Genomic DNA, 130,013 nt, shown 5'->3' on the forward strand with positions numbered 1-130,013 from the left:
CTGCTACACATTAATATCTTGTTGGATTGTGTGTGCTGTCGTCGTATGTGAAGTCATGAAGTTTGGTTATGTATGTGTTACTGAAACATATTGTGAGGCTGAAAACACCCACAAGCAGCCTTTCAGGTACAATAGTAAAAAGGCCAAACAACATTAATGGCGTGTTGAGGAAATGAACACAAGCACAAGGATTACCCCAGGGACTGTGTACAACAGAAACCTCTCAGCGATAGCACTACACAATGGAAACTGTTTGATCCAGGTCACAGCAAAAGGGAAGAAGATCTAAAAAAGGGGGACAATGACATCATGATGGTACCTCATTCTCCCTACAACACCACACCTGGAAACACCTGAGGAATAAAGACTGGACAGGTGGGAAGTGATAGTCCCAGGCTAAGGGATTGCTAGCCTGTGTATGAAAAATGGGAAACCCAAGCTGCAAAACCAAGGCAGCTTGTGCCTTAAGAATGTGCCAGCCTGTTTATCACGCAGGATGAGAATTTGTTAATTCATATCCTACCTATCTAGTACGTTAAGCTCAATTTGCAGGTTTGTTTATTTGCTGGATAATCTGTTTTGATCTGTTTGCTATCACTTATAATCACTTAAAATCTATCCTTTTGCAGTTAATAAACTTATTTTATGTTTTAATCCAAACCAGTGTGCATTTGACTAAGGTGTCTGGGGAAAATATCAGCTGGTTACCACAAGTGCGCATGGTCCTCTTCACATTGGGAGAGAGGCGGACTGGATGTTAAACCCATATACTGGCCAGATTTGACAAGGGCAGGACGGTGCTGCTTTGGGGTCCTACACTGGGAAGGTGAGTGTGTCCCTACCTGTGTGAATGCTGGTGAAAGTGCGAATTTGGAGGGCTTTGTAACTTGTCATAGAAGCACAGTGTGAGAGGACCCCATGCTGGTGGGTCAGAGGGCTCAGTGACACCCCAGTTCCAGGTGGCACCTCGGGGGGAACCCGTCACACCACCCCTTGCCCACAAAGGCACTAAGACCCAGGTGAGAATGAGCGAAGATACTCCTCTCTCTCCTTCTGCTGCCAAGGCATTACCCCTGCTCAACCTGCAACCTGGCCCTACACAGCTCTTCATCCCTCCCTTCCTCTCCCCAACCCCACCCACACAGCAGGCAGCACAGGCTCCATACCATCTTCAAGCACCACTTACCCCACAGATGAACACTGTGCAGGTGGGGCAGGCGGGAGGAAGCCCTTTGCCTACCACCTTCTTCATCAGCCCCCCTATTCGACATCTCTCCTCTCCTTCTTCCCGCCTTCCATTCAGCACATAGTAACTCCCACCTAGCACCCAAAGCTAGCTGTCATTTCTTTCTGTTACACAAAATCTGAGGTTAAAAATAAGAAACTATGGCTGGCGTTGCGATCCTGGATGGGAAAAAGTTGAGAATCCCTGAAAGAGAGGGCTGGAACTCCTGAATTCAACAAGTCCTTGTGACATCTATAGCTGATTAGTTAGTGCAGTGTAGTCAGTACAATATCTGTTGACTGGATTCTTCAGTAGAAGCCTGTCTAGCTATAAAACACCATACTAATCAGGAGTTTACATCTACAGAATACATTTAGCTCCATCAGAACAGCATAATCAGAGCAGAGGAGTTTGCAGCCTGTACCATTTTTGGGAAAAAGCCCTACAAAGGGACCATGCTGCTAAATCATCTGGTATATATCAGGGTCTGTTTCTGCAAGCTTCTCAAGACACGTGATTCATGTAAGAGTCTGTGCAGTTGTTTAACTCACACTTACTCTCACATCAGATAACCGCATTTTCTCTGACCTACTTACTCTATTTACTGAAAGTGCTACTGATGGATGAAGGAACAAGAAATTATATAAAAGAAAGAGGGAGGTTTGTATGCGAATTTGACTGGAAGTAAAATGATCCTTTGTACACATTGTACATCATAGAAAGATGAACCCACGTACATATGTAGATAAAGAATACACAGAAGACAGATAAAGATAGACTGGGCACTGAAGTATTTGCTTAATGTAGATCATCATTAGAATTCTCCTGTAGTACATTTGAAGGTTAGTCTACAGATAGATTCTTGACTAGTATTGGTCTTTCTTTCTGAGGTTTTACATTATAATCAATGTTATCTTCATTAGGGCAGCAATGCATAATGGGAAGCCAGCTAATGAAGATCATTAAACTGATATTGCAAACTATAAAACTGGTTTATGGAGGAGATGCACTGCACAGATCTTTAACATATTAATATGTTCAATATATATGGTGGCTTAATCTTATTTTATGCAAAAGTGGTGGTGGGGAGGAAGGAGCTGGGCATAAGTGAAGAACATGTAGTAAGCTAAGAAAAAGGAGGCACATAGAGAGCTGGCACATCCCAGGGCCCACAGAGCAGCCTCAGGGTGAGAAAATCCAGCAACAAACTCCAATGGGTCTGTGCAACAAGCCAAGAGTGGCTCTGCAAGCCTGCAACCAATTAACTGAACCCTCACTACAGTCTAAAAGGATGGTGTGGGAGCGCCATGAGATACAAAACCCATTCAGAATGCACAGTTGTGGCTAAGGAAAGAAGGGTGGCGGGAGGCATCTGGAGAGTGCATGAAGAGGAAGTGGGGTGGCAACCATCTTGAGAGAGGCCAGACAAGCAGGGAGGAAGTGAGATGGTGGCCATGTGGAGAGGGGAGCAATAAGCAAGGAGGAAGCGACCCCAAAACATTCCGGGTTTAAAAAAAAAATAAACACAAGCTAGATGCATGGAAAAGGAAGAAAATCTTCCAATATAAAGATCTTTTCCCTCAAAAACAAAGACAGCACCCGGAAAAAGGGCAGCACCTTCTGCAGCCAAACTAGAGAGGCAGAAAGAGAATCACCAGTAACTAAGCATAGGCTAGACTACAAGCGAGGGGTGTGATTCCCAGCTCGCGTACACATACGCTAGCTCTTTTCTGCGCTAGCACGCTAAAAGCAGTAGAGCAGCTAGAGTAGGGCAGGAAGTGGCAGCATGGGCCAGTCACGCCAGGTACGTAACCACTGGGTTCAGGTGGGTTTGTATTCGAGGCAGTTAACCTGTGCTGCCACGGTCTCTGCCTGTGCTACCTTGGCATCACTACTACTTTTGCGTGCTCGCTCAGATGAAAGCTAATGCTAGTATGTGTACACAGGCTGGGAATCGCACCCCCAGCTTATAGTGCACGTGCAGCCTAAGGCTGACCAAGAAGGCTTTTGACAAAGTGGGGAGACCTTACCTAAAAACAGGGGTATCAGAGCCAGCATGAAAACTTGGATAAATACATTATATAACTCTCCCTTCGTTAGGATAAAGATTAAAGAACGTCAACTACATAGAGTAAACAGAGAAGGCTGTTGTTATCCCTCTTAGAATCATAGAAATGTTGGACTGGAAGGGATCTTAATAGGTCATCTAGTCCAGTCCCCTGAAGTATTATCTAAACCATCCCTGACAGGTGATTGTCTAACGGCACCTGTTTTTATAAACCTCCAGTGATGGAGATTCCACAACCTCCCTAGGTAATTTTTTCCTGTGCTTAACTACCCTGGCAGTTAGGAAGTTTTTCCTAGTGTCTAACCTAAATCTCCCTTGCTGTAATTTAAGTCTGTTACTTCTTGTTCTGTTCTGAGTGAGTAAGGAGAACAATTTATCACCCTTCTTTTCATAACAATCTTTTACGTATTTGAAAACTGTTATGTCCTCCCTTAGTCTTCTCTTCTCCAGACTAAACAAACCCAATTTTTTCAATCTTTCCTTGTGGGTCACGTTTCATAGAACTTCAATTATTTTTCTTGCTATCCTCTGGGCTATATCCAGTCTGTCCACATCTTTCCAGAAGTGTGGTGCCCAGAACTGGATGCAGTACTCCAGCTGAGGTCTTATCAGCACTGAGTACAGTATAAGAATTACTTCTCTAGTGTCTAGCTTACAACATTCCTGCTAATATATCCCAGAATAATGAGTGCGTGTGTGGTTTTTTGTTTTGTTTTGGTTTTTTTGCTACAGTATTATATAGTTAACTCATATTTCATTTGTGGTCCTCTATTACCCCCAGATCCTTTTTTGCAATACTCCTTCCTAAGCAGTCATTTCTCATTTTGTATTTGTGCAATTGATTATACCATCCCCAGTGTAGACTATGGGATTTGGCTGCTCCAGTCCCATAGCCAGAGTTCAATGCATTTGTCCCTACTAAGTTTCATCCTATTTATTTCAGACCATTTCTCAAGATCATTTTAAATTCTAATCCTGTTCCCCACAGCACTTGCAACCCGTCCCAGCTTGGTATTATCCACAAACTTTATAAGTATATTCTCTATGCCATTATCCAAATGATTTATGAAAATACATTGCATAGAACTGGACCCCCAAGACAGATCTCTGCAGGACCCCACTCAATATGCCTTGCAGTTTGATTATAAATCATGGATAACTACTCTCTGAATATGCTTTTCTAACCAGTTGTGCACCCACCTTATAGTAAATTCATCTAGGCTGTATTTCCCTAGTTTGTTTATGAGAAGGTCATGTGAGACAGTACCAAAAGCCTTACTAAAGTTGAGATATATCACATCTACTGCCTCCCCCATCCACAAGTCTTGTTACATTTTCAAAGAAGGATATTAGGTTGGTTTGTTATGATTTGTTCTTGACAAATCCATGTTGACTGTTGCTTATCACCTTATTTTCTTTTAGGTGCTTACAAACCGATTGTTTGGTTATTTGCTCCATTATGTCTCTGAGTACCGAAGTTAAACTGACTGGTCTATAATCCCCTGGGTTGTCTTTATTCCCCTTTTTATAGATAGGTACTACATTTGCCCTTTTCCAGTCCTCCGGGATTTCTCCCATCCTCCACGAGTTCTGAAAGATAATCACTAATGGATCCAAGATACTTCAGCCAGTTCCTTAAGTAACTTAGGATGTATTTCATCGGGCCTTGCTGACCTGAAGACATCTAGCATGTCTAAGTAATTCTTAACTTGTTCCTTTCCTAGTTTAGCCTCAGACCCTACCACAGTTATACTGATGTTCACTATGTTAGTTGTCCAATTACTGCTAACTTTTCTGGTGAAAACTGAAATAAAAAAGGCATTTAAACCTTCTGCCATTGCCACATTTTCTGTTATTGTCTTTCCCTCCTCATTGAGTAATGGGCCTACCCTGTCATTGGTCTTCCTCTTGCTTCTAATGTATTTGTAAATAGTTTTCTTGTAACGCTTTATGCCCCTAGCTAGTTTAATCTTATTCTGTGCCTTGGCCTTTTTAATTTTGTCTCTACATGCTTGTGTTGGTTGTTTAGATTCATCCTTCATAATCTGACCTCGTTTCCACTTTTTGTAGGACTCTTTCTTGAGTTTCAGGTCATTGAAGATCTCCTAGTTAAGCCCAGGTGCTATCATACTATACTTCCTATCTTCCCTATGTATTGGGATAGTTTTCTCTTAATAACATCTCTTTAAAAAAATGCCAACTGTACTGAATTCTTTTTTCACTTAGACTTGCTACCCACAGGATCTTACCTACCGATTCTTGGAGTTTGCTAAAGTCTGTCTTCTTGAAGTATGTTTTTATTCTGCTGTTTTCCCTCCTACCATGCCTCAGAATCGTGAGCCTTATAATTTTATGATAATTTTCACCCAACCTGCTTTCCACCTTCAAATACTCAACCAATTCTGCTTGTTCATCAGAATCAAGTCTAGAATAGCCTCTCCCCTAATTGCTTTCTCCACCTTCTGCAATAAAAAAATTGTCTCCAATGCATTCCAAGAATTTGTTGGGTAATCTGTGCCCTGCTATATTATTTTCCCACAGCAGATATCTGGGTATTTGAAGTATCATAGAATATAAGGGTTGGAAGGGACCCCAGAAGGTCATCTAGTCCAACCCCCTGCTCGAAGCAGGACCAATTCCCAGTTAAATCATCCCAGCCAGGGCTTTGTCAAGCCTGACCTTAAAAACCTCTAAGGAAGGAGATTCTACCACCTCCCTAGGTAACGCATTCCAGTGTTTCACCACCCTCTTAGTGAAAAAGTTTTTCCTAATATCCAATCTAAACCTCCCCCACTGCAGCTTGAGACCATTACTCCTCGTTCTGTCATCTGCTACCATTGAGAACAGTCTAGAGCCATCCTCTTTGGAACCCCCTTTCAGGTAGTTGAAAGCAGTTATCAAATCCCCCCTCATTCTTCTCTTCTGCAGGCTAAACAATCCCAGCTCCCTCAGCCTCTCCTCATAACTCATGTGTTCCAGACCCCTAATCATTTTTGTTGCCCTTCGCTGGACTCTCTCCAATTTATCCACATTCTTCTTGAAGTGTGGGGCCCAAAACTGGACACAGTACTCCAGATGAGGCCTCACCAATGTCGAATAGAGGGGAACGATCACGTCCCTCGATCTGCTCGCTATGCCCGTACTTATACATCCCAAAATGCCATTGGCCTTCTTGGCAACAAGGGCACACTGCTGACTCATATCCAGCTTCTCGTCCACTGTCACCCCTAGGTCCTTTTCCGCAGAACTGCTGCCTAGCCATTCGGTCCCTAGTCTGTAGCTGTGCATTGGGTTCTTCGGTACTAAGTGCAGGACCCTGCACTTATCCTTATTGAACCTCATCAGATTTCTTTTGGTCCAATCCTCCAATTTGTCTAGGTCTTTCTGTATCCTATCCCTCCCCTCCAGCGTATCTACCACTCCTCCCAGTTTAGTATCATCCGCAAATTTGCTGAGAGTGCAATCCACACCATCCTCCAGATCATTTATGAAGATATTGAACAAAACCGGCCCCAGGACCGACCCTCGGGTACCTCATCACCACCAAGTCCTGTGCTTTGGACGATTTTGTTAGTTGTTTTACAAAAACCTCATTCACCTCTTTTTCCTGATTAGGTGGTCTATAGTAAACCCCTACTGCTACATCACTCTTGTTTTTTACCCCTTTTATCCTTATCCAGAGACTTTCAACAGGTCTGCCTCCCGCTTCTATCTCCATCTCAGTTCAACTATATACGTCTTTGACACACAAGGCAACACCTCCTCCCTTGTTTCCTTGCCTGTATTTCCTGAACAAGCTGTACCCTTCTATACCAATATTCCAACTATGTGAATTATCCCACCAAGTTCGGCAATGCCAATTATGTCATAATTGTGATTATTCACTAGTATTTCTAGTTCTTTCTCTTCCTGTTGATTCCCCATACTTCTTGCATTAGTATACAGACATACAAAATGTTCATTAGCTTTCCCCTGAATTTAAAAATTCAGTTAGCAGCTGAGGCAGAAACCTACATAACTAACAAGTAGGAATACCAGAGGCCCAAGGACAATGGCAGCTGTAAACACTTGATAACTTAAATGGTCAGATGTCCGCCCAGTAACTCGGCCTCTCAGTAAGGAAGAGCAGTACAAACCCTCCACAGCTCTCCGGATATATGTGAACATTCACCCCCACCCCACCACTTCACCTTAAGGGTAGTCATAGATAATTGATGTAATCAGAATGGTTTCTATGCGTATGTTCTGCTCCTGTCATTACCATGTTAAGTGTTCTCTCTCTCTCTCTCTCACTCGCTCTCTGAAACAAAGTACAAGATAAAGGCAAATGGATTGGTAAGAAAAAGTATATAATGGGTCACTGTAACACCATACTTTTGAAGCTGTTTATCAGTCTTCCCGGTGCCGTGAATAAGCCTGTTTAGTATTGTCTGTGCTGCCTGATTCTTGGGGAAAAGAATCTCATTGCTTCACAGTGAAAATCATGAACCATGCAAATCAAAGTTACAAGAGCCTGCAATGGTCATGCACAGTCCTGTCTATCCCACTTGTAACTGTGTTTGAGGTCCCTGCATTGTCCTGACCTTGTATACATGTGCTTGTTTGCTGAATCCTAGTACATTAACATTGACGTGAGACACCATCACAGTATCAGTACAGTGTTGATAATCTTGGATTATTAGAAAGCTGTTCTTACCACTCTGATCTCTTCTTTTTAGATTGGCTTGTTTCAGTCCACATAATGGTGCTGGAGCTTATATTTCATTTTAACTATTTTGTTGGTTTAAAGAAAAATGCACTTATTAATTGTAGGATACTCTAGAAAAAAAGTCTCTTTTCTGCTGTGCATATGACAGGCTCCCTTAGATTCACCAATTAGGCTTAAGAGTAGTTTTTCTGTACTCAGATATGATGTATATATAGGAGGAGTCCCAAGCGTTGATTATAAAGCAGAAAAATCTGCAAAACTATTACCTAGAATCAATATGCTGTGATATAATTGTATGTGTGACATAACCAGACTGATCTGCAACTGAGGGGTTTATAGCACACTAACCAGCATAGCAGGCTGTGGCCCTGAGTTGGTTTCTCCCAGCTGGCCCTTTAAATCACCCTCACGGACTGTACTCAAACAGGCAACAAAGGCTTTTATATAAACAAACCTCAAAGAAAAACCTTCACGCCAAAGTTCTTTCCACCACAGAGTCTCTGCTGGGATGCAGTTTCCAGTCTTCCTGCACAACTTGGAAGATAGCTCAAGAGGAAAGGTCCAAACTCAGTACTAGAAGAGGTCAGCAGGCAGGCAAGAAGTCCTTCTCCTGCTAGGGACTTGCCAAGTACAGGGAAAGAAAGCACTTGATATGCTGCCCTCCCCTTCCCAGAACTTGCCATGGTTGGCTGAGTTCCTTTTCCCACTTGTCCTGGCTCCAGCCCAAGCCCAAACATCTGCACTGAAATTAAACAGTCCCGTAGCCCAAGCCAGCTGACAAAGGCCAGCCGCGGGTTTTTAATTGCAATGTAGACATACCCTAAGATTCCACCCTCTGGCCTGAAAGAGCCAGTACATTGCATTTCAACCAGTTATACACTGAAGGTGCCGAAGGCTTTCAAAAGAGCTAATTAACTGTGTTAAGTCTGGATTCACGTAAGCATAGGAAAGCTATGTTCACACTGCATCTGGGAAGGTGCTTGCCAGCTGTGGTAGACAGACACACTAAAAAGAAGCAGTGAAACCAGGGGCAACACAGGTGTCGGCTTGGCCTTAGCCGTCTGAGTACGTACTTAAGGGGTCTAGGTGGGTTTGTACTCAGGCGGCTAGCCCAAGCTGCCACCAGTACTACCTCCAGCTACACAGTGATTTTTACCATGTAACTTGAGCAAAGCCAGCACGGCTCCCTGCCCACGCTGGAAAGCACAACTCCAGCTGCTGAGTAAATGTACCTAAGGATAGGTCTACAGAGTTTTAAAGCCTGCGGCAGTGAGTCTCTGAGCCCAGGTCTACAGATTCAGGCTTGTGCTACAGTGCTAAAACCAGCTGTGTAGACACTGAAGTTTGGGCTGGAGTTCAGGCTCTGAAGCCCATCCTCCTCCCTGGGCTTCCAAGCCCCAGAGACACCCTGAGACCAAATGGCTACAGAGCTATTTTTAGCACTGCCGCACAAGCCCAAGACTGTAGAGCTGGTCTCTGAGACTCATTGCTGTGGGTTTTTAAATGCAGCGTGGACATAGCCTGAGATGCTTCACAGACAATTGCATAGATGTACCCTGGTATTGTTCGCAGTCTATTACTATGTAGTTTTAGTAATTGCATTTCCTCTCTCATTATATATATATATACACACACACACATCCCCCTACCACAGGTTGTCAGAATTCCTTTATTTATCCTAATAAATCTGCAATATTTTTCCAATTTTTTTCCATTTCTGGTGTATTATTTTAAGCCATTTGTGTTTTACCCCTTACCTTTTGTTAGCTAATGTGGAGGCTAAATCTAGATCACTGGAAAGTAGACTTCCAGTTGTATGTGCTCGACTCATCCATTATTCTTGTATCCATTTTTCTACACGCGTTTGTCCGTCTCCTGGCAGTTTCCTTAATATAACACCCCTATGAAAATTAAGCTTTCCATAGGGTTACTTAATACTTTATCCTTTCTTAGTACCCAGAGTTAGATTAGCTTCTACAGTAATTTACAGTCCTTCACTTCTATTTATTGAATTTAGCATTCAAAGAGCATCCAGCAGAGAGTTTTGCTGCTGCAGGGCCTTAGGAAAATTAAAGTCAAATTATCTAGAATTACTTGAAACTAAAAGTTTCCAGCTTTAGAAATATATTTGAAGGTTTTGAATACAAGTGTGTACCAGGAGGAGTCTGGCATCTCACACATGGATGAAGGCAAAATAAACGGGCTGTCTGTTCATCAGGAAGGGCTTAGCATTCAGCCAGAGATCATTCTGTCCCACCAGGTCCATGGAGACTAAAAACCTACTGTGAGAGTGGGTGCATTTCAATATGAAGAATAATAGAACTACTGCTTTACAGCAACAAGATACTACTGTGATTAATGCAGAAATATAGGGCTAGTAGACTCACCCCCAAGTTTAAAACTAGACAGTTCACATGGTTGACACTCCGGCCCTCAGCCTGAACCTTTGCCATGTAATCAATATAAATGTGACAGTATCTGAGATTGACTCAAATCTTTGCAACTGATTTCCAGATAATTGCATTCATTTACGACACTCCAGCCCTCCAACACAATGGGTACCATACTATGGTCTAAAAGAGGTAAAATTAATCATTGCAACCAAGGTTGAAATACAAGAAATAAAAATATTTACGTATCATTTAGAAATTGCCAAGCAGAGTGTTATAATACTAAATGTCAGCATCACACAACAACACAAGTATTGTTATAAAAATAAGTTTGCATGGTCTGAATGTAATAGACAGTAAAAATGTAAGAGGGAAAAGGAAAAAGTATTAGAGGAAGACAGGAATGTTATAGTATGTCACACACTTGTGCAAAAAGGTTTCCAACAAAAGGAGAAAAATTCAGAGTATGTCCCCTTTGAAAATAGCAACATTCTCAATGGTCTTAATTCATTACCATTTTTAAAAGCGGCAGGAACATAGTTTATATGTGAAGGGTTAGATGTGTCCTCAGCTGATGGACAAGTATACTGTTCCACCAAGTTAATGGAGGGACCCTAATTTACACCAGCTATGGTTCTGGTCCAGAATGATTTTTTGTGGGGGGAAAAAACAACACCCTGAAAAGGTGAAGAACAGGAAGTGCGAGGCTTAATTTGTGAAACTCAATTTTATCTTCCTTTATTTTTTAAACTTAATGTCCAATTACAAATAAATAATTCATACAATATAAATCAGTTATGATATACACTTTTTCAGGCAGTTCACATTAACAACCAAACCAAGATTACATTGAAAATGAGTTTGCATTAAATAACCAATTATAGTATTATACAACTGGTCATTCAATTACATTTTCAGACTGGTCTAATGTGTTAAAACTTAAAAGGAGACCCCTCCTCTTAACCAGTATGGAAGACACAGATGTATACAATTGTCTTACAAGCTCAAACGAATGAATACACCACATTTATTAAAAAAAAAAAAATGCTGCAACACAAGGTCTAAGTGGAGTTCTAATACAGAAGAAAAGCTTGCCAATTTCAGCAGCATACATATAAAAGTTTACTTCCATGGACTCTTATCCCCTGTGGCAGTTTCTGCCTAAATTTACAAGCTTTGCAGAATGTTTTTATGTAGGGTTTCAATTCCGTACATTTCTCTTCATCCTATTTATAAACTTGTTAGCACATATCTATGTGCTATATTTTTAGTTTCAATTGCACACCGCTTTGAACTTCAACTTCAGCAAAATGTTTTACTGCTGAGAAGACACAGCTTCCCCTTGAGGTACAGTCAATTTTTCTGTAAACTGCAATAGTAACAGCATCAGTAAACTTGCCAGGTCTTTTCTGACCTCTAATTTTTAATTTCCTAACCACATCCAAACAAGCTTTGTTTATTCCCTGTAAAGAACACTTGTGACATCTAGATTGAAGTGTCAGTCTAAAGTCTTGAAACATTTCAAAAACCAACACCAGAAGATGTGTGCCAACTATTCATCTTCAGTCCTGGTTCTTACTAGGTCAGTTAGTCCTCTTTTATACTGCAATTCAAAATTCATAGCTATGCACATTTCCACATGGGGATAAGTAGCTAATGATCACTACTATCCCACAGATTCAGAATTTTAGGAATTTTAAATTGCTTCTTGTCAAGATGCTTCTTTTCAAAGGCCAACTTTTAGGGCCAGAATAGACTCTCAGCGGCAGTTCCCACCCCATGTTCTTATTATGAGAACCTTGAAAATGTGGAGGCTAAATCTATTCCATCAGGTTGCTAGATTTCTTTCACTTTTGAGGGCTAAGAAAAAAGCCCCCCAGACCAGTTCATAATTGGAGTCTGGCATCATGTTGACTGCTACCATTAGGGTTCCCATGAACCGCCTCCTAATTGAATTGTTCCTCTGCTAAGCAGCTAGCATGGCCCATGATCACAAGATGAAAGGATGGTGGCAGCTCAAGCACGCAAGAGATATCATTGCTCGATGGACTACAATCACAAGGGACACGTGCATTTTAATGTCAGTTATGACACGGGCTTCTTTTGTGGCCCTGGTCATTTAGTGTAACTTTTCTGCCTTAGAGCCTGCTCCAGAGAAGATCTGAGTACCCACAACAAGTGACTTCAACAGGAGTTGCAGATATTCAGAACCTCAGAGGATCAGGCCATTTGTTCCCCCATCTTTGAGACAGGATAATAATACTTACCAAAAAATATTTTTTAGGCCCACCCAAAAATTCAAAGGCCCTTTTCTCTTTAAAATTGTTCTACCGGTTTATTTTCACTTAGAGGAAACAAAAGCTTTATCTTTTACAAAACCAATCTGATCTCAACAGAAACTGGAACTATTTGTCTACATCAACTTAAAAGTACATCAGAAAAGAAAACTGGATTGAAAAACAGATGCAGAGTTAGATTACAGTTCAACCTTCTGGCAGAGCTGGAAGGAAAGTGAAGACTTGTTTCCAAACTAATGTTAAAACATCTGTTAATTTCTGTGATTTATCCAAAGTGCATTTAAGAACTTAGCATACTTTAAAATACTATTTCTTTCAGAATTCTTCTTCTGGGTTAATCAAATTTAGAATTTTATTAATACACTACAGAGTACAAGTGGTCTTAAGATGCTGGCCATATTACGTTAGCCATTTTTTGGATTATTTTTGTTTTTCTAGGATCACAAAAAAGCTACTTGCAACTTTAAGCAAAGTATATCATTGCTTCAAATGCAGGCTCTATTTATGAACCTTATTGCTTCTTGATGCCATTTGACAGAGTGCAAATCTATATTTTATTAAACATTTTTCTATAACTAAAACATGACGACACTTTTCCTTTGAACTTGACAGTTCATGTGCTCCCATTCTTCAATCACTTACTTTCCTACATTTAGGTTTCAGAGTAACAGCCGTGTTAGTCTGTATTCGCAAAAAGAAAAGGAGTACTTGTGGCACCTTAGAGACTAACCAATTTATTTGAGCATAAGCTTTCGTGAGCTACAGCTCACTTCATCGGATGCAACCTACATTTAGTCTTATCTGTATATATCTATCATGTGTTTATAACTTCTTTAAGATTCAGATCATGTATAGCCTGGATTACAACGGCCTCATTACTCATACAAATGTGATTTTGAACCCCTTTTAATTCTGACAATTCCATTTGACTAAATACACCAAACCTCACCAAAAGGTCCAGAGAGTTCTCCAGCACCAACATAGAATCACAGAATATAAGGGTTGGAAGGGACCCCAGAAGGTCATCTAGTCCAACCCCCTGCTCGAAGCAGGACCAATTCCCAGTCCATTTGCACAACAGTGCAAATCCATGGCAATCCAGTAAGACCTATTAAAAATACAGCTCACTCTTCCATTATTTAAGTGACTGAAACTAGGTATGATACGTTCAGCTTTCACCAACACAGGGAACCTACCTGACTTTGGTCTCCTATACAACTGAACAAGGAGTGTCAATTTTCATATACTTCAGAATTAATTTTTTCATCAGAGTTTGTGTGAAACCTTCTCCTAAAACTCCCAACTTAAAGCTTTACCAATGTTAACAGCAGAAAAGGTTGGTTTTAGGTACTGCAAGTCTTTTGTACAGCCAATGCTCTGTTATCAAACTATTGCAACAAGCAAGCATGAAGACCTGACTTTTTACATTATAATTTCATATCCCCTATGAGGAAAGAAATTTCAGCAAATTAAAGCCCTTTTAATACCTGGTCCACCACAAAATTTACTGATGTATGCCTTTCCATGTTCTCATGTGGCCCTGATCAGAATATTTTCTCTAAATTAATATATTAAAAAACTAATAATAAAATACATATCTGAAACCAATCTAGAGGCTCTCACTTTAGACCTAGCTAGCACCCAGAACTCTGGAAATGAAAGCTTCACAGGACTATTTATAATCAACTAAATCAAGAATTTGGGTGCAACAATTAAACAACCAACCAAGTAAAATAAATATGACTCTTAACGTACAATACTTCAGACATCTGCCTTCAAAGAAAAAAAGATGATAAACAAAAACATTAAATTATTAATTTAGGGGGAAGATTTTTCAAAGGCACAAATGGCAGTTAAGTGCCCACTTCCAACTGGTACCTAATGGGACATTTTGGGCCTTTAAGAAATTTCCCTCCAAAAGATTTGGGCTGCAGCTAGGTTTGAACATGACTGTTATCAATGATTTACAAGCAACAAAACGGAAAACCTGAATTGTGTACGTAAGACTGATGAGAAAAGAGATGATTTTGTTAAAGTCCCGCCAAACTTTCTGAATTCATTTTACTTAACACTTAAAAGTTCTCACAAATCTTAAACAATATAACTTCTGTACAAAATGGCCTGAAGATATTTTAAAAGTGAATTTCAATATTAGACAGATTATTCACAGATGTAGCTTTTGGTGTGTTAAATAGCATCTTTTGCATTAATAAAGCCTCAAACAACATATTCTCCAGGGCTGTCTGCTTATATACAGTGCTGTGCCATGCCCACCTTTCTTTTTCAGGTAAAAAATAAAATATTTAAGGATCAACCATCAGGCACATATTTCAGGTGTATTTCATAAGTCAGAATGTCAGACTTTTTCTTTCTTAAATTTACAAAGAACAATTGCACAGCAACAAAATAATCTGGTCTTCCGTCCAACAGTGATTTGATTTATAAGCATTTTCAGATTACATAATTTCACAACATCAATAAGTTTTTATATTTAAATACTTATATAAAAAAGGCCCCCAGAATAACCATTTCTTACATAGCCAAGTTATCCGCCTGTACATCCAAACTTTAAAAAGTTGCAAACCGAACATTATACAGGATTTATAAATCATATTTAAAAACTTGAGGCTTCAAAAATCACACAGTTTCCCAAAAGAACTCAGGAAAATCCAATTATTGACAGGATAGCAGAGAATACTGGAAAGAAGGAGACAGACACAAGTTTGCTGCCTTAACATTTTACTAATCCTGACAGTCAAAGATGTTGATGTTATCAGTTTAAGTTGAAAATGAGGAATGGTGTTTTTGTGTGTTGGTCTCAAGTACTGAGACATGAGATTCAAGTATTTCCTATTTGATCCGAGCTCACTGTAGCAAAGAAGCGCAGGAAAAGAATTATTTTGTTTTTCCATACATTCGATCAATGTCCATCTGGTAGTGTGATGTAAGCTCTCTGCGTTTTAATTTGAAGGCATCTGTCACCAGACCAGTCTCAGGGGTCCAAGGATCAGGGCTCAAACGAATTTTTACTGGTATTTCAAATTTCTCCAGATGAGCTGCAATAATAAAAAATACAAATAAGAGAAAGATTTCAAATGTATGTGGGTTTATTTTTGTTGTTTTTTCCCCTCCTTAACTAAAACATAGATTGAGGAGCTAAATCGTGCTCTCACACAGAAAAGCCAGTGCTATGGGGATAAAAGTACTCCTCAAATTTTAGTTTGATGCCACACAGAGAGGTCTTTAAAGCATGTGGCGTCACAGGATCTCTGGACAATTAAATTCGATTACCATGGAATATGTCCCATGTGCTTGGGCTTGGGCTTTTGTGCTGCTCACTGGCTTTGCAAATGCATGCACATACACACAGCAGAACGGCTCACTCAAGATCTATCCTGCCAGGCCTGTTTTCTAACCCTGACCCTCTGAAAGTAGAAGGCGGCATGGAATTGAATTTATTTAGGCTCAGAATAGTGCTACTTTCTGCTGTTTATTTCTCATAGTATTTCTAGAAAGTTGCTGGGAGAACATGTTGAGTACAGTAGCTGATTCCTTTGCTACAATATACTTCCCCAAACCTGCCAACCCTAATTATACACTGTTTGTGCAGTTGATCTTCAGCAAACTCACTGGAAAGGGACACTGAAGGAGGAGGAGAGAGGGAGAATGTAATTTCCCCCTTTCACTGTTTTCCCACCCTTTTTGTTCTCTATGGAACATAACAGAGAGGAGTGTTTAACTATTACTCTTTAGCATGGAGGCTAAGGTTATGAAGTAATGTAAAAGTAAAGTCAATGGAACGCTGAGCTAATGAAAACAAATAGCCTATTGCATACTGAATGCTCATTAGCTTACACAATACTTAACATGCTATATTATATATTAAAGTTTCTGAGACGGACAAGGAGAAAAATGTGGGTTACTTACCTGTAACTGGAGGTTCTTCAAGATGTGTAGTCCCTATCTATATTCCATACATGGGTACACACACTCCATATGTCGGAGATCAAAGATTTCTAGCAAGTAGAGTTTGTCAGTCCACACATGGGCAGTTTCTTCATACCAAGGGCATACATGGCAGTGCAGATGGACATCTCTCCAATTAATCCTCTTACTGTGAATCCGAGAGGATCAAAAGCAGAGGGGAAGGAGGACAGGAAGTGGAATACAAATAGGGACCACACATCTTGAAGAACTTCCAGTTACAGGTAGAGTAACCGAGTGCTGGTCCCTATGTGTACCTCACATATGGGTGACTAGTAAGCTGTATTCAAAGAGGAGGGTGGTGCAAGGATGCAGTCAATATAGATGTCTGTAATACACCTCTGCTGCATCTGCAAAAGATGCCTGGACTAAGATGTTATCTTTGAGAGATATGGATGGAACTCCAGACTGCTGCCTTACAAATGTCCAGTATAGGTACTTCTCGAAGACATGCTACTGATGTTACCTGTGCTCTAGTACAGCGAGTCCTCAGCCTGTCCGTGGAAGGGAGATGCGCCAACTGATTACAAAGAGCAACACAGATATCAATTTAGAGAGTCCTTGAGCAGAAAAGCTGGTCCCCCAGAATGCTTTGCTATAGTGACAAATAGTCTAGGAATTTTCCTAATTGGTTTCATTCTTTGCACACAGAACTCTAGAACCCATCTGACATCAAGGGAATGAAATCTCCTCTCCTCATTAGAAGCATGAGTTTTAGTGAAGAATACCAGCAAGCGAAGAGACTGCTTCACATGAAAAACTCAGAAATTACCTTGGGGGTGATTTTTGGGTGAAGGTGAAGGGAAACCTTCTCCTTATGAAACGTGGTGTATGGTGGGTCGCCCATGAGTGCCCCCAGTTCACTCACCTGCTGACTGCTGTGATGGTGGGAAGAAAGACTACCTTCGTGGAAAGATGGGACATCAGGCATCTGGCATATGGTTCAAAGGGTGGCCCAGTAAGTATTGACAGTACAAGCACAGGAACAGACTTCTGGTTTTCTCCAGGGGTGCTTCACCCGCGCTCTGAGGCCCCGCCCACACTCCGCTCCTTCCCCCAATGCCCTGCCCTTGCTCCACCTCTTCCTGCCCCCACTCTGTCCGATTCCCCGAGGCCCTGCCTCCATTCCACATCTTTGCACCCCTCTCCGAGGCCCCTGACTGCCTGCCACTCGCTGCCCTCCCCCAAGCCCCTCCGTGAGCCACCAAAAGCTGTTTGGCAGGGTCACCAAACAGCTGTTTGGCAGGGTCACCAAACAGCTGTTTGGTGGCACCCCCAACTAGCTCATTGGGAGCATCGCCAATCAGCTGACTGGTGCTGAGCACCGGCTACTGTTTTTAACATGGGTCGTCCAGCCTCGGAGCACCCACAGAGTTGGCGCCTATAGGTACAAGCCTGAGGTCCCGCTGCAATGTTGGCACTGCTACTGGAGGGAAGATCCTAGTGAGACCCTTCAGAAATCTGACTATTGTCAGGTGACTAAAAATGGATTAGCTCTCTACTGGAGAATAGAAGACATTGATTGCAGCTAAGTGGACCTCCAGTGAGCTAATGAACAATCCTGACATCTTGAGGGTAAGGAAGTAGTATAAAATAGCAGATGCTTTTTCTGAGGATAACTGGCTCTGTTGCATCCACGTAGAGAAACGCCTCCATTTTGCTAAATACCATTTTCTGATGGAGTCTTTTCTGCTGCAATTGAGAATAGTCTGAATGGCCTCTGATCATGGCTATTAGAAGGGTGCTACTCACAGACTGAGGCCAAGGTACACAAGGTTTCCTCTGGCCTGGATCAGACTTGTGTCTCATGGCCTTCTCCATGAGGTCCTTCCTCAGTTGGAGCTCTCGTCTCTCATAGGTCCAGAGAGGGAAGGAGCAGCAGATGCTGCACTTAGTGGAGATATAAGACTCCACAAGACAGTAAAGGTAGTACTGGTGGTCATTGCTGACCAAGATGCGGGAGGGCAGGAGATACGGTTCTTAAATCCTGGAACTCTGGGAATAGACATAGTTCCTGAGGTGGGGACAAACTAAACTACACTAGACTATAAAATACTAAAAACGTTACAACTATATACAATTATACATGCAGATTATGAAAGATAAAGATAGCTTCACACACACAAGATTCTGACTTAGGCCACATGGTGGTAAGAAGGAACTGGAAAAGCATCTGTCCTCACCGCTCTTTATACTGCCAGTATGGGGTACAAGGGGAGCAACTGTGCAGGTGCAGACCAAGAGACATTACTTACTAGAAATATCCAGTCTCAGACACATGAAGCACATATGTACCCACGTGTGGAAGTCACACAGAGACCAGCACTCTAAGAAGAATTACATAGACTATGTCCCCCACCCCTCCCACACACAAAAAGCATCCTCCAGTTAAAGTCAAATTTTGCAGAAAACACAAATACTTCATTATCGGCGGATTCTATTTTGGACACAAATTACTCATAATAAAACATCTTTTATAAATTCATATGCCTATTTTGTTTCTACTGTTTTATATTTTATACTTTTACAATACATTAAGTTCCACAAAGCAAATACAAATTCACCTGACTGCTCACCTGAGCTAGCAGCTTCAGTTACTACCTTCAGTACCTCTTTTTCCATTTCAGCACTGGTGCAGATCTCTTCCCACGTTCCTTTAAATCCTTTCTTTCGAGCTAGTTCTGTAAGTTCCTTTTGATTTGGCACAACAAATGCAATGACATAAGACTGGAAACTGAGAAGTATAAAATGTACTTTAGTATGAATTTGGTAGCATTAACAATTAAGTCATTTAAAAACAATTATAAAGTTAAACTTTTTTCTATTTTATATTGATTTTTAACTTTTGTTCATCTAGAATCTCACAGAATAAGTTCACAAAATTGGACCTCTGCCCTTTTTTAAATAGGTAGAAGTTTGTATTACTGAATATGGTTACTTATGCCATAACAGACCCATGTAAGTATTAAGGAGAAATATGATAGTGGAAGAAAACACACAAATTTAGAGTTGTAATTAATACCTAACTATAATGTCAGATTAGCCATTTTTAAATGTAATTTCCTTATTATGAGATAATTTGGATTGCGTATTTACATAATGAATAAAAATAGGGCATATCGGGTTCAAATAATTCATTGAGGGGCAAATCTTAACCTGACCTTTACAGATATGGAAAGTCCTCTTGCAAAGGAATCAGTGCAGTTCTGCTATACTAAGGTGAGGGGAGGCAGGGCTCAGCCTATGCAGAATGTGCACACCTCATACATAAGGAGGATATGCAAAGGTCCATTATAATTGGATGTTGTGTTTTACACAATATTTGTGAGAGCAAGTGGGAAAGCCTTATAGGTAGATGGGAGAATGAGGAGAGGAGACTTGCTCAGAAGTTTGAGCAACCAGCAAGGCATCCCATACAGAACACAAACACCAGGGGAATGCTGTCAGGGATGCCTACTGTTTGTATTTGAGTCACATGCCTGAACACGGTAGCCAGTGCGGTGTGTGTTCAGATGCAAACATTATGAGTGCTGGTGTACTGTGTGTGGGTCGTTGAAGTTGAATGGTCCCTATATCCTTTTGTAAAAGCTGATGCATTATTTCAGGTTTATTTAAAGGATTTTCTGTGTTAAATGCATTGCTGACTCATAATGGATGTATTATGTATAAATAGTTTTATTATGAAAAAACAATAAAACACCAAATACAAACCTTTAAATGAACAAATGGGAAAAAACTGTATTTGGAACCCCATTTAACCAACCAATCTTCTTAAATAACCAACTGAATACAAACCTTTCACAAGTGCAACAGTAAGAACATTTGAAATGCAACGATTTGGAAGAGGGATGCAGAAAGTTAAAGGCAAGTATACACCTGGCCCCTGTCTCTTCTCATCCACATAGGTTGAGCACTTTGGCTCAAAATTCTCAGAGGCATTGTAGGGCGCAAAAGAACTGGAGTCCCAAGTGCCTAGAGGTTGGATTTGAGAGGTGAATGGGAACTGCTAGAAGCATTGCTGTGGGCATGCAGAGGTTAGGAGTTAGTGCTGGTCCCCTAGCCAGAATTGTCCAGGGTCTGAAGAACATGGCTAGGTCCCAAATTATGGGACTTCAGGGACTGCTGGCCTAGCAGAAGCATGTTTTCAAAAGGACGTTCTGTCTTAGGATAGCATCCATGAGTTGCCTCGGAATCTCTCTGCCTTTTTCCATGCTCTTCTTCACCATGGTGATGCAATTCTTGGCCACAGCCATACTTTCACTGGTCACGGTGACGTTGTCCTTGCTCACTGCCACGTTCTCCTGGGACAGCTGCACTTCTTTCTCCCTCCCTCATATACAGTCTCCACTTCTCAGCCAGCCTGGTTTTCCTCTGTGTCTCTGCCATGAGTTCTGCAAACACCTTGTCTTGAGTCTTCTTTTTTCTCCCCTTCAGGTTGACCAGCCTGTCAGCAGTTCATATCCTGTCCTTGATGATCTGGCTATTGCAGAGCTGTGGCTGTGGAAATAGGGGGCAGAGGAGAACAACTGCTTATTGTTCATATCGCAGACAAATCATGATAGCTTTTTTTTGGTATGTATATGTGACTTTACCTCCCCGAGACTCTTGCCATTCATGGGGGAACCTCAGAGATGCTAAGTGGTCTGCATGTACAGAGGAATTTGGGTACATTTGGATTTCAAATCTACTATATCTGCTTTCATGCTGTTGGGGTGATGTGGTTGGAGCTATGATCCAGGTTTGGTTTTGCAGTTTTGTTTGTGCCCTGGAGGTGCTTCTATGGCATTGGAGGTGTAAAGGAAGGACTATAGGGGGCAAACTGGATAGTAATTCCCTCTACATCGCCTTTAAGCTGTCCTCACTCTCCATAACATTATGCTGACGTGGCTGACTAGGAGGCAGAGAATGGTCTTATTCAAAAAGACAAAGGGCAGTATCTTGCTGCTCAGTTATTCACCAGGATGCCCCCCCCCCAAAAGCACTGCAGGAGTGGAAGGAGCTGACAAGCTATACTGAGAAGCATGGGTGAGTGACTATTCCCTGTAATATGCAAAACAAATATCAAGCTATTTCTCAATCTTAAGGTCTGCTATATCTTCCCTGTGGACATGGAGAAAGTGCAGAGAAGGACAGGGTCCTTCAATGATCATCAGCTACAATGTATTTTACCAGGCATTTGTACCTTAGAAGGGTCCAGTATTGTTTGTGTCTTGACTGGGCAGGCAATGTGCACTTATACCTCACATAAACTATGAAAACTAACCCAATTTCTTTTCCTGCAAGCATGGTCTCAATCAACTGTTAATTTTGCACAAATGAATGCTTTTGTTATTGAAATATGCTATGAAGGGGGGGTGCACCAGAGGAGAAAGAGGGACTAACTGCAATTGCACTATGCTGGCTGGATTTTGAAGCTGTAACAAACGGGATGTGGGTTTCTAGCTCATATCTGCCAACAATAATAATAAATAATAAATTGTAAACATAGATACTTACATGCTGAAGTTTCCTTTATGGGATATGACCCTTCAGGCCTGGCATGGGTTTCTGTCTGGGACTCTGGCTCAGCTGATGCAGGGCAGGAACAAGGGTCTGTTGTAGCAGAGCATGACGGGAGCTGGCTTTCCAGCTGGCCAGAGTCAGGCTCCTGAGTCAGGCTCTCAGGGGGCAGCTCCTCTTCGGCAACCTCCTGCTCATCTTCTGATGGGTCTAGATGGTCGTCCTCAGTGTGGGGGGGAATGCAGGCAACATTCTCAGAATAGTGCCTGAGATGGGTTGTACTATAATCAGGTAGAATCCTGTCTACTTCATGAAAAATGGAGAGATCATGTGCCCCGTCAGATTGTCTCCTTTTTCCCCCTCATTTCAATGTTTCTCCTGAGCTTTTGGCTTCTTATCTGGCACTTGGCGGCATCCTGGTCACAAGCCCCCCGCCCCGACATCTGCTTTGCTATGTCCACAAAAAGGTTCTTATGCCTGTGGCTGGCCACAAGAGTTTTCTGAACTGACACTTCTCCCCCAGTAGTGATGATCCAGGGTCCCAGCATGGCTCCAAATAGCTGTGCGAGGAATGTTGTGGGGTTTCTCATGTGCTAGCACGTTTGTATCACCAGAATAATGATACACTGTAGTATAGGAGCAAATGGCCAAATCTGGCTCTGCGCCGCCCTTTAAAGAGGGGAAGGGTCATCCTGGAAACTCAACACCAGGGCAAGGATGGCACACGAGTAAATGGACAGGTCATAACGGTTGACCTGAAAAGCACTGTGGGATAGCCACTGTAAGCATGCAAAAAGGTGGACAGCAACTGTAAGCACACAAACAAAAGACTAAACTAATTCAATTAGGAGCAAACCTAGTCCATTTGCGGAGGATTCCAGAGTTCCCAGGAAATGTGGAGTTAGAGTGCAATGATGAGTTGCATCATGCATAAACAGGAATTTTCAAACCAGATTAACTGGATTTGATTCAGTTTAAAACCCCATGTAGACAAGCCCTCAGTGAGTTGCAACAACATTAGAAGCTGAAGAGCTGTTTTCCACTGCTGCCTCAATGTCTAATGGTGAATGGGTCAGGTGAGTTCTCCCCTCACTCTTGCAGAGATCCTCAACATATTCAGTTACTTGCAGCAGATATGTGGAACCAGATTTAGCTACAAATGTATTAATTTGGTCATGCACAAGTACTTATGCATCAATAAGAGATAGCTAACGCTTAATCTTTTCAAGTCGTAGATATGGTTATACCTGGAGCTGAGTGCATAGGCAAAGTGCAAAACTTCAAAAAATACAGAACAAAACAAAAATCTCTTTCAAATGGGCAAAAAACTTTCAAGTTAGCAAAAGAGTTTTATGTGCAACCAGTGTAGTTTAAATATTAGAAAATGTTGACCCCAAAGTCTTGGACACATGAGCTCTCTTACCTGCTTGCATATGCACAAATATTATCTACCAGTGGAAGATTCTTCAAAGCAGCCTCAACTTTGCCAAGAGAGACGTATTCTCCAGCCTGGAGTTTTACAAGGTCTTTCTTACGATCTATTGATAAAGGGAAAAATTAAATAAACGTTATTTACAAAATGAAAACACCAAGGGCTTGCTTATACCCATTTCTGAGATATTAGTGTATAAAAGCAACAAACATATTTCTGTGTGTTTTAAATTGGATAAATAAAGTTCCAGTTTTTGGTACTGCACAGATTAACAAAAAGCAATCTGCCCAGATCATTAGATGTGTCCTTCTACCAACTGTGATCCATATTTTAAACTACACAGAAACCTTTCCCCAATGAAATATTTGTATGTTTACTATATATTTTATTCCAACTAGATCTTCTAGTTATATGGTATCTTTATCAGATGTAACAATATCTATCAGCACTGTAAGCGAATATAACTAGACTATAATTAGAATTATGTGAAAAACAGTATTTGGCTGAAAGAGAAGGTTACTCATACTCTGCAGTAACTGAGGTCTTTGAGATGGTTGTCCCCATGGGTGCTCCACTTTAGGTGAATCTGTGCCCCTGCGCTTGTAATCGGAGATTTTTTGTAGCAGTGCCTGGTTGGGTCACACATGCACGGTCCCTGTCCCTCTCTACCGCAGAGTCTCTAACATGAAAACTCCAAAGTAGAGGGGAGGGAGGGAGGGTAGTGGAGTTCCGGTACCTCAGAGATGGATGGTCTCAGTGTGGTCGGTACTGATGGGGTCTGATGGGTCGGGAACAACTCTTTTTGGCAAATTCCCAAGAAGGGGAGGTCAGAGTTCTTTTCTTTGTCACCTTTTTGGCAAAGTGCTCCTTCCTCTGAGGGGGTAGCAGAGAACCTCTGTCAGATGCCACCATTGGGGACCGGTGCCTGGGGGTCCATGATCCCTAACCGGATGCCGGGCGCAGAGACTTCTCCTCATGACACCGGGATTGAGGACCGACAAGTGAGGCAATATTTAAAACCCAGGGAGTCGGGCATGCCGCTTAGAATAGGGTTTCTCCCATGAGGAAAGGTAACTATACTATACCAAGGGGGATCCTAATAACTATAACTTAAATTCCTACGTTAAGACTTTTTTTTTTAAGAATAAAAGGGGAAGAGATAGCAGTTAGTTTAGTTTACTACCCTAATTAACTAGTATTCTAAAGTTAAGATAGGCTAAAGATAAATCTCAGAGGTGCTGCCAAATGCTCCATCTCAAGCTGAGAGAGGTGGAGAAGGAACTGGGGTGGGGGGGAGTTGGTTGGTCACACAGCACTATGTAACCGCCAGAAGCAGCACGGGACAGGGACAGCACATGTGTGATCCAACCAGGCACTGCTACTAAAAATCTCCAATTACAAGCGCAGGGGTGCAGATTCACCTAAAGTGGAGACCCAAAGGGACACTCTTCAAAGAAGTATGTTTCAAGCTGCTTGGCTCCTATACATATGACCAGAAACATATGCAGGGAATGCAACGTTTTGTGGTATTTTATTATTTATTCTTTTAATTTATATTTTAACAGTTCATCTATTGCACAAGACACAATAATTAGAGATACAGGCCTCATTTCTCAGGTCTGGCTGAGGTCTCATTAATACAGGACCCAAGTGGGGAGGATAGTAAAGTGACCCCCAATCCTGGATGTGGTAAGGAGTTGATTCAGACCTTGGTACAAGTGAAAGCAACTTGAAGGCTGTTCTATCTTGCACCAGCTGTAATGGCTTCCAAGGGGCTGTTGCAACAGACGAATTGCCAAGTGCAGTGGCACTTTGGCCAAACCCCCTTTCCCTGGTCATACCCCAACATGCTCTCTGGGGCAGCCAAGTAAGCTACTTTTGCAGCTATAGTGTCCTGAAAGACCACTGCAAAGGGACCTAGGACTTGGCCCATATCACAAAATAAATGAAGTCAATAGCAACAGTCCTCATTTTACTCTTAAATCAGTGCTCTGATTTTCAAGATTACGGAGCACCCAGAAGTTCCCACTAACTTCACTGGTGTTTCACACTTTGAAAGTCCTGCCACTTATTTGGGTGCCTAAATATGGCCTTAGGAGCCTAACTTTAGGCACTTGTTTAAAAAAGTGTTGCCTGCGTGTATTCCTCTTCCATTGTCTGTAGAGGACTCCAATTAATACCAAGACAAAGAAACACACCTTAGAATTACTGACAGCATAATACCATTACAACTTCACCCACCCACCCACCCCCCATCAAAAAACAACAAAACAAACAAAAATCTCTAGAACTTAATACAATAGTTTAAATAGCTCATAAATCTTGATTTAGGAAATTAGAGTCCTCTGTTGATGCACCCAATATCACAGCTAAATCTATATTAATATTCTAAAAGAGGGAGAACAATTGTAGTTTAAAATATTAACTGGAGCTTAGGGTTGAAGGATAAACATATTCCTTGGATACACAGAACAACATGAGCCCAAATGCCAAGTAGTCCACCACTTGAGAATTCTAGGTAACAACACAATAAAGCAGTTCAAGTATGTTATTTACCTGAACTGTGTCAATTGATAGGAGTAAATTAATCAAATTCCTTAGGTAACTCACCAATTATTTTTAGACATCCATCTGCATGGAACTCTCCAATGTCTCCAGTATGGAGCCACCTCTGTCCAGTCTCATCCACAGTGAAATCTTTTTTGGTTCGTTCTTCGTTTTTGTAGTAGCCCATGGTCACATTTTGGCCTCCAATAAGAATCTCACCTCTAGGATACGGTTTATCAGTATTATAATATCCACCTAAAAACAGAGTTAATTATTTTCTAAACATGATGTTGATTTAAAAAAATTGAAGTTAAACAAAAGAACTACAAAACAGAAACTATTCCAAGCAAATCTATACAGTTTTCAATGGATTAATGTGTTTGGTTTATCATCAAAATTAGATTTTATAGAGCAGGTTTAGATTAGAATAATTATTTTTGAAAGTATCTTTTTTTACAATAAATTTCTGAATAATTTAACTAGAGTATTAGTGGCTCCAAACCACTTTTAGCATCTAGTTAGCGAGGTGGGTAGGCACTGTTCATTAATGGTGAAATTCCTATGTGTGCAGAGGACCAACTTAAAGCATACGTATCACCTCAGTCCCATTCAGGGGACTTAAGTTAGACATAAGCCTTACACTGGCCCAAATCAAAGGGGTGAATTTCATTCAATGTTGTGAGGCAAAAGCGCTCCAAAATAATAAAGCAGCTCCGCCATCCAAATTAGAAGAAACTGTGAAGGGAGGCATAGGACTGAGAGGTACTTCAAACATCTAATTAGACCCATTAGATTTGGCATCTATTTAATAGGCTTCCATTTCACTGGCCATTTCTTTCTGTCTTTATTATATTAATGCTAGTAAACTGCACTATGCCTATTGTGAAATTTTCTAACAACAAGAGGAGAAAATGTGTACTTGTAGTTTAGCTTGAACCACAGTGAATCCAACACCCCTGGTTTGGCACATACAGAATTTTGTCTCCCATTCCAGTGTGTTGACATTAAATAATTCTCTAGATAGGAGGGTACATGCATGCACATGCACAAACACACAAGATGTATGCTCATATATCATGTGACTAACAAAAAGAAAGAAACACTACAGTAGATTATTTATATTATCCTAGTGCCTAGGAGTTCCAGTAATGGACCAGTATCCCATGGTGCTAGGCATTGTACAAACACAAGCTGTAAATCAGAACTGTTTAAAAATATTCAGTGTGTGCTAATAAGCAAATCTATAAATATTTATAACATTTTACAGTGGCTTAGGAGCTGATTTTTTTAAAATCAAACTTGTGTGCAACAAGGTAGGAAAAAACAAACAAATATTCATCTACCAATCTAATATTATTGAAATACAGGAAGTTTCTGTTCTTCCTGAAACAAAAACAGACTAATTCCATGGCTTTATTATACTAACCATCACCTATTTAGGCAAATATCAACAATTGTCTATTGTCTACATTTAAATTATTTAAACATTTTGTTCACTTCCTCTTCAGTAAGCAACACATGCACGGTACTTCTTGAGGTAGATTTTTCTCAATCCTGCTTGAGCAAGCTCTATAAGGGAGCTTGGTTGCAGCTCACTAATCCTGTGTCACCCAGGAAACAGCTTTACACTGTGGAGGATTGGGCATAGTGCAGCCAAATAAATAAATACTGACATAAGGTTCTTACGTGCATTTGAGTTTCATTACATAAGAGTTTTCTTACCTTTTTCCCAGTTCATTAATTTGATTTCACAGCAAACCAAAGGTGCTCCTACTCTCCCTGTAGTGTAGTCCCAAACTAAAATTAAAAATAATTTTCAATTAACAATTTGCAAGTAGTGATTACAAATAAATTTTATTTATCAAAACTGAACAGAGTTGAGTTAATTAATGAATTAATTCTTAATTTTAGTTCTTGCAACACAACTTTCAAAATGTGCAATTAAGATACAAGCATACTGATTAGGATATTGATCCTGCAATGGAGGAGCAAGGTGAAGACCTCAAATTAAGTCAATATGGCTCTGGGTAGTCACAGCAGTCCACCCTCATGAATCACATTACAGGACCAGAGCCTACAGCTGTAAATGGATGCTTGTGTGCTTGCTGATTAAGTCAACAATAAATAAAATTTCACAATAATTTATCAATACTGAATTTCTTTTCTGAACTACCTTTGAACAGACAATGAAATTCCAAGATGGGAATCCCCAATGCCAAATGATGCTCCATACCATGTAGTTCCCACTTGTGATCTCCAGAGATCACGTCTGCTCTGGCTCTCTGCCAAAGCATCCACACTCCAGGAAGGTGCACTGGTTGAGAGGGTGATCTGCAAATGCAGAAGTTCCAGAGATTGACTGCTTCTATGCAAAGAGGGGCGAACCATGCTTCCCCTTGTTTTCTGATATAGTAAACTGTTGTCATGTTATCCAATAGGCCTTGAACATGCAAGGTCTGAATAAAAAGTAGGAATCACTTGCAGGCTTTGTGCACTGTACGCAGCTCCAGAAGGTTTATGTGCAGCTCGGATTTTCCTTGGGTCCAGGTACTCTATCCAACACATTTGCACAGATGGGAGGGAGTCTGTAGTTCATCTTTCTGAGGGTGGGGAGGGACAAAGCGAAGTCCCATATTCCCTTTTTTCACACCAAGGGAGAGAACACAGAACTCGGGGCAGGGGGGGAGGGGATGGGCGGGGAGAAGAGGAGATCAATTTGTCTGGACTGTGTTTGTTTGGCACTGTCCATAAATCAAGCCTGTAGACATCGAAGTCTCACCAAAGGGTGGCACATGACCTAGGCAGTTAGGACAGGTTCTAACTGTTGTCTGAGGGCTCAGTCAAAGCTAAGTGATGAAATCCTTTATGGCTTGGAATATGTCCTGGGGTAGGTATGCTTTGGCTCTGATTGAATCTAGGGTTGCTCCAATGAAGTCTATAGTTTGTGTGGAAGCTAAAATGGACTTTTTTATGTTTACTTGGAGTCTTGACAAGTGTAGGAATCTGAGCAGGATCAGGGTTGTCATCCATACTTGATATGGTGTCCCCATGTACAACCAGTTGACACTGCTCTGTGCTAGCCACCATTTTAAGGAGTTGATTGCCTGTGCTGGAACCCTCAGCTAATCTTTCATGCGTTCCAGGGAGTGGACCCATACTTTTAAGATGAAGCTAGAATGCACGTGATGTCTGATTGCATCCATGGAATGATCCCTATGCATAATACTAGGAGGCCTAACAGTTGAAGGCTCAGTGCAATAGCAGGCCTCTTGAAATTCCTAAGCAACACAAGGAGGTTCTGAATTTTCTGGAACCTCTTAAAGACAGACACCTCGACAGCAAAAATATGTTCAAAAATCTATGTTCATTCCCAAATGAGTTATTTGGGTGAACGGAATCAAGCTTTTCTTGATATTGATAATAAAGCCATGAACCTCAAGGAGATTCAAGGTCAGGGATGTAGCTCTATGTGCTGTTGCTGTGGATAAGAGCTCTGATTAGTGTCATCCAAGAAGGAATATAGGTGGATCCCTTGTGACCCGAGTCTGAATATGATTACCACCACCATCACTGTAAAGACAAAGAAGCCCGCAGACAAGCCAAATAGGAGCATCCAATATTGATAATGCTTCCTGACGTACAAAAACCTTAGGAACCTGAGATGGCACAGTCTGATCATGATATGAAGTTATGCATCCATCAGATCCACCAAAGTCAGAAAATTCCCTTCAGATAGGGATGACACCTTAGAAGTTAGGGTCTCCATCCAAAACTTTGTTTTCTTCATCCACTTTTTGAGCCTTTTGGGATCTAGAAGGGCTCAGCTTCTCCCTCCCCGTATGCTTCTGAACAATAAAGAATCTCTCTTATAAGGGAACACTTTCTATTACTTCCATATCCAGGAGGTAAGAAAACAGATTCTGGATTAGACCATGCTTTATGGGGTCATTTGAGATGGAAGACTGGATGAAGAATGGGAGGGGTGGAGCCTATAACTCAAAGGAACATCTCTAACTCACTATCTCCCTGACCACTAGTCCATGGTTGAAACAACCCATTCCCCCAGGAAATGATAAAGCCTGCTCCCAAGCTTCAGCTCCAGGCAAAGACCTAGATGGTCTTCATCACACAGAGAGGCTTTGGGAGCAGCAGGGTTCCTTCTTGGCTTTCCTCCCGAGCCACAGTTTCACAGCTTTCCTCTGGAGAATCTGCTGTCTCTTCATTTCTGCAAGGATGAAGGCCAAAAGGAATGCTTTTATTGCTCTTAAAGACATCCTGTAGCATTTAGAGGGAGCGACTGTTTAGATTTTTGCAGCATTGTCCACCACTACCTTGACTAGCTTCTCTCTGAAAAGCCAGGCTCCCACGAATTTGGTGGAGCACAGAACCTGCTGTGTGTGGCCATCCACCTTCCAGTCACGGAGCTTTAGGTGGCAACTGGTCACTGACCTAGAGACCATGACTTTGGCTGAGAATCTCTTTGTGTCCATTGAGGTATCAGCAATGAACTCTGTTGCCAGGGAAATGTCCTTTAAAACAGAGCCAAAGTCAGGGTGATCTCTATCTTTGAAGACCCTGAGATCTTCCAGTCAGGAGAGATGTGCTCACAAAGCAAGCAGCTGATAGGGATTCACTGAAGGAGACTGAGAAGGTCTCAAAGTCTTTTTTGAGAGTGGCCTCCACCTTTTTTTTTATCCATGGGGTCCTTAGGCTAGAACTCCCCTTCTGAGGGGATAACCATATCTGTAGCCAGAGATGCTATGATAGCGTCAACCCTCCTGGCCAAATTGGGAAGCGGGCGGGGGGAACATGGGAAAAATGGACTGGGGGGGTCTATGGACCCTGGTCCATTTTTCCCATGTTGGAGTTGTGGTTACTCCAGTCGGTGGGAGATTCCACATGCCTCTCTGACTCATAGCCCTGAGTTAGAGAGACAGAAGGCTGGGTGGAGGATGGGCACAACTCACCATCTACTAAGCCTGGGAATACAGTCTCACAGATGGAGCACCATTTGGTGCATTTTAGGCAGCAATGCAATACTTGGATGGTTCAGAGGAGTCAGCAGAAAGGCACTGCAGCTGAGGCTCCAAACAGTTCCAACACCTGGCTAAAAAACTGGCCTGAGAGGAAACAGGGGCTGGGCGGGAGATAACTACTCACCACTACCCCAAATCTGACAAAACACACCCTTAGGCATATGTGAAGGCAGGAGCTGTAAAAATCGCTGTCCACACACTGTAACAGAGGCAGAGAAACTGGAAGCAAGCAAGGTCTGAGGGGACACAGCCAGACAATGTGGCTCCAAAACTCTGATCTGCCTCTGTAGCTTGCGGAGTGGGAGAGTAGCTCATATGTCAAGAATTGTGGGAAATTCTGGGTAGCAGAAAAGGCGGCTTTTATACTGATGTGCAGTGCTGTCAATATTAGCAGTCTTTTTACACCTCGACTGTTTGATGGTACCAGTGAGTTTTGAACTGATGGTCAGGGCAAGATACAACAGTACTGGCAATTCTTAGCCTGTTTAGATTGAAATGTCCTCCAGGGCACTGTATCAAACTCCTGATACTGGAGAATGAACCGGGCTTCTGTCCCTTTGTAGCACTGGCGGTACCAACAACTCCTCTCTCACTTGCAGTACTGACAGCATAGGTAGCATCTGTGTAGGACTGAGGATGGTCCCATCCCTTTGGCTAAGGATGGTTTTGAGGTACTCTTGCCTCTCAGTGACTTGAAACTGGTCCCATGCTCCTTGTGAGCATCTGACACTTGTATAGTGGGGCACGGAGTCTCACCCGACTTAAAGGGTGTTGTGGAGAAAGTCAAGGTGAGCTTGAGTGAGATTTCTCACATTTCTTGTGAAAAAGTTCTCTCTCTTACCCTCCTCAGGTCTCTGCTTGGCAGGGTCGTTAGCCCTGCTCAGATTATCCTCGGATTCAGAGACACCATGCTCAGGGGGGTACTTCTTGGTGCCCCTGCCTGATGTACAGGGGTGGTTGACAGCCAGAATCAGACCGGGGCCTCATTACATGAGCCCATTGTAATCTTTTAAGCCTTCAATCCATGGGCTTGACAAGTTCATCTGGGAAAGGACTAGCAGATGTTGCACTTAGAGGGGATATGAGTGTTGCCAGCTGGGAAAGCCCACAGACGAGACATACAGATCTTGGATCCTGGACATACTAGGCAGCCATAGAAGGGGTGTCCAGTGGAGTAGGGAGGCAAAGCCCTAAAGACTACTAAACTACTCCAGCTAATTTGAAACCATCTAAAAACATGTTTTAAAACTATGTAAAACTAAAAATTCTGAAGAACGCTAGCTAACACTGCAGATACTGAAGAAGTTCTGTCTCAGAACACGGGCAGTAGAAAGGAATTAGCAGTTTGGAGTATAAGGAGGATAGAGACACGTGTGGACAAATGGATACTGCTAGCAAGAATCTTCCAGTCTCAGGTGCATGTCACACATGTGCACCTCAAGTGGAATACACATAGGGACCATCACTCAAAGAACAATTTACTGCTGGGGCCTCAGGCTCAATATATGGGTAACGGTGAAATGTAATAGTCTATGATATATAGGTCAGACTAGAGGATATGATGGTTCCTTCTGGCCTTAAATTTTATGAAACATTTTTTTTGGAATGACCAGCACAACTCAAAAACGTCTTTGCTACTCATGAGTAATGTAGACATTCCAATAGTATACCAATGAAGTCTTCACCCAATGATGTGGTGTATTCCCTGTTTATTAAGTACATGCATATTGTACATAAAGCAGCATCACCTATAAAATAAGCCTTTCACACAACTGTTGTATGAATGTCAGTTCATCCATAGTAAGAAATTTAAATTTTTTTAGCTGTTTTGAAAAAAAAAACTAGACTTTGTAGTGCACACTTTCTATATTCGTCATGCATGATATGTCAAGGCTTTTTTAACCAGCACTCACTGTAACTCAAGGTATTTCAAGAATCCTGTTGTCAAGTACAGTATATATTCATGGTTCAGCTGAGTTATCTACTGTATATATTATATATTTTTAAGTAGATCTGTTTCTTTCTTATTTGAGTCAATACTATTGGCTTGATTCAAATCCCAGGAATACTGCATGAGTTACTGGATATCTTGGGAAAAAAATGTGACTGCATATTCACAGCAATGTGCATTCACATATTAGACTTATATATTTAACTTAATTACTATATGGTCTCTATCCAAAAGTAGAAAATCAAATTCCGGAGCCTGTGTACACCCAAGAAAGACTGCAGGTCATTGGTGAATGCATTATTCCCATCATGATGCTGGCCAACCTATTCTGCAGGCTTCTTGGAACAAATTTATTCAGTTCAGCTAGTATACACAAATAATTCCAAAATTCAGTTCAGACCATTTCACCTTTGTTTGCTATAATGAGAACATCAATTTATATATTCCTATGTTTTAGCACAAAATCCCCAGATTATGCCTTCTAAAATTAATTTACTCTTCAAAAAGCCTGTCACCTCTCAGTGTTTTCTCACTTACCAGTTTGTGGACATAAGCCCAAATGAATACTCTGTTGAAGATTATACAAACACAGATCACCGCATCCATTTGGACATGCCAACACTAACCTTCAGTGATTGTTCCAGCCCCGGCTGACTCAGTTAGTCCATATCCCTGTCCCACAGGGCAACAGAAACAGATGTTCATAAATCTCTGAGTTGCAGCAGAAAGTGGAGCTCCTCCACATAGTAGGACGCGAATTTTACCACCTAGCAGCAGTCGTACTTTCCGGAAAATAAGGCTAAAAATGCAAAGTTAAGAAAAGATGATGTTTTTGTTGCTTAAAAATAGAAGACCAAGGAGATTATCTTGTTTTGCATGGGCACCAAAAACTTCCACTAACTCCAAAGATTTTTAGATGTGCAGAAAATGCAGGATGAGATCCACAAACAGTACACTTAAAATTTAAAGTTTTTAAAAACAATGTTTAGATAGAAAATTTTCAGGTTTTACTTTTGCATTTTACTCTGCAGGATAAAGTCGAAGTCTCTTGAATATGCTTTACTGAGACAGCAAAATTCTAATGTTTATTTTGCCCACATTATTGAAAAGGAAAACAAAGTGCAGAAATCTGTTTATACTATATCTTTTAGTCTCAGCAAGGTCTGTAATCATTTAAATCCTACAACTGACTTGAGCTTGGAGATAAGTTGTATGATTTATACACTTTTGCAGAGTTAAATTGGACTTACCCATGTATCACGTGTATGCAAAAGGCTCAGAAAACATTAGCAGTAGTCTGTAAATATTTATGTGCTGTTCATTTTAATTGAGGTTTACAAGAGGATTTGAATTAGCTTGATGCGACTCTACCTTTCTGTCTGCATTTGTGAGTAACTACCTTTTCCCCCCATGTCTTAAGTTCTGACAGAAGCAGGGCCATAATCACAGAAATGTAGGTCTGGAAGGGACCTCAACAAGTCATTAAGTCCAGCCCTCAGCCCTGTGGCAGGACCAAGTAAACCCAGACCATGCCTGACAGGTGTTTGTCAGTATGTTTTTTAAAATATGCAATAATGGGAATTCCACAACCTCACTTGGAAGCCTATTTCAGAGCTTAACTACCCTTACAGTTGGAAAGTTTGTCCTAATATCTAACCTATGTCTCCCTTGTTGCAAGTTAAACCCATTACTTCTTGTCCTACTTTCAGCGGACATAGAGAACAATTGATCACAGTCCTCTTTACAACAGCTCTTAACATAATTGAAAACTGTTGTCAGGTGCCCCTTCAGCCTTCTTTTCTCAAGACTAAACACGCCCAATTTTTTTTAACCTTTCCTCATAAGCAAAGTTTTCTAAACCTTTTACTGTTTTTGTTGCTTTCCTCTGGACTCTCCAATTTAACCACCTCTTTCCTAAAGAGTCGTGCCCAGAACTGGACATAGTACTTCAGCTAAAGCCTCACCAGTACCAAGTGGAGTGGGACAGTGACCTTCCGTGCCTTTCTTACATCATTCCTGTTAATACATCCCAGAATGATAACCTTTTTTGCACCTTCATCATATTGTTGACTCATATTCAATTTGTGAACCACTATAACCACCAATCCTTTTAGAAGTACTATCACCTAGCCAATTATTCCCCATTTTGTAGTTGCGCATTTGATTTTTCTTTCCTAAGTAAAATAATTTGCACTTGTCTTTACTGAATTTCATCTTGAATTCAGACCAATTCTCCAATTTGTCAAGGCCATTTTGAATTCTAAAGCTTCCAGCTTGCTGTCATCTGAACATTTTATAAACATACTCTCCACTCTATTATCGAAGTCATTAATGAAAATACTGACCAGTACTGGATCCAGGACTGACCTCTGCAAGACCCCACTAGCTATGTCCCCCCAATTTGACGATGAAACATTTTTATCTACTCTTGAAGTATGGTCTTTCAAACAGTTCTGCACCTACTTTATAGTCATTTAGACCACACTTCCCTACTGTGCTTATGAGAATGTCATGTGGGATTGTGTCAGAAGCCTTATGAAAAATCGCAATATATCACATCTACTGCTTCCCCAATATCCACTAGACCAGTAACCCTGTCAAAGTAGGAAATTAGGTAGGTCTGGTATGATTTGTTCTTAACAAATCCATAATGGCTATTAGGTGCTTACAAGCTGAGTGTTTAATAACTGATTCCAGTATCTTTCTAGGTATTGAAATTAGTCTGCCTGCTCTATAATTCCTCTGGTCCTCTCTGTTCCTCTTTTTAAAGACAGGTACTACATTTGCCCTTCTGAAGGATGGGGGAGGTCCCAGAAGAGTGGAGGAGTTCTCAAAAATAATTGCTAACAGTTCAAAGATTGCTTCAGCTAGTTCCTTAGGTACCCTAAAATGAATTGCAACAAGACCTGCCAACTGGAATACCTCTAACTTATCTAAATGTTCTTTAACCTGTTCTTTTCTTTTTCTGGCTTGCATTCCTTCCCCCTTGTTGTTAATATTAATAATGTTGAGTATCTGGTCACCATTAACGTTTTTAGTGGAAAACTGAAGCAAAATAGGCATTATACATCTTAGCTTTCTTGATGTCATCAGTTATTGGCTCTCTTTCCCCTCTAAGTAGAGGACCTATACTTTCATCTTTCTCTTTTTCCTAATGTTTTTAAAGAACCGCTTCTTACTGCCTTTTATGTCCCTTGCAAGGTGTAACTCATTTCATGCCTTAGCCTTTCTGATTTTGTTCCGATATGCTTATGCTATTCTTTTGTACTTCCTAGGAGTTTGTGCATATTTCTACTTTTTGTAGGGTTACTTTTTGTTTTTCAAGTTATTAAAGAGCTCCTCATGGAGCCATATGGGCCTCTTCCTGTTCTTCCTATATTTCAGGATAGTTTGCAGTTGTGCTTTTAATATTGTCTCATTGAGAAACTGCCAGCCCTCCTCAACTCCTTTTTCCCTTAGATTTTCTTCCCATGACCTTACGTAACGCTGACAGACCCCGGTCGTCAGCGGGAGGGACCGAACCGGGGACCTCAGTGCATGAACCTCTACCGCATGAGCTAAAAGCCAACTGGCTGTTAGCTAAGGCTGTAGAGCAGACTCATTTTTATCGCTCTGTAAGTGGTTTCGGTGCCACTAGATGGGACAGAACACCACACCCAGAAGGTGCGTGGGTTATACTTACAGACCAGTTTTACGATGATAAGGTTCACATTATGTTAAAAACAAAATATGATAAAGCCTTGCTAGGTTATAGAAATAGATTTTTCCCTCCAGGTATGTACAAAACCCCAGATTAAAAGCTAATAGGAGCAACACAATGACTTGAATAGGAAAAGATATCTAAGCTTTCAAATTACTGAAAGAAAAATAATAAACTTAACACTTTTATTATATTTATATTAATAAATGCTGAAGTAATCCCAACTGAACTACAGACTCATTGTGTGACTTTAGGCGAGTCAATGTATTGTGCCCCAATCAAACAGTGAGCTTTAAAACTAAACAAAAGTATGACTTCACTAAAGACCACATATTGCACTTATAGCAATATTTTGATGAGCATTTAAAAAGACCCCTATAAAAGTGGAACTGAAAATCTACCTGTCACAAAGTGGCGTAGTGTAGCCATTTGAAATCTGCTCCATTTTGTAATTGTAGGCCAATATAAACAGATTCCTTTGGAAACTGGTCATTTCGTTCACTTTATTCATGACATTTTTGTAGATCCGATCCATGATTTCCTAGTTACATTAAAGGATTAAATACAGATAAGCAAGTTAATAGCAATACTAAATTTAGTGCACTAAAAGGTAAACATGAGACGTAGAAATGCTAGTACATTTCAAGGCACAAATCCTTGCCTATTGCTCCCACTTTTACAGGATACCTGTATCTGGGGTAGGATCTCTAGGACAGACCAAGGTGACAGAGCAGCAGTAAAATGCACTCCCAGTCTGAGCAGGTGCACAGTGCAATCCTAATTTACATCCTGCCTGCAGCATAAGTGCTGTATAGCCAGGGGTCTTAACATCTCCTAACCAGCATCTCATGCTGCACTGGCTATGGTGTGCAAGCTGGCATGTTTGCTAACTCTCAGTGTTCTTAAATGCTATGGAGTTTACTTCTCCTGCTTATACAAGGGTGTGGACACCTCCCCTCACCCCGAGCCCTTTCCTATCCCTTCAGCATTAGCAAAGCCTACAGAAGGACACCGTCCTCAGTTTATAGTTAAATGGTAAAACATGGATGACCTAACAAAAATAATGATAAAATCTTAATGTACAAAGTACAGTATTACTCAAATATTTTGAGATTTTTGATGTCTTGCACTACACACTATCTGAATTTAGAAGTATAAAACTGTAATCTAATTACTGCTAAATACCACCTTTCCAATGTTTCATCAGTAATATACCTCAAGGTGCAAAGCATACCCACTACATTCTTTGCCCACAAAAGGCCTAACTAGCTTGTATATTTTTTCCCTTTAAAATAACAAATGAACGTATGTTTACGCCAAAGCCAATTTTCCACATTCTTTTTACATAATGCTGGCAGACTCATTGCTCTATAAGGAACATTTCTTATTAGGAGACAATAGTATAGCACACTCATGACAAATAGAATAAAACGTCTTCTACAGATCATATTTAGCTAATTTTACTTAAATCATATTTATACTACCTACTATTAGCAATAGTGTGATAAAAGTTGAAATTCCAACGTGTAATTTTCGCATCTGGTTTCACATTTTCAAATAGTGTTAGTCATCTAGTATGTAAGAATGTTCACACCACTGTGTAAATATTTATATACTTTTTTTTAAATACAGAGGCCATTATGTAAACTATCAACGCTAAAGGTCTTCTCATCCTTGTAATTTACAGTAACTATCAAGATATTACTCCTCTTCGTCATGTAACATTTGAATGACGAAATATCTTTAAAAGAAAGCATTAAACTTACCGGTACAGATGCCATTAGGGTAGGTCTAAGCATAGTAACATCTCCTTTGCTTCCTTTCTTTATTTTAGAGGACTAAATATGGAGGAACATAAAGTTTAATGGAGGATTTGTGAAAGGTTTGAATATGTAAATAGAAAAGTGACAGTTTACTTAATTAGAAAACCAGTGATGTCAGTTTATAGAGCCTTCACCTTAAAAATTGCTTAGAAACTAGTCTAATGTATTGATATAGAACAAAAAATATACCCATTTATATTTTGGTATATAAAGATTTTCTTATTGCTTTCCTATTAAAAATTTTTAAACAGCTATTAAGAGATCCATCAAAAGTTGATCTTTTATTGTTATGTTGTGACATATACAAGTTACGTACCTGATCAGCTAATGTCTGGGGTGAGGAGTAACCAATACGGCATCCATGAGACAGACAAACAAGTTCAGCACTTAATTCCAGAACATGAGCAAGAGGCAAATATCCAATATAAATGTCTTTTTCCCTGAAAAGTTTTTAAAAGATACATTCATATTGTACTATTTAGTGTCTTCATGACAATCATTTAAAGCCAAACTGTATTTACAGCCTCCAAAGAACCAGAGAAGGTTAAAGAATGTGTGTGTGCCTGAAAACCAATCTCAGTATTCTTGAGCATATATGTGTGGTTTCAAAAGTTGTGAAATGTTCATTTTAAATTTAGGGGCACTGAGGAAACTATGTTATTTACTTATCAGGGAACAAAAGATTCAAAAAGTGATCACTTATAACTAAGACCACAAAGACTTCTCCAGAGGCAAGAGTCTATGCTATACCAACTAGAGGGGCAGCACAGAATTGACAGCTAGAGGGGAAAAGAAGAGAAGGGGGCTTTACCCTACCTTTGTGCTCTCCTGATTCCGGGGTGCTCCGGTGCTTCAGCGGTCCCAGACGTAATTTAGACAGTTCTAAGGGGCTAACTTACATCAGCTTCCACAGACTGCCCTCTGAGCCACAATGCTGCCCAAAATCTCTGCAGCACTCCCTACTGAAACTCTGACCCTCATATGCCACTGCTGCCCTGGCTTGTTATTTGGATTTTTGCTAGTCATTTGGATTTAAAAAAAAAAATCTTTAAAAAAATAAATAAATAAAAATAAGTCACTATTCAGAATATTCCTAGTAAATGCTTTAACTTATCTTTCAGTGAGATGTCATGCTCTTATCTTAAAGCTAAGATCTACCACATAGTAAATGGGCAAATAATCAACAGCACTTCCTTTGAAAAACGTGGATAAAATAGTTGTATGCCTGCTTGTGGTCAACAACTTTGCTGCTGATACAATGAAACTCTCCACATTAAGGGGAAAGATCATCCTTTTGGGCCACAGAACTTACTCAGGGGTCAGTCCAAGACTGTGGAATGAACTCCCAATGGAACTAAGGATCACCACAAACCTCACCACTTTCTAGTCCAAGTGCAAATGTTTCCCTAACACAAATACATGGGAAAAAACCACGACTAATATCTGTCAGAATAATAATGCACGACTGAAAAATGCCCAGATACTATGGTGGCAATGAGTGCAGTAGAAGACTTTATATAGAATAACTAGTTATACAATAATTAATCTATGATTGCATGTAATTACAAGCCATCTTTAATGAAAATTTCTATTGGTACATACCCCAAATGAGGAATTCTTTCAGCCATCCCAGTTATACCAGCAATAAGGTTGCTATGAGAAATCATGACTCCTTTTGGAAGTCCTGTAGATCCACTTGTGTACATGATTACTGCAATATCTGAGGGTACAGGCCTGGCCTGCTGTTTGCTTACTGTAATTTTTATTAAAAAAAATTATGCACAATGTATAGAAAGCATATAAAATGTAGTATCTTAAATACTAAAACATATTATAGTGATTATTCTGATAAGGAACCAGACACTACTACTTCTGTGACAATTAATCCCAGGAACCTTCACAGGGAGAAAGAAAATTTGAAGTGCCCCCTAACTTCTCTGCATCATCTATGAATACTGCGTAGCTACACTATGGTAAAAATCAGACTCTGTGAGTTTACTACATCTCAACCACACACCTGGATGGAAATGGGTGGGAAGAATGGGGAATGAACAAAGCTTTTGTTCCCACCCTCAACGTGCTGGACAGCAGAGCTGCACTGGCATGCCAGGAGATGTCTGCTGCACCAGATATAGGGCAGGATATATACCCACCAGACCAGTGAGGGGAACCAGGAGCCTGATTGAATCAATCTGCTTGTGTGCGCTCCTGGGGCATAGCAACACACTACCTTACACATAGGGCTCACGGCAAAGCCACAATTGAGCCAATGTCAATTCTCAAAACCGTGTTCTGTTCACCTACTATAACATCTGTGAAGATGGTGTAATTCATTTGAAATAAGCAATCCACACCGAACTGTAGAAATGTAGGCCCTAATCCTGCAATTTATTTCCTGTAATTAACTTTTTGCTTGAGTAGTCCATTGACTTCAATGCACTAAGTTAAACACATGCATAGGTGTTTGTAGAATTGGGGCCCTTATTTGTATATAAAATTATATTTGCTATATTTGTAAGTTTACTAGTGTTAGGCAAACTAAATCACCTTTTGTTTATTCTTTTGCCCTTGCATACAGGGTTCTGTTTTATATGCAGAGCTGGTAACAGTAAGTCACTTTCCATTATAAGACCCTATTTTCAGTTGCTTATAACATTACCAAATGTTCCATTCCAGGTGTCTGTTGGAGGTTGACTATATTTTTAATGTTTATGCAAAAACGGTTCAGCTGTTTCTCAGAATGAGATAATGGAAAATACACTGTTTTGCGCATGTTAAAAAAGTTTTACAACCATTTCGTAGAGCAGCTCTAGTGCCTATATATCTTGGAGCAGGAATCTGAAATACAACAGAGCAGTCTCCCAGGTGTCTGGGGCATGTCTTTTTCTGCCACCACGAAAAAACTTGTGCCATTTCTAAGCTACTGTTAGAATCTGGCAACTAACATCTCAGAAGATCCCATCTACACAGAACAGGACTATTCCTGCAACTGCTCTCCTAGCAGCCAGGTCCACTGTGGTGTTAGCACAGGGACAGAGGAGGGATACATGCTCTCAATGCTCTTACTGCTGGTATACACGCAAAAGAGGAAACTGCCTGACTGGAATGCAGAGTGGTGAGGAGCAGGTGTGACAGAAACATCTGTTGGGTGAGCAAAGGGGAAAACAGAGGCTGAGTAGGTAGGGAAAGACAGGTCTATAATCAGTAGATATCACTCCCTTCCAGAACCTGGAATAGAACCTGGGATTTAGAAGGGGGAGGGATAGCTCAGTGTTTTGAACATTGGCCTGCTAAACCCAGGGTTGTGAGTTCAACCCTTGCGGGGGCCATTTACATATATGGGGCAAAAACTGGTTGGATGATTTAACTGGGGATTGATCCTGCTTTGAGCAGCGGGTTGGACTAGATGATCTTTTGAAGTCCCTTCCAACTCTGATATTCTATGATTTCAGAGTAGTGAATGAGACAGCCCTCTGCAGGACCCTGACTTATCTGCTGTAGAGGCTGCAAGGTGCATAGTGAACAATGCAAGGGACTGCAGGGGAAAAGGGATATTCTTGTGATTCAGGCAGCTGAACGGCAACTTGGAGAACTGAATTCTATCCCTGTCACACAATTCCTATGTATTTAGGAAGTCACTTAAGCCAGATTTTCAAAGATATTTAGGTGTCACCATTGCAACGCCTAACTGATTAAGGAGCCTAAAGGTCATTTTCAAAAGGGATTTAGTCACTTTGTCACTGAGATTTTGGTTTCTAGTGGCTAAATCCCTTTTGAAAATGAGATTTAGATTCCTAAATCTGTTTAAGTGTTGCAACACTGAGCATAGCAATACCTACAGACCTTTAAAAATCTGGACCTTAAACCAAAACTTTTCACAAGGGCCCACTAATTGGGTGTTCTTTATTTTATGGATGCTCCACTTGGAACACATAGGTTAAGATTTTCAAGAATACTGAACACTCAAAACTGCAACTGTAATCTACTCAAGGCTGTGCACTGAACATATGAACTGCTATACAAACGCTAAACACTCTAAAAAAACCAAAATCAGGCCTTAAGCATCTCCAATTGGGCACCCAAAATTAGCAATTACTTTTGACAATCATGGTCTTAATCTCTACAAAACCTCAGTGCCTGGTTTGTAAAATGGGGTAATACTACCACATAACACATAGTAGTGTTATGAAGGAAAGGCCATTAATGTTTTTAAATGCTCAAATATTATTACAGTGATGAGTACTGCAGAAAAGCCCATGAGAAAAATAATAATTCTGTATTTAGAGAAGGGTTTGCATGGTGTGCAGTAAATATGGAATGGAGCACTGAGGAGTACAAAAAGAAGTATTGCATAGCTACCCAACCAGAGAATATTGTCCATCATGGGCACTGAATGAAACAGGGTCCAATGAAAGAAAAAAAAGGTGTTCATGTAATTAAAGAGCATATCATAATGCATAGGACCAAGGGGGTTGAATTAAAGTTGCATGAGGAACCCTAATTATGGCATTTTCTAACTTCTGAAAGCTTTACTTTGCAAAGTTATCATTCTTTTAATGGAGTTTTTTGTATGCAATATTAAACAGATTGAAGCAAGGTGAAACATAAGGCCTTCTATTTAGTAAAGTCGAACCTCAGAGTTACAAATACCAGAGTTACGAACTGACCAGTCAACCACACACCTCATTTAGAACCGGAAGTACACAACTGGGCAGCAGCAGACACAAAATAAAAAAGCAAATACAGTACAGTATTGTGTTAACTGTAAACTACTAAAAAAAACAAAGGGAAAGTTAAAAAAAGATTTGACAAGGTAAGGAAACTGTTTGTGTTCTTGTTTCATTTAAATTAAGATTGTTAAAAGCAGCATTTTCCTTATGCAGAGTAAAGTTTCAAAGCCGTATTAAGTCAATGTTCAGTTGTAAACTTTTGAAAGAACAACCATAACATTAAACATTTCAGAGTTACGAACAACCTCCATTCCTAAGGTGTTTGTAACTCTGAGGTTCTACTGTACTTTGAACAACAATATTCAACTGATTCAACATGAAGTATAGCTGTACTAAGTTCTGCTGATAGTGGGCTTAACATTTTAATAGCACATAGAGCTAGCTCATCAAAAAGGAACACAATCATTTCTTTAAATGGAGAAATTAAGCCCTTGTAATATTGGGAAAAAAAACTGCCCAAAATATTATTCCCACGTAATTAACAGCATGTACTAACCACACACCCCTCCTCCTAACAGTTCCATCCAACATTCACATGACCTAATGATTAAAAGGATTGTGTAACCCCAATAAAACACAACACTCAGAACTGGGAGGGGAGGAGTTCAGAGGAACTCCATGCATGACATCTGAAATAATCAGATTAACCAACTTTTTAGCACTAAAAGTGAGAATTTTCTGCCACTTAGTGAGATGCATTAAAACATTTAATGTCAGGGAAATTCAGATTTCTGGTTCTAAGGTGTTAAAGAAATTAAAATTAGAATTCAAGAAATTGGCATAATATATTTTGAAACCTTCTAAAATACAGTAAAAATAATTTAAACAAAGTTTTAATAGCTCTTGATTTAAAACAGATTTTACGTGTTACTTCTAGTGGGTATTTATACCCAAATTTACCAAACTGTACATAAAATACACTATACAGCTTTAATGCAAGTCTTTCCACCCTGCTTTTTTGAAAAACCCAACATGTCAAGAGAAAAAGCCATGTAGCCAAAAAAAAAAGGTGAAAGTTTATAGATTTGTGTGTTTTTCAAATTAAAACTTTTCAATAACAAGTTGCATCAAAAAGCACTTTGTAAGATATATAAAATGTATACATAAATGATTTAACAAGATTTTCAGCAGTAAAGGGCTATCATCTTCCTCTCCTGACTCAGTCAGGTTTAGTTGGACAAAAGTTTCTCCAATCCAAATATTTAAAAGTACATACCATTATCTGCCTTGGCCCCCATTGCTTGCACGGAAGCCATAGTGTGAACAATGACACCCTTGGGGAATTCTGACCATGTTGTTGGTTTGCCATCCACAGTAATAATATGTCGCAATAGTGGAACCTGAGAAACAATTTCCTGTGGAAATGGATACATATGTTTCATTTTGCACAGAAAGCTAGTGCAAAAGTTTGTGCCAGGAAAGAAACAAAATATTTTTACTGAACATGTTAAAATATTATTGATGTAAATGACTAAATTGTAATAGTGTCACTCTTTGGGTGAAAACTGCAGATTCCCACGGTCAAGATTTCTGGGACATCAGGGCTAATTTAAGCGTTTCTTTAAACATAAAATTAAGGCCAAAATTTTCACAACTGTCCACTAATTTTGGGTGCCTCCATTTTTGTGTGCTCTTGTTGAGACAGTCAGATTTTCAGAATACTGGCCACCTGCCACTCCCACCAAATATTGATGAAAAGGATCACCCTGTCAATTCAAAGGTAACACTGAGCTCAGAATGGATGACTGAGTTTGTCTTCTCTATTATTTCTTGAAATGCAATGTTTAGTATGGTATTTAAAATATGCTCTGCAGCAAATAGAAGTCTAGCAAAATGAATAGTCAAATAGTATTTATTACCGAAAGCAAAATCTAAGTTTTAGAGCACCTAAGAATACGGATCACAATTCTAAGGATACAAGGCAAAATATAAAATGCTGGTCAGAGAAAATTCTAACACTCATTCATTTCTAGTTTTTATTTGTTCAGTACGAATTCTTGTAACTATCCAAAAGAAAATTTAAAAATACAGTTTAGGGATTCCTGACTCTAAATGGAATAACACAATTTTTGGCTTAAAAAAATGTGTTGCACCAGCTCAGGGGTCTAATGGCTGCACAATGTGCTACTAGGTGTGGAATGCAAATTAGAAGTCCCATCTGCAGTCAGTAAGGTCTTGGAGCACTCTGAATATTCTGCACTCAGCTTCTGGAGAAAAATGTAATTTGAAGACCAATCCAACAGTCCTAATGACTAATAAACTGTTAGGTATATATTAAGAATCAGTCTTAATACTACAATTAAGGGTTAGATTCATTTCTGAGTGGGAGGAATTAACTATTTCACAAATAGTTTTCACTAAGTCTATGAAAAATGCTTTCTTTTTAATAAAAAGAAAAGGAGTACTTGTGGCACCTTAGAGACTAACAAATTTATGCTCAAATAAATTTGCTAGTCTCTAAGGTGCCACAAGTACTCCTTTTCTTTTTGCGAATACAGACTAACACAGCTGCTACTCTGAAACCTTTCTTTTTAATCTTATCCAAACCTCTTTATGGAAATAGTTACAAAAATACAGTAACTAGTTATACTACTTTAGAATTTATAAAAAGGTAGTTAAATTTCTGCATATATGTATTAGCTAGTTTTTGGATCTTAAATTATTTAAGATTTCAAACTGAAGCCATAAATGAATGACAGAGCATTTCAGACTTTTGTTTGAGTAAAACTGACGCCACACTAAGTGTGGCCATTTTTAGGCTGGGGAAAATTCTCTCATCAAATTTACTTATTTTTCCAACTACCATGCTAAATTTAACATATTCTTATTTGTAATTAAAAAAGGATGCTATTAGACTTGGCAGGTTCAACCTTTAAGCTACTTTAATAAAAATGTTTAAGCTGATCTCCCATTTCAAAAATGACACTGACTCAAAAACAAAGGCTGCCACTCTGCACAATCCACTGTCTGCTGGGAAAACAATTAATAATAAACTAGGAGCGCTAAATTTTGTCACATTTATTATTGCATATATACTTTATGCATAATTCTGCGCTGCCTATTTGCTTAATTTCTGATCACTCAGGATACTGAAAATACATAACCATGATCTCAGAATGCTTTACAGAATACAAGTAGATCTAACCTCACCTGCCCTGTTTTCTGCTAAAGGTGACAGATTCAAGACTAACTCTTTTATTCTCTTTGGCATTGTTTTCACAAGCCAAATGTGAGCATTTTTCTGCACTAATCCAGCTCCAATGGTGCAAACTCTTTTGTACTGAGGTATTTTAAGCTACCCAGCTCAGTAAGGTTAAATAAGATATTAAAAATGCCTGCACCTTGTCTACATAATAGCCTCAATTGGTAGGACCAGTATAGCTGCACCAGTACAAGTAAAATGGTTACAAATTTTACCTGTGTAGTGGCACTACCCCATCCAAATTCGTCTACCGCAACCATCAACTTAGTATCTGAACGCCTCAACCCTAGTAAGAGAGTTAAATCACTGGGGTAACACTTTCTTAAGTCTTGTTCGGCTACTTTAGATGTTAGTAGATGGATAAATTAACATGTTTTCTTGCTTACTTATATAACTTATGAGTCTGATTCTGCACTGCACTGCTTTGCAAAAGGGTAATGGGATTATAAAGTATGTGTAAACCCCTAACAAAATTAGACTGGTAGCTTTTTACACCTCAGCACTGTAACATACAACAGGTGGGCAGATTCCTGCTATCTGTAAGTAGCCCTTCTGGTTTCAATGGGGTTGTGTATGGGCTCACATTCCACCCATGCATTGCATATTAAAAGATTAATGCCTTACTTTGTACTGGTACAGATAACTGTGCAAGAGTCAAGGAGCATAAAATCAAGCCCTACATTTTACTTTAGATGTTTCTTGTTCTCTTATATGGTAAAAAAAGAAATAAATCTGTAACATGTTAAATACATGCATTACAAAAGGCAAGTAAATCAATAAATTGGGCCATATACATCAGCCTTTAGTCTCCAAAAACACCAGATCACATACACTACAACAGAATTATTCACAAAGAAAAGGCATATTCCTTACCTTCAATTTTGTTTGCATCAGTTCTTTACTAGTAATGATGGTTGTCACCTCACTTTCATTTAATCCATGTACTATTGCTGGGCCTCCTAAAGTAGCATACAGTGTAACAACTGTGGGAGAAAAATAAACTTGATGAATCCTTATAATAAATATTCAAGATATTTCAAAGGTCTTCAAGGAGGAAAAAAAAAGGGCCTCAGATTAACCAACTCAGGCAAGCTAAACTGCTAACCTGTGTTGCCAGCTAAGGTAACGGCCAAGAAGATATGTAGTCTTATGATAAAATATGTTATATGCATTTAAAAGAAATGAATGCAAGTTTTAGTTTCTTATGAGAGAAATCAAGAACAAATGTTGCTTATATGAGTATTTGTAGTTAAGCAAGCAGTAACTGAATATTCCAAAAATCATACGAGCCTGTGTAACCCTCTCTAGACTTGCTCCTCAATCTTCCTAGCTTTTATCATTTTAAATTCAGGAATCTGTTCTTAATTTGTAAAATTTTACATTGTACTTAATCTTCCTGCATAGAAGAGGACTAACTTTAATTGATTAATTTCTTGTTCCAAAAATCATATATTCTATTACTAGACTTTTTGAACTGGTGACTTGATCAGAAGCTATTAGTAAGTTGTAATTAATACAAGATTGAACTTTTCTTAGTTTAAAAATGGGTTCAGGATTTCCCTTCAAACAATTTTGACGAATAGCACTTACAATGTCTGTCCAATACACAAATTTTCTGTGTCTGGTTGGTATAGATGAAAAAAAATTTGCAACTGGGAAGCTCTGAAGTCAAGCTGCTTTTCTCTCCCTTATCCTCTCCCACCCATTCTCTATATATACACATACATACATATAAAAAGCTCTACCATATGATGCACTTCTAATGATTCCCATTGCTATTATCCATGCACATTATCTATAGCTAAACATCTGAAAACAATTAAATGGAAACAATCCTGATTCACACACTTTGTATGAGTTTGCCCCAAATCATTTCAGCTGTAATGAAGAAATAGGAGCTGGAGTGGGAGGATCAGCACTGGTTGCAATTATACAAATGCTATAGTAAATTCATATACTGATATTATTACTATTAAACAAGCCCCTACACTGATTTTCAATTACATGCAACATTCAGTTAAATTATAATATGCATAACTGTAGTTTTCAGAGGTATGTAGTAGTTAAAGGTAAAAGTCTTCTTGTGCACCAAATGCCAAATTCAAGTATTTTATTTAAATTAACTCACCTCAGATTTGTGTCTTTGAAATAGGGCTCACTGAACAGAGTATAAACATTTGCATAAACAGCATTGCTTTTACTTATAAATTATGTAAGTAAATAAATGTTTAATCTTGAAAGTCTAATTCAGTTATCTGCTAATGAAGTGAAAAAATTTTTTTTTTATTTCCTGATTTGCATACTGTAGAATATATAGTATGTGACACTTTATAAAGTAATTATTTGAAATATTTGTTCTTCAAAACAACAACTACAACGGTTTCCCTTAAATTTCCTAAGCTTCCTCTATATGACAAAAATAGGATCAGTTATCCTTTTTATTTTTGCGGTGTTTAGTAGATTACATTAAAATCACCAGATCTGAACTGCCTACTGCTGGTCTTTTCAAACATTGATTCCAATTCTGCAATCAGATCTGCATATGCAGACCCTTGTGCCTCCGTGGTAGACCCAATGAAGTCAAAAGGAGTCTGTAGGTTCATCTGTGGATATCCAACAGCACGATCAGAGAAGAATTGTTTTTTCATATGATAGGAAGAACACTAATAAAAGAATGCATAAAACACCAATCCTGGAGGAGGAAGGAGGGAGGGGAAGATGGGTAATTTTGAATGTGTATGAGCAAGACAATATACCAATTTTTGTCCTTGTGGAGTGGGGCAGCTGCCCCATTCTGGCATGGAAGGGGTTAAAGCAAGCCAGAGAGGCTGCACAGAGCCCCAGCCAATCTTGGAAGGTCTTACTGGAAGCCAGTCAAGTGGAGGCTTGAAAGCAGCCAATCAGGGACAGGCTGGGCCCTATAAGAGGGCTGCAGGGTAGAGAGGAGCACACACTCTCCCTGGAGGGAAAAGGGAGAAGAACTGGCTCTCAGAGAAACATTTAAGACAGAACAGAACAGGGCTGGGCAGGATCAGTAGAGGCTAGGAGAGCTCTAGGCTGACGACTGCCAGACTGGGGCCTTGACACAACGGGGCAGAGAAGGTGCTGGGGCTACGGGGAAGTGGCCGAGGGAAGTAGGCAGTAGAGAAGAGCTGGAGGAGGGCAGTAAGTGGCTGCCGTTAGAGGGTCCCTGGTTGGGGCCCAGAGTAGCAGGCGGGCTTCTTTTCCCCCAACTTGCGAGTGATGAGCATGGCTAAGCCAGACTGCAGTTTGCCCTTGGAGTAAGGGGCTAGACTGAGGACTGCAGTGAGCCACTGAGGGGAGTGATAGAACCAGAAGCTGCCAGTCCCCCGGAATGGGGGGGGAGAGGGGAAGAGTCAGCAGAGCAGATACAGCTGGAGAGCACTGTCCAGAAGCGGATGCCGCGGTCCGTGAGTGACATAGGTCCAACTGTGAGGACGGTTGAGACAGAGAGTAATGGTAAGCAAAAACACCACTAGCAAAGGCGCACCGCTTAAAGCACTAATTCCCAAACCAACCAGCAGGAGGCACCACTGTGGTGAGTGTGCGCCCTGTTACACCTTGCTAAAGTGTTTTTACACAGGTCTTATAAAAGAACTGAACAATCTGCCTCTTCGTCCAAAATGTTTTGAGTTTCTCTATACCCAGAACATGCAAATGAATGGGCTTACAGCTGAACTAAGTAATCTCATGCACACTTCCATGTCCAGGGACTATTAGCCCAGCATTTTAACCAGAGTATGGTTAAGTAAAGCTTTTCTGTACTGGAAATCAGCATCCACTAGTATTCTACTTGAAACAATGTAGTAAAATATACTCTTTACGATTGTTTTTTCCTACCTTCCTTATTTTCCTTGGAATTACTTGGGGAAAAAAATATTTCCTATTGGTGAAGGCTACATTACACCAGAGAGCCATTGGTTTATTGCATTCACACAACTATTTAAGTAGGCAGAATTATAGATACAATGGATTAATTCTCGTCCCACTAAAGTCAACTTCATCAGGGCCAGGATTTCATGGTGAGAAAAACTGCACTATTCTGTTAAATACCTTCCATATTTTAAGAATAACTCATGATTAGGAAAGCTGTAAACCTCAGTAATGACTTCATACTTAAAAAAATTGTACACCCAAATTTCATTATTACAATTTGTGGGAAGAGAACAGATGTCAAGGCTGATTCCCCACTCTGGCATTTCGAGTGCTGAAGGTGGGGGCCCGCAAGAATTCTAAAAATTAATACTGGCCACTCCAGGCTTGTATTAAACTCCCAAGATTACAGTTTCTCTCTGACCTTGGATGGGTAGATGCTGCCACCACCCAAATGCAAAAAAATCCTTTGAAACCAGAAAGGTGCACTTGGGAATTCCTTCCTGTGGGGTACCCTCAAGCCCTTTCACACACACACCCCCAACCCCCTCCCGGGGAACAACTGAGAAAGAAAAACAAAGGAAATCAGCTGTTGCCACTAGCTAATTTAACAATATATGCACAAACCTCTTAGGACACCAAAAAATCCAGCCCTGTTCTTAAAGGTAAATTTTATTAAAAACCAAAAAAAGAAAGAAAATAATCTGGAATTTAGGCTTTTGCTAGATTTAAAAAACCCACTTACAAAATTTAAACATCAAGAATAACCTTCTTGAGGTCCAGTTTAAAGATTATAAGCAAAACAAAAAGCATTTGGGGTTAGCATAGAGGAATCCACAAACCAATAAGAAATAAACCTAACTGCATCTTTCTAGACATTCCCTAATTTACTTATATATGTGCGGTTTCAGATAAGTAATCTCTAGGTATGATTTGATGGTTTTTCATCTGGCTTAAGCGTCTCACAGCATAACTGCTCCCTGTTCCCCTCTTTCCCGGAGAACCACAACACACAGACAAAGGGAAAGTTTTTTTCCCAATTTTAAGAAGTTCTAGCCCTCCCATTGACTCTCTTGGTCAGGTGCCCACTCCTTTCCTTTTACCTGTGGGCTTATTAAGCTTTTACAGGTAAAGCAAATAGAGAACCACCACCAAGAGGGATTCCATAGCCAACTGGCTGGCTGGGAGTCTCCAAAAGGGAGCTATCCCCTCTCTCATTTATCACAACAGAAGAGGAGAAAGGGGCAGAAAGAACCATTTAAAGGGAAGGGGGGGGGAGGAGGAATTTACAGTATAAGTCTAAAAACAAAGCTAACTTTACTTTTCCAAAATGGAATCCCAACTGAGTAGTGAAGAAAGTTTAGTGCAGTTCACCTCCTGGAACAAGTTGCAAGATCACTAATTCTTTTCACCTTTGACACAATCATTTATTACAATGACAAGTTAAAGCACAGAAGGTTTGTGCCATTATCAGAATCAGATATTTTTAAATTTCACTTGGGCTTTTATCTGGATTTAGTTTGCTGAAATTTTTAACCGGAGGAAAAACCCGTTACAGTTTAATGATATTATTGCATTAGCTTTATTTTAGTAAAGTTAGGTCCCAATACCACCAAAGAAAAAGTCTTAGCCTATCGGTGGATATGTAATTCCTGGAACTAACAACTCACTATGGTATACTAAGAAAAAGGCAAAAGCAGCCAGTTTCTTTTAATCAAAAAAGTTAATCATCAACCTTTATTTTTTTTCCTTGTTAAAACAGTCTATCATAGTTTGGAACTGTTGCAGGGCAAATGCACATGCACATTGTTTTCTTTAATTTGGTGGGAGAAAAGGACAGAAGAGTGCCTCTAGTTCCCACGAGCTCTCTCCACTTAGTCCAGTGACCCCTGTTATACAAACAACTTAGCAAAAATTTAGTTTCCCCGAGCCAGCTAGCGTATTGAAACTCCAAAGTACTTGGAAAGAAAAGTATAATCTCTCGAATAATAATTTATATAATTATTCACCTACAAAGCAAACAAGTGAAAAACAAATTAGTTATGTGACAGAGCTGACTAGGCTGAGAGGTTTATATAGTTTACAAGATGGTGCACTGACGTCATGGAGAAAAAGAAAAAGTGAGCTATGACAGCTGCTTGCCACTATCACCAATTCTGATCTGCAAAGTCATCACTACTCAGCAAAGGTATCTAACACTTTCTCAGGCACATCTGAGACTGCATTACATATACAATATTATTAAGTCTGAAATTTAACTTCTATTTGTATATTTGATTTTGGTACTGATCCAAGAAAAGTTAGAAAACAAAAACAAACTTCCAAGCACTAAATTTGTCAGCTGATATGAGGTGAAATCCTCACCCCATTGAAGTCAATGGGAATTTTTTTCATTGATTTCCATGTAGCCAAGATTTCACACATTAAGACTAGACTCATTCACTCCCTACTATGTGTCAAACGGACAAAGTATATTTTTCATGAAAAAGACTTCTGTGAGGGAGTCAAATCCATCCTAGAAAAAAAACCCAGAGACGTCCAACCTCAGATTATCAATGTATTCGGAGGCTATTAGGGAAAACGTAATACATGACCTTATGTTTTTGTGGTGTTACTTAACACTGACTCAGGTCTTTCAGTTGTTCCCTGTGGGTGGGTAAGAGGTTTTGTACATGAATAGATTTTGAAAGAGGGAAAAGTTCAATGCAACTTCTACATTACCAATTTAAACTAGTCATGTAAATCACTCTCACACATACACACAACTTCTTTGAAGCTTTAAACAATTTACAGGTCTCGAAATAAAAGGTAAGTATAAAAAACTGAATATGTAGGATTTTTCTAATTATCAAATCATCTTAGTTTTGTGCCATTCATGAAATATATAAAATACACCAAAATACAGGAGTAAGTCTGCTGATGGATAGAATGTTTTTATGGACTATCAGTGAGTATAAAGCTTGTATCACTAGCATATATTTTGTTCATACTGTACCATAAAAGATATCATATTTTACATTCCAAGTGTATGGTGCAGTACTGAAGGAATAAGTCTTCCTTTCCATATCTGCAAATTGGGAAAATACTAATACTCATATGTATAATTTAGCAGCAGCACAATAAGTGAATCATTTACCATATTGCTAAAGTTAGTTAAAATATAATTCATTCTCTTCTGACTACGTGAACAGTGCATGATACAATCATCTGCCAACAAAAAAGTCAGCCAAGTTCACACAAGATCACATTCTGCTTAGACACTAAATAATATGTCAGACAGTGAGCTGAAGCACGTCTCAATGAGAGAATTTAAAACATTAGGCCAAATAAAATAACTCCACACACCACTCTACACCATGCATTGGGACATTTCACTATGTTAGAATTTTTTAAGACTTCTTAAAATTTGTAAATCTATTTCATTTCCAAGGATAAAATAAATGATCTGTGCATCTGTATCTTATTCCCTTGGGTGTTCATTCAGAAAATAATGGATTCCACAGAAGTGGGAGAGGATGGATCTGCACAGGTAACATATTCTGAGGTCTCCAATTAGAGGTGAGTAACCCTGCTCATTTGAGAATTGCCTGTGCAGACCCCTATCCTTGGCAGACTATCTAACAAGCATATTTATTGTTATCTAACAATAGGGATATTTAAAGATTACAGGATTGCTTCCCTAGACTGTGTAGACTCAAACCTTAAAAGCAAAAAAAACTGATAAAAATATCAGATAAGTCAATTCAGTTGCCCAATTTTAGCTAATAGCCTCTACCCCAATATAACACGGTCCTTGGGAGCCAAAAAAAAAAAATCTTACCGTGTTATAGGTGAAACCGCGTTATATCGAACTTGCTTTGGCCTTGAGCATTTCCGTTAAGTCACTTCCCACACCCTGACTGACCCCTCAAAACCCCCGACCCATCCAACGCTGCCCTGCTCCTTGTCCCGACTACTCCCTCCAGAGACCCCCGCCCCAACCACCCCTCCCAAGACCCCACGCCCTATATAAGCCCCCCTGCTCCTTGTCCCCTGACCACCCCCTCCGTAGACTCCCCCGTTCTTAATCACCCCCAGAACCCCACCCCCGACCCAACGCCCCTGCTCCCTGTCCCCTGACTGCCCCATCCCCTATCCACACCGCAGCCCCCTGGGACTCTCACGCCTTATCCAACACCCCCGTCCCCTGACCGCCCCACTCCCAGAACCTCCGAACCATCCAACCCCCACTGCTCCCTGTCCCCTGACCACCCCCCAAGACCCTCTGCCCCTTATCCATCGCCCTGGCCGAGCACCCTTAACAAGCCGCTCAGAGCGGTGTGTCAAGCCAGATACGCTGACCCGCTGGAGCGCGCAGCCCTGCCCCCAAGAGCGCTGCTTTACCGGGTTATATCCGAATTCGTGTTATGTCAGCTTGCGTTATATCAGGGTAGAGGTGTATTGTTATTTTTATTATAATAGTGCCTACAGATCTCAACTAAGATCAGGACCCCATTGCGTTAGGCACTGTACAGATATTTAGGGATGAAGGGACTGTCTCAAAGAGATGATAATCCAAACATACAAGACTGGGGATGGGATGGCACAAAGTGGGGGGGGAGGAGTTGTTTTCATAGACAACAAGTCTGTGAACTATATTTGCTATTTCAGCTGTGGATCTGTGAAAAAGTCACATGGGTTCTTTCTTGCTTTTATCTTCCTGATAACACTGAGGACTAGAAGCATGAGAGAGATGACATGGTGAATACTGACACAAGAATCTAGAGAACTGAAGAGAGCGTTGTGTCTAGTGGCAAAATAAATCTATTTGGGGGTTCCTCTGTTTCTGAAATACGGACTTGATTATCGCATCTTTCCAAGACCACTCATCATGAGCATAGTACTTGTGGGTCAGGTGATTTGCTAGGATGCTTTCTTTGCCTTGCAGATGGAGAGACTGTACGGCCCTTAACTGCCCTTTATTCCAATACACCGAGTCTGGCCTCTTCCTGCTAATCGAACAGTTGGACTCAGGTGAGCCACCAGCCAAGGCTGGATGTATCTGTTACATGTACAGCTCAGGTAGGAAGAGAAAATGGGGCTCCCTGACCAGAGCTGTCCAGAAAAGCCCATCACAGCAGGGAATCTGCAATACCTTGCTGTGTGTTCAATAGAGCCTGGATTTCATCCTGCTGGGGCCAGTAAAACATGCATAATCACCAACACAGATTTCTCAGTGTGTTCTTGGGCTCTTCCAGCATCTGATCTCTTCTGGATGAGGTCTCCCAAATGAAAGATTCTGAGTCCAGCATTACACCTTCACTCACGAGGCTCACCTTATAACATCTGTTGCAGTGAAATAGGCAACAGAACAGGAATATTGTGGAGGAATATTGTGAAAAGGCAAAAAGGAGACATAGGTGCTCAGTTCATAATAGTGCCTTAAGAAAAAGGAGTAGTTGTGGCACCTTAGAGACTTAGAAAGTCTCCTCCTACACATCAAGTAAAACAGTCTACTTACAATTTCCCCTAAACAATGCATGCATCCTAACAAATGTTATCACAGTCCTTCAAATGAAGCTAACCACTGTTCGCTGGACATCGTAAGTGACTAATAGACATCCTTAAAGAATTAAGAAAACATTTAAATACAGTGCCATAAAGCCTATATTACCACTATACTAAATGTGAAATGTAAGCAAGGAGGCTGCAATGACTCCTGACAGCTTCTGACATTGTCTTGGCTCTGAAACAGCTGGTCCCTATTTCAGGGTCTCTGGTGTAGAGTTTCGGTGCAAATACAGACCTTCTGCAAATGCTAGAGTGTGTACAGATCTCCAAACAGAATCAACATTTTTACTATTTATTTCGTTTCTCCTTTGTTTTCACTTAGATGGATTTTTCGAATGCTGCTTTTACTAACTAGTCTTGAGTGTGTGAAAAATTCATCTCAAGAAATGGCTGGACCAATGTGATCACTTGAGGAAGAACAGCCATTTTCTTCGGCAGATTGAAGAAAAGTGGTGAACGGAAATGCAAGAGATCAGCGGGAATATAAATGCAGTAGGAGAAGAAAAGAGGAAGACGAGAGAATTAAGACAGATAAATGAGGTTTAGGAGACCTACATGGCCAACCAAAACGGGTTCCTCAACTAACATTATTAGTCCTAACCAGAACAATGTAGCTAATTAAAGTGCAAGTGATTTAAATCTAGTTAACTTTACTTAAAACAGAAAACTTAGGGCATGTCTACACTTACCTCCAGAGCGATCGATCCAGCAGGGGTCGAATTTATCGCATCTAGTGAAGATGCGATAAATTGACCGCCGCGCGCTCTACCGTCAACTCCGGTACTCCACCGGAGCGAGACGCATAGGAGAGTTGATGGGGGAGTATCAATAGTCGACCTGCCGCAGCGAAGACGCCACGGTAAGTAACTAAGTACGTCGACTTCAAGTATGCTATTTTCGTAGCTGAAGTTCCGTAACTTAAACAAATTTAGCTCGCCCTCCCCTGCCCCCTGGGGTAGACTAGGCCTTAATTTGACAGGTCAATTCATGACAGTGAAGTGATAACATAAGGTTGAAAGAAAACTGGGTAATCTCAGATACACTGATATACACTGTTGGTCTGATATAATAAAATAAATATAAATCCTTCTTCAAATCAAGTTTATAACAGTGAAAAAGTCATCTTGTAATGCAAAACATAGCAAGTGTCCAATCTGAAATCTAAACCATATAAAGTGTAGATATACATCTGACTCACTTAATTCAATTAATTCTTATATGTTTTTTTATTTATTTTATTGTAAAGGAACTACAGCAACCTGCACCGATTTGACAGCAAAAAAAATTGAAGATTGTAAGCAGGGCACAAACTGGTCTGAGGAAGATATACTTACTTAACTTTTATGTATTTATTGAGACTCTACTACAATTGGGGATTGAGGTTTGATAGAACACACACAGGTTTCTGCATCTAGAGATTTGTAACGTTACACACCAGAACAGAATTGGACAGACTTAGCTTAGCATCATAGATACTTTTCATTTGAGATTAAAATATTTTATTTTATAGAATATATAAAAATAATAAAACTTCTAATACATGAAGTGACCTCAAGATCAATTTGAATTTTCAGATTGTGTCATGAACCAAAAGATATTAAAAATATAGGGTCAGTGAAGAAAAGTACTTACGTTGGTAATTGCACATAAAGCAGGCCTGTGCAACGATCATCCACTCTGCTCTAGTCTCACAGAAGATGGCAATGTTAGTCTTCGGTTGCTGCCCCAATATTGCTAAGCCATTTCCAAAATTAGTAGCTTTAATGTAGACTTCATCATATGAGAGCCAAGTGTATTTTCCAAGGATGACCTAATAAAGTAATATAAATTTATGTAAATGTAATTTAGAAAAGGGTAGGTCCCCGAGCTTCAGCAAAGATCTTTATTATGCCTTAACCCATGTGAAAATATGAACAATATAAGTCTAAAAATATTATCAAAGTTTTCCAACATTGTGGAAGTTCCACGTTTTGTCCGTCAAAGTCCAAGTTAAATGGCTCTGTACAAGAAAATTACGTGATTGTTGAGGGACCAGAAATTGGCTGTAGGATGGGTGTGGTATACTGGGACCACAACCCCATGTACAAAGCAGCACAATACAGATGTAACAAGGAGTCCGGTGGCACCTTAAAGACTAACAAATTTATTTGAGCATAAGCTTACGTGGGTAAAAACTCACTTCAAATTTTCACTCCATGCATCTGAAGAAGTGGGTTTTTACCCTTGAAAGCTTATGCTCAAATAAAGCTGTTAGTCTTTAAGGTGCCACTGGACTCCTTGTTGTTTTTGTGGATACAGACTAACACGGCTACCCCCTAATACAGATGTAGTTCAAAATGCTAAGACATCCTCTCCTACTCTACTGTCCCTCCCAAAACATTTGCCCACTACCACCCCAGAGAACTGGCACACAGTTTGGGCCCACAATTCACAAGGACTGTGACATCTCCTAATAGATATCACAGTTTTTGTTTCTGCTCCCACACTTGGGAAGAATAGTATTTGAGGTCTTCTGAGGCCATGCTAAACACCACAGTAATTAACCCTTAAGTATTTAAAAGTTTATTCCATGCTAAGAAAAGGATAAAAGCTTAGTAGTAAAAAATTCTCTCTAATACTCTTTTTGCTTTACTGGTTTCCTACCAGTTCACCCACCTGCCAACCCACCCTTCCCAGCACCTCAGCAGCCTATCTTGAGGGCTTCTGGGAAATCTAGGCTCCCCAGTTCCACAGCAGCCATTTGGCTGAGAAGTCTGGGCTCCCCAGCCTTGGCCTGGGAAACCCAGGTTACTGCAAAGCCACAGAGCTTGGGAGCTCAGAAAGCTGACTGAAATGGACATGATGGTTGTCAGTTTCATGACTATCCCCCCCCCCCATTAAATAGCAGCTGTGAAACTGACCTAACTCTAGTTAACTTCATTTAGCTGATGCTTTTTGACAAAGCTGTGAACAAAATATTAGAGGCAGGTACTGGAGTTATTCATAAAGAAAGAACTCCCTCAACAAAAAATGGGCAACCAAGGAGTCAGGAGCCTGGCAGCCCTGGCTCCCAAACTCCCAGCAGATCACCTGACTGGTTGGCACAAAGTCAGGGAGCCCAGGAGCCGATGGCTTATTCTAGTGGCAAAATAAATCTATTTGGTCACACTGAAATATTGGAAACACTGAAATATTCCGGCTGTCTCTGTGTTTTTGAAACAAAATATTGTGCATTTAGCTGGTCTGTAAAAAATTTTAAATTTTTGGATTTTCATCCTGTTTTGGGATGAAAAAATTTCCAAAAGACTGAGCATTCTTTGCAGACCTGGAAATCAGTTTCACTGCCAGCTCTAGATATAAAGTCACCTGGAGCAATGAGCAGCAGGACCCACTTAAGATCACCACCACCAAACTCTATTCTCAGCCTATTATACTAAGGGATCCAAGCAGGGGCCTACTGCCATGTAATATTTATCACTACCTCCCCGTGTGATTTACATCATCCACTCAAACTTAACATTACCTGCCAATATAATTTGCAGAAATACATGTGAAGGTCAAAACATCAAATTACTAGAGGTCTGATAAGAGATCCCTAAAATAAGCAATGGAATTTCAACTTTAACCCTTCAACACAGATTTTTGTTTACGTTATATTTAAAGTTTAAACTAATTTGGCTTACGACATCTGAACAAGGGGAGTCCTGCTTTAGCAGATCTTATGACTAAACCAGTGCTTTCCTTCACCAGAGCTTAGTAATGATACAGGTGTGTTTGGGGAGCTGGGAAGAGCTTTTATTAACAAAGGAAATTTTACCTCTATTAGCTGTCTCAGGTACTGAAGATGCAGCAGTGTACACCCCAGCACAGGTTGTACAAGCCTGCCTGGAACACTGGGTAACAGCACATGCTGTTGTGGCTTCACAAATGGTACCTCAGCTAGTTATATCAAAGCTAGCTTTGGTACATATACATGAACTGAAACCACACCATCTGATTGCCGTGTAGATAGATCCTTAATCTCCCTGCACGTACACATATGCTTCCTTGATTCCCTGAACTCCTTTTCCTTATCCCAAATCCCATGGTCCCCTACATCCTTGTTTGTTCCTCTTTCCATGACATGCCAATGTCCTGCCACCATCTGTATGCTACTTCCTCCTGCCTTCCCAAGCACACATTTTCTGAGGATATGAACCAAAGCCTCCTTACCACCCTCCAGGCTTCCAAATAGAGTGGCAGAAGACAGCTGTGAATGGGGGGGGAGAGTGACAGGAAAGGGCGCAAGGTGGCGCAAGGAGAGTTAGAGACTCAGCAGCACAGAGGTCACTTGCTCCAGGCTGGGAAGGACAATCCCAGTGGTTCTTACCTGCTCCTTGACCCAATCCTGGGTACTGCAGCAGCCACTCCAGCCCCTCCTGATCCCATTCTCATCTCCGCAGCTTTATGTACGGACAGAGTCCACAAAATATTTCCATTGCCCTTCCGGTTCTGCCACCCCTACCTCCAAGTACCCTAATTCCAAATCCATTTCCCTTCCAATTGCCTGACCTCATGTTTACACTCCTACCTAAACTGCCTCAGTTCAGCAGCTGGAGTTAGAAGATCAATGATAAGAGGTTGTTCTTTACATACTTGGAGACAACTCTATGTCTTTTTCAGCATCATGACCCCCCTTTTTCTTCGCCCCCCCCCACACCAGTTAACACTACTCAGATTACTAAGGCGATTTTTCCTCAAGGCATACAAAAAATAACGTATAGATATTTACCTATCAAAAGAGTATTTTAGAATTTTGAAAAATATTTTTAGAATTCCCCTTGCACTGCTTCAGTATTTTTATTAAATGGGGTAGGGTGAAATGATACTTTCTTCCTCGTCATTCACTTTGATAGTTCAGAAAAAAAAAAATAAGACACATTGGAAATCACTGGTTCAGAACCTTTGTAAGGTAATGCCTATAATGGATTTTTAAAATTATGATGGGTTAGTTTGCATTTTAATTTAGTCCTTGTTAAGAAAAGGGTTTACTGATTTTAAAAACAATTTACAATAACTTTGGTTCTTAATCCACAAAGAGTACAAAAACAACAAAGTGTGAATGTTTACACAGGTACTTTCCACTGTACAGCACTTAGTGCCAAACTTAATAACCTGTTTACCATATAAAGATCCCAATCCTTCGAACGCTTACGTACATGCTTAACTTTACACACTTCAGCAGTCCCTATGGGGACTACTCATAAGTAAAGTATGCATACAGGTGTTTATAGGCTCTACGAGGTCAAAAGTAATATAAGAATCTCTCTTATCAGACATTTACACCCAAACATTGTCAGAAATACTAGGTATCGAGGCAGTTCTTAAAGGTCTCCTGAGGAAGCAGTCAACCTTAAGAGTGGAAAACAAAAAATAAATACTGCCCTCTAGTGCCTCTGATTTTTTAATTTATCTAAACAGCAAATTAACTGCTAAAATTATACTGATTATGAAAATTAATATACATGTTCATACTTTTAGTTAAACAGAAAAAATGTCATATACAAATACTAAATATTTGGAAATGTTTTAAAACATTAAAGAATAATCATTTAGTGGTTCTTGGACAAATCTCTTTCACATATTTGTCCATGCAGTGTTGTTGTAGCCAGTCTGCTCCCAGGATACTAGAGACACAAGGTGGGTGAGGCAATATCTTTTATTGGACCAACTGTTGGTGTGACAGACAAGCTTTCAAGTTACACAGAGCTATTCTTCAGGTCTGGAAAAGGTACCAACAAAATAAAAGTTATTACCTCACCCACCTTGCCTCTCTACATATTTGTCCAGACATTTAATATATTAGGAGTGGGATTTTTTAAAAGTGCTCAGCCTTGGACCAACTCTACTCTCACTAAAGTCAACTGGGCTAAGCCAAGTCTGAGCACTTTTGAAAATATCACCCTACAAACATTAGAATATTGTTTTTTCCCCAACATTATTGTTTCGTTTTAAAAAATAAAAATGAATAATAAAAAAAAAGCCAAGTACGCAAAACCAACTCTTGCTTCCCCACATTCATTGCTATAAATCCAAATGCAGTTTTTTATATATAGATATACACTCTCAGATAGAAGAAGCACCACGCATATATCCAAAACATAGGAATTGCCTATCCAGGAACTGGATCAGACCTATAGTCCGTCTCATTCTCATCCAATGTCTTGTTTCTGACAGTGGTCAGTACCAGATGCTTCCGAGGAAAGGTGCAAGAAACCCCACAATAGGCATAAGCAGGCTAATCTGCCCTCCACATAAGGTCTTTTCCTAATACACCTCTACCCCGATAGAACACGAATTCAGATATAACGTGGTAAAGCAGCGCTCTGGGGGGGGCGGGGCTGCGCACTCCGGAGGATCAGCGCGTCAGCATGTCTGGCTCCAACAATGCTGCTCTGAGTGGTGTGTTAAGGGTGCCGGGCCGGGGGGTTGGATAAGGGGCAGAGGGTCTCGGGGGGCGATCAGGGACAAGGAGTGGGGGGACTGGATGTTTCAGAGGTTCTGGGGGTGGGACGATCAGGGGACGGGGGCGTTGGATAGAGCGTGGGAGTCCTGGGGGGCCTGTTGGGCGGGGTGTGTGGATAGGGGTCGGGGCAGTCAGGGGACAGGGAGCCGGGGGGAGGGGATTGGATGTGTTGGGGGTTCTGAGGGGTCAGTCAGTGGGCAGGAAGTGACTATTAATAACGGAAGTGCTTGAGGCCAAAGCAAGTTCGATATAACGCGGTTTCACCTATAACGCTGTAAGATTTTTTGGCTCCCAAGGACCGCATTATATCGGGGTAGAGGTGTAGTTAGAGATCAGTTTAAACTCTGAAGAATGAGGTTTACTCTCTCTTCCAAAATTTATGTTAGCATTAACTATTACAACTTCAGATATTTTTGTTATTCATATAAATCTCCAGTCTTTCTTTGAATCATGCTTAGGTTTTGGCCTCAATAACATCATGTGGCAGTGAGTTCTACAGTCCCACATGGTGTGAAAATTGTGTTTCCTTTTACTAGTAGTTTTTAATTTCCCATTTTTTAATTTCAATGCACGTCCCCCTGTTCGTGTTATGAGATGGGGAGAACAGAAGCTCCTGAGCTACCTTTTCTATATTATTCATTATTCTACATACTTCTACCATGTCACCTCTCATTAGTCTTCCAATTCTAATCTTTTTACTCTCTTTTCTTATGAGAGTTTTTTCATTACCCTAATCAGTCTCGTCACCTTTTTATGAACAGCCAAACATTCTATTCTAATTCTGGAATATCCTTTTTGAAATGAAGTGACCAATACCCCATGCAATATTTTAGATAAGGCAAACACCACTGCTTATAATGGAATTAAAATATTTTCTATATTATTCTCCATCTCATTCTTTATGCATCCTAGCATCTAGTTTACTTTCATAAACACAGCTGCACAATATCATTATAGATGATGATTTCCTAACTCAAAAAAGTTTCGCAGCCAACACAGGGAAATTCTTTTTTAGACCTTGTCTTAACTGATAAAGAGGAACTGATCACAGAACTAAAAATTAATGGTAGCTTAGGTACCTAATCACGACTTGATCACATTTACAATGTGCAAGCGGAATAATGTTCAGACCAGTAATACATATACTTGTTGCTTTAATAGTACCAATATCACCAAGTTGAAAACAAATTTGAGCAAAATCAGCTGAGAGGAAGCATTTAATCAGAAAAATGTGAATGATAATTGGGAACCATTTAAGAACGCTTCAATAGATGCCCCAAAAGCCACAATCGAGAAAGAACAAAGTCCAGGTTAAAAAACAACCTGGTTTAGAGGCAAGTGAAAATAGCTATAAATAATATATAACAAATGATTGTAACGAATATAAATCAGAAATGAGGAACTACAGAAAATAGTTAAGGGAAGCAAAGGGACATAAGGAGAAATCTAGGCCCAGCAGAATTAAGGAAAAATAAGGAGTTTTTAAAATATATTAGGAACAAAAAGAATCCTGACAATGGTATTGGTCTATTACTAGATGGAAAAGACAGGATTATCAATAATAATGCATAAAAGGCAGAAGTATTCAATAATTATTTCTTTTCTGTGTTTGGGGAAAAAACCAGATGAGACAGTCTCACTATACGATAACACTTTTTCCATTTGACTGTAATCTCAGGAGGATGTTAAATAGCAACTACTTAGGTGAAGATTTTTAAATCAGTACATCCAGATAACTTGCATCCAAGAGTTTTACAAGAGCTGGCTGAGGATTTCGCAGGATCGTTAATGATGATTTTCAATTAGTCTTGGTGCACTGGATAAGTTCCAGAAGACTGGATAAAAGCTAATGTTGTGCCAATTTTAAAAAAAGGGAAAACAGGATGATCCACGTAATTATAGGCCTGTCCGCCTCTACATCAATCCTGGGCAAGATAATGGTATGGCTAATATGAGACTTGATTATTAAAGAATTAAAGGAGGATAGTGTAATTGCAAATCAATCTGGGTTTATGGAAAATAGATCCTGTCAAACTATCTTTTTTTTTTAAAATGAGATTACAAATCTGGTTAATAAACATAATCTCGTTGATATAATATACTAAGACTTCTGTAAGGCATTTTACTTGATACCACACAACATTTTAAATAGTTAGAATTAAAAAACTAGAATGATATAAAATTAACATACATTAAATGGATTAAAAACTGGCTAACTGATAGGTCTCAAAAGGCAACTGTAAATGGAAACTGTCACTGAGTGGGTGTGTACCCAGTAGGGTCCAGTAGGTGTATATCAGTTCTTGGTCCTATGCTATTTAACATTTTTAACAATTATCTGGGAGAAAACATAAAATCCACCACCGATAACGTTTGCAGAAGACATAAAAATTGGGTTAGTAGTAAATAATGAAGAGGACACATTACTGGTTCAGAGCAATCTGGATTGCTTGGTAAACTGGGAGCAACTAAACAATATGAGTTTTAATATGGCTAAATGTTAATGCATACAACTAGGAACAAAGAATGCAGGCCATACTTTCAGGATGGGAGACTCTATCCTGAGAGGCAGTGACTCTAAAAAAGATTTTGAGGTTGTGATGGATAATCAGCTGAAAATGAGCCCCCAGAGTGACGATGAGGCCAAAAGAACTAATGCGATCCTGGGATGCACCAACAGGGGAATCTCAAGTAGGAGAAGAGAGGTTATTTTATCTCTGTATTTGGCACTGTACAATTGCTGCCGGATTACTGTGTCCAGTTCTGGTGCCCACAATTCAAGAAGGATGTTGATAAATTGGAGGGGTTCACAGAAAAGCCACAAAAATGAATACAAGTATTAGAAAACATCCCTTATAGATCAGACTCAAAGACCTCAATCTATTTCGCTTAACAAAGAGAAGTTTAAGGGGTTACTTGATTAAAGTATATACGTATCTACATGGGGAACAAATAATAATGGGCTCTTTAATCTAGCAGAGAAAAAGGTATAATAAGATCCAATAGCTGGTAGCTGAAGCTAGATAAATTCAGATTGGAAAAAAGAAGTAAATTTATAACTGAGCATAATTAACCACTGGAACAATTTACCAAGGGTCAAAGTGGATTCTCTATCACTGGTGATCTCTAAATCAAGACTGGATGTTTGTCTAAAAGGTATCAGAGTAGCAGCTGTGTTAGTCTGTATTTGCAAAAAGAAAAGGAGTACTTGTGGCACCTTAGAGACTAGCCAATTTATCTGAGCATAAGCTTTCCGATGAAGTGAGCTGTAGCTCACAAAAGCTTATGCTCAAATAAATTGGTTAGTCTCTAAGGTGCCACAAGTACTCCTTTTCTTTTTTTCTAAAAGGTAGGCTCTAGGAATTATTTTGGGGAAGTTCGATGGCCTGTTTTATACAGGTGGTCAGAATAAATTATCACAATGGTCCCTTCTGGCCTTGGAATCTATGAATGGTAACATGTAGATTGCTTTCATGACTGCAGCTGCACAATAAGCTAAGGTCTTAGTTGAACCCTCCAAAATAACACCCAGATTCCTTTCCTGAGTTGATACAGTTAAATTAGCACCTTGTAAGATGTACGAGTTTAATTTTTCCCCCCTTCAATGTGTACCTTACTTTGCATGTTGAACTTTATTTGCCATTGTGTTCCCAGTCATCTAGCCTGGTTAGAGTCCTCTGCAGTTCCTCAAAGCCCTCTCTGAACCTAATCTAAATAACTGTGTCATCTTCAAATACTGCTATCCCACTACTCATCCCCCTTTCCAAATCATTAACATATTAAACTTTGGATCTAGTACAGAACATTGAAACACTCCACTAACCTATTGCCATGATGAAAACTGATCATTTACCTATACTCTTGGCTTTCTATCTCCTAGCCAATTTTTGATCCATGACAATACTTTGCCTTTTACTCATGACAACTTAGCTTCTTTAGTAACCTCTTGTGCAGGACTTTGACAAAGCCCTTTTGGAAATCTAAATAAATTATGTCAACCAGGTCTCCTTAATCTACTACATAATTGACATGTTCAGAGATACTAGAAAATATATAAATATAAAACAGCTGTTTTCAGTTGTTCATTAGTAATACTAAGCTCTTGTATAGCCTTTTTCATCTGCAGATCTCAAAGCAATTTTAAAGATAGGGAAATTGAGGCACAAAGGCGAATTAAGAGATTTTCCCAAACTTGAAAATCACCAAACCACTATAAAAAGGGCCACATCATATTTATACTAATATTAAAACACAAAATGTATATACATAAAACCCATATGTTTATTTCCTCTTAACTTTAAACGCACAAGGGCCAGATCCTCAGACGGTGTAAACAGTCATAGTGTCATTATGTACCTGGCTCACAGTTTTGAGAAGGACTGAATTCTACTCATAAACCACATGGACAGACAATGGTACAATAAAGTTCCTAAAACACTCTGCCAAAACACTTGAATGTAGCTTTTGAAAGCTAGAGCAAAAATGCAACTTCATGGCAATTCTCAAAAAGAGACTTTAAGCCTTTTAATAAAAATGGTCCTGATCTTGCAAATGGCTCTGCAAAAGTAGAGTCCCTTCATCTGTACAGAGTTCCACTAAGGCCAACAGGTCTGCCTGTAAAAAGTCAGTTGCAGGACTGGCACCTAGATGTACAGAGGTTGGAAGATGCAAGCAAGAACCCTGTTATGAACAATAAGTTAATTTGTATTTCTCTGATTTTAAAAAGTTGGACACTGCTTTCAAATTGTTTACAAAAAAAATTCCTTCGGTCTTCGCAAGCATTTATTGCCAGTGTTAAAACAATTTCATCTGAAGCCAGTTCCTTCTTCAAAAAGCACACACACGCTCACGTGCACACATACAATTTACCAACATATGAAAAAACTCTTGAATTACTTGTTAAAATAAAAACCTATGGAGTTATACCTGTGAAACCCCATTCTAAAAGCTAGTGTGGTGACACCTGTAACTGATGGCAAAATCTGGGCTGCAATGGCTTTATTGATTATGCATGAAAAGGAAAGAATTTAGTTTGACTTTCAGAATCCAGGTTGTTTGCAGGACTAGAAACTGGAAACACACTGTTCTCTTGTAAGCTGAGCAAATTTCATCTGGAAGCCAGTGACCCACAAACAAGGAGCACCTCTAGGATTTTTCTACATTCTCCTTCTAGAGTATGAGATCATTTCAAACCTAAGTCACCCCTAGAGAGTGCTTAGCGCACAAATTGCAGGTCTTCCAGCCAGGAACACTGACAGGTAGTATTTCCCATAACTGTATATGCTTACCTATTTGTTCTTTTGCGTGAAGTAAAATTTTCAAAAAAAGTGCTCAGAATTTGCCAAGCTCTATTCTCACTGAAGTCAAGGGGATTTTTACCATTAACTTTAATGGCAACAGAGCCTGACCAACACTGGGTGGGTTTGAAGATTCCTGCCGTTACATTTTTATTCCAAATCTTGCAATAAATTCTCTTCTGCATGTTTTCCTTTACTTTGGAGAGACTAAAACAGCAGGCAAATAATAGAAGATTTAGTCTATTACTATTGCTTTTGAAGCATGTTACTCAATATTAGATCAACCAGATGGACTGGCCTCACAAACTTAGAACATGATCCTGCATCTATGTCTAGTCCCGGAAGGTCCCTGAGATAATGGGCCTTAAAAATCACAACATTTTTACCTCTACAGAAGTTATGTTAATCTGCTTAATATTTTTGACTTTCTGAAGACAGACTCATGGTAGCTAAGGGAGCCTGTGTCTGGAGGTGGATGGAAACAAATTTATCCGAATATAAATTTTTAAAATTCTATAATACATTTGTAAAACAGTATTTCTGTGGCATAAAAAGAGTACACGGTGGTGTATTGAGGTATAAAAGTTTGTCAGCACTTGTTTTAGATGATCTGCATAGTTCCCTTTACCACTGATAAGCAGGTGAGGCCATTTGATATTGAAAAAACCTTTATATTTTTACATGCCATCACATATTCTCCCATGTCTTTCCCTCACTAATGAAACATTTAAGATCTACGGAAAATAAATTTCTGGGGTGAAATCCTTGTTCCATTAAAATCAACATGAGTTTTGTGATTAAGTTCAATGAGGCCAGAATTTTATGCCTGGTTTATAATCTCATGAATATGTGGTCCAATTTACAGAACTAACCTTCCCATTTTGTTCTGCTTCAAATTTGTCAATTTATTTTTTCAAACACAAAAGCATACAAGATGAAGAAAACCAATCCTAAATGTCCTCTTCACAACCTAAATTCACTGAATTTTTCCAATTAAATTAGGCTTCCAGCTAAATTGTCATCTATTTTCAAGATTAGCACATCCTGGCCTTTTGAAAAAAATCCTTGGGGTGGGGAAGGGAAAAAGTTTGCTGGTTCTCTTGTTGATGTTTAAAAGGTATTTTCATCAAGAAAGAAAAACACCTGTCCCACGACTCAAGGGAACTAGAAAACTGAATACAGATTTAGTACTGTCAAATGAAAAACAAAAAAGGGAAAAACTGTATTTTTTCTAACTGCATTCACTTATAGTACTCTTGGGTATTATTCTCAACTGCAGAATATACAAATCTTTCAAACAAACTGATTTTCTGTTTAGTATCCTTTTATCTCAGTATTAGTTTAATAATCAGTAATTTCATGTGCTATCAGTGACATCAATCCACTTCACAATAAACAGCAAATTAACGTCGGGCCTGATTTTCAGAGATGTTGAGCACTTGCAGTTCCCAGTGACTTCAAATGGAACCATGGCTACTCAGTTCTTCCGAAAATCAGAAGCATAACTTTTTACTTTTTAAAGAGGATCTAACTCAACTTACTGACATTCGCACAAGTGAAATGCCTCTTCAAGGAGAGAGCATAGTCCAGTGGACAGGGCTCTTGACTGGCTTTCAGGAGACCTGGATTCTATGCCTAGCTCTGCCACTGACTTATTGAGTGATCCAAAGCAAGTCATTTCTCACCAGTTTGTACTCCGCTTCCCAACTGGCAATAATAATTACTACCCTTTGTAAGTAATTTAAGATTTATGAGTACACCATATAAATAAAAATTACAAATTATGTAAATGTTCAAACGCTTGCTCTGAACAGTGACAAGCTGCCTTTACAAAGAGAACTAGAGGATACAGAATGATTTTAAATAGGAAAACTAGCAAAAAGACCAATGACAGTTAGTTATTCAACTAAAGTATTAGTTAATATGCTCTAGTGCAGGGGTTCTCAAACTAGGGGTCAGGACCCCTCAGGTGGTCACGAGGTTATTACACAAGAGGGAGGTTCGCAAGCTGTCAGCCTCCACCCCAAACCCCACATTGCCTCCAGCATTTATAATGGTGTTAAATATATTTTAAAGTGTTTTTCATTTATGGGGGGTGAGAAACACTCAGAGGTTTGATATGTGAAAGGGGTCACCAGTACAAAAGTGTGAGAACCACTGTTCTAGGGGATGGGCTTTATGACTTTAGATCAATTAGTTGAAAAATAAGACTTCTATAAAGACATTACATATAGATTTGTTGTAATATGTCTGGCAGATGCATGTTAGTCTTCAAACAATTTTTAGAATCTGTTCTTTACAGCAGAGTTGCAGGGAATTACAGCAGAAGCTACTGGAAGTATTACTATTGACTTCAGAGACCAAAATTAGACCAAAGTCCCATTTCAAAAAATGTACGAGCCAATTCCTGCTATCCTTCCTGATGAAACTCATTGTCAAAACTCTCAGTGATTTCAACAGGAGTCTTACTAGAAAAATGTGCAAAGTACCTTGTAAAACTTTTACAGTCTGATTTGTTTGCTCAACATTTTATATCGCATTTTAAAGAAAATACAGCATTTCTTAACATAAAATGAAAATGCTAAGAAATTCTAAAAACAATCTTATGCAGCAGTGCCACCCCATGGAACAAAACGGCACAGCATCAAGTGTGGCAATCAAAAAGAACTGTTATATCAAGTTTCGTTAAAATTTCCTGATTGAAGATTTAGAGAGCAAGAAAAATAAGTAGGTCAATTTCTACACATTTTTCAGCTTTCCACTACTTCCAAGACACTTACTTGCATAACAGAATAGTCTAAAGATTCCTAATGCTTAACCTTTATGGCATTAATTATGCTTAGAAAACAAACCCACAAAGACTACTTGTGGCCAAAATGTTAATCTGTACTCAGAGGCAGGCCCAGTTTGCATGAAACATTAACTTGCTCTTGTGCTTACTTTACAGCCCAACAAAGTTGGGAACGGTGCATCAAGATAGATTATACTCCTTATGAAAGCAAATGTTTCTGTATAGTATTTCCCTTTTACCAGGGCATTATCTCCAGAGCTGTGGAAAAGGTTCCCCATAAATTAGAGCCCCTCTGTAAGACAATTTAAAACAGAACATATGCTAACTCTTGTTTACTATTTTATTTTATTTTATGGGTATTTTATTATTTTAACCACGTTTTATGTTTTTATAAATAAAAAGCCACATGTGCGTGGTTAAAAAATCCTTGTTAACGTTCAAAGTAAAGCAGGTTCCCCACAAAAAGATTATCATCACCAAAATTAATCTTTTTATTGGGAAGATGGCAACCCTTTCTGGAAGTCCAAGAGCGCACAATACTGCCCTCTACTGGTTCCTGGTCAGCACACACTTGACTGAGGATACTACATCTGCCATGAACTGCATTGGAGCATGCAGATTTCATGTACATATATGCAAGTCCTCATAATACCATCTCAAAATCATGCTATTATAGAGTTAAATAATGTGAAAAAAAATGGAGAAAATATTACTTGACTTATCCCCTAATGCAGTGGCATGTTTCTTAGGAGCTTACAAAAAGCAAGAGTCAATCATCAAGGGAGGCCTGAAGTTACAAAACTACAGAAAAGGCTACTGTACTGAAATAATCCCTATATAGTATTTGAGTTGTTCAAAATGTACTATTGGAATGATTTACATTTTTTTTTTTTTAAATCTGTAGTTCACCTTTAAGGTGACTGCACCAAAAACCAATCAAACAAGACTATGCAATTATGATCTGTGATACCAAATTGAAAGTCCTTGTGCAAACAAAACTCCCATTAAAGTCCTGCATGTCTGGTGCATAACTGGACCCTTCATTTACAATTCAGTTTATTAGAAAGGCACATACTAGTTTGTTTTTTCATATTATATGTTGTCTACAAAAGTTTAGAGAAACAGGAGTAAGGTTTTTCACTGACCAAAAATGTCACAATAGAAAACTTAAACCTATTTCCTCCTCCACCTCTAGATTTTTAACAAGCAGTACATTCCCCAAAAAATCAGAGAACAATCTTGCACAATAATTTCACCATCACTTTTTCCTGTTTCACTGAAGGATATCTAAAGAATGCAAAAAAGAGATTTTAGATTTGTCTTAAACAGGGATTAATGAAAGAGGGAATTATAACCTTTGCCATGGCTACTTAATTTCAGAAAGAAACCTAGTTTTTCAGTCTGTATCACTCTAGTTAGAACTGTTGCAATGGAGAGTAGTCTTTACTGGTTTTAAAAAAAAAAGTTAAAGGCAGACAACAAAATAACTTACCTTTTTAAAAACTCTTCCAGAGGGCTGGATTTCATCTTCCTCTTTCAAGACTTCACGTGTTCCTAAGAGTTTTTTGTCCTTAAATTTAGTTTTAGCATACTTGAAAGCTTTGTCGAGTGTGTCACATCCAGGATATAAAACGGAAGCTAAGCAATGCAAACTGTTAACAGACCTGTATGAACTACCAGGTTTGTTTGTCACAGGTTTAGCTTTAATTTGTTTTGATTTTGCTAAGGTCTGTCTTGAGCCAGATAGTATGTACCATGGAACGTATGTTATAAACGTGTACACCAATATTATGAAGTTTATTAACTGCAGAAAAACAGGATTGATAGTATGCGTTAGCTTCATTTTGTCTGCTTGTGAAGGTTGTAGATCACACGGGAGTTTGACAAATTTGTTGATTACATGTAGATCAGCGAAGACCTGAAAGAGAAAGAAAAAGTCTGTTTGCAGTCCTTTTAAAAAATATGTATTTCCCATTTTCTGATTAAGAGTTACCAAAGTAGTAGGTCAATTTATGCATTTAAGAGTTTAGGGTAAAATCCTAGTCCCTTTGTACAAAGATCAAGCATCTCACAAGGGACCAGGAGTGGGGATAACAATTCTTCTCTTCCAATCTATGACTTGCAGTATTTATTTTGATTTATCTGGCAATTATGCAGAAATCTAGGCACACTAAAAATCTTATTTTTCAACACAATATCTGGATTTAAACAAATTTCCAGTTCCAATTTTCAAATAGATGCACCCACAAAAACTGAGGACACGCTACCCAATCACATCAGAATATCATAAGATTCTGTGCTTAGACATTAACCTGTAATCTTCAACTCCTTTGAACTATCAACCTACTTAAGAGCCTATGAGAAAAGTAGTAACACCCATTGCTCCTCACATAGTCATCAGTAAATCCATCAAATTAGTATATTGGCCAAGTCCCTATAAAACCCTACATAGTACCTTGAATTGGGCCATTGCAGAGCTCTATTCCAGACTACACAGGAAACTATGCAATTCCATTGTATGGCAGGCACAGTGCATGCAGTGGAACTATATTGCTTCCTCTACATGAGGGCAATACATGGCCTAAAGGATTTCACTTTTGGTACTTGTATGCAAAAAGTGCATTTTTACTATAAACATAACCATCCCATAATAACACAATGGTGCCTATTTCCACTTGGAATTCACAGCTCTCCTGGAGTTAGGTGCCTAAGCCTTTTCTTGAAAAAAACTGAAGAGGTGTTGGCCTCCTTATGACCTTTAGCCCAGAAGGTGGGGCACTCACTAAGGATATGTGTTCAAATCTCCTTTCTGCCTGATGTGGGGCAGGGACTTTTACCTGGGTATCCTACATTGCAAGTGAGTGCCCTAAATACAGCATTATGGGGTGTCTCTTTCTTTGTCTCCTGTTTGAAGCTATTCCACTTTGTCTGAATAATAAAATAGCCATTGGACCAGATAGTAAGAATAATCCAAGGGGTAGGGTGTTGACCTATGGTGTTGGGTACCAAGCTGAAGCCCCTGCTCCACAACAGGGAGAAGGGAGGGGGGAATTTGAGCCCTGGTCTTCCACGTCCTGGGTGAATGCTTTAACAACTGAGCTAAACGTAATAAAGACAACCATTTTTTGAAAGGCCTGATCCAGTCGGTGGCTTCCAAAAACTCCTACCGAGTCAGGCCCTGCTGTAGAGATAGCCAGGGCAATGCCTACTTTGAAGATCATGCTGGAGTTCTGGCATGAGCTAGGTGTTCAAGTGTCACACACTCTTGGTATCTGTATGCGTACCCTCTGGCAGAGATTTAGGAACCATGGGGATTTTATTGATTGAAATTTAGGCACCATTGACTTCAACAAGGGCAGTATTTAACTCTTTGTCCATAGTGATATGATTAGAATCTTAATTCCTCTGTCATGCTTCCATGTCACTAAGTGTCATTACGGGATGGTTATGTTTATAGTAAAAATGCACTCTTTGGTACAAGTATGGCCTCTTTACATACAAGTACCAAAAGTGAAATCCTACTGAGGGAAAAACTTCTGGCCCTAAGATTTCTGAAGCACTGTTTTGCAGGGCTGATTTATCATGTACAAACAAAAAAATAAGCGTGCATATATACAGATTTATTTATTTATTTTACATCGATAAGATAATTCTCTCTAAATAGTGTTCTCTAAATAATGTTTATAACTCAAACTCAAAAGGTGGTGAGGGTGCCACAGAAGAGGTAGTCCAAGTTAGGACAAGTCAGCTTTCTTTGCTAGTTGCTCATTATGCTCATTTATGTTTTGAAAACCTAATGAAAAATGTTATTTTTCTAGCACAAGTTATCCATTATCTTATGGCATTAACAAGATTAAATTATGCAGGAGTATATTCCTTCACCATCAAAGTGGAGGAACTTGTATGTTGATGCCTCCAAGAAAAGACAGTTACCTTTTCCATAACTGGTGTTCTTCAAGATGTGTTGCTGATGTCCGTTCCATATTAGGTGTGTGTGCTCGCCACACGCAACCATGCCAGAAGTTTTTCCCTCAGCAGTATCTGTAGGGGACCAGCTCTGGCACCCCCTGAAGTGGCATCTGTATGGTGCAGTATAAGGGGTTCCGCCGGATCCCCCCACCCTCAGTTTCTTCTGGTCAGAAACTCCGACAGTGGGGAAGGAGGGCGGGTCATGGAATGGACATGAGCAACACATCTCGAAGAACACCAGTTACGGAAAAGGCAATTGTCTTTTCTTCTTTTTCGAGTGCTTGCTCATGTCCATTCCATATTAGGTGATTCCAAAGCATTACCCTTAGAGGTGGGTAGGAGTTCACAGACGTGTAGACTGCAACACAGCTCTGCTGAACCCAGTGTCATCCCTGGCCTGCCGAGTGATGACATAATGAGCAGTAAACGTGCGGACAGAGGACCACGCTGCAGCTCTACAGACGTCCTGGATAGGGATGTGCACCAGGAAGGCTGCCAAAAACGCCTGAGCTCTTGTCCAGTGGGCTCTGACAATTGGCAGCTGTGGAACTCTCAGTAGGTCGTAACAGGCCCTTATGCATGAGGTGATCCAATTGGAAATCCTCTGCAAGGATACCGGATGACCCTTCATCCTATCCACTATAGTGATGAAGAGTTGAGTCCATTTATGGAAAGGCTTGGGACATTCTAAGTAAAAAGCCAAGGTCCTCTGGACATCCAGGGTGTGAAGACGCCTCTCTTCAGTGGTCTTGTGTGGTTTGGGACAGAACACCGTGAGGAAGATGTCCTGGTACATGTGGAAGGTGGAGACCACCTTTGCCAAGAAGGGACCACAACTGAACCTTATCTTTGTCGAAAACAGTGTACGGCAGTTCTGAGATCAAGGCTTTAATTTCAGAGACCTGTCTCGCCAATGTCACTGCCACCAGGAATGCAACCTTCCATGACAGATGGGAAAGGGAGCAGGACCCCAGTGGTTCAAAGTGCGGGTCAGTGAGCCTAGAGAGAGGACCAAGTTAAGATCTCACTGTGTGAAGGGAGCCTGCACCTGCGGGAAGAGTCTCTTCAGCCCTCTCAAGAATCTGACCGTCATGTCATGGGAGAACACTGTCTGTCCTTGGATCGGTGGGTGAAAAGCGGAGATGGCCACAAGCTGCACTCTAACGGAAGAGTGTGCCAGGCCCTGGTTCCTCAAATGGAGCAGGCCATCCAGAACAGGTGATATGCCCCATTTGGACGCCCAGCCTCATCCACTTGGCCAGGTAAGTCAGTCTAATTGAGGGCTCCCTACTTTCCAGGAGGACCTGTTGGACTCCTTCCGAACAGGTCCGCTCCTCTGGGTTCAGCCACATAGCATCCATACCGAGAGGTGGAGGGACCCGAGGTTGGGGTGCAAGAGCTGACCGTGGACCTGCAACGGCAGGTCTGGTCGGTTGGACGGGCCAGGGAGTGGCCGCTGACAGGCTCATGAGCATGCCGAACCAATGCTGGTAATGCCACACTGGGGTAATCATGATAACCTGCTCCCGGTCTCTCTTGATTTTTTCCAGGGTCCTGCTGATGAGTGGAATCAGAGGGAACACATACATCAGACTCCCCAACCACCACAGGAGGAAGGCATCGGCGAGGGAGTCCTTGCTCAGACCCTGTTGAGAACAAAACTGGTGGCATTTCCTGTTCTGTCTGGTAGTGAACAGGTCCACTTGGGGAGTTCCCCACCTTTGGGGGATCATGCAGGCTACCTCTGTATGGAGTGACCACTTGTGGTGAGAGGAAAAATCCCTGCTGAGCTAGTCTGCCAGTGTATTCCTGATGCCGGGGAAGTGACAAGCTTCTAGGTGGATTTCGTGGCTGAATCAGACGTTCCACAGATGGAGCACCTCCTGACAGAGAGCTGGCAAGTGCACTCCCCGTACTTGTTGATGATCAAGCTGTCTTGTCTGTCAGGACTCATACCACCTTACTCAACAGGTGGGGCAAGACGACTCCGCACGCCAGCCGGACTGCTCGGAGCTCTTTGACGTTTATGTGTAACCGTGCCTCCTCCAGGGACCCCCCCCAGCCAAGGTCTGAGGCGTCCGACAGCAACTCGACGGAGTGAGGAGGGCTGTCGAATGGAACCCCTTCCAGAACTGTCCTGCAGTTGGTCCACCATTTCAGCGAGCTAAGTATAGCCTGGGGAATGGCAAAGATCTTCTCGGGACTGGGAATAGACTGTTGCCTGTCATTGTTGTAGGAGCCTGGCATGGCAGACCACATAAGTGCACACTGCCATGTGGCCCAGCAGGCACAGGCAGGCCCTGGCTGTACGCAGAGGGAATGCAGAAACTTCCACAATGAGGTTTGCCATTGTGTAGAACCTTTCCAGTGGTGGGAACGCTCTGGTGCTGATGGAGTCAAGAACCGCTCCGATGAACTCTATCCTCTGCACCAGCATTAACATCAGCTTTTTGTCGTTCACCAGTAGGCCCAGAGAGTGGCGTGTGGCTTTAAGCACAGCGACATCCCTTTGGACTTGAGACTTGAACCACCCTTGACGAGCCAGTCATCGAGGTATGGGTAGATCTGGATAATCCGGCACCTGAGGTAAGCTGCCACCACCAACATGCACTTGGTAAACACCCTTGGTGCTGTTGCCAAGCCAAACAGGAGGACCACAAACTGGTAGTGGTGGGGCCCCACTGTCCTCAAAAGATCACTATGTGGAAGTATGTGTCCTTCAAGTTGAGGGTGGCATACCAGTCTTCCAGATCCAGGGAGGGGATACTAGAAGCCAGAGAGACCATGCGGAACTTTAGCTTCTGTTGGTACTTGTTGAGGTCTCATAGGTCCAGGATGAACCGCAGACCGCCCTTGGCCTTTGGGATTAAAAAGTACTGGGAATAGAACCCTTTGTTCCTGTACTCGAGAGGAACTTCTTCCACCACACCCAGCTGTAGTAACCCCTTTACCTCCTGCACGAGGAGACTCTCATGAGAGGGGTCACTGAAGAGTGACGGGGAAGGCAGGTGAGAAGAAGGGTAGAAAGGAACTGGAGAATATAACCCTATTCCACTGTGTTGAGGACCCAGCGGTCCAAAGTTATAGTGGTCCATGCCAGGAGGAAAGGGGAAAGGCAGTCGGAGAACACTGGGAAAGATGGATCTAGGGAATAGTCTGGTAGGTTGCCCTTGGGAACACCCTCAAAACAACCGGTTGGCAATCTGCTCATTACGGGTTGAGCCCGACTGGGCTGAGGATGGAGGCAGGTGGCTCGGGTGGAGCTTGTAACCCTTGTCTTGTTTATGGGGCTGGCCCTGCCGAGGCTGGCTCCCCGGCCCTGAGGCTGCTGTGGTTTGAACCTCTTACACACTGGGGCTGGGACGTAGAGACCCAAGGTTTTCAGGGTGGTGCAAGAATCCTTGAGGCCATGCAACTTGCTGTCTTGTTTGCTCCGCAAATAGGGCCCCACCGTCGAGGTCCTGACTTCTGGGCCTTGGAGGACAACCCAGAGAGGACCAGCCAAGAGACTCACTGTGTGGAGACAGAGGAAGCCATGGTGCGGGCAGCAGCATCCGACGCCACCTGGAGGGCCGCCCTGGCCGCAGTCGTGCCCTCATCGAGGACTGCTCGGAACTCCTTCTTGGAAGCCTTGGGGAGCAACCCTTTGAACTTGGCCATGGCTTGCCACTTATTAAAGTCATATCAGCCAATGAAGGCTTGGTGGTTGGCCACTCTCAGCTGAAGGCTGGAAGACGAATAAACCTTACATCCAAAAGAGATCCAGCCTCCTCGAGTCTTTATTTTTGGGGGCGGCCCCAGGTTGTCCTTGTCTCTCCTTGTGGTTAACCGCCTCAACCACAAGGGAATTACAGGGCTGGGTGGGAGTACAAGTACTTGTGCCCTTTGGTCAGCACGAAGTACTTGTGTTCGGTCCTTTTAAAGATAGGGACCTGGGAAGAGGGGGTCTGTCACAAGGTATTAATGATTTTGGAAACCCCTTCATGAAAGGATAGAGCCACCCTGGCAGGAGCTGAGGACATCGAACAGAGTCTGAGGGCTCTTCAAATTCCTCTGCCTGAAGCCCCAGGTTAGAAGCAACCCTCTTCAAAAATTCCTGGTGCGCTTTGGCGTCATCCTGAGGAACTGGGTGACGGGGCTCCCGTTATAGCCTCGTCCAGCAACGACAAGGATGATGCCAGTACCATGGCAACCTCCACATCCATTGGTAGTCCAGCAGCTTGCTCCCCTGGGTCCCCCTCTCCAAGCACAGGAGAGGGACGGGATACTGAGGCTGCTGGCCTCTCCGAGGCTCCCAACACCGATAGGGCAGCCTGGGAAGGTTGGGTGAACCCCCGTGGGTTCCATGGATACCATGGTGCAGGCCACTGCGCTTGGGGCCGTGGGACAGATTTCAGTGCCGATAATGTAGATGGCACTGCCAGTACCAGAGCTTATCCGCAGGCAGGGGACCTTGCTCTGAGCCGGAGCTACCAGTGGAGCGATTGGTACCGGACAACCAGGATTGGGCTGAACGGTGGCTCTTGTCCAACCGGGACCAGTCACTGCGTCCTAAAGTCGACCTGTCCGAGCGAGACTGTCTCTGTTGGGCTCCCGGGGAGCAACGGCGTTTGGAGGATCTGCGTCGGATACCCGACGAGCCATGCCTCACACTACTCGACCGGTATGTCTAACAGGACCAGGAGCTATTACGGGCCAGTTGCCAGGAGTATCGTCCTCAGTAGGGCAGCCTCTTTCTTGGAGCCAGGCAACAACGGCCCAGCGATCGGTGATCCCTGGTGTCTGATCAGTGCCTCAGAGTGTTTGCGCCAATCTACCGGCGAGGTACACCTTGAGTCCCTTGATCGGTGCCCCCAGTGGGGGGGACCGAAGAGGGCTCCACTAAGCCTGCCTCTTCAGTCCTGAGGTGTGACGGCTTCGGGCGAGCGAATGAAGGCGGGATATCCCTCTCGATGGGGATCGGTATTGCTGAGGCAGAAACACACGCATATGTCCCAACGCAGGTTTTCCCCGAGAGGGATACCATGGGAGCCAGTGTGGGCAACACCGGGAGCGTCAGGATCTCTTGAGCTGCTATAAGAGCTTTGGGCATCGATGAGACCTGAAGCTGGCTAGGGCCTGCACCGCTATCTGGGCTCGCAGGCAAAGCATGGGATGGGCTGCACTGCTCGACTTGAGCTGGGGCCTGACTTCTGGAATGGTGGTTGAATTATGAAGGGACATATGAATCTTTAGCACATCTGGCATGTAAATATCTTGCAATGCTAGCTACAACTGTGCTATACGAACACCTGTTCTCACTTTCAGGTGACACTGTAAACAAGCAGGCAGTATTATCTCCTGCAAATGTAAACAAATTTGTTTGTCTGAGCAATTGGCTGAACAAGAAGTAGGACTTAGTGGACTTGTAGGCTCTGAAGTTTGATACCGTTTTGGTTTTAAGTGCAGTTATGTAACAACAACAAAAATCTACATTTTTAAGTTGCACTTTCACAAAGAGATTGCACTATGGTATTTTTAGGAGGTGAATTGAAAAAGACTTTTGTTTTTTTACAGTGAAAATACTTGTAATAAAAAATATAAAGTGATCATTGTACACTTTGTATTCTGTGTTGTAATTTAAATCAATATATTTGAAAATGTAGAAAACATCCAAAAATATTTAAATAAATGATATTCTATTATTGTTTAACAGTGCGATTAATCACCATTAATTTTTTAATCGGTTGACAGCTCTACTTAATCTCTTTACTTCAGTTTCTCCTTCAGTAAAATGAGGACACCACTACTTACAATTGCCTACACCAAAAGGGTGTTGTGAAGATTAACTGTTTGTAAAAGTAATTTTGCATTTACAAAATTCTATAGCACTGATATAATTCAAACAGGAAAAACAAAGAATAGCTTTTGCAAAGCAGATGGTTGCTGCAGAGGCCAATAGAGCTTCAAGTGTTTTATCTTTACAATTTTCTGGGGGATGACAGAATGCTTAACAAGCGTGACAACTACAGCATCCACTTTTGGTAATTTGGCAGTCAGCATTTAACTTTAGTACAGTATAGATTTTTTGTGCTTGTTTAATGAGAGATATTACCACTCCAATTTGAAAACATCTTCCAAGAGGGAATGAAAGAAAATCCATAGTTCCTTTCTGAAGGAAGGAGGGAAGTAATATTTTAGTAGTCATACTAAAATGATCGCAAAAAGAAAAGGAGTACTTATGGCACCTTAGAGACTAACCAATTTATTGAGCATAAGCTTTCGTGAGCTACAGCTCACTTCATCGGATGATCTAAATGATCTCATTTGCAAGATGGAAATTCTTGCAGAAGATAAACTGTGACAAAAGGAACTTTTGTTGGCAACATAGAGATTCTGTCTCTTTCCTTGCATGGCTAAAAGGTGGGTAAAAAAAAAAAAAAAAAAAAACATGATACTTTCACTCCTTGTTTGTTTTTCCTTCAGCAGTTTGTCTCCCACACTGACAGGAAAAGGGATCTTAGGCAGCGAATTAAATAGGAGCACTGGTTCTGCATGATTAAACATGGCAACATTTTCAGCACAATGGGATTAACATCATCCCCAACAGATAAACATTTGCCTTAGCCATACAGACCATGGGCCCTTTGTCTCCTGAGCAAAAATGTCAATGAAGCTACCAGAGGAAATAGGGGAAAGCCTCACATCAACTACTCCTGCAACATCCACCTTGTGACTGAAGAAAGCATGTATCACCATAAGAACGGCCCTACTGGGTCAGACCAAAGGTCCATCCAGCCCAGTCCCCTGTCTTCCAACAGTGGCCAGTGCCAGGTGCCCCAGAAGGAATGAACAGAACAGGTAACCATCAAGTGATCCATCCCGTCGCTCATTCCCAGCTTCTGGCAAACAGAGGCTAGGGACACCATTCCTGCCCATCCTGGCTAATACCCATAGATGGACAGTGATTCTTGAGCAGATGGTCATATTTATAGGTAAAGCAAACAGATGTTTATATTTTTCCACTGGAAAAATATCTGAATTGTTATCTCCAACCCAGGGACCACTCACGTGGGTATGTTATTGAGCCAGCTCCCCTTTTTGCCAGGTTAATGGCAATTAAGAAGGCCTTACAGAACACAATCCAATCTCAGAACTGATGGACTATCAGCTAGAGGAGATATGGGCCTTTTCCTTCCTGATGATTTATTCAGGATATGATGGCCTAACTGTTCACTTGAATCAAAACCGGTTTGTGGGATACCAAGACTCTAAAAGACGCTCAGTGCACAGAGCACTGTCCCCATCTTCAAACAAGCATTTAAGGACATTTTTCAGGAGACTCCAAACTCTTGTAGGTTCTTTATTCCTGATAATGATGTGGGAGGAGGAAAGAATCCAGCTTCACTGTGAAGAGGCCAAGTTGAGTTTCTACGGCTAGCAATTACAAAAAAAAAACCAAACATTTTTATGTGTAGACTCAGCAATTCTTATATGAATAGAATTCTTATCTCAATGCAGCCAACCACAGAGGAATACACACTGTTGTTTTTACAGAAAAAAAATCACTTCCCCTCCCCTCAAGTAGATTTCTTTAAAATCCTCTCAACAAAAACCACTTATATTGACATCTTAAAAAATGAATAAAAGATCATTTTCAATTAAGATACAAATGTTTGTAGACTAATTTGTTCTATATAACAGACTAATTTTTGAATATGAGCTTATGCTTTAACATTAGATATTCCAGAAATTCAAAGTAGGAAAATGTAACTAAATAGTTAGCAGTTGCTGAATATGAAAGCCAAATGCAATTCAGACTGTCCATTTTATATAGGACTGGTTCCAAACATCCGGCTTTGGAGTAACAAGAAGCCATATCGGTCCTGGAGTGGTAGAACTGTTTCTGGAATCAGATCCTGATTATTAAGTACAAGATGCAAGATAGCTCAGCAGCATAAGTTAATCTTTGAGGAAAAGATGCTACTAATCAATGAAAGAACACTGCAGAAAACTTAAAGAGATAACTCTGTTTACATGCACACACAATCGCTATACAGTTGTACATGATACTTTTTGATGGAGCAGTACTGAAGTGTGAGAGAGGGAGAAAACAAGAAATCCTCCGTGTTCTCTCCTTCAGTCCTTCAAGTCAATGCAAGTCAGGCATATTTATTTTGGATCTTGGGGAAATGGGACTGGCAGTTTCCAGCGCTGATCCTTCCTTCTTAGACTATAATCTGTGATTTGTCCTGGTGATGTACTTACCATGCTAATACTATTCTACCCTTTACTTTCAAAAGTAAACTTTTGTGAAGTGGAAAAGAAATAAATCCTTACAAAAATGTGTTTACTAACTGATCTGCTTATCTTGTGACAACTACACTAGAATAAATGCACACAGAGTGTCAAAAAAAGAAAAGAAAAAGAAACCTCATGCAACTTTTCATCGTGGCAGGTAAAGACGTGAAAGCCACTGCCAGATGCTTCAGTCCCAGCTTATCCCACAGGAGCTGTCACAGGCAAGTGTGGTGAAATCTACAGAAGAAAAATCCCAATTAAATAAGGCAATTATAAAAGTATAATATACTGTAACTGTTGTACTTTCACCCAAATCACTTTTGTAGTTTAAGATTTGTAATTTTCCAAGCAATGATATTCATGTTACATAACAATAGCAATTGAGTAACCAGATCTTTTTCAAAATTTAGCAACATTTACTAGTAGAAGTTGTATCTGGGTAAAAACAAAAGGATTAAAAATATCGTATTATTGGCTTGTTTGACTGTAGTGGGGTAGACACCTGCTGCTACCCTGAGAGGCTTAGAACAGCCCAGGAGAGGGCTGTGGCTGGGGCAAGCAGCCCAGGCTGAGTAGGGAAGTAGGCTCAGCTGGGGCCATGCCCCAATTTGGGCTCAGCTGGCCTTATAAGTAGGCAGTGAGCCAGGAGCTGAGTCACTCTCTCTCTTGCCTTTGGACAGGGAGGGACCTGGCTGCAGGGAGCAGAGAGTACCTAGATTGGAGCAGGGCTGAAGAAAGGCCAAGGGAGCTGGGGAGCTCCGGCCGGGAAAATCCCAGACTGTGGCCTAGTAGAAGGCCAGGCAGGTACTGAGGTTGCAAAGGGGGCAGCCCACGGGTAGGCCGAGGCAGCAGGTCCAAACTCCTCCTTGCCAGTGATGAGTGGCTTTTACACTGCAGTCTGCCCCCGATACAAGGGGCTAGTTGGTGACTGGCAGCAGCCTTACACTGAGGGAAGGTGAGGATAGTGGGTAGGAACCCTGAGAGACAGTGGGTGTACTACCAGGAGAAGCCATCCAAGAGACAAGGGGCACTGGGTCTGGGAGGGACACGGGGTCAGCAGTAAGGTGGATCACCAGCCTGCAGAGGGCGCTCCAGAGCCTGGTGAGCTAATTCCTGACTAAGACCAGCTGGAGGTGCCGCAGGGGTGAGCTGGCTGCCTTACGCTGACTCAATATGCTAATTGCCAGATGTGATAACACAATGGCAATACAAAATGAAATGTACAATTGCAGTGTGTGTAATAAGAAACCAAGGAAATCCTAGATTACAATCAATTCTACAGAGAGACTTGAAGAATTAGGAAGACAGTGATGGGTTTTCTCAAGAATCTGACTGAATTTTTTTTTTAAATTAAGTCACATGGACTGCAGTCTCCAAACCAAGGACTGCTCTTCTCTGCTTAACAAGTTACAAGTGTCATTGAACTCCTTTTTTAAAATAGTTTAAGACAATCATGCTGAAAGTTTATTCTATTTTTACTATAACTCAGATTCTTCTCAATTCTCATGTTTCTCTACTCTAGCACCAGTTTTGGTGAGTCTACTGGGGCATGACAATGCCACAGGGACAAGATGATTCAGCTGAGTTGCAAATTATAGGCAGCGAACTCTCAAGGACTCCTGGTGTTAGTTTGCATGGTGCCTATTACAATGGGGTCCTGATGCTTCATGCAGGTCCTTAGCTGGAATCACCACAGAAATAATGATGAAGGTTGGTTGTTTTTAAACATACCATTCATCCCTGTTTAAGGGTTAACAAAAGAGCTGAGCACTGACTAAGAAAATTGTGAGGGAATTCTGAATTCATTTGGAGTGAATGCTACACTTCTGTGGAATAAAAAGTTTCATTCAACTGTTTTAAAGAACTAGAACAATGAAATCCCAGTAGTTGTCACTGGAATCTTTCTTTGTCACTAAAAAACTAACAAAATAGTAAGAGCCTCAGACAGTAAAAATTGTATCCCCTCCTCTTCAGTACCTCATCTTGAGCAGTTTTAAAGAAAATCCTATAGCAGTTTGTTGAATCCCTAGGTCTTCAAACATTGGGACAGATTCTCAGCTGGAGTAAATTGACTTCAGTGGAGCTATACCAATTACGTCAGTCAATAATCTGAGTCACTGAATTATGTTCCCAATTATTCAAACTGAAGTGGGATGCCAGGCCTATTTGTTTAACGTAAAGTTGGTCACAAATTTTCTGACTGAGTTTTTCCATTGGAAAATGCCAATTCAACAAAATTTGAATGTTCTACAGAAACACATTGATTTCATCAGATCTTCCGATGTAAACCAGGTTGGTTTCCCAAGAAAACCTGTCTGGCTTTCTGACAGCTTGCCTGCCTTGCAAGCTACCACAAAGCCCAGCAACTCTGGCTCAAGCTAGGGCCGTCATAGCTTCTAGACTCCCTGCCATAGAGAAACCAAACAGTCCTGCACCAATGGGAGCCCTGTCTGGAGCCAGGGATCTCTGGTCTGCCAGGTCTGCAACAGGGAGCCTAGAAGTACAGCTACCACGTCTCTGGGGAGCCTCATCAATTTTGTTTTGGCGCATTTAAACAAAAAACTGTTTAGATTTTTCTAAATTAACCTTTAGAATTCCCATTCTATGAGAAAATTTAAAAGTGAGGTTTCTTTTGAGGGCAAATTTTTTAAAGAAATTTTGGAAGTATTAATACCCTTTTACAAGGCACTGGTAAGACCTCCTCTGGAATACTCTGTACAATTGTGGCCCCCTTTGTTCAAGAAAGATGAATTCACACTGGAACCGGCGCAAAGAAAGGTTTCTAGGATGATCAGAGAAATGGAGAGCCTATCTTATGAGAGGAGACTAAAAGAACTTGGCTTGTTTAGCCTCGCAAAACAAAGGCTGAGATGGGATATGAATGCGTTCTATAAATAGATCAGGGAGGAAGAAGAGCTATTTAAGGTAAAGGAAAATGACAAGAACAAATGAGGTGAACTGGCCATGAATAAATTTAGGCTTGAAATTAAAACATTTAGAACCATCAGTGGGATAAGGCTGTGGAACAGCATCCCAATAGGAGTTGTGGGTAAACAATCTAACTAGTTTTAAGATACAGCTTGCAAAAATTATGAATGGGATTGTATGATGGGCTTGGCGACCTTGGTCTCTTCTGGTTCTACATGTTATGTTCTTAAAAATATCATGCTTCAGGGCTTCAGCTGGTCCCCTGTAAGGGTCAGGAAGGATTCACTCCCCACAATGTATTCTGGTTTGTTTGTTTTTTTCTTCCTTCATCTGTAACATTAGGGATGGCCATGGCTGGAATGGGATAATAGACAAAATGGGCCAGTGCTCCAAGAATTCTCAGTACCATCTCATTCTCAGGTGCGCGGCTGGTGGGTCTTGCTCACATGTTCAGGACCTAACTAACTGCCATATCTGGCATCTGGAAGGAATTCTTCACCAGGTCAGAATGGCAAGGGCCTCAGGGAGGTTCACCTTCCTCTGTAGCATGGAGTGCAGGTTCCTTTCCAGGACAATCTGGGTTTATCTCACTTAGTCAATTCCATGCCATTGCAGAGATCTTGGGCATTGGTGCACCTCCATCCCTCTTGTTCTCTGCCTGTGGCATAGAACAGTTTAGTCTCCTGAGGACTGTAATACTTCAGACAAGTATTGGGCTTGATGTTGGGCTTGATGGTCTTGGCTGGGTGGTCTTTAGTAGTCTGTAATATACAGGTCAGGCTGGATGATCTGGTGGTCCCTTCTGGCCTTATATTCTATGACTCTAGGTATGAGGACCTGTTTTGACTAAGTAATGTAGATATTACACAAGGAGTAGAGAGATTTGGGTGGAATACAAAGGAAACAAAAGTCCTTTAGAGCTCAACATGCCAAATTGGATTTAAAAATATTTACTGTTTCAGGCACTTGCCATAACAGCTATGATTTGCCTTACAATGCAACGGGATTGATCCCCAGTGAAGACTACAGGTGTCATTGAAGACATACATTTGGTCTCCACTATCTTTATTACCACTGATTATGCACAAGATGGGGACCAAATAGAAAACAGCATCACTGTCAAAACTTAAGGGAAATTCATAAACTATTAGACAAAATATTTTTACTTTAGACACTGAAATTAGCGAGACATGATCAGCATGGAATCCCATATATTTTAGTTTACATGCCACTTTTCAGGGTAGACCAGAATTTAAACACTGTTTACCTTTAAAAGTCAGGCCAGGATAGCCATAGGAGTTTTGCCTACTCTACAGTTTTGCGAGCATAGCTATGCTGGGAAGGACATAGCTGTGCCCGCAAAACTTCTAAGTGTAGACCAGTCCCAAGAAACATGTAGATTTTTCATCATTGTCCTACATCTAGTGTAGTTGTTCAGACAGAACAGAGTGAGAGAGAAACACTACCATGACGACTTGGTAGCATTTACCACCCACTTTACCCTGGGGTAAAATGGCTGCAGATACAGAACAATTATAAAGTAGGTGTAATTACTGAAGACTTTGCCAATATAGACATTACATCAACAGTTAGAAATTAAGAAATTTCACATTGACAAACTAAAATCAAAAGGGTTTCTCCCCTCTTCCTTTTTAGCAGGATAAACCTTTTAAAATGCAATTTTAAAAAAAAAAAAAAAAAAAAGAATTATTTGAAGGAACATATTTTCAAAATCAGGACATCAAGTACATTTCACAGATGCGTATACAAAAAAGGTATATATCCAATATGATTTGAACACAAACGTGAAGTATTCAGTTCATCCATGCTATGTTACTTTACACCTGAAGAGAACTGCCCCCACAAAATCTGAGTTCATAAAACGCATTGTAACGTAATAAAAATACTCATCGTTCATGGTCACCTACGAAGTCATGAAAGTCAAGAGGTTTGAAACAATATTAATCACATGCATGCAGATTGTCAAGGAGCCAGTGAGGCAACAATCAAAATTAGCTTTTTTACATTCCCCCTCAAATCTTTCAGTCCATGGACACGAAGGAAATATTTCCAGCTACTGCTGAGGAAGAGTTTGTAATGCATAATTATTACTTTTAGTAAACATGAAGTTTTTATTTATTATTCCTTTAGGTAAATACTGATTCTTGCTTTAAACTTTACATTTGTAATCAATTTAGTCAGCAAATTTACACATTTTCCCTGTTTGGGAATCTGTAAACACTGTTACAGATTAGTTCATTAGCCATATCTGTGGAAATTATTATTTTGTACAAAAGAATTTCAGCTTATGGGTGGCTTACTGTTCGCTGAAAGTACTCAATGTTCTAGATGTTATCACTGGTTACCTAACTCACATCATTTTGTCTCTGTACCCTTATTAGATGACCTAACACAAACCCACAGAAAGATTTCAAGATGGCCACACAAGTACAATTTTGGTTCCAATATACATTTGCATGAATATTTATAAAGCTTTCAAATTCAGTGAACCTTGCAAACAAAAATTAATTTGCTTTTTATGAACGTTGACAGAAAGCAAAGAAAAGGGGTTGAGAGTATAGGTTTTATTTGAAAGAGCATTTGAATATTTTTTTGATTTATTCACCTAGATCTATTTTTAAATAATTAACCAAGTCAATATAAACACTTGTAATACACAAATTTAAATCTAAAAAAGTTTGTCTCTACTAGTTTCCACCTGCATTTTCACTGCCTCCTTTAAGTAGTGACCTACTGCAGCATTTCATTCTACTATATTTCCGCTGAAATCCCCCATTCTAGCTGCTAGCCAAAACATTTTAGTTAATTTCCAGCAAGTATTTATTACCAAGAGGTGATGCAGTGATAGACAAGATATACTATTTAAGTCATGATTTATATTAGCAACACCATATTTAATTTGATTACTTTGATACTTCACTCAAATCCATTTTACTTAAGCTTAATTATTAAATTCACATATTAAGAATACCACATTAAGAAGTTTCAGCACAATATTTTAATACTTGGAAATTATTCTTCTAAGTGGACAGACACTTGAAAAAACTGAGTTTGACATTTTGAGATGGGATAGAGATTGAGAGTGATTGTAGTCACGTGTCAGCCACTTAAGTTTTTGGGGAGAGGGGAAGCAAACTGCACTGGCTATACTTTCCCAGTGTTTTAAGGTATAACCAACATCGCATTTGCTAATGCGATTCTTAAACAAACCAACCAATTTCAGCCAACATGCAGTGAAATTTACTGTTTTACTGAACTTTTCAAAATGTATTAGTCTAATTCCTGGTTTTAAATTCCTCTTTTTGGACTTAAAATACATTCTTGCTTAGTTCACAGTTTATTGTCTTTGTGGTAAAATTCTCATATGCTCTCTCTTTTCTAGTCAGTACATACAAGTAGGAAACAGATACAAAAGTGACTTATTTTACCAGGGAAATTGCTCTAAATACACTGAGGTAAAAAGGGCCTCTAGTATGATGGATGTCCTCTGGAAATAATCTTTTCTTCAAACTACCCAGGTCTGGGCTGATGCCCAGTCTTGAAATATGAACTAAAGCATGTATTTTTAAAAAGACTTCCTCATAACTGTTTTAAAAATGTTTTCTTATTAAAAAGAACCGAACAACGTCAAAACATTTCACTGATACACACAGCAAGATTTCCCTCCCCAGGAAATGGGAGAAAGTATTTAGTCACTGTCCTTGAATGATGGCCGGGGCACAGGGTCCGTTTTTCTGAATTCTGCCGCAAGCACACCCTTACAGAAGTGAAAGGAAATTGAAGGCAAGGAGCCGAGAAGATCTCGGAACTAGAAGCCGGGGTTCAGTTACCCTCTCTAGCGGTGGATACAAACTACGCTTGTCTCCACCGCTAGAGAGGGTAACTGAACCCCGGTCCCTCCGCTTCCCACTGTGCCCCGGCTGCCCAACGATCTTTTACCCTGCAATCGCTTAAAAGGTCTGTGCGCCTCAGCCACTGACCTTACCTGCGGCCCTCTTCCGAGGAGCCCACTCGCGTTCCCACACACACCCCCGCGAAGTCTGGCAAGCAGCTCCCACAACTGCCATTCATGTAATGGAGATCGGGGTTAACAGCAGCTCTAAGCTAGGCAGCGTCTCCGTAGCAACGGAAAATCTGCTTTGTGACGCGTTCACACGCGCCCGCTTCCCTCCTGTCCCTAGCCCCCACCCCACCTGTGACCCAGACAAAGGCAGTTGGTCTTCCTTACACGTAGCTGCTGCAAGTTGTGCTGGTGCTAAGGTCTATCCAATTGTCTTCAGAGGAGTCCTAGCGCCCACCCCCCACTCCGATCCCCTCAGTCATTTCCCTGTAATTTCTAGAATGCTGGCATTAGCTCCCGGATCCTTTACGTACAGGAACCCCCCTTTCTCCCTCTCCTCCTCATGGCTTGTGCTCTGCGTGGTGCCTCCATTAACAAATTACAAACAGAGACAGTTATTCCAGAACCTGAGGGTAATAAATGCCTCCCTGAAACACAGAAAAACCAATTCACGGCTTCAAACAAAACATTAAAACACCGCTTTAAAATTAATTCCCCAACTGAGCGAGTTTGGGACAGGTCTGCTGTTGTTTACAGGCTTGAAGCTTCTGTCAGTGTTGCAACATATCCTAAGCTATCACCAAGCTTAGGAAGTGGGAAGACTGCCAAAGTCACTTCCAATCAACAATAAATACTTAAAACAATTCTATCTGACCATACATAGGCTATTCAGATTTAACAAAAACCCTTCAGTAAGGGGAACTCGCTCTGAAGAGCGGGGAAGTATATTGTAGCTACAACTGAGAAAGTGATCTGCAGTCAAGAAGCTACCGGGCTTTCACAATCCTTGCCAACTGGATACCCTGATCCTCATAAGGGAAATTTCTCTGCACCCTCCTCAACCCCTACTTTCTCATTGTAAGAGCTGAACCAAATACATGGTTAGAAGACTTTCTACCCCTCCCCAGCACCCTGTGCATGTGTGTGAAACTATTAGTTCACCTTGGAAAAAGGTACATACAAAGGACAAAAGTCACTACACATTTCAGACTTGTTTTTCCTAAAGACATTAAAGCAAGTCTTGCAGATACTCTGCTTAGTTGAGGACATTTAAAGAACAATCATATTTACTCATTTTGATGCAAGATTAATGTCTGTACCTGCATGTATATTTCAGCAATTAAATATTAAAATAAAAAAAAAATCACTAAAAACAGCACTCTTATCTCATGATCCCTACTTTCATGATTCAGCCCAATCAACTGCTGCAGGTGCCAATGAAGCTATTTCTAACTCAGCCCTTCCAGCAGATCTCATACAGAGAGAGGCAACGAAAGAGGGGACTGGTAGAATCATTATGGGAATACCAAAAGCTAGTACTACCACTGGGATCTTGGTGACAGATGCAGCTAACCTGATTATGTGCTGTAGCGGGGGAAAAAATTAAACAAAAAGATCAGGAAGTTCTATACCAAACAATTGTCAAGAAAACAAATCTTTGCATTAAGTGTTTACTTTCACACAGAAATATATTAAAAGCTCTGCTAAAGTGCAGATCCTCTAACCAAGGAAATAGAACAATTTGTTCAGCAACAAAACTTCTTGTTGCCAAGAAGGCCAATGGCATTTTGGGATGTATAAGTAGGGGCATAGCGAGCAGATCGAGGGACGTGATCGTTCCCCTCTATTCAACATTGGTGAGGCCTCATCTGGAGTACTGTATCCAGTTTTGGGCCCCACACTTCAAGAAGGATGTGGATAAATTGGAGAGAGTCCAGCGAAGGGCAACAAAAATGATTAGGGGTCTGGAACACATGACTTATGAGGAGAGGCTGAGGGAGCTGGGATTGTTTAGCCTGCAGAAGAGAAGAATGAGGGGGGATTTGATAGCTGCTTTCAACTACCTGAAAGGGGGTTCCAAAGAGGATGGCTCTAGACTGTTCTCAATGGTAGCAGATGACAGAACGAGGAGTAATGGTCTCAAGTTGCAGTGGGAGAGGTTTAGATTGGATATTAGGAAAAACTTTTTCACTAAGAGGGTGGTGAAACACTGGAATGCGTTACCTAGGGAGGTGGTAGAATCTCCTTCCTTAGAGGTTTTTAAGGTCAGGCTTGACAAAGCCCTGGCTGGGATGATTTAACTGGGATTTGGTCCTGCTTCGAGCAGGGGGTTGGACTAGATGACCTTCTGGGGTCCCTTCCAACCCTTATATTCTATGATTCTATGAAAACAGTCATTCAATCAACATTTCTCAATTTCAAGGTTTCATTCTCTGTTTTTTATGAATGTATTGATTACAAGAAAATAAAGTGGTTTTATGTGACCAGAAAACCCAGCCTGGGTTACAACCCAGGCTAACAGTTATATATGGCAGTTTGATTTCTACTCACACTCCAGTGATTAAGCTGTTTTTGGAACCTTCATGTATGCCAGCTGCACTAGAAAATTTCTCACTATTGTGCAAAAAGGGCACAGGCATTTTTTACTATCAGAAGAACTACTAGACACGACAGAAACAAATGCACCCTTAGGGACATACAAAATGCCATACTAGATCAGATCCCAAGTCCATCCAGTCACCTGTGTCTAACAGTGACCTGTTCCATATGATTCAGAGAATAATACCTAGCTCTTACATAGCACTTTTCCTCCATAGATCTCAAGTGCTTCACAATTTTTAGTGTGTTTATCCTCATAATATCCAGTAAGGTATGTAAGTATTATTAATCCCATATTACAGATGGGGAACTGAGGCACTGGGAAGCTAAGTAATTTGACCAAGGTCACAACAGAAGTTTGTGGCAAAGCAGGGAACTGAACTCAGGTCGCCTAACTGCTAGGCTTGTGGGCTAACCACTGGACTATCTTTCCTCAGAGATAAGAACCATGCAGCAGGTAATTGTGGGATAATATGTTCTCTATATTGGCTCTTATCCTGATCTCTAATCACTAAAGACTGGCTTAAGGGTGTTGTGTTATGAGACAGGGAGAACAGAAGCCCTTGATCTACTTTCTCTAGTTTATGTACTTTTATCATGTTCCACTCTGATTGGTCTCCTCAAACTTACACCATAAAAAACAAGTGAGAGATTTCCTACGTGTAGAAACACCACCATTTGATCAGTTTGTTTAGCTGAACCAGTGTTGGCCTCCAAGCGTAGACAAGAACAAATCCATGGTCAGCTCAAATTTCATTAAATTGACTGCTGACAAAAAAAACCCTACTGAAACAGTGCTATTTCAAAGCATTAACAAGGGCTTAGAACATTCTGCAAGGAGACTGATCTTGTGGTTATGGGACTGGACTGGGACTCCAAAGACGTGGATTCAATTCCCAGCTCTTGCACATTCGGTGCATGTGTAACCCTGGGCAAGACACTAAGGTCCAGGATTTTTAAAGGTATTTAGGTGTTGTTACACTCAGCACTGCAAGGTTTAAGTGACTAAGACTGTTAAGTGCCACTTCCAAAAGTGACAAAAAGGGCTTGATCCTTTAGAGAGAGTCCTATTGACCACAATGGGTTTTGAATGAGGCCTTATCTAAAAGATTTCCCTACTTCATAAGGGGTATTTTGAGGACAAGTTTATTAGTATTTGTAAGATATTCAGATATTACAATGGTAGGGGCTATATAAGTAGAGGGAAAGCCATGTAGGATAAGCAAGGAGTTAACTTGCTCGAAAACAAGGAAGACCACCAAATTGTGTCAAAAGGCCTTTCAACATTTGACAGATGCTGCAACATTTTAGGGCAAGGTGCAAGTTTTATTTCTGAATTTTTTGACTAATTAATAGGATGAATTAAGCCAGCCAACAACCTTAAGAGTAAGCAGCTTGCTTCAATTTTTATTCTGCATCTCTTTCCTCCATGCTGGAGTGGTCTTTTGGTTTTCATCTCCCTGTGCATTTCCTGCTTGACCACTTCCCCTACTTGTGCCCCTCCTCTTTCTGTTGGGTCAGCTTCTTTTTTCTCCTGTCTGCTCCTCCCTTCAGTTACCTCTTACCCTATGACTGCGAAATGAATCACTGCTTCCCCCTCTAGTTACAGTACCGCAACAGCTTTACTTCCCAAACACTGACAGCAGAAAGCAGACTCTTAACCTTTGTAATCAAATGCTGTTGATCTGCCACTACGTTTTATAGCTGCCTGTGCAGAGATGAGGCAAAGAGCCTATACCTCTAGCAAAAGCCTGTTCCAACTGTACTCATACTATAATTACCAGCAGTGTGTCAGGACTGGTAGTAGCAGTGCTTTAAGCACTTCTTTCTCCAAAGAAATGTTTGTAAGAAATACATGAACCCAGCTATACCATTACTACAATACTGGTATTTTTTCTTAGAGCAATTGCACTTTGAACCCATCTACACTGCAAAAAACTCCTCCAGTATAGGCAGGACCCCAGAGACACAAAGATTTCAGTTAGCACACCAATGAAATAAATGGAAGCAATTCACATTTCTTACAGGCAAATACAGCTCCTTCCTTTAGGGTAGCACAGGTCCCTTGTACAGTCTCAGTGAAGTTCAACTGTACAGTACAGGAAACAGAGACGGATTTGGACAGCCCATGCATGGGAATCATTATCCTCTGTGCACTGCACAGCCCAGCTCCATGGAGTAAACCTTCATGTTGCGGTGGAGCAGAAAATGTGGGTATATAAATCTACCATCCATATGGGGGGGGGGGGGAAAGACCTGAAAAGCTATTGGAGAATAGCTCCCCTTGTAAATACTCTTATGCTGCACTAAGAGTGTCCACGTTTAGCTTACTCCACTCTGGAAGCAAGGTGGATAAAAACAGATTTTTTGTTTAAAGGATTTTTAAAATTTAAATTAAACACAGGCTTGTTTGTTTTTAAATAAATCTATTTAAAATTAAATTTAAAATTGACAATCTATGTTAAGGCCTAAACTTATTAAAATCATCTAAATTAATACGTTAAGTAGTACATATTTGCTGCCAAAGTTTTAAAAAAAGTCAAACCACTGAACTGGTAGATGTCACTGGCTAAGCACCTTGAACCAGAGCTTGCTAAAGTGCTAATGTGACCCACACACCTGGGTGTGGTGTTCGGTCTTATCTAGTTGCATGGAGACCACTTAGAGAGAAAGAGAGAGATAAAATGAGTCTGTTCCAGAGGTTCCCTGTTCAATCCTGCCCGCTGATGACCAGGGTCTGTCGGCATTACAAGTGGGGGCTCGTCTGGGATTTCAACTGGGAAGTCTCTGAAGCTTGGGTGCACTTCCTCAGCTAGGGGAAGTATGTAACCCACACACCTTCTGGGTGTGGTGTTCTATCCCATCTAGTGGCACCGAAACTACTTAGAGAGCGAGCAATTAATGAGTCTGTTCTATAGCCTGAGCTAACAGCCAGTTGGCTTTTAGCTCATCCACTAAGCTCCAGAGGTCCCAAGTTCAATCCTGCTTGCCGACAACCAGGGTCTGTCGACATTACACTAAATCAGCTTTTGACAGTAGTAACGCGTTCTCCAGGTGCAGAGAGAATATACTTTTCTTCATTTCGGTTTATTCAACTAGTTCAGTTCAATGACTGGTTCACTGAAATTTAAGAAACCAACTGGGAGCAGAAAAAGCAGGAGCACTTGTTTTCCTCTTCCACTAGTGAGAGACAATATGATGTACAGTACTAGTTCTAAATCCTTGAAGGATATAGTGACCAGAAGCAATGATCTCAATTCACTACTACAAATCATACTACTTTTATTAGATCAGTTAGTTTTAAAAGAAAAAAAATGTTCTGGTAAACTTTTTATAAGTTATTTTTTTTATGCATCCAACACATTTAGTTAATTTAAAAAAAAAAAAAAAAAAAAAAAAAAAAGCTTGTTTTTTGCATTCTTAATTGAATTTGAATTTCCATCCAGATAGAGTTTCATGAAAACAATAAGCAAAAAAATTAATCTAGTAAACAAGAAATGCATCATTCACCATTTTCTAACATAATAAAAAATGCAGAAGTTAAGAATCTAAATAAATCCAAATTAAGCTATATAACTGCTTAAATAAATGCAGACACAGTGTATTCTCCTGGTTATCAAAAAGAAACAAATTTCATGTAAAGGCTACATTTAGTTGTAAATCAACATGTTTTAATGGTTACCAATAAACAAGAATCAATCTTTCTTCAGGAAAATAGCTAAAAAGGAAACCAAATTGCTGGCACTTTAAATTAAAAAGGTCGTAGAGCAGTTTTTAAACTAAGGGCTGGGAGGAAGCCGACAGGTGCGGAAGAGCATGTGGTTCGGACAGAAGTATCCTTAAGAGGAGGATCTATTAATGGAGATTCTCTATGTCCTAGTAAGGAAGAGAGGATGGAAAATGATAAAATACAGGTAAAATCTGATCAGAAAAACAGTCAAATGAAAGAGAGTCCCATTTGATTACATCATATAATGGCAGACAGCTAAAAAGTAACAAGTTTTTAAAGTGCTTATATACCAATGCTAGAAGTCTAAATAATAAGATGGGTGAACTAGAGTGCCTCGTAGTAAATGAGGATATTGATATAATAGGCATCGCGGAAACTTGATGGAATGAGGATAATCAATGGGACACAGTAATACCAGGAACAAAATATATTGGACAGACAGAACAGGTCATGCTGGTGGGGGAGTGGCACTATCTATGCTTTCTTTCACATATAATCAAATGAAGTAAAAATCTTAAATGAACCAAACTGTATGTAGAATCTCTATGGATAGTAATTTCATGCTCTAATAATAAGAATATAGCAGTAGGGATATATTACCAACCATCTGACCAGGATGGTGATAGTGACTGTGAAATGCACAGAGAGATTAGAGAGGCTATTAAAATAAAAAACTCAATAATAATGGGGGATTTCAACTATCCCCATACTGACTGGTGTACATGTCATCTCAGGATGGGATGCAAAGATAAAGTTTCTTGACACCTTAAATGACTGCTTCTTGGAGTAGCTGGTCCTGGAACCAACAAGAGGAGAGGCAATTCTTGACTTAGTCTTAAGTGGAGCACAGGATCTGGTCCAAGAAGTGAATATAGCTGGACCACTTGGTAATAGGGACCATAGTATAATTAAATTTAATGGCCGCCACTTCCCGCAGCCCCCATTGGCCTGGAAAAGCGAACCACGACCAGTGGGAGCTGCAATCGACCGAACCTGCGGACGCCACAGGTAAACAAACCGTCCCGGCCCACCAGCGGATTTCCATGACAGGCCGCGTGCCAAAGGTTGCTGATCCCTGAACTAGCCAAAGACTCAAAAAGTAATAGCAAAAAAATTTTTAAGTACATCAGAAGCAGGAAGCCTGCTAAACAACCAGTGGGGCCACCGGACGATCAAGATGCTAAAGGAGCACTCAAGGATGATAAGGCCATTGCGGAGAAACTAAAAGAATTCTTTGCAATGATCTTCACGGCAGAGGATGCGAGGGAAATTCCCAAATCTGAGCCATTATTTTTAGATGACAGATCTGAGGAACTGTCGCAGATTGAGGTGTCAGAGGTGGTTTTGGAATAAATTGATAAATTAAACAGTAATAAGTCACCAGGACCAGATGGTATTCACCCAAGAGTTCTGAAGGAACTCAAATGTGAAATTGCAGAACTACTAACTGTAGTCTGTAACCTATCATTTAAATCAGCTTCTGTACCAAATGACTGGAGGATGGCTAATGTGACGCAAATTTTTAAAAAGGGCTTCAGAGGTGATCCCAGCAATCAGAGGCCGGTAAGCCTGACTTCAGTACCAGGCAAACGGGTTGAAACTATAGTAAAGGACAATATTGTCAGACGTATAGGTGAACATAATAATTTGTTGGAGAAGAGTCGACATGGTTTTTGTAAAGGGAAATCATGCCTCACCAATCTACTAGAATTCTTTGAGGGGCTCAACAAGCACATGGACAAGGAGGATCCAGTGGATATAGTATACTTAGATTTTCAGAAAGCCTTTGACAAGATCCCTCACCAAAGGTCCTTAAGCAAAGTAAGCTGTCATGGGATAAGAGGGAAGATCCTCTCATGGATTGGTAACTGGTTAAAAGATAGGAAACAAAAGGCAGGTATAAATGGTCAGTTTTCAGAATGGAGAGAGATAAATAGTGGTGTCCCCCAAGGGTCTGTACTGAGACCAGTCCTATTCAACATATTCATAAATGATCTGGAAAAAGGTGTAAACAGTGAGGTGGCAAAATTTGCAGATGATACAAAACTACTCAACATAGTTAAGTCCCAGGCAGACTGCGAAGAGCTACAAAAGGATCTCTCAAAACTGGGTGACTGGGCAACAATATGCAGATGAAATTTAATGTTGATAAATGCAAAGTAATGTGCACTGGAAGACATAATCCCAATTATACATATAAAATAATGGGGTCTAAATTAGTTGTTACACTCAAGAAAGAGATCTTGAAGTCATTGTAGATAGTTCTCTGAAAACATCCACTCAATGTGCAGCGGCAGCCAAAAAAGCAAACAGACTGTTGGGAATCATTAAAAAAGGGATAGATAATAAGACAGAAAATATAATATTGCCTCCATATAAATCCATGGTATGCCCACATCTTGAATAATGCATGCAGATGTGGTTGCCCCATCTCAAAAAAAGATATATATTGGAATTGGAAAGGGTTCAGAAAAGGGCAACAAAAAGGATTAGGGGTATAGAATGGCTTCCATATGAGGAGAGATTAATAACACTGGCACTTTTCAGCTTGGAAAAGAAACAACTAAGGGGGGGGATATGATTGAGGTCTATAAATCATGACTGGTGTAGAAAAAGTAAATAAGGAAGTGCTTTTTAATCCTTCTCACAACACAAGAACCAGGGGTCACCAAATGAAATTAATAGGCAGCAGGTTTAAAACAAACAAAAGTATTTCTTCACACAATGCACAGACAATCTGTGGAACTCTTTGCCAAAGGATGTTGTGAAGGCCAAGACCATAACAAGGTTCAAAAAAGAACTAGATAAATTCATGGAGGATAGGTTCATCAATGGCTATAAGCCAGGATGGGCAGGGATGGTGTCCCTAGCCTCTGTTTGCCAGAAGCCGGGAATGAGCGACAGGGAATGGATCACTTGATGGTTACCTGTTCATTCCTTCTGGGGCACCTGGCATTGGCCACTGTCAGAAGACAGGATACTGGGCTAGATGGACCTTTGGTCTGACCCAGTATGGTCGCTCTTATGTTAAAAGAAGAAATTCAAAACATAATTCAATTTGATGATTTAAAGTAAAGTTTCCTGCTTGGTGATTTAAATCACTTTGATTTATATCAATCCACCCTGTTGGGTAGTGGGATTAAACTAAACCACACAACAGCACTCAGTGCAGTGTAAGGTCTGGTCCACACTACAGTTAGGTCGACGCAAGGCAACTTACGTCAACCTAACTATGGAAGTGTCTATACTTAAATTTTGCTCCCACCAACATAACTGTCCCGCTATGCCAACTTAATAACTCCTCCTCCAAGAGCAGCGCAGAGCCACGGTTGACGTAGTTAGGTTGACATAGTACTGTCAGCGTAGGTATTGCACGGCTTACATCTACTGTTACTGGCTTTCCGGTGCCATCCCACAATGCCCCACACTGACAGTACAATTGATACAAGCGCTCCTGGCGAGGACGAGCACTGCCAACACAAGGAGCAAAGTGTAGACACGCAGAAGCAGCAGTAATTTAATTTTGTAGTGTACGCATGACCTTTGAGTTTAGATGTTTGAGTTTAATGTGATCTAATGAGTGTGGAATAACTGGAGTTTTAAATTCACACCCTAGTTTCTTTTGCAAAAGCTTCCCCAGGTAGACAAGTCTTATTCCTCTCTCGCACACACACAAGGAGCAAAAGTGTTGGAGGTTACTTTACCTGGAAGGCTAAAACAACAACCACAAAATGTCCCCATCCCACTACAGTAACTCCCCAGTGCAGAGTCCAGCTACTTAGACCATGCACTTAAACAGTGTTACACTTCCACTTGATAAGTGAGTGAAATCAGATCAAACGGTTTTCAGCAACATTTCAGAAATGATAGTTAAACCGGCACCTGTTACTGACACCCACTGACTGCAACAGGTAAATATCCTAAGGTAGGCAAAGATTCTGTCAGCCAACTAAGGCTACATCTACACTGCAACCTGGGATGTTATATGTAGTTCATGTGGACATATCCGCACTAGCTTTAATCTAGCTAGCTTGCTCAAAATAGCAGTAAGGACATGGCAACATAGGAGGCAGCCCTGTAGATACATACTTACATTGCTAGATCACATTGAAACCCATGTGACCACGTCCTCAGTGCTTTTCTTTACCGAGCTAGCTAGATTAAAGATACCATAGATAAGTATACATGATCTGCAAATTATACCCTGGTTGCAGTTTAGACAATACTGCAATGCTACATTTGGAAGGGTTTCCTCCAAACTAAAAAGGCTAGAAACTGGCGATCATTAAATAAAAAGTTCAATTTTGCAGAAATTGGTAAACAAGCTCCCTAATATCTAGCTCTTATATAGAGATTTTCAACAGTAGATTTCAAAGTGTTTTACAAGGAAGTCAGTACCATTACCCCCATTTTACAGACAGGGGATGTGACCTGCCCAAGGTCACCCAGCAGGCCAATGGCAAAGCGAGGAACAGCACCCAGGTGTCCCAAGTCCTACGCCAATGCTTTATCAAGTAGGCCATACTACCTCCTAAACAGGGAAAATGTATTTTTCACTGTTATTAGGTAAGTGGATTTATCAAGTCTTACTAATTCATGCCCCCACACTTCCTATAAAAAATTATTAAAATACTTTGAACAAAAGAGAATACAGTATTTACAGGCAACTCTGAAAAGTACAAAAAAGTAAAACAAAATTCAACAGGGTAACAGACTCATGAGAGTCACACAATTCTATCATGTTTAATGATCTATACCTTGAAGGCATGGGGCACATGTTCTATTACTCGGGATAAAATTGCATATTCAATTTAGCATCTCAATATTGATATACAAATTTAAATCCTGAAAAACAGATTCATGGTCAACATGAAACACCATTTTGAATCAGAGGGAATCTCACTATTTGAGAAATTGTTGGTTACATTGTATGTTGTTTCTCTTTTCTTTTTTTCTGGTAATGTCTCAGAATTCTAACTCCCAATGTCCTTGACATACAGAAGGTCAAGGTACATTGTGGTACTGAAATTGTAACACAAATAATACAATGCATAAAGGCTCTCTACTGTATAAATAAAGTGAGGTGGCAGGAAAGTACTTTTTGATATAATATCAGAATATGGATGTGTAAAGTATTAGGAGATTACAAATCATTGTGATTAATGAAACATATGGAAGCAAATTAAAACTAGAAGACACCTCCCGACCCAAAAAAAAGTTATAGGAAAGAGTTCTGGGGGGGGAACCCTGAGGCTTTGAGCCACACTGAAGAGGGAAAGATAGCTAAAGAATGAATACATTCTCTCTGAAAACTATGAAGGTAAGAATTATGGAGATTTTATTATTATTATCATCATCATCTAAGAGTCTCCTTCCAAGTACTTCCACTGGGTGGCAGACTAAGCTTTCGCATGAAAAGACGGGGGGAAACGACAATTATTTAAAGAACTTTTCTGTTATACAACTTATTATTTGATCAGTTCTTCAAAGTTTCTCTCCCATTTTTTCTAGAAGCCCCAGGATAAAGGAAGCAGTCCTTCAGGGAGATTTGAAAGTGATAGTGAGATGGGAACAACAAACATGTGGGAGAAGTGAATGGGTCAATACAGAAATTGATTTAAAATACATCAGCAGAACATCTACTTAAGTCTTGAAAAGCAAAGACTAGAAGATTGAAATAAATTCAGCAATGTATATTAGTCCTGAAGGATCTGAAAGGATGAGTACACAGCATTATTAAAATCTTGGGTGCAGCTTTGAGGGGGTTTCTTTTTTCAGTGCACATATTTAAATGTTACAAACTTTCTTTAAATGCATTTAAAGAAAGTTTCCACTTATTTTAGACAAATTATGACTCATTTTTAAGAATAAAAACTATTTAATTACTGTCTTCTTTGAATTATGTATTTTTAAAAATAGCCCACTGAACCACTTCAAAAACTTGCACTCCCAACTGTGCCAGTGAGTTTAGGAGATCTGTAGATCTTGCCATCCACCTTGTAACATTTTTTAAACACAGCAAGAAGTAGAAGTTTCAGGTATTTTCATTGTGCAGATTTTAAAAACAACTACTAATTTTCAAATTTTTGTTTTGGCAGGTTTAATCATACGTAAGCCTGCGAGTCTGTGACTTTCGTAATGGCTAGTGCTGGCTCAGCTGCTGCCCGGCTTGGGCAGCCCCTGCACCAGCAGTTTGGTTGTGTGGGTGGGGGCTCAGGGATAGGGGCAGGGAGTTGGGGAGTGTAAGGGGGTGCTTACCTCGGGGTGGGTGGGCTCCCTGGCTCCCAAGCAGCTCCTAGGCGGCGGAGCGGGGCTCCGCACCACGCACTGCTCACACCCACGGACCCCGCCTCCACAGCTCCCATTGGCTGCGGTTCCCGGCCAATGGGAGCTGCGGCAGCCAGCACTTGTGGCGGGAGCAGTGGAGCCCCTGCCCTGGCCCCTGCCTCCGCCACCTAGGAGCTGCAGGGACACAAGAGCCGGGTAGGAAGCCCCTGACAGTCCCACCAACCCCCTTTCCCCCAGCACCAGCAGGGTCCTAGGCCACACACCACAGCCCAGCCCTCCTCTCCCCCAGTACCAGTGGTGGTCCCAGGCCACCTCCCCAGCACCCCTGGTTACCCCCGCAGGGCACCCACGGCCCCAGTGATGAGCTGGAGCCGGTTCTCAATGGTTCACGCAAACCGGTTGTTAAATTTAGAAGCCGGTTTAGAACCGGCTGTTAAAGGGGTGGGCAAACTCTGGCCCGAGGGTCACATGCGGCTTGCGGGACCGTCCTATCCATCCTGCCTGAGCTCTTGGCTGGCGAGGATCCCCTGTGAATATTTACTCATCCGGTGGCACTCCGAGCCTTCCACGGCAGGTCCTTCAGTGCTGCCGAAGACCCGGAGCAACTGAAGGTCGTGCCACTCAAATGCTGCCGAAGGCTCAGAGCAACTGAAGGAACCAGTTCTTCAGCTTCTGGCAGCTCATCACTGCACGGCCCCCTGCACAAGTTTTAGTCAGGGCAGGTATTTTTAGTAAAAGTCATGGACAGGTCATGGGCCCGTGAATTTTTGTTTACAGCCCGTGACCTGTCCATGACTTTTACTAAAAATACCCGTGACCAAAACGTAGCCTTAATCATACGTTACTTAAGAACCCTATAAGAATGAGCAGTAGCGACTGCAAAGAAACCAAGCTGGACGGATAAAGTGCTTTAATGTGCTTCAGATAAGACATCAAGGATATTTTCCATAAGCTTTGCAGAGAACAGCCTCACCAGGGTGCATATGGGATAAACAATGACAGGATGAATGACCCACTGAGAAGGAATTTCACAACCATTAGGACATCCATAGCACTATCATCCCATTTTGTTGAAAATCTCATCTGAAGGAATTGAAGGTGTGAGCTGGGAGTTCTCTCATGAGAAACATGGAAGATTGCCACAAGGCACTCCTCAACTCACCTAGTGGTCTGGCTGGGTGGAATTAAAAAATTCTTCCTTCCCATTGAGTCGGGTAGCCAAGAGGACACTTTTCACCCCTCCACAAGAACTAGAGAAAAAGTATTCAGGTAGTTTTTCTCCTAGAAGGTAAACAGAAATAATTTGTGGAGTCAAAACCCTAGAAAAACTGGGAAGCTGAGTCTTCCCCAGACATATGAAAATGCAATATTCTTGTACACTTGTGATAATCTGTGTTATCGAGTGCTACAGATTACAATCTGCTCACAAAGTCTGTTTTCTTCAATTTCCATCAATCTCTGTATTACACTGCATTTATGACGACTAACCTCTACAGTAACCAATACCAGTCCTCCACAGGTTGACAGATGCTGTTTAAAATGCTGATGTGTAACCAACCAAATCACAATTAACTTCTGAGTAACTTATTTTTGAAAAAATATTTTTCAAATCTATCCTCTACATGAGCTCTCATTTAGCACTAAGAACATATAAAGTAGCTGTATCACAATGCACCAAAAATGACCTTCCTGCCCCCCCGAAAATAGAAAATTTGGTAATTTTTCAGAACTTTATACCTCTGAAGTTACTTAGCTGATTTGCTTCAAGCTTAAAAAAAATGCATCTGTGGAATGATGCAAAGCATTTGAATTTCCATGCCAAAATATGTTTTTTTTATAACAACCTTAATACACTGTGTGAATAGTAAAGTGTTACAAGTAGGGCTTAGGCCAGATTTTTTTCTAACAGCCTTAACTATGGAATCAGAATTGTTACTTACAACCCCCTACAATCAGAGCCAATCTCCAGCACATGGGGCACAGGCACACCAGAAGCAGAATACATGTAAACACCACATCTCAAACTCCACATACTAAACTATTAATTAGGAACTTCGCAAGAGCTCCTAAGGCAAGGCTGGGGACTTCTCTAGCATAATTTTAGATCTACAGTCATGTTCTCAACCCTGTTCTCAGCACTGGCAGTGTTAGCATTTCCACTAGGCTGTCCCAAAAGGCCCCAGTTCTCAAGCTGGACTCTCTGGAAGGTCCCCTCAAGACTGTCACAATAACCGGTTTCAATTGCCCAATACCCTAAGTCCTAGCGCAGGGGTGGGCAAACTTTTTGGCCTGAGGGCCACATCAGGGTTGCAAAACGGTATGGAGGACCGGGTAGGGAAGGCTGTGCCTCCCCAAACAGCCTGGCCCCCACCCCCTATCTGCCCCTTCCTACTTCCCGCTCCCCGACTACCCCCTTCAAACCCCCCAACCCATCCAACCCCCTCGATCCTTGTCCCCAGCCCTGCCCCGCATCCAATGCCCCCTGCTCCCTGTCTCCTGACCGCCTCCTCTCCCCTCCCCGAACCTCCGCCCCATTCAACCGCTCCCTGTCCCCGACTGCCTCCCAGGACTTCCTGCCCCTTATCCAACCTCCCCTCCCCCTATACCCCACCCCCTTACCATGCCGCTCAGAGCGGTAGGACAGACTTATTGGAAAGCCTGGGAGGTTGGTGGGCGTAAGCCACACTGCCGGCATGGCTGCGGGGGAGGGGCCAGGAGCTCAAGGACCGGGCAGGACGGTCCCGCGGGCTGTAGTTTTCCCACCTCTGCCCTAGCGACTTTGCTCATTCTTTATTCTGAAACAGTGCAAAAAGGAGCAGCAGCTCAGATTCTAGTCTGGTGAGCTCCTTTACAGAAAGGCAGTTTACATGGTAATGTTAAAATCATTCTCTTGTCTCCTCTAGAATTCTACAGACGATCGAAGGGAAAAAACAAACAAACAGGAACAAACCTTTTAAAATAGTTTTAGACCTTATACTTCATGAAAAAGCAAAAAAAAAAAAAAAAAAAAAAACCACAAACACACAATTTGTCCCCACTCCCCCTTTGCAGATCACCTTAGGACTAATGGCTACACACGCAGGTCTGGAAAGGGTCAATCAAAGAGGATAATGCTTATTGTCTATACCTGCTGGTGGTGGGATAAAGAAAGAATGAGAAATCGCAAACTATTTTTAAAATATAAATGGAATGCAACGTTGTTCACTAACAAGATAACAGGAAGGTGTGGTTTCTAGAAGAATGAAGGAACCCAGTTTTTCTATAAAGTAAAAATATTCACCTTACAACAGTGCCCATTAATGCAACATTAAGAGCAAAACATTAGCGTCAGGAAACAAAATATAAAGTTCTTAAAGAAGCATTACTTTGGTTGTGTTAACACTTCCTATTTATTTTATGAGATACAGTTAACATTTAAAAAAGCACAACGAGATCCAGTGTTTGGAAACTGAAGTAGACAAATTCAGATTAGAAATAAGGCACACATTTTAAGGTACACAGTGAGAATAATTAACCACTGATGTTGTGAATACTCTGTCCCTTTACATCTTTAAATCAAGACTGGAAATCTCTTTAAAAGATATGCTATTGTTCAAACAGAAGTTATGGGCCAGATGCAAACATTATCGAGCATGGTTCTTTGGCCTGCATTAAGACAAATAGATTAGATCAGTGGTTCCCAAACTAGGGGCACCACTTGTTCAGGGAAAGCCCCTGGCGGGCAGGGCTGGTTTGTTTACCTGTCGCGTCCACAGGTTTGGTTGCTCACAGCTCCTAGTGGCTGCGGTTCGCCATTCTCGGCCAATTGGGACTGAGGGAAGCGGCACAGGCCGAGGTAAACAAACTGGCCTGGCCTGCCAGGGGCTTTCCCTGAACAAGCAGTGCCCCTAGTTTGGGAACCACTGGATTAGATCATAATGGCCCCATCTAGACTTAAAATCTATGAATCTATTAAGCTAGAATGTTAACTAGATTAGATAGTATGTGCAACATTTAATATTGTTTAACTTTTATAAAAGGCTTTCATAAGAAAGAAAACCCCAATCTAACTTCATTCAGGACCGATATGTAAGGTTATAAATAAAGTGTCTACTTCAAGTCTGTTCATAGCCCTCTTAGAGTCCTCAGTATTGTTGGATACACTAATAGCTATGGATGCAAAAAAAAAAACAAACAAAAAACAAAAAAAAAGGTCTTTTACTCCTCGCTAGGACACTGCTCCATCCTGTCACACTCTGATATGACCATGGTGATCTATAATGAAAGCTGGTTGTGAAATTTTTGTCAAAAATGCATAGTCACCAAAACCAAAACTTTTCACAGAAACTGATCAGTTTTGAAAAACTTCAGTAAATAAGTTCTCTCAGGTCCAGGATTGAATTTCTGGTCAAAACAAGACCCCTGCAACTCCACCCCTGGGCCTCCAGAATAGCCAACAGCCCAGTGGTTAAGGCACTTACGTTGTATATGGGAAACCCTGATTCAAGTCCCTCTGAATCAGTCAGAGCAAGGACTTGAGCCTGGGTTTCCCACATCCCACTTGAGTGCCCTAATCACTATTAGGCTGTTATTCCATAGAAGGGAAAGGGGGTGGGGGAGCCTCTCTTTGGTTTTTCATAACAAAAATGTCAAAAAGTGAAACCTTCATCCCAATGCAGAACAGGAAAATTTTGACATTTCAAACATTTTTGCATGATGACAAAACCATTCCCACCCAGCTGTTTGTTACCTCAACTTGACTACTGCATCCTTAGGTATGTTGTGTTTAAATCACTGAACTTAAAAAGACTCTAGCTGATACCAAAGAGAGCATCCACCTACTTAGCAGGAATCTGAAATTATATCAGACTAATTGTTGAACAGCACATATTGTGTTCCAGCTCTGCTCTTAAAAGTCTTCCATAAGACCCCAACCTTCAACAAACATTCATGTTCATGGAAATTGAGGTTGTTTTCAGCAGTTATGCTTACTAGACCAATGAAACATTAACTCACAAGAGTAAAACCAGTAATGGTTGAAGACAGAACTTTCAAGGTAGCTGGCCCACAAACATGGAACTCACTTCCAGAACACAAGATATCACTGCCTTCAAAACAAAACTTCCCTCTGCAACACACATACCCCAACCCAATTTTCCAAGTATTATCTCCCTTAGAATAGCAAGAGAGGCAGTGTGATCTAAAGGATAGGGCACTGATCCAGGAGTCAAGAGAAATGGGTTCTATATCCAGCTCGGACGCTAACCTGTTGTGTAATCTTGAGCAAGTCACTTGGCTGCTCCCCATCTATTTCCCCTTGTGAAGATATGCACTACTCCTTTAAGGGACAGGGTGGAGCCTACAGCTAAGCAGAGCCTGGGGTGTAATCAAGGAGGCTCTGCCCCAACCTAGGGCTGGGTTACATAAACAGGAAGAGGGAAGGAAAGGCCATGCAAGCTGCAGTGGTTTCTCTCTCTTTGGCTCTAGATGAGCCTAATCAGACTCAGAGTATGTCTACACAGGGATAAATAACCCACAGCACAGCTGCGGCTGTCCTAGGTCAGCTGACTTGGGTTCATGGGACTCGGGCTGCGGGGCTCAAAATTGCTGCGTAGACCATTTGGGCTCAGGCTGGAGCCTGAGCTCTGGGACCCACAATTCTCGGAGGACCAGTCATGGGTTTTTTATCCCTGTATAGACATACCCTCAGGGTACGTCTACACTATACATTTAAGTGGTCCTATGTTAGGTCAACTTACTATAGTGGTTCATGTCCACACTACCCTTTTTCTGTCAGTGTTGCGCATCCTCACCAGGAGCACTCCCATCAATTTAAGAGGGGCAGTGTGGGGTGCTGAGAGCCAGGACTTTCAGCTCTGCATGCAGCTCCCCACCAGGAGCCTGACTTACCTCCCCACACACACCTTGGCTCCCCACTGGGAATGGGGCAGCCAACTGGACTCCGGAAACGGAGCTCCCACCCAAGCACAGCTGTGCTCCCAGTGGGGAGCAGGGAGCCAAGAGTCAGGGGAGCAGCCGGGCTCCTGGCAGGGAGATCCGCACCCAGAGCCTAGTCAGTTGCCTAGTCCCGGTGGGGAGCAGGGAACTGACAGCCCAGGTGGCAGCCCAACCGGGAGGAGGGAGCCTGAGCCAGGAGCCTGGGTGGCAGCCCAGCTTGGAGTGGAGCAGCAAAGCTGAGAGTCGGCTTTTTGGTCAATTTCACGACTCCAGCTTGATAAGAATGATAGCCAACAGATGTAAGTAATGCAGTGTCTACGCTGCATTGCCCTAACTACACAGGCATAAGCCCCATGCCTCTTGTGGAGGTGGAGTTTTATGTCAGTGTAGTAGGGCACTTACATTGGCAGGAGCAAGGCTGTAGTGCATACACTGACATAATTAGGTCAATGTAAGGCAGCTTACCGTACACTGACCAAATACTGTAGTACAGACCAGGCCTCAGAAACTTGGTGTTATAGATTTAAGTTTGGATCCTGAGGTGGGAACCTTATGAACTGTCTACTGTAATGCCTCCTGTCCTGAAGCCTTATTAAAAAGGGAATATGATATTTTGTTAATGTGTATTGACTTCTTCTTGCTCAGGCTATTAAACTGAACATATTGATGCCAATCAGGGGAAATTAAAGTGGTGCACACCTGCCAGGGAGGATAAAAATCAATGATTTTTCAAATAAAATAAAGAGATTTTTTTTTTTTAATTTAAAATTGCATTTTTTGATAGATTGTTTTTTTCCTCAAAAAGCATTTTAAAGAAAGATGCATTATAGCTCAAAGAGGTCTCATCATGGAATAAGGATTATAAATTCTAATTCTATAGCATGAGAATATATTCATGTAATGTTTAAGAAAAGTTTTCCAAATGAGTTCCAATAGTTCATGGATTAGGGACCCCAATTTTATGGGGTTCTAGGGGCTTCTGTATAGATTATTTAGGTTAATCTTTCTATCTACCCAATGGGACTCGGTATCTTCTAGACTGAGCACTATCAGAGATGCTTAGTTTTGCAGTTCTCAAACTGTGGATTTCAGTCTCCAGAGATAACATGCTTGTTAACAACAAAAATGTTTTTAAAATAAATAAATAATAGAGGTGAGAAATAACCCTATTGTCACTCTGTAAATTTGTGTACACAGAGTCAATCCCTTACCCCTCTCTAAAAGTGCAAAGTTTCAAAAAGTTCAATGAACAGAAGATTGTTGGGGGCAGAATAGATCTGGACAAGGAGAAGCCTGGAGATAAATGTGAGAAGGGAGGGACAGGCAGTAGAAACAAAAGTGAAATTGTTTGAGCAGCATATTCCAGAAATCGTGAGGTCTTTCTGAGTGTAGCCTTCATTGATTTGAGATCTACCATACAATTCTTTCACTAGAAGGGAAAACCTATAATGACAGCAGGCCATAATAGAGACCCAGTTGGGGATTATTTTAATGAAGTTCCTCTACCTGTGGGTAAGACAGGTATGCGTGCAAAATGCAAACAGTACAACAAAGAAATGTAAGGCTGGTTGCCCAAATGAAACAACATCATGAGAAGTGTTCCCTCTCAGGAGGGAGCTGCGTTGAAGATGATGAAAGGAACATGTCTGAACATGTAGAATCTTCAGGTTGGTAAACTTTTTTATTTCATACTTCTTTCTTAAGGACTGCCTGTCTTCCTTCTAGACTATTCTTGAATTCTCACGTTTGAGCAAAAAATATAGTTGTTACTCTATGGTACTATCATTTTAGATGCAGTTGTGATATACATAAATAGCTGAAATAGGTAGATCTTCCTTTTACAATTTCACCTTTAAAGTAGTACTGAGTGTCAATGAATAATACTAAATGAGCATTATGGTAATAATAATTAAACAACTACATTGACTTATTTTGTTTAGGAGAATCAATCCTCAACATACAGGATTCTGAAGACTATCCACCTTCAAGATCACCACCATTTTCTATAGTTTCAGAGTTATCTGCCAATGATAGTGTTTCAGTCACATCATTTATGTCACATAGTATCACCTGTAGCAAAAAGGAAAAAAAAATCTCCATCACCCAGAAAACCACCATAGATAAGTTTGTGATAAGAACCAGCAGATTACAAAAAGAGGTAATTGATGAAAAACTGCTCAGCTTGTTTATGCAACAAACTCTCCTTTCCCTAGGATTGAGAACCCACACTTCATTAACATGGTTCAGTCATTAAGACCAGGATACAGTCCACCCAACAGAGCAGATGTCGCCGGCAAGTTGCTGGATAAAGTGTATGAAAGAGAAATTGAGCAGTGTGCAAAAGGTCTAGAGGGTGAAACTGTTAACCTGAGTCTTGATGGGTGGAGCAATGTCCACAATGATCCTGTTGTATGTGCTTGTGTGACAACAGAAGGGAATGTCTTTCTTACAGAAACAATTGATACATCAGGAAATGCACACACAACAGAATACTTACAAGTAGCAGTAAAAGCTACAAGAAACTGAGAAAAAATTCAAATGTCTGGTACGCAGCTTGGTCACAGACAACGCTGCAAATGTATCTAAGATGAGAAGAAATTATTTAGAAGAGAGTCCCAAACTAATAACATATGACTGCAGTGCTCATTTGATGCACCTCCTAGCCAAAGACTTCAGTGTTCCAGAAATAAAGGCTAATGTTGTTGAAATTGCAAAATACTTTCATGACAACCACTTTGCAGCAGCTGCTCTGAAAAAAGTGGGAGGAACCAAGCTAACTCTCCCACAAGATGTGCAATGGAACTCAGTAGTGGACGATTTTGAGCACTATATCAAGAACTGGCCTAATCTGATGACAGTTCGTGAAAAAAATAGATGGCACTGTCACAGCCAAAGTTCTCAACATTGGGCTTAAGAGAAATGTTAAATACGTGCTGAGTACCCTGAAGTGTATTTCTGTAGCCTTGAACAAAATACAGGGAAATAGCAGTTTTATTGCCGACGCTGTTGAAATTTGGAAGGAATGGAGTGAGATCTTAAAAAGAGAAATATGCAATGACAGAGTTAAGTTACAAGCATTAAAAAAAACAAATTGGACAAACACTATCTCCAGCTCATTTTCTTGCAACTCTTCTCAATGCTTGGTACCAGGGTCAAACTTTAACTGCTGAAGAAGAGGAGTTGGCTATGACATGACCATCCAACAATCATCCATCCATAACGTCAAGTATCATAACCTTCAGAGCTAAGGGTGAACCGTTCAAAAAATAGATGTTTGCTGATGATGTTTTAAAGAAAGTCACACCAGTGAACTGGTGGAAGTCACTTAAGCACTTGGATTCAGAGACTGTTGAAGTGATCATCTCACTTAAGCGCAGTAGCTTCTTCTGCCAGTGTAGAAAGAATATTTTCTTCCTTTGGACTAATTCATTCCAAATTGAGAAATCGTTTGGGACCTGAAAAAAGCAGGAAAGCTTGTTTTTCCTTTTCCAGATTATGAACAAACAGGAAAATGAAGGTGAAGACGACTGATTCAGCTGCAGAAGCCAGTATTTTAAGTTTCGCACATTGACTTGGCTGACAGTCGATTTTGGGTTTTTGGGTTTTTTAACTATATTTCATTTAACTATTTTAGTTAAAAACAATTTTAATAAAAACAAACCTGATTTTAAAAAACTTGAATGTTTAACTAAATGTTTAAATTCAAAAATTAAATATGCTTGGTTTGTTAAAATATTATGTTTGCTGTTCAAGAAAAAATCCAGAATACATGATATCGTTTTATTTAACTAAAAGAACAATTTAAAATGTCTGTCTGGTGATGTTCTCCTCCTAATACAGCATGGCAAAAAATCCTCCAAATATTAATGATTAACCTGTTGATTTGGAGATAGTTCACCTCCAAATGACTTCATAAATATCTGTTTCAATTACCTTTGGTAAATGAAAAAACGAATCATTCACTAAAATGAATCTGAAAAGTTTTCAAAATAAATTACTTTAAAAATGTACCTTCTAAAAATGAAACCTGAGTTGTAAAGAATACGTATTAAGGTTATAACAATTAACAAGAATGCACTTTTATGCATAAATCCATGATTAAATCGAGTCTTCCTGACTAGTGATTTAAATCAAGTCCACTCTGACACCTGCACCACCACACCAAGGCTTGCCCACACTTTTACCCCTCCGTACTTGTTGTTTACCATGTCTATTTATAAGGTAAGCTCTTTGCGGCAGGGATTGTCTTACCTTTTTTTTTTGGTAGTGCTTAGCCCAACAATGCACCGATCTCAGTTGTGGTCTCTAGGCACTACTGTAATATAACTACACAAAAACATGGTCTAATTTAAGTGAAACAAGAAGCAATTAACTAAAATCATTTTCTAGACCCTGTTTGAAGCTGTATACATTGTAAATTCAGAATTGATGAATTCATCGTGATGGCCTCCTTTGCCTCTTCATGCAAAGGAGTCAGTTTGTCCCACAACAAGAAATTTTACTGAACTAGTACAGCTTGGTAATTAACTATACTCATATGGAGGATAGCTGATGAGCATGACTTCCTCCTCTACATATCTTGCACTCTGTCTCTTGCTTCTGTGGGACTAAGCAAGCGAAATCAGCCCAACTTTACTACTGTGGGCTGCAGATTCAGTACAAAAATTAGGAACAGTATCCGTATAAAAGTACTTTAATCCTTTTTTAGAGCATTGGGTAGAAATGGTCAGCTGTTTTGGAAGGTGGACTGAAGACTAGGTTCAAAATATATTGGTTGAAAGAGTGGCTTTCCCTTTCCCAATTGCTTGAACTGGACAATGTTGAAAGTCAGCGAGATTTTTCAAACCCCAACAATTTCAACAATTTTTCAACCTCAACAATTTCAGGTTCAAAGCTGCCAAGTCTCTCTAAGAGACCTTGTATTTTTCAAGGAATTTGAAGGAGGCACAGTTGTGGTTTTGCTTGCTTTTAACCAGCCAGGAAGGATGCAGATCCATTTCACAGGTTGCAGCTCTAGACATTTTTCAGAGCTCCTGAGCTTCAGTATGTGTGATGGAGCCAAATTCAGCCAGAAGTAATAGGGTGAATAGTACAGCCTAGTAATGGAGTCATTAAGATTAAGCTCAAGTTGGCATTCTATGGCTCTATGTGAGGCTAGCAGAGATCCACACACAAAAGCACAGATCCTAAATATTACCCCTCTAAGGCAGAGCAAGCAATTGTACTTGTATGTATATAGTACCTTCACATAAGGGGCAAGACTTGAGGCCCTGGTAGGGTGACCAGATGTCCTGATAAAATCAGGACTGTCCCGATAATTAGTTGTTTGTCCAGCATCCCAACCGATGTACTGTCCCGATATTTTGTTTCGGCGGCACTCCAGCTTTTTTTTTTTTTTTGCTTGGGGCAGCAAAAACCTAGAGCCGGCCCGGGAGGGGGTGGGAGGGGGTAGCCCCTCATGTGTCCCAATATTTTGTTCTTGTCATCTGGTCACTCTAGGCCCTGGAGCTTAAACTTCAATCATTCCTACAAGCACAAAATCATAGCAGAACAATAAAGGCTCAGTGGAGCTACCAAAAAAAAAAAAAAGTAACTATCGGCCAAAAAGAAAAGGAGTACTTGTGGCACCTTAGAGACTAACCAATTTATTTGAGCATGAGCTTTCATGAGCTACAGCTCACTTCATCGGATGCATACCGTGGAAACTGCAGCAGACATTATATACACACAGAGATCATGAAACAATACCTCCTCCCACCCCACTGTCCTGCTGGTAATAGCTTATCTAAAGTGATCATCAAGTTGGGCCATTTCCAGCACAAATCCAGGTTCTCTCACCCTCCACCCCCCCACACACAAAGTGACCACTCTCCCTACAATGTGCATGGTAATCAAGGTGGGCCATGTCCAGCACAAATCCAGGCTCTCTCACCCCCCCCCCCTTTTTTTCCCCCCGGGACACACACACACACACAAACTCACTCTCCTGCTGGCAATAGCTCATCCAAACTGACCACTCTCCAAGGTTAAATCCAAGTTTAACCAGAAAGTCGGGGGGGGGGGGGGAGGAAAAAACAAGGGGAAATAGGCTACTTAGCTACTCCCAGTCTCTATTTAAGCCTAAATTAATAGTATCCAATTTCCAAATGAATTCCAATTCAGCAGTTTCTCGCTGGAGTCTGGATTGGAAGTTTTTTTGTTTTAAGATAGCGACCTTCATGTCTGTGATTGCGTGACCAGAGAGACTGAAGTGTTCTCCGACTGGTTTATGAATGTTATAATTCTTGACATCTGATTTGTGTCCATTTATTCTTTTACGTAGAGACTGTCCAGTTTGACCAATGTAAATGGCAGAGGGGCATTGCTGGCACATGATAGGTAGGAAAAAACAAGAGGAAATAGGCTACCTTGTTTTTTCCTACCCCCTCCCCCCCGCAGACATTCTGGTTAAACTTGGATTTAAACTTGGAGAGTGGCCAGTTTGGATGAGCTATTGCCAGCAGGAGAGTGAGTTTGTGTGTGTCTCCGGGGGGGGGGGGGGGGGGGTTGGAAAGCCTGGATTTGTGCTGGAAATGGCCCACCTTGATGATCACTTTAGATAAGCTATTACCAGCAGGAGAGTGAGTTTGTGTGTGTGGTTTTTGGAGGGGGGTGAGAAAACCTGGGTTTGGGCAGGAAATGGCCCACCTTGATTATCATACACATTGTGAAGAGAGTTGTCACTTTGGATGGGCTATTACCAGCAGGAGAGTGAGTTTGTGTGTGGGGGGCGGAGGGTGAGAAAACCTGGATTTGTGCTGGAAATGGCCCAACTTGATGATCACTTTAGATAAGCTATTACCAGAAGGACAATGGGGCGGGAGGAGGTATTGTTTCATGATCTCTGTGTGTATATAATGTCTGCTGCAGTTTCCACGGTATGCATCCGATGAAGTGAGCTGTAGCTCATGAAAGCTCATGCTCAAATAAATTGATTAGTCTCTAAGGTGCCACCAGTACTCCTTTTCTTTTTGCGAATACAGACTAACACGGCTGTTACTCTGAAACCTATCTGGGCCAAGCATCTAAACTGCATTAATTGCCCTAACATGAACTGGAAAATAAAAAGATTTTACTACCCACCCCACCCCTCCCAAGAAAAGGGACCTACAGGAGTAGCAACAGACAATAGTGAGTACTTGCTTACACCACCAGCAACAATAAGAAGGAATTATGTAGCAGTTGGTGCTGTGGCTCCTTATAAATAATCAGATACAGGATGTGAGGAGAAATGCAGGGCGTGCATGCAGCTCCTGTGGAACCCACCATCCAGAAAGTTTTAAACTGATGTTTAGATCATCAGCTACCATACTGTTTTAGGGGTCTATGCACCAAGGCCAGAACACACATTCTAGAACAGGGATCAGCAACCTTTCAGAAGTGGTGTGCCGAGTCTTCATGTATTTACTTTAAGTTTTTGCATGCCAGTAATACATTTTAACATTTTTTAGAAGGTCTCTCTATATAGGTCTATATATTATATAACTAAACTATTGTTGTATGTAAAGTAAACAAGGTTTTAAAAATGTTTAAGAAGCTTCATTTAAAATTAAATTAAAATGCTGATCTTAAGCCGCCGGCCCGCTCAGCCCGCTGCCAGCCTGGGGTTCCGTTCACCTAGGCTGGCTGCAGGCTGAGTGAGACCTGCAGCTGGGACCCCGGGTGGCAAGGGGCCAGCAGACAGAAACCCAGACTGGCAGTGGGCTGAGCGGCTCAGTCCGCTGCCAGTCTGGGGTTCCATCCGCCGGCTCCTGCCAGCCAGGGTCCCGGCTGCTGGCCCCGTTCAGCCTGTTGCCAGTCTGGGATCCCGGCCCTGCCCATGTAGAGTGGGTACCTACCTTCTCCCTGGTTCTAGCCCATTCTCTTCCTCTCTCTCTGCACTGAACTGAGGGTGGGAAGTGCACTGAGCACAGGGCTGGGGGTGAGGGAGCAGGCTGGGGGTTGGGGTGTAGGGTCTGGCCAGGAGCTAGAATGAGGGAGGGGGCTCAGGGTTGGGGCAGAAGGTTTGAGTGTGGAGGGCTTATCTGGGCAGCTCCCATTTGGTGCGAGGGTGCAGGTGAGAATGGCGGGGGGTGTGTGTGCAGGAGCTCCCGTTTGGTGCTCAGGGTGGGGGTGGGAATGTGGGGAGTGCAGAAGTCAGGGCATGGAGTGTGGGGGGCTGGGTATGTGTGGGGGGTGCTGGAGTCAGAGCTGGGGTCTTGGGGGGATGCAGGGGTCAGGGCAGGAGGCTGGGATGTGTGGGAGGTACAGGGGTCAGGGCAGAGGGCTGGGAGTGTGGGCTAGGGTCGTGGGGGTGCTCCCAGCCCCCTGACCAGAGCGGCTCACGGCAGGGGGCTGGAGGGGATATGCCCTGATTCCACCCCCCCTTCCCCACCTCTTCTCTGCCTCCTCCCCAGAGCAGTGAATGCGCTGGGGCTCCGCTTCTCCCCCTCCTGCACAAGGGCCATCAGCTGATTGGCTGAAGGGAGGGAGAGGAGGAGGAGGGGCAGGAACCCAGCACACTAGGGAAAGAGGCAGGGGAGGTTGCCTGTTCTGTAGCAGCAGCCAGCAGGACCAAGCTTCTTCACCCTGCCCCCACAGGGGGCAGAGAAGAGCGGGCCGGGGCAGGCAGGATTTTTAATTGCACGCTGCTGTCTGGGTTTGACAGCAGGCTGAGCGGGGCCGACGGCTGGGACCCAGCAAGCAGCAGTGTGCCATTAAAAATTGGCTTGTGTGCCATCGGTTCTAGAACAGGGGTCGGCAACCTAACACTCTTTAATGAGGACGTAACGCTGCCAATTAAAAAAAACTAATTGAGGGAAAAACCTATATTAAACTAATACAGATCTAGTTTCCTCAGCTAGCATGCCCATCAAGCTAAAGATGTCAGAGCATGCAGAAACTCAAACTTTGCCACAACTATCAGATTTTTGTAGTGTTGTCGGCAACTGCAGACTGATTTTAAAGCCCCCTGTACTAATAACTGTGTGAGTGAACCCCTGTGCTCAGGCAAAGCCCCTTTTGACTCTCAGTGGATGATCAAAGAGTGAAAAAAGTTCAGACCAATATATCAAACAGTTAAAAGGAAAACAAAAGTTCCCTGTTTTTTAAATCTGAAAAGTATAGCACCACCTTTAAGGAATTATCTGAAACCGTATTTTAGCTATTTCTATCTCGTATATACCCCATTATCTATACATTTTTCAACTTTATAAAAGAGCTACCTCACTGATTTAATTATCGTTGAATTAAGTAATAGATGACCACTAGAAATACAGTAACATGTAATTTTAAAGTGCTGATGAAAAAATCATTTTTAGTACATTTTATGGGTGTCACGTAGTTGTATTTGTACAGAGAAAGGCACAACACGACTGGAGAATATCTACAAATTTCCTTTCCCTTACCTAAACTTAAAGAACTAGCAAAACTGAAAATTTTACACGTCTAATTTACTTAAACTTTTTGTTTTCTATATTTTTTCAATTTGGACAATGTAAATAGACTATCTGGTTTCTCTTTTTAGACACTGTCAAGTGAGTGTCAGGTCCTGGTTCTCATGCACTAGTACAATGCTGCAAAGTTTGCATTCGCCACTGGTTGGGAATATTTATTTGTTAAAAAGTTACACTGGAATGTGATATTATACAGTTGGGTGTTTTGGGTTTGTTTTGTTTTTAGCATTGTTGTTTTAAATACACAATCCAAATTCGGCCTGTCTCTTTCAAGTCCCTCAATCTCTCTTTTCCAGTCACTTGTTCTCCCTCTCCTACCCCACAAAAACAAAAAACCAAGATGTACCATCAGACAGGACATATTCAGGACAGAACAAAACGTTCTGCTTCATGTCCGTCTTTTTGTGTGTCATTAACTCCAAACGCTTTCCTTGAAATAAGCTACATTATATTTACCATTCCCACTGTGTGGAGAGATACAGCACCAGTACGATCACCCATGAAATCCTCTCAGCCTAGACAAAATAAAGTCTACTCACCTCATATACAGGTTTCAAAACAACTAGAGCACCACAATAGACATGACTGAGCATCCCCATCCCTTCTCATTGCTCCTACTGCAAGGCTGTAGTGTGCAATAGGAAGTTTTAAAAAAAAATTCTCAGGGATTGTCTACACTTACGGTGCAGCTGCACCGCTGTGGCACTTAGAGAAGACTCTACCTGCACTGAGAGGCGAGCTCATAAGTACTCCACCTCCATGAGAAACAGTAGCTATATCAATAGGAGAAGCCCTCCCACTGACATAGTGCTGTCTACGCTCGGGGTTAGGACAGTATAACTGCATTGCTCAGGGTGTGTGGATTTTCCACATCCCTGAGCAAAGCAGATATAAATACAGAAACTGGTAGTATAGACCAGTGGTTCTCAACCACAGGTACATGTACCCCTGGGAGTACACAGCGGTCTTCCAGGGGGTACATCAACTCATCTAGATATTTGCCTAGTTTTATAACAGGCTACATAAAATGCACCAGCAAAATCAGTACAAACTAAAATTTCATACCGTCAAGGGCTTGTTTATACTGCTCTATATACTATATATCAAAATGTAAGTACAATATTTATATTCCAATTGATTCATTTTATTGTACGGTAAAAATGAGAAAGCAAGCAATTTTTCAGGAATAGTGTGTTGTGACACTTGTATTTCTCTGTCTGATTTTGTAAGCTAGTGGTTTTTAAGTGAGGTGAAACTTGTGGGTACACAAAACAAATCAGACTCCTGAAATTGATACAGTAGTCAAGAAAGGTTGAGAGGCACTGGTGAAGACCAAGGGCGTGTCTACACTTGCCATTTAAAGTCCAAAAAGTCCCTTTTTTGCGCAAAAACTGTGGAAGCGTCTCCCCTTGCCAATTACTTTTTGCGGTGAAACTCAGAAGTTTCACCGCAAATAGAAAACCACCTCCACAAGAGGCATACAGTTCTTACCGGTGATACTTTTGCGGTGATGTGCAAATGGAGACACGTTCTTCCGGTTTACACAGCTTTTAGCCTCTGGACGATATCCCACAGTGCCTATGTGACCACTCTCGCCAGCAGCTCTGCTGCCAGGTAAACTGCCATCTGCCCCTCCCCCTGTAAAGCCTTGGAGAACTTTGAAATTCCCCTTCCTGTTTTCTTGGCAAATACTCACTTATCATCTGGCCAGGTGACAATGGCTGCTCCATGGAGCAGCGGATCCCCTGCTTGGAGCAATGCTGAGCTACTGGAGCTGATCAGTGTTTGGGGAGAGGAGGCTGTGCAGGGACGCAAGATGCCCCATGATCATGCCCCCTCCTTCCCACAAGACCTATCCTCAAAATGGAGAGAGCTGTACTCTTGAATAGCTTCCCTCAGTGTGCTGCTCTCATTGGCGATGGAAGTGCTGCAAATGTGAACACAATCTGTGGAAGTAAGTGAGAACACAAACCAGCGCTTTTCTTTTACTGATTCTCTATCACCGGTGAAACTGACAGCGCAAAAACTCTGCAAGTGTAGACATAGTCCAAATCGCAGTCTTGCAATGTTGGGAGACCTAATGTAGCTGGGACTGAGACTTACTCTGAGACTAAAGGTATTTCTATGCTACAGCACTGCACCTGTGCCACTATAGTGCGGATACTTCCTACATCAACAGAAGGGGTATTTTTGTCCATGTATATAATCCACTTCTCAAGAGGCAGTAACTAGCCCAACAGAGGAATTCCTCTGTTGACCTAGCTGCATCTAGTCATGGTTAGGTCAATTTAACTACCTTGCACGGGACACTAAGTTTTTCCACAGCTCTGAGTGCTGCAGTTGTCAATCTAATTTTTAGGTGTAAACAAGGCCTAAGTTATTGTCCCTTTAAAGAGTTACACATGTCATTAGACCAACTGCACATGGGAAGCAATATCTGTAGTTTCATTTCCTGGGACTGTTATTTTGCATTGGAGGATCAGGGAAGGAAACTGAAGGGACAACTTGGAACTTACAGCAAGCAGCTCCTAATGCAAAAAGATGCCATTCATGACCCCAGCTCCCTAACTAAATCCCAAATTCCTATTTACTTGCCCTTCACTGAAGCTGTAGCCCAATTTAAACAGCTTCCCACATTCAACCAGTCTCAACATCCCCATCCAGCCATTTCCCTTTCCTGCCATCAACCCCACACGTTACCCAATACATGTGCCATACACTCTTCTCCTCTTGGTCCATCCTTACTCCCCTCCCCCTTGAGCCCTCCCACACCCACCAACTTCAGCCCCACCAGCCCCATCCCCTCCCCCTTGAGCCCCTGCTAACCTAAACCCTCCACCAGCCCCCTCACATCCACCTTCCTCATCCGCACCTACCTCTCTCGACTCCCCACCCCCTTGACCTCCCACACCCACCAAGCACACCGCTCCAGCTCCCACCTCAGCCCCCTCCACACCCACCATCCTCATTCCGCTCTCCCTCCAGCTCTCCCACACCCACCAATCTCGGCCCCACTATCCCCACACCCAACAACTACACACACACCCAAAACCTAACTCCCCAGCTCCTGGAGCCCCCCCACCAGCATCGTCGCCGCCACCATAAGGCCCCCTCCCACCAACTCACCCCTGTGTCCCCTCCCCCACCTACTGGAGCCCCCACCCCCACACAAGGCCCCTCACACGAACGCACCCCTGTGTCTCTTCCCCTCCCCCCGAAAATGCACCCAAGCAAAAGAGCAGCTGCCGGCCGCCGGCCGCTCTCACCGCGCCTTGCCGGATCCGGTGTCCAGGCCGCGACGCTGGGGTCCAGCCTAGGCTCCGTGCCCACAATGCCAAGCGGCTCCCTGCACTACCCACCCAGCCGCAGCCCCATGTCCCGGCACCGTGGAGCCAATACAGGCCCGGCTTAGGCCCCGCCTCCCCGACCGCACACACCTCGCACAAACCGACGCAGCTGCGGAGCACCCTCATTCCATATACATGAGGAGCGCTCAGTGATTGGCCGAAGCGGGGTGGCGCGTGAGGGGCCGGCTCAGTAAATTATTAACGGTTGCCACGCAGGGGAGGGGAGCGCGCGAGCTGCACAGGGGTTACTACAGGGCGTTCGCTGCCGGGGTCAGGCGCTGTCGCGCGCAGGGCGAGGGAAGGCGGGGCCTCGGGACGGGGAAATAGGCTAGTGGGGCTGAGAGCGCGAGTAACGGATTTTCACTGAGACGGTGCTACAAGTAACAGTTACCATTCAAACGCACTAGTGTCCATGGAGTAATTTATTATGCAAATAGTGTATATTACTGCACATTGTGTAAATAATTACTATGCAAACTATTGCCTCATTTAGTGCTGTAATATAATCCCCAATCACTTTGTAAACTCAAAGATTTACAAGCACTTGAACTGTGTCATTTTAGTTAATTTAAAGAAGGAGCAACATTTTAAATTAGGGAGATTCATTTTGTGTTTGCAGATGCTGTACTATTTGAAAATAAGTATCAACGCAGCAACATTATAATCAGAAGCACAAAATGAAGCAATTTTTTTTTAACTTCTAGAGCATGCGTACACTATAATATGAACATTTTACCACTCTTAAGTATGTTGAAGTAAGTGTGAAGTGGTAGAGAGATAACCACTTCCCCCTAGGCCACTTTCTCCATTTTTTTTTTCAGTTGCTCCTATTAATTTTTAGCAGGGCACAGTTCATACCAAACAGTTAAAATGATTCTGGTACCCTGATCTATTACTCCTGTCTTCTCAGAATACAAGGACTCTTTTTATGTTAGGAGAGAACAGGAATATTCCCCTCAGGTCATCTGAGACTTATAGGCACCAGAAAGACTCATAGCTTGGCCTGGGCTGCCTGCTTCATGGTTTCCTTCTTCTGACATATGTGAGTTGTAGAGGTGTCCTTGTAATTACATGAATCTCCTTCAGAAAGGGAGGGAAATATTGCAAGATGGAAATAGTATATGAGAGATTTCGGAGCTTATTATAAGCAGCATGAAGGATCACAGGCCAATACAGGTGATAGCAACATTATAGGTAATATCACAGCATTAGATTAAAAATTCAAGAGTTCTTCTATAGTCATGAGGATAAGAAAAGGAACAATAGAAGCCTGTGTACCTGGAAATGGAAGAACCAGTCACCCACTTGTTCCAAGGAAGGAAAAAAATTTAATAATTTCAGAAGGAGGGAGTTGAAGTGACATTCTGCCAAGGGATTCACTTGTTTCAACAAACACATGCCAAATTAAAGACAATAGATAGGATGTGAATACAAAAGGGGAGAATTCAGAGTTGTGATGAACTCTCTGGCTTGAACTTCTAGTCTTTTAAATTTTACTTCAAATCAGCCAAAGGACAGTTCCACAATAAAACAATAGCTATTTTATGTAAACACAGACAAGACTTCACAGGGTTCAGATTGCACTCAGCAAGGGAGAGTGCCTCGTGCATTATTATAGTTGGTGCGTGGATGACAGAATGAATCCTCTTTTTCTTGTGCTTACCTATGGGTGTTCTGTAAGAAATGACCACGCTGGGTCAGACCAATGGTCCACCTCACCCAGGATCCTGTCTTCCGATTGGTTTTGCTGGGAGCCTCCAGAATTACACTCTGTCTCCCGGAGGCTACTGAATCCAAACCGGGAGATTTTAGGCTGCTAAAAGTCTGTCAGCACAGCAGGGCTAAGGCAGGCTCCCCGCCTGCCCTGACCCTGCTCTGCTCCTGGAAGTTGCTAGCAAATCCCTGCAGCCCCAGAGAAGGTGGGGGCAAGGGGTCTCAGTGTATTGCCCCCATCCCAAGTGTGACTCTGCAGCTCCCATTAACCCAATGGAGCTGTAGGGGCAATGCCTGCAGGCACAGACAGTGTAGAGTCCCCTGCCCCATCCCAGGGACGTGCTGGCCGCTTCCGGAAGCTGCACTGGGCCAGGGAGCCTGTCTTAGCCCTAACTGTGCCACCAACCGAGGTAAGTGCTGACCAGCCAGACCCTCACCCCCTCCCAAACCCCAATCTCTTGCCCCAGACCTGAGCCTACTCCCAGACACAAGGTGCAGGGCAAAGGTGTTTGGGTTTGTGTGATTAGACAGTTTGCAAGCCTACTTCCAATAGGTGCTTCAGAGGGAATGAACAGAACAAGTACTCATTGTGTAATCCCTCCTCTGTTGTCCAGTCCCAGCTTCTGGCAGTCAGAGGCTCAGGCCACCCAGAGCATAGGGTTGCATCCCTAACCATCCTGGCTAATTGATGCCATTGAGGGTCCTATCCTCCATGAATTTATCAAATTCTTTTTTGAACCTTGTTATAGTTTTGGCCTTTACAACATCCCTCGGCAATGAGTTCCACAGGTTGACTAGGTGTGATGTGAAGATGCACTACGCTGAGCGAGAGTCTCAGTTCCAGAGACTCATAGGACACCTAACTTGGAATTAGAAATGGCCCTGACCCAATCCCCTGGATTTAAAATCTACCAAAATTTAGGAAAGAGGGTGAATTTTTTACTCCAAATCTGGATCTCATTTCAAAGTTTGTACCTTGTCCCCATCTTTATAAAAGGCTGAACTAACATGCTGGATCTAAACTTGGCTGAATTTTGACATACAAATGCAAACTGTGTGTCACAGACCCATCTCCACTCTAAGTGGAGACTTCCCAGGACAATGCATTTGTTAATTTTTCCCCGCACAATATGGCAATATCAGGATCTCTAAAGACAACCTCTCCAGAAAAGCAAGTCTGAGAAACTAGTAATTGACGGCCCGATTTCCAGACATGCTGTGTACTCAAAGCTCTCATTGACTTTGTTTGGACTCCATTCAATAGAATGTGCGCATGCACAGAGTGCATGAAGCAATCTCTGCTTTCTGTAGAATTGAAGGGAGTGGGATAACAGCAAAACTAGCCTATGCTCCACTCTACATAGCTGCAATACTTTGATCAATTTGCACCCCTAACATTGAGTCCAGAGCACCCAGAATAGATACTATAGTTGGGTATAGATTGCTTTCAGAACACTGATCAGAGAATCCAACCCAGACAGAATCTTGTGTGCAGGACCTCATGCCTGGCAGGCACCCATTATGAAGCAGCCTTTACTTCCCCCAAAGGCTGTCCAGCACACTGAGGCTGAAAACTTAGTAAGATTCAGAAAGGAACTACACATCAATATCACCTAGAGTTAGTGAATGATAAATTTTAGGATATTCATACTTCAGGGTTTAAGCCAATCTTTAACAGAGATTAAAAGGACACCTAATGTAGGGGTTAGATTATCTCAAGTCTGCCTAATGCAAGGTTTCTTGCACTGTCCTCTGAAGCATTTGATGTGGCCTACTGCTGGAGACCGATTACTGAACAAGATAGACTACAGGTCTGATGCATTCTGGCAATTGCTATGTTCCTAACTCAGTCCAACAGCTGAGCAGAAAGGTTACCTGGTACAGACTGTGCATGCATACAAAATTTCAGACATCTCTACAAAACAAACAAAAAAAAAAACAAAACACTGCAGTGTATCTGAAATAGATTTCTATAGGAACTTAATTTAACTCCCCCTGCAGCTCAGGAACCTCTTTGCAAGTTCTTGACACTTTTATGCAGAATGGGCAAAATTCTGCAGCCAAAAACATGCTAGATCTCTTTGGGTACATCTTTACAGGGATAGATTTATTTAAATAAAGACACCCACAAAGCCACGCACCAGCAGGTGGCCTGGATCAGCTGACTCAGCCTCCATGGCTCAGGCTGCAGGGCTAAAAATCACTGTGTAGACATTTGGGCCCGAGTGTCTACACAGCAATTTTTGAGCTCCACAGCCCAAGCCCTGGGAGGCTGAGAGAGCTGACCCGCTCTCGCTGCAGCTATGCTGTAAGTTTTTTATCTCTGGGTAGACATACCCTGTGTTGTTTTAAGGCAATATTATTCTTCTGGCTAAAATGCACTGCCTACTTATTTTAACAATCCCCTGACTGAGCAGCCTAAAAGGTGCGTATCAAGGGTGGCATGCCACCTGAGGCAAAATCTGGAACAGACCTTTGTTCAGTTCCTTGTGAAAGTACAAAGTAATCAGCTCAAGAAAGGAAAATGTTAACTGTGATTTCACTCTCCACGTGACTTTTTATGTAAGAGGTTTATATTGCTGTCCATTATTGAAGTGTCTGAACACCTTCCATGTAGCAAAGTCCCTAGGGGACTTCATGCAGTCTGCCACTTCTCATTGTATGGGGTCAGAACTCTGCTTGGAGTAACTTTTTTGTTTTAAAAAAGCACAGAGGATGGTGGAATAAAAAGCGTGTTCAAAATGTGAGTGTCGCTTGTGGTGGCATCACGTCCCCTCAAAAAGCAAGGCTTTGCCATGTTTCCCAAAGATGGTCAGACTCAGCTCACCTGATCTCCTCTGGAAGATATTGATTGCTTTTGAAATTAGGACCAAGGCTTTACATGGCCATCACATGCTGACTGGAAGCCAGTGGAAGGACTTAAGCAGAGGCCTGATGTGCTCATGAGGGCTTGAGTCATGCAGAAGGTGAACAGCCACTTTCTGTACCAGCTGGAGCCTGTGCATCATCTTCACGTTCACCTTCAAATACAATGCAGCCCGGAGATGAGAAATGCATGGCCAGGTCCTCATCTAGGATGAAAGGTTCAAACCCACGCGTCAGTCCACTGCTTGATTACACAGGGTTTAAGGATTGGTGAGGTAAATGGGGAGTTTTTATGTTTCTCAGTACAAAGGCAGTTGGGCTTCCCTTTGCTAAAACGTCAGAAATGTTCCTAACTTGGAAAGCATCCTGCAGACTGTGCAGATCTTCCCAGAGAATCAGAGACCTGTAACCAGCTTCTCCTCTCTCTGTTGCACCAAGTGGCCTTATGGTATAAAAGAACACTTCCTTACTATCTGTTCAGAGCCTAATGACTCGTCAGCTCGTTACTTTCCTGTCTGGGGGATTACATTAAAAAGTGTGAAGCATTTATAATGGATTCAGACAAACTATTTCTTTTTATGTATAGTTGATACTATCAATCCATTTAGATTAAATACCATGAAATCTTGGATTAGACTATATTGAAAGATGCTGATATTGACTTCTGGAATTTTTTTGCACATTCATAGGAAGTGTATCAGTTGTTAATACTACCACAAGAGGCAAATTTATTGCATCATTTTTGTGTACAGCTAGATGGAATACTTAGAATATTTGTTATTCATTTCTCTGGCATCAATGATTTCAAGTACCAAGAGGTGGGAGTTTTTCCTCTATAAAATGAGAGCATTGGGATTATATTGTATCAGAGAAAAAAGATTTTAGTGTCTGTGACACACTAAATTGTTGTTCTGTTGTGATTATGTCAATATTTTTTTCCATCATTGGAAAATATCAATAGTGGGAAAATACCTGGTATCTTGGTCAGACCTAAAGTTTCTCTTAAGTTTTAAATTTGTTGAAGAACCTTGGAAATTTTCACTGTATGATATAATAGTTCCATGCTGAATATTCATAAGAAAACCAAAGTGGAGGGGAGGGGGAAAGGTGATTTTGTAATAAACAGAATTACTAATTTTTAAAATTATTCATAATCTGTATTTATACTTAAAAATCTCAGATGTACAAGAGATATAGGCTAGTACTTTTGGGAAACTCTGAAATTTACCTTTGTTCACAAGCAAAGAAAATGAGAGATGATCGGAGCTCGATGACAAACTAAAGTATTAGCACGATGTTATTATAAACCAAAGATTAACATGATCTTGCAAATGAAGGGAGCGAGTGCAGCTCTTAGATTATTCTTGAGTATTCAGGCAATCAAGGGATATTTGTGAAAATGTTCATTAACCCCTAAAGTTGCACACATTTTAGTACAAATATTATTTAGTGAAAAATGCTCTGATACAAATTTTCCAATATTCTTATTTCCTGTTGTAAAAAGTTTCAGTCATCCAGTCAAAGAGCAAAAACAATGCCTTGTGGCTTGGGTGACCAACCACAGAACATGAACAGCTAACAGCTCATGAACGATTTTTAGATTGTAAGTATTCAGGATAATTTGCAAACAATACATTTAAAGAAAGTCAGAATCAGTAAGCAAACAACCCACTCTCCAGAAAAAGGGACTAAATAACAAATATTATTGGTAACAAATAATTTGGCCAGCTCTACATTAATATACTGTACACACAAAAAACAAAACCAGGAGCCACATTATGAAACAGACTGTGAATGGGAGAATACACATGGGAAATTCTCAGTTAATTCATTATGAGCAGAGTCTGCTATATCTTGATAGAGGGAGTTCTACAGTTAGAACTAATAGAAATCCAAACATCACAGATGCTCATATATAAGCCCGTAAGTAAAACTCCAATGAGGGACATAGTTGAACAAAATAAGTACTTTCTTAAAGTAAACATCAAGAACTAAAATTACAATTGGCAGACTGCATGTAGAGCATGGTGATGATATCACTTGAAACAACGGACAACTAAGAATGGGTTGGGTAGGGCTAAGCTTCAAGCCTGGGTAGGATTTAATAATACACCTTAAAATTTCTGAAGGAAAAATGACTATTAGCAAACTTACTATATGACTCACTGGATAACTGGACAATACAAATGATGGAGCATTGCTCATATGTCTCATAGCACTATGACAAAAAAAAGCTTTAAAAAAAATGTAACCACATGCTAAGTGAACATTTTAAGAGCAGAGGTGTCAGATTTCTTGAGATTCAACAGCTTTCTCAAATGTATACTGTAGTGAAACAAAGACTCACTGTTGTGGCGCCTCCTGCTGGTTGTCTGGGAATTAGCTCTTTTTTAGCCTCGGAGTGCCCTCTGCTGGCCAGTGTCTTGCCTGCCTCAAGCCCCATGTCCCTCCTGGACCCCAAGGCCCTTTGAGGGGGTACTGCTGGGGCAGAACCCCAGGGTAACTCTAGGTCTCCCCTCCCAGGGGAACCCCCAACCCTCTATCCCCACCTCACCTCAGTGGCTACTGCCAGTCATCATCCAGCCCCTATTCACTGGGGCAGTCTGTCATGGCCACTGATTATTGGCAAGGAGGGGGTTGGATCAGCTACCTCTGCAACCCCAGTACCTGCTTTGGCCTTTAACAAGGCCTGCAGCCTGGGGTTTTATCAGGCTGGAGCTCCCCAGCTCCTCTTGCCTTTCCCCAGCATTGCTCTGCTCCTGGTACCCTGAGCTACCAGGTCCTTCTCTCTCCCTACAGCTAGGCCTCCAGCTCTCTTATCAGGGCCAGCTGGGCCCTGATTCAGCCGGCCACACCTGTGGTCAGCTACTCAGTCAGCTTCCCTCAGCTATTCTCACTCCTGTTATTTCAGGAGCAGGGTAACCACCCCACTACACATACATGCCCAATCAGACTCCCATGAGGTTTTGATTTAAAAATCAGCTTACTATAAAATCCCATTCTTATTCCAGGGATCCATTTCCAATAATGTCTGAATAATTTGGCATTTTGCATGCCCTTTTGCAAATTTTAGGGGGCAAAGCTAATACTAAGTGGGTGGTATAAATCAATTGGGCTGAAAGAAAATGAAGAATTATGGCAGCAGAGACAAGCTGGCTCCTGAACTTGTTCATTTCCAGCAATAGTATTATCTGAGGGGAGAGAGAGGTTGTTTGTTTAAGTATAGAATTATTATAAAAGAAGCAATACAGATTGGTAGCTGGTCACCACTGAAATACAAATTCAACTACTTTGCTTACTTGCTTGGGAAAGAAGTTTGCCTGCAAATAAAGGAATGAATGAGTGAATCTCCAAGTCTGATTTAGAGAAAATGAAACATTCTGGCAATATGCCCAAACCAGTTCAGTATTTACTATAATATTTAGTAATACTGTCAACATATTCTAACATAGTAAGGACTCAGGCTAATCATACCCCTTGACTTTTGACAGTGGAAGACATCATGAGATTTATGACAAGGTGCTCAGTGGTTAAGTGCAGAATTTAACGATCAATTGGCACCAAAAAGGAACAGTTCAGTTTTGATAATGTTTAAGTACTTAAAAGTTCTTTAGGTTCCTTAAATTCATCTCATATTCTCTAATAGCACAGATAAATTTCCAGACTAATGCAAATAAATCAGAATGCCATCTGTATAACAATAGTATAATAACCCAAAGAGATTGAAATATCCACCCAAGATAAATATATACACATTCTAAATAGGTTGGGGCCTACAATAAAAACCTGCAAAGCAAAACATGGAATGTTGCAATATTATCAGAATTTTGACACCAAAGGAAATAGGAGGTAGCATTAAAAATAGGATATAAAACTGTTCTTGAACATTTTTCATGAAAGTCTCAAATAGTTACCAACCCCCGCAACTTTATAGTTTGGTTGATACTATCAAAAGCAAAAGAAGAATCAAAGGCATCAAACATGAACATTGACCAGAGTCTGCCCAGAACAGGCAATAGTGACAGTCTCTGGACAAAGACATTTCTGTTGTATGCCCACCTTGAAAATCTGACTGAAATTTGTCAGATAGAAGATGCCTTTGTGTGATGGGGTTGGGGTGAAGTCCTGAATGAATGGCATGTGTTATTGTCTGTCTGACATAGTGACCAACTGGCCTGCCTTAGAGAAGGAAAGTGTCCCATTGATGGGGTTGAGGGTAACTGGTCCTGAGTTCATCACATGCCAGAGAATTTTAGTTAGGTCTATAAGACAGCTGTTGGTTTACCATTTATATATTAGAGAATGAGGCAGAGTTGGAGACATAGCTTCTCCCAGAACATACCAAAACCCACCTATTCCTAGAGAAAAAAGGTGCAAAGCACCGCTTTCCATGATACCAAAAAAGACAGGGGTCA

General features: G+C 41.2%; 1 protein-coding gene and 1 long non-coding RNA gene across 6 annotated transcripts; one reads left to right on the top strand and one right to left on the bottom strand.

Annotated features, from left to right (window-relative positions):
• Positions 1-11,103: 11,103 nt before the first annotated feature.
• Positions 11,104-121,099, bottom strand: ACSL3 (acyl-CoA synthetase long chain family member 3). Of its 5 annotated transcripts, XM_048863338.2 has the most exons (17): positions 120,940-121,099; positions 103,426-103,544; positions 82,990-83,094; positions 72,101-72,526; positions 57,669-57,846; positions 47,466-47,575; positions 44,607-44,745; positions 40,263-40,413; positions 38,977-39,100; positions 38,604-38,675; positions 37,239-37,378; positions 33,764-33,936; positions 27,873-27,947; positions 26,214-26,405; positions 23,595-23,709; positions 19,249-19,406; positions 11,104-15,744 (listed from the first exon to the last, which is right to left on the bottom strand). In XM_048863338.2, the coding sequence occupies exons 4-17, from the start codon at positions 72,449-72,451 to the stop codon at positions 15,584-15,586; spliced, it is 2,139 nt and encodes a 712-aa protein (XP_048719295.1). In that variant the 5' UTR covers positions 72,452-72,526; positions 82,990-83,094; positions 103,426-103,544; positions 120,940-121,099; the 3' UTR covers positions 11,104-15,583. The 5 variants fall into 5 exon arrangements, with proteins under 5 accessions (XP_048719295.1, XP_048719296.1, XP_048719297.1 ...); XM_048863339.2 differs by lacking the exon at positions 82,990-83,094; XM_048863340.2 differs by lacking the exons at positions 103,426-103,544; positions 120,940-121,099 and adding an exon at positions 89,792-89,919.
• LOC125642288 (uncharacterized) lies at positions 53,931-57,091 on the top strand. Its single transcript, XR_007358355.2, has 3 exons — positions 53,931-54,044; positions 55,414-55,499; positions 56,359-57,091. It is a non-coding gene; the product is annotated as an uncharacterized LOC125642288 (long non-coding RNA).
• Positions 121,100-130,013: the final 8,914 nt, after the last annotated feature.

The sequence above is a fragment of the Caretta caretta genome, chromosome 9 (genome assembly GCF_965140235.1).
Source record: "Caretta caretta isolate rCarCar2 chromosome 9, rCarCar1.hap1, whole genome shotgun sequence".
Taxonomy (NCBI): Eukaryota; Metazoa; Chordata; order Testudines; family Cheloniidae; genus Caretta; species Caretta caretta.

Bases quoted from the DNA above. Each gene is read 5' to 3' on its own strand.
- ACSL3 (XM_048863339.2), bottom strand. From the start codon at position 72,451: ATGAAGCTAACGCATACTATCAATCCTGTTTTTCTGCAGTTAATAAAC. The intron at 27,948-33,763 runs GTTAGTGTTGGC...TTTTAATTTTAG, and splicing joins GGCTGGAACAATCACTGAAG to TTTGGGACTACACTACAGGG. The intron at 19,407-23,594 runs GTAAGAGAGCTC...TATACTTCTCAG, and splicing joins ATTTGTGCATATGCAAGCAG to TTTCCAGTCTTATGTCATTG.